The 109,386-nt window shown below is 41.3% G+C and overlaps 1 protein-coding gene across 6 annotated transcripts; it reads right to left on the reverse strand.

Annotated features, from left to right (window-relative positions):
- Positions 1-41,066: 41,066 nt before the first annotated feature.
- CSNK1A1 (casein kinase 1 alpha 1) lies at positions 41,067-88,992 on the reverse strand. Of its 6 annotated transcripts, XR_002786285.2 has the most exons (13): positions 88,432-88,992; positions 87,693-87,799; positions 66,278-66,404; positions 62,811-62,909; positions 60,365-60,448; positions 56,458-56,597; positions 55,013-55,091; positions 53,959-54,033; positions 51,914-52,020; positions 50,786-50,934; positions 46,967-47,381; positions 45,282-45,923; positions 41,067-43,594 (listed from the first exon to the last, which is right to left on the reverse strand). XR_002786285.2 is itself a non-coding variant. In XM_010591785.3 (11 exons), the coding sequence occupies exons 1-11, from the start codon at positions 88,552-88,554 to the stop codon at positions 43,587-43,589; spliced, it is 1,062 nt and encodes a 353-aa protein (XP_010590087.1). In that variant the 5' UTR covers positions 88,555-88,989; the 3' UTR covers positions 41,067-43,586. The 6 variants fall into 6 exon arrangements, 4 of the variants coding, with proteins under 4 accessions (XP_010590087.1, XP_003404640.2, XP_023406316.1 ...); XR_002786286.2 differs by lacking the exon at positions 60,365-60,448 and having other exon boundaries at positions 88,432-88,983; XM_010591785.3 differs by lacking the exons at positions 45,282-45,923; positions 46,967-47,381 and having other exon boundaries at positions 50,822-50,934; positions 88,432-88,989.
- Between the last annotated feature and the right edge of the window lie 20,394 nt (positions 88,993-109,386).

Consider the following 109,386-nt stretch of genomic DNA (forward strand, 5'->3'; position numbering starts at 1 on the left):
GTTGGTGGATGGGAATAACAGCAAATATCCAACCCAAGGAATGATCTCTGTATTCACCTTGGTGCAACTCAGCAAGCATTTATGGAGAGCCACCACCGAGCCAGGGCAGGGAACTCAGCAGGGAACAAGCCAACCAGGGAATTCTCGCATGAGGATCAACGATCACACACGAAAATAGGAGATCCTGCACCTCACCTGCAGATATTTGGTGTTGAGACCATTTCTGAGCACAACCCTACAAGTAGTAGCAGTGTCAAAAAAAAAAAAAACACATCCCTAAATGCCACTCCATGTGTCTCCAGTTCCGTAGGAAGAAGGAATTGGCACCCCTGTGACAGGTCCCCCAGGACCGAGCCCCACAGCCAGGTCTTTCCCACACCAAGGGTCTATACATTCTTTTATGGGGATACCTGGATCAGCTCCTCTAGGAGGAGTGGCCAGTGTGGCATGACATAAGCCGGTACCTGGCCCCTCTGACAAAGCATTCAAGAGGCGGAGAAAGCCATGGAGGCCTCCTAGAACGTCAAGGGCCAGCTTTGCTCGTCCCCTTGTGGACAGGGTTCCCTGTTTAGAAGGACTTGTTACCCTTTATGCTATTAATGACCATTACTGAACACATTTGTATAAGATTTTGCATTTCAAAATGCACTTTCCACCCCCATGACTTCATTTTATCCTTACTGTGAGATGCATATTATTAAGCTTTTATGGAGGCCCAGAAAGGATAATGCTTGTTATTAAAAATAGCAGAACACAACAGAGAACCCCTGAGGGAGCAGGAGAGCAGTAGGATGCAGACCCCAAATTCTTGTAAAAAGACCAGACTTAATGGTCTGACTGAGACTAGAAGGACCTCAGAGGTCACGGTCCCCAGACCTTCTGTTAGCCCAAGGCAGGAACCATTCCCAAAGCCAACTCTTCAGACACGGATTGGACTGGAGAGATGAGATGGAAAATGATACTGGTGAGGAGTGAGCTTCTTGGCTCAAGTAGGCCCGTGAGATTATGTGGGCAGCTGCTGTCTGGAGGGGAGGTTAGAGGGCAGAGGAGGTCAGAGGCTGGCTGAATGGACATGGAAATAGAGGGTGGAGGGAAGGAGTGTGCTGTCTCAGGAGGAGAGCAGCTAGGAGCATATAGCAAGGTGTATATAAATTTTTGTATGAGAGATTGACTTGATTTGTAAACTTTCACTTAAACCACAATAAAAATTAAAACAAAGAAAACAATTTTTTAAATAATCATAGCACCTACGGTACATTCTCCCTTCGCTGTGTGCTGACACTGAATGTATTTTATATACATCATCTCATTTGTGGTATCTGCCTATGAGGTAGATACCATGGTCCTTACGTTTGTTGTTGTTAGTTGCCATTGAGTCGATTCTGACTCCTGGCGGCCCCATGTGTGCAGAGTAGAACTGCTCTATACGGTTTTCAAGGCTGTGACCTTTCAGAAGCAAATCACCAGGCCTTCTGAGGTACCTCTAGGGTGAGTTTGAACCACCAACCTTCCAGCTAGTAGTCAAGCACTTAACCATTTGTGCCACCCAGGGACTCCATGGTACTGATGGAGAAACAGGTTCAGAGAGTTAAAAACCTGCCCCCAAAACCAAAACCAAACCCAGTGCCGTCGAGTCGATTCTGACTCATAGCGACCCTAAGGACAGAGTAGAACTGCCCCATAGAGTTTCCAAGGAGCCCCTGGCAGATTCGAACTGCCGACCCTTTGGTTAGCAGCCATAGCACTTAACCACTACACCACCAGGGTTTCCAGAAACCTGCCCAGGGCCCCATAAATGGTAAGGAGGTAAATCAGAAACTAAACCCAGGAGGGTCCATTGCCGGTCCAGCCCCCAAGCCAATAACCTCCTACAGCAGCTTGGTAAGTGCCACGTCCGTTATGGTTCTCTGCTTCTGGAAGAGCCCCCAGCCCCAACGAGCTGGAAAGAAGACCCAGGAGACTTAAACCACCAGAACTGGCTCCCTAAAGATCCCAAGACACCTTGGAGCCAACAGCCCCTCTGGAGGCCCCATCTCCCACCACCCCAGCAGAGAGTTTTTGTTGTTGTTGTTGTTTCTGATTCAGGGAGAAAAGTTCCCCTGAGCTCCCTGGGACTGCCTCTGTCAGAAGGGGACAGCAGGAAGGGTACCCCAACATTGTTACAGGTGCTGGTCCAATGATCCAGGTAGGTAAAGGAGGTGAAATGGGACCCTCTGGCCCTGAAAGGAAAGCTGCCACCACTGAAGAAGCCCTGGGGAGTCCCGGAGGGGAACAGTCTGGTCTTCAGGGGTTACATTCCTCCAGCAGTCCTGGGGTCTGGCGGCAGCCTGTGCAATCCAAAGTCATTGCTGCGAAAAGGCAGCAGCCAGGAGAGAGGGCAGAAGCCAGTCCCTGCATTTCAGGCCCAGACAGGCCCTCCCAGGGTCACAGGGACAGGCAAGGTGGCCTGCACCCTGGAAACCTGGCCGGGAGGGAGTAGAGTCCAGACTTGCTCCTTTTATGGGGGGTGGTGGGATGGCACTCAAATGACCGCACTCTGAGGACAGAGTGGCCAGGGCTGGGGGAATCTAGGGACAGGGGAGATCGTTCCCCTGAGCCGAGCCATCTACCACTCCTACATCCTGGAATTGTGTTTCCTTGGCCAGGGCTTCCATGCCTGCTCAGGCCAGAGCAGTTTCTGGCAAAGGGTCATTATATCTATCTGCTTGCATACCGAAGGCCCACTGTGTGCCAGGCACTGTTGTGGGTACTGGGAATCGAGGCGTGAACAAGGCAGACAAGATCCCATCTTCAAAGAACTTACGGTCCAGTGGGAGGAGCCAGACACAAACAAGGAACCACCACATCAGCATGGCCATTTTACTGAATTAGTGATAAATTCAATAAAGAAGATAAAACGGGGTGGTATGATATGAAGTGACAGAATTGGGGGTGCTATTTTAACTTGGCAGATGGATTCCCTGGGTGATGGAAATGGTTAAATGCTTGACTACTAACCGGAGGGCTGGCAATTCAAACCCACCCCGAGGTGCCTCAGAAGACAGGCCTGGTGATCTGCTTCTAAGAGATTATGACTTTCAAAACCCTATGGAGCAGATCTACTCTGCAACACGTGGGGGCGCCATGAGTCGGAGTCAACGCGGCGGCAAGTGACTGGTTGAGAATCTGTTATCCTAAAGAGGAATTCTACTTTAAATTCTTCTACAGTAGCAACTGAGCAGAGAGAATATTTTAAATCAGGAAATCACATATGAGTGGAACCTGATAAGAGGAAGACAGTAGAGACTAAAGGGTCTGGAGGCCCAGGCAGGAGCGAGGATGAGCACCTCTTGGTGCCTGAGGCAGAAGGAGGTGGGATCTTCACACAGGGGGGTGATCGGGAGGCTGGAGTGCAGAGTGAAGCAGAGATGTGAGACAGGGCCAGAGAGGTGCAGAAGCAAGGGTGAGTAGCACCCCCGTAGGCTGTGCAATGAGTTTGGTTTTCATCTAAATGTAGCCAACAAGTGACACGGTCAGATACATGACTAAAAAGGGCACTCTTAAGTGCGACGGGGAAATCAAAATATATCCCTCTTCCATATTTTCTTATACAATGAAACCTGTGAAAGCCGGAACTCGACAGGACTCCCTTGTTTTCCTGGGTCTCGAAAGTTTTCCGCCTTTGGCAGGGTGTAGTCTTACCACTTTTCTGTTGCTCTCTGTTAATGGAAAATATTTTAGTTTTCCTTCTCTGACAGGTTTCCACCTCACACAGGTTCCAGTTTTCGCAGGTCTTACTGTTATCTGCATAAAGAAACCCTAGGAATATACAAAAGAACCTAATAAAGGTGGCTACCTGTAGAAGCAACACTCCTGAATACATATACTTTATATCATTTTGACACTGTAACCACATGTCTATATTGTCTGTATTAGTTTCTTGTGACTGCCAAAACAAGTTACCGCAAACTAGGTGGTTTAAAATAACAAAGATTTATTTTTTCACGGTTCTGGAAGTAAGAAATCTGAAATCTGTGCATTGGCAGGGCTGCACACCCTCTGAAGACTCCTAGAGAAAATCTTCCCTTGCCTCTTTCAGCTTCTGGTAGCCCCAGGTGTTCCTTGGCTTGTGGCTGCATCACTCCGATCTGTCCCATCTTCATGGCCTCCTCCTCTTCCATCTTGCCATTGAATTTAGGGCCCACCATTGATGGGTAAGATAATCCTGGATAAATCAAGATCCTGAACTTAATTATATCTGCAAAGACCCTTTTACCACATGAGGTCATGTTCACAGGTTCCGGAAATTAGGATGTGGACGTATCTTTTTGATGGCCATCATTCAACTCCACTACCTTACCTACTGAAAAAGATAAACGTAAACTTTAAAATGTTCCTCTGCTTTGGTGTGCAAACGGATGGTAGAGTGGCCAGGAGGAGGCAGTAGGAGAAAAGGAACAGAGCTGGGATATGAATCAGCAGGAAGGCCCAGAGGACTTGCTGAGGAATCTGATGGAGGACAGAGGGAAGGCCAGAAGCCATGTTCCCCCGCTCCCAGGTCTTGCTTGAACAAGCGGGCAGACTTTGGTGGCTTCGCTGAGGCTAGGAAGCATGGAGGACAAGTGGGAAGTGAGACACAGGGGTGAGAAGTTTTGGACCTGTTCAGGTAGACGAGGTAACGTGGGTAGTTGGATTTACATACAGTGAGAGGTGGGAAGGTATGCAAAAGCTTTAAGGTAATAGAAGCCTCAGATGTGGACTGACCAGCCCAGGCTATAGAAGCTCCGTCACCTCCCTTTGAAATCTCACCATCTGTAGGTGCAAGCCAGGGCTGCAGTAAGTTCCCTGAACCTACATTACAGGGGCAGCTATGATTCGGCTTGTGAAATCTCGGCTTCTCCCATCTTATTCTTGTGCAACCAATTCTCTGAAACCAAACTCAAGGCTTCTCATCTCCAGCGTAAATTTCAGGATCTCTGTGACTAAGTCTTTTTCATAATTCTGCCTCCAGTCCAAACAGGACGCTCTGTATAGCCTGATCCCATTTGTGTGGGGATAGACTGGGAGGCGAGAAGACTTAATTGTGTATACCACGGCAGCTGTATAATCCTTACTGAGCCGGGTATTAGCCTGAGCACTGCAGACTTCTTCCCATTTGATTCTCCCACCATACTATGAAGTAGGTGCTATCTTTATTCCCATCTTGCAGAGGAAGAAAATGAGGCTCGGAGAGGTTAAGTAACTTGCCCATGGTCACCCAACTAATAATTGTTGGCATTGGATTTGGACCCTGGCAGTCTTGGCCTTTGCCTATAATCACTACCACCACCACCACCTCCTCTATGCCCACTTGTGGATATAAATGCAGATAAAAAGTTCAAAGAGACACCTACTACCTGTTAGTAGTGGTTACTTCTGAGGGGGGACAAAATTTTTTTTTTAATTTGTTGCAGTAGAATCAGTTCTGACTCATAGTGGCCCTATAGGACAGGATAGAACTGCCCCATAGGGTTTCCAAGGAGCACCTAGTGGATTCCAACTGCCGACCTCTTGGAGGGGGACAGGGTAGTATAATTTATATAGTTCTGCGTTGCTTTGAATTTTTTTTACAAGGAACAAACAACAAAAACTAAACCCGTTCCCTTGAGTAGAATCCAACTCATATGTTACAGTGCGGAACTGTTTTAACTTGGCTAATTACTTGACTGTAATCTTTACAAAAGTAGACCTTTCTTATGCAGCCCTGCTGGGTAGGTTTAAATGGCCAAACTTTACGTTGGTTAAAAAAAAAAAACCATTGCTGTTGAGTCAATTCCGACTCATAGTGACCCTATAGGACAGAGTAGAACTACCCCCTAGGGTTTCCAAGGAGCAGCTGGTGGATTCAAACTGCCGGCCTTTTGGCCCGCAGCCATAGCTCTTAACCACTGTGCCACCAGGGCTCCTTTAGGTTGGTAGTCAAGAGCAAACCATTTGTGTCATCCAGGAAGTGCCTCTACAAGAAACATGGCTCTCTAAAAATATACATTATACGTATACTCATCAAAAGAGAAATCTGGAAAGACATATACCAAAATGTCAACAGTGGTTACATTTGGGGGCACTACCTTCCACACTATGTATATTGGTGCTGTTTGAACTTCGGACAATGTACTGCATTTGTAAGCAGAAAAAAAGTAATTACAACTTTTTAAAAGAAGAAAAAAGAGGAGGAAGGTGACTCAGCAGCTCAGATCCCAGCAGAGGCCCCACCTTTGTTCAGAGATCATTTTCTACTTTCCCCACCCTCCACCCCACACCCCATACACACACACCCTAACCAGAAAAACCTGTGCCCCAGCCTCAGTGTGTCTCTGCTGCCTCTCCCTCCTCCCAGCCTCTGGCCTGCGCCATGCTGACCCCACATGGGTAATAGCCCCTCATCCTCCATTAAGGTCTTTGTAGTTTAAGGGAGGCCTTGCCAGGCCAGCTCCTGTTTAATCCCCCAAAGACAACAATGTGAGGTGGGCATTCTGACCACCATTGTACAGACAGGGAAGCCAAGGCTCAGTGAAGCTAAGCTCCTTGCCGGAGGCCACATAGTGAGTCTGTGATTGCGCCTGGGCCCAAATTCCCAGGTCAGGCATCTCCAAAGCTGAGTCAGTTCAAGCTTGTCTCAGGAACTTGAGTCTCGGGACCTAAAGTCAACCTGCTGAATCTTGTCTAGCCATGTGAAAGTGCAGCTGTGTTCCTGTTCTCTAAAGACCCATCCCGGCATCCTCCTTGGCACCCTCAGCTGCAGCCCTGCCCTGTCCTGGGGCCGAGCCTGAAGTGAGAGCATATGGACAGGACTTTGAGCCAAGATGGAAGAGGACGGGAGAAAGAGAGAAGCAGCCAAGGGGGCAGGTGCCCCGTGTGCACAAAAGGCTGGAGCAGACAAACCCCACAGGCTAGGGCAGTGAACAGGACGGGCTGGTCAGAATCCTGGATGTGACTTCCATCAAAGCACACAGTATCTCCAAGCCTTAGTTTCCTCATCTGGAAAATGGGCTTTATAGTAGTACCACCTTACAGAGTAGTTTTGAGGACTAAATGAGGAATCCCACACTTTGCATGATGCCTGGACATAATATATACGGAATCAATGTTTTTTTAGTTGTAATTAACAGGAGTGAATTGGTTTGATCAAACCAGTGCAGTTCCTTTCAGTGAATGGTACTGAGATCCCACTGTGTGCCAGGCCCTGGGCTAGGTGGTAGGGTATAGAGAGAAAGTGGGCACAGCTCCTGCCCTCACATAGCTTACGAGCTATCAGGGAGGTCAGCTAGAAGGAAGCCAACCATTCCTGTAGGAGGACTAATGGCTGCGATGGGGCTGGGGCCAGTGGCGCCAGCCTTCAGTGCCAGGCTATGCCATTTGGGCTTTCTCTCCTGGGCCTGAGAAAGGTCTCAGAGCAGGGGAGAGTGACTGATAAAATCATCTCACTTAGAAATGGCATCTGGTACCTGCCGCCCATGGTCACTGCACGTCTTTGGGGCAGGCCTAGAAAGGGGCTGCCCCAGGGGCACAGCCAGCTAAGGGGCATTGTGGGAGGGAGGGGAATGAGGCCAGGGGAGGTGGGAAAGGCCTAGGGTGGGGACAATATTGGCTTTAGTGGGGGGTTGCAGGCAGGCCGTGTGAGGGGATTCGGTCCTGAAGGAAGTAGCAGGGGAGGAATTCCTTTAGACTCAGGGCCAGAGTTAACAGCGCTATTTGGGGACTGGGGTTGATTTCAGGGGTGTGGTGGTATAATGGTTAAGTACTATGGCTGCTAACCAAAGGGTTGGTGGTTCAAATCTGCCAGGCGCTCCTTGGAAACTCTGTAGGGACAATTCTACTCTGTCCTATAGGGTCACTATGCTTTGGAATTGACTTGACAGCAATGAGTTTGGGTTTTTTTGGTTATCACAGGTGATTTTGCTTTCTTTCTGCTTATTTAATTTTCCCTTTTTCTACATTGTGTAACTAGAAGAAAGGGGGAACACTATCATTCTGGAGGAGCCCTGGGATGGGAACCAGGTGGCCCTGGCTCCCCAAAGGGGGATGGGAGCAAGTTCCTGTGTCTGGAAAGGGCAAGCAGGACTCAGGCGTGAGTTCCAGGATCGTGTAAGAGGCTTGGACACACCTTGGGCAACTCAATATCCTCATCTGTAGGGAGGTGGAAGGGTAGATAGTGACCTTGTGGAGGAGGCCACAGGTGGAGAGGAGGCATCAGGTACCTGTACACACACCCTCCTGGCACCCGGGCGTGGGCCAGCTCAGCACAACCCGGCGGGATGGGTCTGAGCACCTGGCAGAAGAGGGCTGGGCCCCCACCCCTCACTGCCCACCTTCCCAGCCTGACCCAGCTGCCCCAATATGAGAGCCATTTCTCCTGGGCAGCCCATTCGGCTAGGGAAGGCTGGCTTCTGGCGAGCAGGGAAAGGTTTGGCTCTGCCAGCTCAGGATTTGCTCCCTGGTGAAGCCATAGCAGAGCAAGCCCTGGGGATTGGAGGGCCTCAATTCAAGTCCTATCTCTGGGCCTCAGTTTCCCCCTACGACTGACCTGAACCAGGACGCATTCATTTCTCTGCAAATCTTTGCAGGCATCTACTGAGTGTCAGACCTGCAATAAGCATCAAGGAGATGGCGAACCCTGGCCTAGGGCCTCAGGCAGCCCCCAGCCTGGCCCGCCCATGGGCCTGTGTGGGTCCCTGAGGACCAAGCCTGGCCCTTAACACAGGGTCTGGCATAAGGTGAGCACAAAAGCTCAAGGAAAGCTGCTCTGTGAGGGCGGTGGGCTCAGCTGCGCTCTTCGACCGCTGAGGCGGAAGATCGCCAGAAGAGGGCAGCAGAGAGCAGGTCTCGAGCCGCTCCTAGCCGAATCTGCGGGAGAGGCAGCCTGTGACCTTGGCAGTCCTGGAAGGCGGAGGCCTGGGGATTTTCAGGCTCATTGTTGTCAGGAAAAAGTTTCACAAGTGCCTCTGGCACATCAGCGTTTTCTCGATCCTGGGCCCGCAGGCGGCCAGCACCCCCACACTCTCCAGACCCGAAAGGCGCCTTGGCGCCCTGGCCTGCCCACTGCCCTTCCCAGAGGAGCCATCCCGGGGCTGCCTTCTGGCCACAGCGGCAGTGCAGGGGGTAGGCAGACGGCCAGCTGTGACGGGCTGGCCAGCTGTGACGGGCTCTGGGAAGGGGTGGAGGGAATAAGGGCGAGGACAGGCCCGAGAAGGGAGCCCAGTGCAAGGGATCCCACCACTCGGGGCGGCCTCAGGGGTGTGGGCTTGTCCTAGGAACAGCAGGCACCCCTGCAGGCCTGGAATTAGGTTAGGACATGATTGCTGCGTGCTTTCTGAAGATCGTGCTGGTGCTATGGGGACGAGAGTCACACACGCACACGCACCACACACACAAGCATTCATTCTCACGCATACACACACTAATACATGTTTTCACACAAATCACACGTGACTCACACTTAAATACATAATCTCATGCCCTCATCCACATACACACACACCCCCAATACATGCAACACACACGTTTTATGCTCACACTCATACACACTCACACTTTACGCTAACACAAGCATACATACTCATACACACCCGTTTTCACACAACTCTCACACATGCTAACACACCCACTTTTCACACCTCTCACAAGTGCCCACCAACACACATCATTCACAGTCACACACGCTCACACTGACATATACACCCACACATACTCAGACACACACACACACACACGCATTCACATACTCACACACACAGGGGCCTCGCAGGAGATGAGCGGGCAGAGCCAGATGGGGCACCCTCAGCTCCCCTCCCTCCTGCTGAGGTTCCAAAGATAATCCCGGCTCGCAGGCTTCTGTGACATGCCTCCCACCCACTTCCAAAAAGGATTTGAGACAGTTTAGAAGGTTAAATCCCAAATAAAACCGGATACTTAAAAGGAAAAACAGAGGTTGGTAGAAGCATTAAAAGTGTAACCCTTGTTTCTCCAGGCCCAGGGCCTCCTTGCTTTATAAGGACTAGTGGTCTGCGATTCAGAGCCACTGCTCCAGCCCTTCCTTTTCCTGACCATCCCCACTGCATTTGGGCCTCTCTGTCTACCCACTACTTGCACCAAGGCAGGATATGGGAGGACTTAACTTCCTGTCAGCAATTCCAACTCTCCTGGGATGTTAGGGCACCCAGACCTCTGCTCCTTCCTGGAGGTGGCTGGGCTGATGGACATTTGAATGACTACCTCACAAATGGTGTTTCCCATTCACCATCAGTCAGCTTCAGAGCTAAAACCTCGGCTTTGACCTTCCTTTTTTCTCAAGGTCAGTTCCCAGCCACCAGAACCCCCGGTGCTGAGGCAGAGTTCCTTCCCTCCTTGTTCTGGAGTCTCAGTCCTGATGTTCCACTCATCTGGCCCTCAGTCACAACAGTTCTCAGCACCATTTCTCAGTGAAACCTTCGTTCAAATAAGACACCCCGTGATCCACCCTGACGTGGCAAAGTTGCTCAAATGGATGGTTCATTCAGCCATTGCTGCATAACAAACCAACCCAGAACCCAGTGGCTTAAAACAGCAATTTATTGTTTCTCATGGTTCTTTGGATTGCCTGGACTCATTTGGGCGATAATAATGGTGGCTGCCATTTATTGATCACTTATTGTGAAATAAGCATTTAGGGGCACGATCTAATTAAGTCCTCATGACTGTCTTATAAGTTGGATATTATTCCTAGCTTACAGGTAACTACAATGAGACTGGGAGGTTCTAAATGGTGAAATTAGTTCCTTGACCTCTCTCTCTCCCAGTCTTTTCACCTCATTCCTTCAGACAGACTGGCCTCTCAGCTTGGAACACTTCCTTGCCACTTACTTGGCACTGGACCTTCTCCTTCTCATCTCAGCTAAAATGTCACTCCTGTGGAAGGGCTTCCCCGACACCCCATGTGGATCAGGCACTTCCCACTCTCATAGCTCGTTCATAACAAGTCTTCTCTGTAGCCCTTACCACTGTGTAAAATTATGCATGTGTTCAACGTCTTCTTCACCGAGGACAGCAGTTGCATCTGCCTTGCTTGCTGCTGTATTGCAGCATCTAGAACACGTGTTAATGAATGAAAGTCCTTGCTCATGACCATCAGTCCACCCTACCCTCCTCAGAGACCTCACTGACTCCTGACTCCTGGAACTAGAAGGACCCTCAGAGATCACCTGATCTAATCCCTTTGTAACAGAAATGTCACTGAGGCCAGAGAGAAATGGGAGTTGGTCAAGGCTTGGTTAGCACAGAGCTGTTAGGGGTGCCCAGGGTTCTGGCTCCAGTGAGCTGCTACAACTGTGCCAGAACTTACATCTGTGGACGGATAAATGTGGCTGGCGGGAGGGGTTGCCTAGAACAATGGCTGCTTGGCCAGTGGGATGGGGGAGGAAGTGGAGAGACCTGCAGGCCTGGCTGGGAAGGAATCCAGCAGGGGCCTCCTCAGTTTCCTCTCAGCACAGGGGGAAATAAACACATTCCTGGGCAGTGGAGGCATGCTCTGCCTCCGGCACCCCACCAGCTGTCAAGGCATCAGACCCTCCTGTTGCACTATGGGGGGGAGGGCCCAGAGAGGGTGTGCAACTCACCCAAGGCTGCCCAGCAGTCTGTGCTTCATGCCATTTGCCAGGCTGCCTCCTACCCCAGCACACAGAGAGGAAAGAAGGGCATTAACATCTTCCCTCTCCCCATCCCCAGTGAGGCTGGGCAGATGCTAGGCCCCTTCTACCCACCCACCCCGCTTCTCCCTTCAACTCCGATCTAGCCCTTGGTGCATGCTGATTCTTCTTCCCAGAATTCCCTTCTGGAATTTTCTCGACCAGGCAAACTCCTACTTGTACATCAAAACCATTTTGAACTTCTCTACCACACAGACCAGACCAGCCTCGGGGTGGGGAGATTCTGCCACAGCTTCTGTCCTTAGACACCAGCACCAGGGCTGCAGCTCTGAGCCCTGATCCTTGGCAGCAGCAGCACTAAGTCACAGGGAGCCAAAAGACAGGAAGGTTTGAATGGAATCCCTGTGTCAAAAGTCTCAGAGTCATGAAGTGCCTTGGATCTGGATTTGGGAGACCCGGCCTCCTGACCTGCCTCTCCAAACTGTAGGACCTGGAGTAAGTTCTTCAGCTTCTCTGAGCCTGTGAAGACTGAGATACACCATCAGGGTGTAGGCTCTTGACCTGGAGCTAGAATCACAGGGCAGTTTTTAACCCTGTGCCAGCCGCAACAATTGATAGTAGCTGTCTGGAGAAGCGGGGTGGAGGAGGATTCTGACAAAGGGAGAGCGGTGGTAGATCAGCCATTTATTTGACACCCTGGGCTGGGATATCTTCCCCAAGAGTTTTCCCTGCCCTGATGAATATTTTCCTGAGACCTGAATCATCAGTTCTCTAAACTCGGGCAGGGCCCTTGGGCAGACAGCAGAGCTGGGTCCTGCTGCTCAAGTCTCTGTCACCACCACTGTCATCATGCACACAGGGGAAAGCCCAGCCTCTCAGAGAAGATAAGAGCCCTTCCCAGGCAAGGGGGCCCTTGGCGACAAGCTGCAGCCCTCCCCCACCACATGACCCCAGATAAACATTTTTTCCAGCTTGTTCCAGCCACTGGTTTTCTGCCTGCGCTGCTGCTGCTGCTTCTAGCTTATTCTGGCCAGGTCAGCACAGAACAGACCTGGGCTGAGCTTTAGGCTAAGCGGCTTCCTGCTGCTGCTGCTGCTGCTGAAAAGGGGAGGGCTGGGAGGCAGGAGTTCAACCCCTGAGCTGATAAGCAGCCTGGGGCATTGGCCTGAGAAGGAATTTCCTGTTAATATTTCCTTCTTCCTCCTGAGAACGTCTCACATCCCTCCTCCAGCTTCACAGCTTTTGGTCATGGTTAGGGACTCAGGCTCCTAGGTCAGAAAACTATATTTGAAGTTCACTTTGGTATTTTTTTTTTTTTTTTTTTTTGGTGTGTGGCCTTGGGCTAGTCTGTGCCTCAGTGTTCTCATCTGTAAAATGGGGGAAATAACAGCACCAACCTCATTCTGATGAGGTGATGGTTAAGGGATATGTGTAAAGCGTGGCTTCCACTACCTCTCTTGGTGTTACTGTTATCTCCTGCCTGGTGTCCTTCCTCCATCCCTGCCTCCCCTGAGTCGCAGTGGTCTTCCTGACCCACAACTCAAAATATCCCTCTTGTGCCCGGGCCCCACTGCCACGCCTGGCCAGCATACGTGAGTTCTGATATCAGACCTGCCCAGGCTGGGTGAGGTTGGTGGTCTGAAGCTAGACTAGATGCTAGACTAGGTGAAGGTGGACTAGTGGGGGTGGATGGCAGTCTCCCCAAGATTGGCCAAGACCAGACTCTTAAAGACACCAGTTGCCCCGAAGCATGGAAGACAAAGGTGCGGGAGGGCCCTCAGAGGTCACCGAATTGCTAGACTATCAGCTGCACAATAGTCCTACGCAGTTTGTAACCCTAGCACCCAGCATGGGGCCTGATATCGAGTAGAATCTACTATGTGCCAGACATCACTCCAAGTGCTCACATTTATCCCCCACAACAAGCACGTGAGGCGCCATCATTACCCCCAGTTTATAGTTGAGGAAACTGAGGCAGAGAGAGCTTACATGACTTGCTCAAAGTCACACTGCTAGTTAGTGGCAGAACAGGAGTCAAACCCAGGTACATGGTTCTGGCTCCAGGGTCCAGGCTTTTGTCCATTCACTGTAAATATTTGTTGAAGTAACTAAAGGCCAAATCCAGATTGCAGCCCATGACCAATTCACACTTGTCCTGTTAAGGCCAAATCACTATCCCAAGACCAAGGCCTATTCCTAGACCCAGCAAGTGAAGCCAGGCATTTCCAGACAGGACACCACACTCTACCCAAAGCAACTGGTCCTCAAGGCCCCTGTGGCAGCGACCCCCTACTGATGTGTACAACACAAGTTCTCACTGAAGTCAGCAGGCACATTAACAACCCCCCTCCATGATCTCGCAGACATGCCCCCCCTCCGAGCCCACCTAACTGACATTGGCGGCTGGAGCCTGAGGCCAGGAAAAGTCCCTGCTGGCCTGGCTCTTTGGTGAGAAACAGATTCCATGAGAGTAATGGGGACCCAATTATTGTTGACAAACCAGCATTCATTGCTTTTTGTACCCTACACTGTCACCCAAGGAGATGCCAAGGAGCTGGGTACTCAGCTGCAGGAATGGGGTCGGAGGGGTGTCATTCAGGGTTTAAGGTCTCTGGATGGTGCAAACGATTTGCATTGGACTACTAACCTAAGGGCTGGTACCACAAAAGAAAGGCTTGGGGATCTGCTTCTGTAAAGTTTACAGCCAAGAAAACCCTATGGAACTGTTCTACTCTATAACACATGGGATGGCTATGAGTCAGAATCAACTTGACAGCAATGGGTATTTTGGTTTACTCAGGGTTTATCATGAATCCCGCTCAGTCTCTCTGTTTCTCCACTTCTCTTTGTGGATCTTATAGCTCCTGCCCTTGCTACCAACTGTTTTGCTCTTTGACTTCACATTCCTCAAAAGAGGATCTACTTGGTCCAATTTTCTCACCAGGCTCCTCAGCCTATAGACCAGACATCCTGAGTTCAGATGCTCACGCACTGTCAAATCAGCTCTAGCCAGAGAAGTGGAGTACCATGGTAGCAACAAGGCTAATTCTGAGGAGGAGACCATGGAAGTGGCAAGCTCATGGAGGCTGGCTTGTTCAGGGTGCAACCTGAAGTATGTCTCCCTCATACCTCAATGACCTTTATAAACTTTAAAGCCCAGTTCTAGCTTATGGGTTCTTCTCAATACATGAGGAGTCCCTGGCCCACAGACAAGACCCAGTATGTCAATATGAGGCATATGCACTGCTTCACCCTCCCCTGTCCATGGCAGGCATTACCTGTCAATCTTGGCACTCTGACTTGCTTGCTGAGTGTAGAATCAGAACACAGGCTTTTATGATTCTCAACAGCGCACTCTAGGCAGCCATTACCAAGCCATCCCAGTTGACACGAAACAACCAGACAGGATGGGATGGTCTCTAGAGCTGCCTTGGGTGCTGGTGTTGTCTGAGTCTGAGTCAGGGTTCCCCACCCACAGCGCAATACTCAGCAGGGAGGGGCCGTAACTAGTGGTCAGTGGTCTCAGAGTAGAGGTTCTAATTACACATAACCCTTAGGTTATTGGCATCAACCAGGCTTGTGAGGGGGCGCCCGGGCCAAGGGCAAGGCTGGGAGTGAGAGGTTGACTCACTGGCTCTGGGTTTGAAGTTCGTCACCTGGTTTCCTTTTGTCTCCGACTCTCCTGTGAGTCAAACAGGCAGCTCCCCCCACGTCACAGATGTGTCCCTCAGCCACCTAACTAACTGTAGCCTCAGCACTCTGAGAAGACACAAAGCATCAGCGTTGGGGTCATCCCAAAGATGTGGGGCCAGGATGTCTGTCTGGGAAGACACCCATTGTATCAAATGGAGACCACAGCGCTTTGAGAAATAGCAGGACTTCTCAGAGCCTTAATATGTTAATGTAGTCTATGAATCAACAGGAGAAAACAGGGTGTGCATGGTTTTCTTGAACTATTTGACTTATTTTGTCAAAATTTTGAATTAAAAAAAAAAGAATTTACCTACCTGTCAGGGAGGCAAGTAGCAGAAATGAGGGAAAGGAGCTAGGTATAAGTAAACAATTCATGATTAAAAGCGTTCTGAGGGACAAGCGAAGTACTTGGGTGGTATAAACAGTTAATGCGGTGGTCAGCTAACCAAAAGGTTGGAGGTTTGAGTCCACCCAGAGGTGCCTGAGAAGAAAAGCCTGGTGATCAACTTCTGAAAAGTCAGCCATTGAAAACCCTTTGGAGCATTGCTCTACACTGACACACATGAGGTCACCAAGAATCGGAACCTACTTCGACCGCAACTTGTTTTGTTTTTCTTTTTTAATACTGTAAATGGTCATTTATGGAGATAAAAAAGATTCATAATGAAAAGAGATGATCAAATATTCTTTTTTTGTTTTTTAATTGTGCTTTAAGTGACAGTTTACAAATCAGGTCAACCTCTCATACAAAAATTTGTATACACCTTGCTAAAAATAGTACCTTCAAGTCTATTCCGACTCCTAGCGGCCCTATAGGACAGAGTAGAACTGCCCCATAGAATTTCCAAGGAGCGCCTGGTGGATTCGAACTGGCAACTGTTTGGTTAGCAGCCATAGCACTTAACCACTACGCCACCAGGGTTTCCATACACCTTGCTATCTACTCCTAATTACTCTCCGCCTAATGAGACAGCACACTCCTTCCCTCCACTCTCTATTTTTGTGTCCATTCAGCCGGCCTCTGACCCCCTCTGCCCTCTCATCTCCGCTCCAGACAGGAGCTGCTCACATAGTCTCACGTGTCTACTTGATCCAAGAAGCTATTCTTCGCCAGTATCATTTTCTATCCCATTGTCCAGTCCAATCCCTGTCTGAAGAGCTGGCTTTGGGAATTGTTCCTGTCTTGGCCTAACAGAAGGTCTGGGAACCATGATCTCCAGGGTCCTTCTAGTCTCAGTCAGACCATTAAGTCTGGTCTTGTTCCAAGATGGCAACTTGTTTTGAAGGAAGAGCACAATTCCAGTGTAAGGCAGAGAAAGAAGTGTCAGGTCCTTCCGGATTTTGCCATGTGGAAACGCAGAGCCAGGGCTGCCTGAGATTCCCAGTTTTCACCACAAGCCAAACATCCAGGTTTTTACGTGAAATACTTTTAAATGGTGACAACTAATTGGGAACGCTCTTTTTCATGTTCATTTGTATGTATGTTTTACTTGCTTAGAGAAAGAATCCCAGGCTTTTCCCTCCCAATGTTTTCTGAAAGCTTGCTTCACGGTGTGGGCTGAGGGCATCAGCACTGTGAAACCAAGCTGTAGGCATGGCGGTAGCTTCCTGCACCCCTTGTCCAGACCTCTGAGTACGTGGCATCCAGGCTGCCTGTGACCCCTGGTTGAGCCTCTGGTGAAGACCGAGGGGCTTGCCCAGCACTGTACTTATCCATGCCCACACTCACGGGTGACATGCTGCTCCATTGTCACAGAACCCAGATGGCATCGGGGAGCCCAGGGTGTTTGCTGTTTTCCCAGCCTGGATGGGGCTCTGGACCTCTGTGGGGGTGGCTTCAAGAGGTGGCCTGGGCAGAGGGTGGCAGTGTGTGAGCTCTGGTCGATGTAAATATTTCAGAGCATTTTCACTAAATCTAACGTAAGCAGAGCACACAGGAGCAGCCTGAAGAGCTGTGGAACTCACTGCGGAAAGCCTGCTCTAGAGAGACTGACCCATGCAGCTTTGGGCCAGGGACCAGGCGTGCTCCCCAGGGCCTCCTGGAAAGCCCACACCTGATGGCATCAAAGAGTCTCAGGACAGCTGGCGGCAGCCACGGGCCTGTGACTAAGGCTTCTTGGGAGGGCTGAGAGCAAGACCCCAGCCTGGGACACAGGACCCCTGGGTTAAGCCCTGGTCGTGGGAGGGCCCAGAGCGACAGCCAGGCTGACTTCTTGAGGCAGAGCCTGTCCAGAGATGCTCCCCTTCCTGGGCTGGTCAGAGGCCCCCCAAGGCCCTCACAGCAGGGTGGGTGGGAGTCAGGGAGGGAGCATGGCGGAGCTAGTGGGGCTGCCTTGAGAAGGCAGTTGGCCAGGGTGGGGGGGGATGTACCTTTGGGGAGGCAGCTTGCAGGTTGAAACGGCACCACCCTGGACGACCTTCTTTCCATGACTCTTGGTCTAGCTTTGGCACAGCTTTCTTCCATCATGGCCTGAAGACCCATCTTTAAAAATTAGTTGAGAAGGAGGCTCTTTTGCGGAGGGAATAGGGGAGAGGTTCCCCACCCCCCAGCCCAGTTGAATGTCCGAGGATGGAAAAGCAACGAGGGCTGAGACTGGGAACAAGCTCTTGAACAAAACATTTACTAGCTGTGACCTTGGGTAAGTCAGGTGCTTCCTGGAGTCCCAGTTTCCTCCTCTGTAAAGTGGGGATAATAACAGCACCTACCTCCTAGAGGTGTGAGGATTGAAGATGACAGAGTGTACTGCGGTCTTTGCCCACCTGGTACCCAGTAATCACTCAATAAACAGCTGTTGTCATTGGAGGAAGAAAACAAAATCCAGAGTTTTATCGTTGAACAGGAGCAACCCCCAGTTTGCATGTGGGAGTCCTAAGCAGAGTCCAGGATGAGCCAGGAAGGACCAGGGTCTCCAGACAAGCACAGTCCCTCCCACCACACCCTACCTGGGAAACTTGCCAGAACACAGAAGTGATGACTCCTGGAAAACCCCAATCTTTCTGGCACCCAGAATGCCTTTGCGCCACATCCAGTTGGCAGCCAAGTAGCTCTTCAGAGCCCCAGGCACCCCCACAGCCCTAGCACTGGGAATGCACATCAGAAAAGAGACAGGGTTCTGCCCACCCACAAATAAGGTGTCGTCTCCTGAGGTGGTCATTAGGAGCTGTGCTGGAGGCGAGGAAGACGCTCAGGTGGCGCCTGCCCTCTGGGCTGTGCCCTCCCACCAGCTTGCTGCCTGCTTCAGCTGGATGGAGCTGCTGCTCACACGGACTCATCTGCAACTGCCCCCAGCCTCCCTCCCTGGCCCTCGCTGTACAGAGCAGCTTAACTCACTGCCGGAGCTCACTGCTTGTTAGCCATTTCTCAGAGCCGCAAGTTTAGGCTGGGACACAGGCCAGAAGCATCCAGGCCAGGTATGAGGCTCTGCCTGGTGGAAGCAGAGGCTGGTGCTGGGGCTGCCACTGCTGAGATCCCTGCCCCCACCCCCATCCAAAGGTGGACTTGAGAGGGCTAGGAGGGCTCAACGAACAGTAAAGTTATAAAGTTAGTAGAATAAAATGGAGACTATCATTGTGACCCTGAGACAGGAAACAACTTCCTTAAACAAAACTCAAGAACTGTCCCATAGGGTTTTCAAGGCCGTGACCTTTGGAAGCAAATCACCAGGCCTGTCTTCTGTGGTGCCTCTGGGTGGGTTTAAACCACCAATCTTTCAGTTAGCAGTTGAGCATTTACCCACTTGCACCACCCAGGGTCTCAAAAGGATAAACCATAAGGAAAACATTTTTGATCCTTTTGATTATATCGAAATTAAGGATTTGAATTCAGTGAAGAACACCTTGAAGAAAGTTCAGAGATAAACGAGAGAATAAGAGATTGATGCAATGTCAAAAACTGACAAGGGGCTGAGCTGTAGAATACACATTGAAACCAACAAGAGAAAGACAGAAACCCAACATACAGTCTCAAAAGGACTCAACTCTAGACACCAGCAGCTCCCCTCCCTCCAACCCCACCCCAGGGGCCTCCCCAGCTGGCCCCTCACAGTTGAAGACTTCACCCTTCACGCAGGAAAGGAGATGCCTGGTTGGCCCTTGGCCCTGTAAGTCATGGGAATAAAGAAAAAAAGAAACCCCTTGAGAGACGGCTTTCTCTTGGAGCCCTGCAATTCCCCTGATGTTGTGAGAAAAAAAGTAGTATAGCATTGTCCATGGAGGTGAGGCAAGCCCAAGGCTCTGCTGGCCAGGATGTTTGAGGGGTGGAGAACAAGCCAAGGGATTCCCGCCCCCCCCCCCAACCTAGACACATCCTTGCCAAAAGCACCTGGGGGAACAGGAAAACAGGCACATCCATCAACTACTGAAGCCAGAGGGCAAAGGGTGGTCCTTACTCCAACTTAAACGTGGCTTGTTAATGCCTCCACAGCAGTTCATTTTCAGAGGAAGACACCTACTCCTCCTTCACACCTACTCCTGTGGGGTCCTGACTCTCCTGGGCTCACCAGGCTGCTCACACACACGTGGGGTACAGACAACACATCACAACTTCGTTCACATTGAAGGGGACCATACTGAGTGCTAATGAATTTCTAGAACGGAAGACTTGGGCATTGGGGCTAGGGGTCACCCCTTCCACAGGTAGCAAACACCATGCCCCCAAAGTCCTGGGGGCCGCAGGGAGGACCTGGGTGTGTGGGACTCAATTCTGCACTGTCTTCAACTGTCAGAGCTGGCTGTATCTGTGTCACAGCTTGGGTTTCTGCCCAGGTTTGTTTTATCAAAGAGTTCTGCTGCTATTAAAGTAAACAAAAGGTGGAAAGAAAAGATAAAAACAACAAAGAAAGGAAAGTCCCGTACATAGTCCCTTCCTTTGGGTTTCTGGGTTTGTGTAACCAAATCCCTTCCAGACCTCTTCCTTCTCTACTATAGAAGCTGTAAAAGCCACTCACTCGCTTGCCTAGGCTCCCTGGAACTCACCCAAGTTCACCCATGGAATTTGTGACAGAGCCAGGCTGGAGCCCAGGCCTGGCACCTGGCTGCCTCATGCCAGGCCCCACACCAGACCATCCCCCACCCCCAACATGCTTATTCTCAGAATTGGTTCAGGGTCATTCGTATAATAATTATTATAACAACCACTAACATTTATTGGGGGCCTGGTTGCACAGTGATTATAAGCTCTGCTGCTAACCAAAAGGTCGGCAGTTTGAATCTGATAGCGGCTCTTTGGAAACCCTATGGGGCAGTTCTACTCTGTCCTATAGGGTCGCTATGAGTCAGAGCTGACTCAATGGCAATAGGTTTTAACATTTATTGAGCCCTTTTTATGAACCAGGAATCCCTGTTGGCATAGCGATTAAGAGCTATGCCTGTTAACCAAAAGGTTGGCCGGTCGAATCCACCAGGAGCTCCTTGGACACGCTATGGGGCAGTTCTACTTTGTCCTATAGGATCACTGTGAGTTGGAATCAACTTGACCGCAGTGGGTTATTATGAACCAAGGACTATGCTAAGTTAAGTTTGTTGTTGTTTTTAATTGCTCTTACTCCATAAGAGAAGGTCTAATTAAATTCACGCAGGCAGTGAGTGAAGAGAACAGGGCTTGAACCCAGGTGCGCCAGCTCCTGGTCCTCTCTTAGCCCGGTCTCCACACCCCCAGCTGATGGCTATCCTTTCCCTTCCAGGCTGGGCCCAGGCTATTCCACTCTGTGGCCCTGGCCGGATCCATGCCTCTGCCAGAGGTCTTTTAAGGGCTTTGAAGAAGAGAAGACCTGAGAGGGAGGGCTGACAACATTTCTGGGCTGTGCTGGCAGCACCTCCATCCCCAGGTTACCCTCCCTGTGAAAGTCTAGCGGACTCCACCCCAAGCAGTCCTCCCTGCAGCCTTTGTCCTATCCCTGTTTACAGCTCCTGTTCTCAATGGATGACTCAGCTCTTCTTTCTTTAGGCCTCCAAGGACGGGAGAGGGAAGTGGAAGCCAGCAGGCTGAGCGTGGGGATGCAGAAGTACCTGCGTCGATAGGCGTGGGAGTTCTCAGCTGAGCAGGAGCCTGCCCAGAGGGTCCCTGCCCAGTCGCCGAGGAAAAAATAGCCCCTCTTGAACTCTCCTGGTCACATCTCAGCTCATCCACCACCCGCACACTCTCTCTCTCTCTTTCTATCTCGCTCGGCCTGGCAGAGCCAAGCCTCAGTTTCCACATCTGTAAAATGGGGATAACACTGGCACCCACCTCACAGAATTGTCAGGTGGATTAAATGAGCTAATCGTGAAGGGCCTGGCACAGAGTAATCACTCCACACATGTTCTTTATTATCTTATTATAATTAGTTCACTGGATGGTAGCTGCCACCGTGTTCTGTGGAGTGACTGTCACAGGGACAGAGTGAGTGTGTCCCTGGAATGTGACCAATGGTGGCACCAGAGTTTCACTGTAAGGAGGACCTGGGGGAGGGAGAAGGACGGTCAGGTTGGAAGGGGGCTTAGCACGCTCACTGAGGGTTCTGAGATCAACAAAGACCGCAGCAGTTCCCAAAGTTGCCCCACGTCCCACTCAATGTGTAACTGAGAAACTGTCACTTGTCACCCATATCAAATATTATTGCTGTTGTTATTATCCTTTTGACGGTTTATAGAGGAGCTCCAAGGCGCCCCGACACAGTCTCCAAGGCTGTCACTCCGCGTACCATGTCCCTGTGGTGGGGCTGCTAATCCAGGGAGGCTGAGTCATGGGTGACGCTAGGATCAGCACAATGTGCCCCCTCTGTGGGGCTGTGTCGCCGTGTGCAATCCATCGGTGGGGGTGGCAGCTTTCTAGCTAGGAGGCAGCAGGCTGATGTGAGTGGGCGTGAGGCGGCTCAGTCTTCTCAGTCTGGGAGAGCAGATTGAATCCCAAATTGGCTCCTGCCTTCTGCTCTTGGTTGCCTGGAGCTACTTTCTCAGTCAGCACTCTGCGGAGCACAAGTTCAAAGTCCTGAACTAACAACTTGATAATTAATCTGGCCAAACAAGGATGCAAAGCTTAAACTACGGTGATTGTGAAATGGTCTTTATTTCCATGTGTTTCCTTGTATTTCTTCTGGGGTTTGCTTGTTCCCCTGTGCCCATTTATAAGAAAAACCCCCCAAAAACTCATACAACTCATAGCGACCTTACAGGACAGAGTAGAACTGCCCTCACAGAGTTTCCAAGGAGCGCCTGGCAAATTCGAACTGCCGATCCTTTGGTTAGCAGCCATAGCACTTAACCACTACACCACCAGGGTTTCCCCATTCATAAGAAGTGTTTTAAAAGCTGGGGAAATTGAGGTCTGAGAGGACAGCCTGGTAGAGGCAGAGGGTGGCGACCGGGAAGGAGCTATGGATTGGCTTCTTGGGCAAAGATCCCAAAGAAGACTGTTACAGGCAAGCATATTTACGGCTTAAACTGTAATAAAACTGTTGTTAGCTGCCATGAAGTCAGCCGGAGACTCATGGCGAACCCAAGCATAATGGCATCAAACAATTGTGATTCACAGGATTTTCACTGACTGATTTTCAGAAGTAGATGGCTGGGCCTTCCCTTCTAGCCAGTCTTAGTCTGAAAGCTCCACTGAACCTGTTCCGCATCACAGCAACACACAAGCCTTCGCTGACAGGCAGGTGGTGGCTGCGCGTGAGCATGAGGTGCACTGGCTGGGAGTCGAACCCAGGTCTCCCACATGGAAGGCGAGAATTCTACCACTAAACCACCTCTGCCTTCATAATAACAATAACGAACCTCTCTCATATCCTGAGTACCAGACTTATGGGTTATTTTATTTAATCTTCACAGCAATGTCACAAGGTGGGTAGTATAATTATATACCCACACCTTACAGATGAAGAAAAGAAATGAAGGCTTAATTGACTTGTGCAAGGTCACAAAGTCAAGAAGTGGCAGATGAGCAATTTGAACACAGATCTGTGAGACTCCAGGGTCTGAGCCCTTGCCACCATACTGCTCTGCCTTCCGTGGGCTGCAATGAGGTCGCCAAGTTTGGAGTGGAGAAACAGAGTCTCTTAAGCCTATCTATCCACAGAAAGCCAAAGACCAGAAGGCTGAGAGAGTGTGGGGGCTCACCATATCCTTTGTTAGATCCAAACAGCTGTAACTTCACATTTGAGAGAATGTGAAGAGGAATACCATGCAGCAGTAAAAAGAACAGACTTCCACTCCCAGGCATGTACCAAAAGCAGACACCTTAACACCAAAGTCTACAGAAGAATTATTCGCAACAGCCAAAAAGTGGAAACAGCCCAAGAGTTCACCAACAGAAGAATGGATAAACAAATGTGGTATATCCATACAATGAAGTATTATTCAGCCATAAAGAGAAATGAAGGTCTGATACATGCTATGACATGGATAAACTTGAAAGCATTATGTTGAGTGAAATAAGTCAGTCACAGAAGGACAAATATTGTATGATCTCACTTATGTGAAATATCTAGAGTAGGCAAACACATAGAGACAAAAGTTTATTAATGGTTTGCAGGGGCAGATAGGAGGGGGAAGGAGGTGGGATTGCTTAAGGGTGGCTGGAAGGGTGTGATTAAGGGAGAGCCATGGGGACAAGGTCTGAGAAGTGATGGAGGGCTAGTGTGCGGAGGACTTTGTTCAGACATGGGTCTTAGTCAGATGAGGTGGAGTTTTGAGCAGAGGGCAGACAGGAGTTGGCTTAATGTTTTTAGAGGATCACTCTGGCTCTCTCTGGTTGGGAAGAAACTGTGGGAAGGCCATGGAGGAAGCTGAGAGGAGAGTTCTGAGGCCCACTCAGTCCTCCCAGCTCTCTGCTCTCCCACCCTTGCTTTTCTGCATCCAGGGCGAGACGTGGATGCTTACCTTCCTAGGGCAGTGGAGAGGAGGACAGGACTTTCTGCCTTCCCTTGTGCAGGTCCCCAGGGAGGCTAGAAGGAGCAAGAAGAAGCCCCAGGCCTCTCTGTAGAGGGAGTGGGATGGCCGTTTGAGAATGCAGCATGTGGACAGGAGCCCTCTTTCCTATATTTCTCCTGGAGGCTGTCCAAGCAGGCAAAGTTTGCCCAGTCAGGACTGTAAGAGGCTCCTGCCTGTGTAGCCAAAGCGGGAGATGAGTGGAGATGGTGAGGTCATCTAGGCAGGGCAGCTCCCTCCACACACACAGGGCTCCAGGAACTGCTGACCTTGCCTCCTTCCCAGAGCTGGAGAGGATTCGCCAGGGGAGGGGCTCTCGGGCCTGGCACCTGTTGAGAGCACTGCTCAGGCAGGATAAAGCTGTCCCTACTTGAAGTTAGGACTTTCTCATCATTGAACGCCGAGTCCTCAAGGGGGCTGGAGGGGTGTCCATTTATAGGAGGAAGGCTGGAGGGGAAGGAGCCCTTTGTTTGCAGGCCTGCTGGGGGCCTGGGTACAGGGAGCTCCCTCTCTGGGCTCTCCTTCCTCCTATAAAATACAGGGCAGGGCTAGAAGGCTCCCTCCTTGACATTCATTCCACAACCACGTCCAGACAGGGCACTGGTCTCTGTACTGAGACCTTGTCTATGGATTACTGCTGGTTTCTTATCTCTCTGAGGAGTGAAGTGCAATGCTTTTACCTGCCTGTGGGTGGGTCCCAAGTAGGCTGATATTTGGGCTCACTCTTATCCTCCATCTCACCTCCCCAAGAACACAGGCCAAGCCCTGTGTTTGAAAATAAGGTACAGTATGCCTTCCAGACCCTTGAAGTCATCGCTTCCCCCTGCAGGCTTTATGTAAGCAGTAAACTGGCAGTCTCTGCAATCTGCTATTCATGAGCCCAACCGCCTATGTTCCTTCCCTGCTGCTCCCCAACACACACCGCACCCTGGACTCTTTGGACCACTCTTTGTAACCTTCTAAACCCCTCATAAGGACATCACACACCAGCCTCAGGCCTTTTATTTGGCCCTTCCCTCTGCCTGGAATGCCTTCTTCCCTTAACTCCACCAGCTAAATGTGTGTATAGTCCCTTACATTTACCTGTATTTTAAAAAACATTTAATTCTCATAAAAACCCTGTGGACAGATGTTATCCCCTCTTTAGAGCTGAGAAGTTGAGTGACTTGCCTAAGGTCACGCAGCTTGTAGGTGGTAGGGCCAGAATCTTCACCCCACACGTTCGTGGGCTTCAGCATTGAGCTCTTGACCACCCACACCGTGTCTCCGAGCTCGAGTGGAGGTGAGGTCTCACCCTCCTCTGGGTGAACCACAGTCAGCCCGAAGGAGGGCCATGCAGTCTGCTGCGTGCTCTTTTCCCTGCTCCACTTGAACCTGGTCCACCATCCCCCTCAGGTGGCTGGCTCTCCCACAAGTGGCGCAGCATTCCCTCTACTAGGCAGGTAGAGCGAGTGCTGCCAGGACATGCAGCCACCGTGACTCACCCACAGCCTGGGCACCACCCTGCCCGCCTGCTGAGAGGAGCCGTGGAAACCAGCTGGGTGGGACCGGGCGGGCAAGGTGGCCTGCTCCCAGCTTTCCCAGCCAGCTCAGGCCTTAGCAGTGTGGCCCTCAGATACTGGGCATGAGGAGATAACATTGTAACCCTTTAGATCTGCCCATCAGTCCAAGCTCTGTCTTCCTCCATCAAAACTTACCTAATCCACCATGTTTCCTGAGACCAAGGGAGAGATTGCCTACAAGGGAAAGATTAGTCCAAAGGACTAATGGGCCACATCTACCACGGCCTCCACCAGACTGAGTCCAGTACAACGAGATGGTGCCCGGCTACCACCACTGACTCCTCTGACAGGGATCACAATAGAGGGTCTCAGACAGAGCTGGAGAAAAATGTAGAACAAAATTCTCACTCAAAAAGAAAGCCCAGACTTGCTGACCTGACAGAAGGCAGAAAACCTGAGAGTATGGCCCCCGGACCTGCTTTCAGCTCAGTAATGAGGTCACTCCTGAGGTTCACCCTTGAGGCCCGTGGGACAAAACAAGACTAAAGGGGTGCACCAGGCCTGGGGCAGGGACTGGAAGGCAGCAGGGAACAGGAAAGCTGGTAATAGGAAACCCAGGGTTGAGAAGAGAGTGTTGACATGTCATGGGGTTGTTAACCGATGTCATAGAACAATGTGTGTACTAACTGTTTGATGAGAAACTAGTTTGGTTCTGTAAACTTTCAATTAAAGGACAATAAAATAAAAAAGAAAAAGATTGTCTTAAGAGCCAGACCTCAAATTCTGCAGAATAATAATACCTTCCACTTGGATATTAATAATGGCAGCCAACATCTGCCAACAGCTTACTGTGTGTTTGGCACTGTTCTAAATGCAGCAAAGTTTTTGTCTCTCCCTTGATTCTAGGTAGGAGGCAGGAGGACAGAGAGAAATTTTTCTCCAATTGTTTAGATGCTGGAACACAGTCTCAGGGCCGGGAGGAGGGTAAACCTGGGTCATTGTCGGCGACAGAGTGGAGTCTAGCAACCCTGGTTTTCTGTCTCCAGGGCTGTCCCAAGGCACCAAGCTACCTTTCAGGAGGAAAGAAGATTTTTGTTTTACAGCAAAGGTTAATGCACCAGAAAGTTACCAACATCCTCAGCTTCAGTGTTCTGATTTCACCTTATTAGAAACAGAAACGAGTGAAGGAGAGGGTCCTGCTTAAACCCAAGATAACTAATGTGGTCAGAAAGAGGCAAGAATTTGAGTGGGCACAGATACAAAAGCAAAGCTAATGCCCTGAACTGAAACGGTAATGGAGGAAAGCTGGGGGCCAGAGCCACACAATTTCTCAAGAGGTTTGGCGAATTGGGTAGAGCCTGCTAGTTCCCTGCATTGTGTAAGAGCTGATGGTAAATGACGCAAAAAGCTGACACCGAAAGCTTTCAACAAACTTGTCTTTGAAAAGCACATCATTTTGAAAAAATAAATAAATAAAAGCACATCATTTTGAACCCGGGAGGTAAGCGTGGCTTTCAGAGGTCACCTTTCTTGTTGATTTTGTTTTGAGAGAAGGCCCGTCATTTCAGATCACCAGATTGATTTGCTAATGACATAGGGTGAATCTTTGTCCTGAAGGAGATAGTTGTCTTAGGGGGGAGGGTTGTTAGGGTAGGAGACAGAAGATAATTCTGATCCTCAGTCCAAGGGGGTTTCAGGCATCAGATCCAGAGATTTAAACCTGGAGAGAAATAAGGAACAAGGCAGGAGCAGGATGAAAACTTTATTATAACCCCTTGTGACTCTCAGGACCTTGAGGCCCCCACTCTCATGGGCCCCCATTCAGTCAGCATATTGTAAAACTGCTCTCTTTTGTTCCAGAAGCTTCTTCAGGGTAACAGCCTTAGAGAAAAGAGGTTGCCAGGGTACGATATTGAAGGAGGATCTGATGGAATTGTTCACTGACGTTTTGGTAAAGGCCGCTAAGTGACTTTTGGCATATACCTTGGAAAGAATCCAATGAATTGACTGACAATGCATTAACAAAACTCCTAGCCCCACAGAATTATGTGAACAAGATTTCTAAATGCATAATGTGGATTTAAATGAAAAATAGGGATGGTACTGATGCTGATTCCTGTCTCAATGTGTACATGAATAGCAAAAAAAAAAAAAAAAAGTCCATCTCAATAAATAAAATTTAACTTTCCATATTCAAATTATCAGAATTTGTAATGTACTGTTATTGCTTTGATCAATTACTAATAACTGTAACGGCAACTCCAGCCAGAAGAAATAACACTTAAAAGTTTATGGTCACAAGATATTAAAACTGGAACTGAAAGGCCTATTTGTTACAAAGAAATCTGATATGGTGATTATTAAGACAGTAAGGCATGAAAATGAGTTGCATGTAGGATAAAATCCTGTGAGGAAAGGGGAATGAAAACAGGAGTTCAAGGAGAAGAAGGAATGTTGTGAAATCTCTGACCAAACTTTGTGTTTTTTTAAAGGATGACGATAAATGGGGCTGCCTTGAGCACTGCCAGCCCAAGACAATCACACCCAAAAGGAGGCCATGCTGTGGATGTCTTTTATTTTTTGACCCTCTTGGGATGTAATTGAAGACAGAAATTTCAAAATCGAATGTTGATGGTGCTCACAAGAAGAGTCAACATGTAAGTACCCTGCAGAAGCCCTCCAAGCAGTGACAGAATATAAAAATTACACACTTTGCAACTAAAGTTATACATAAAAAATTAGATGTCAACTTAAAATGTGCAAAGGAATACACAATTTTTCAAATTTCTTTTAGAGAGTGTGTGAGCAAAAGAGTTTGAAGACAAAAATCTCAACCAACAGTAGCAACCAACAAGATGACCATCGCACTTTGCTTTGCTCCACTCTTTCCAGGCCCTTGTGTTGGGAGAACTGAGAAGGACTTCTCTCCTCCTTTACCGATTTAAATTCCAATTAACCTGGGAACCATAGTACAGTGTGGCAAGAGCACCAACTTAAATGTCAAGAAACCACTGTGCCACCAACTTGCTTTGTAGCGTCAATGCGGTCAATTCTCCCTTTTTGAGCCTTGGTTTCCTCAACTGCAAAGAGTTTTTAAACGTTCATTTAAATATTTTTAAATATTCATTTAAATGCATGATCTTATCCTAAGGGCTTATGATCTTGAATGTTCCTTCCAGCAATAATATTTTAAGGCTCTTTACTATTTCTCAATACATTGTGTCCTCTATCCTGGCCTCCCTCTCCACCCCCTCCTGGCCACTACCTCCCTTCCTGGAATTAAGACATCTTTGGGTGAAACATATGCTCAATATAGGACCCTGTAGATTTCTGTCCTGTAGATTTACAAGTTCCTTTCTGGCCAGAAGTCACGCTCTCCAGCAGGGCTGTCTTGACTTGGCTGACTGAGTGGGTGCTATCCACCACAAAACAAATACTCACTAAACATCTACTATTACTGTGCCATTCCCCAAGCATTACGGGTACAGATAGAAATAAGAGGGAGAAATGCGTGTGTAATTGCAGAAATACAATTGGAAATAAAGTTAGGTAAGTGCTACAGTGAGAGTATAGAGGAAAGAGTGATCAACTTTCCTTGTAATGCTGGAATTGGGTGTTGAACAAGTAGGCAGAATGGAGCAGAAAGTGGAAGGAATTTCTAGCATAGGGAAACATAAAGGCACGATGGCACAATGAGTCCTGGGAATTGCAAGTGTATCTGGAGTGTAGGATGTTGGGATGAGATTGGAGCTGAAGACAGAAGCCAAGAGATGAGTTTGGAGGGATAGGAAAGCAGGGGACAGATTATGGAGTTTGGTCCTTAACAAGGACTCAAGCCAAGGAGACTAAGTAAGAGACTACTTCAAGAGTTCAGATGAGAGATGATAAAGGCGAAATTAAGGCAGGAGCAGTGAGGACAGTGAGGAGATGCACTTGGTAGAGGAATCAAGGGCTCCCAGGTGTCCTGTTTGGGAGTTTCCACTTATCAAGAAAAAATTATGGGAGGAAGAGTAGGTTTAGAAAGGCAAGATAATAGGCTTTTTTTTTTTTTTTTTTTAACATTTTAATGTTGTTTAGGTGAAAGAGCAAATGAGTTTCCCATTCAAGAATTTTTAAACAGCTTGTTTCGTGACATTGGTTGCAAATTCCTGAATGTGTCAGCACTCTCTCTCCTTCCTCCCTGGGTTCCCCATGCCCATTCACCCAGCTTTTCTGCCCCTATGGTCCTTCTGAACTTTGCTTTTGGTAAATGTCTCATATGGTTGATTGTTCTGAGGTGTACATTCTTCACTGGTGTTAGTCATTTTACAGGCCTGTCTATTGTATGGCTATAATGTGATCTCCAGGAGTGATTTCAGTTCCAAGTTGGAAGGGTGTGTAAGGGCCATAGTCTTGGGGGTTTCTATCAGACCAGTAAGTCTGCTCTTATGTGAGTTTTAATTTTGTTCCACGTTTCTCTCCAACTCTGTCCGTGACCTACCACTGTGCTCCCAGTCAGAGCGGTTGGTAGTGGTAACAGGGAACCATCTAGTTCTTCTGGTCGTAGGCTAGTGGAGGCTGCGGTTCATGTGGTCCATTAGTCCTTTGGACTAATTGTTTCCTTGAGTCTTTGGTTTTCTTCACTCATCTTTGCTCCAGATGAGAAGAGACTAATTGTATCTTAGAGGGCCACTTGCAATCTAATCTTTTAAGACCCCAGTTGTTACCCACTCAAGGTAAGATGTAGAACATTATCTATATGGATTATGATATGCCAATGGACCTAGTTTTTCTCTGGGACTATGGTCCCTTGCCCTCAAGCCCAGTATCTCAGTCGTAGGAGATATGAGGTTCATTTGTAGACATGGTGAGTCAGTGCATGGATCTTGGCCCTCATGTTGCACAAAAGCCAGAGGTGAGATAAACAGCAAAGTCTGCTGTCCATCTTGCATTATATCCAGCAAATTACTGGGGTACACGATATAACCAAAGAAACAAGCCACCTTAAGTATGGGCTCTGGAGACAGCTATTAAGTAGGTCCAAGAAAGTTTTCAAGTCATCTTCCATGACCTTTTGAGAAGCAGAAGGGATGTAAAGCCCTTGAGCAATAGGCAAGTATGAGAGAGCACTTCAGTTTTAAAGTCTGGTTGAATGGCCAGTGAAGACTGGAGGAAGAAAAAAGACTACAGTTGTCAGATTTAGGCCTCCAACATCGACCTTGTGAAAACACACTTAAAAAAACACAAAAAGGCCCTGTGTCAAGTATCGATAAAATTCCCTTTTACAGTCAGGGAAAGTATGGCATTTCTATTTTCAAAGAAGCAAATCTGAGGGTCTCATGCTGGTCCCTTTTGTGGCGGTACTGATTAACGGTGGAGCTACTTTAAACCTTTGAATCTAAAATCAGCCTGTAGGTTAAAAAAAAAAAAAAATCCATAGCTCCAAGTTAGAAAAGATGTTGCGGCCTGGCAACAGATGTTGAAAAGGAGATAAGCAGGGTTTTGATTGGTCATAAATCCAATAGCGTAATGCTGTTGAAGGGAAGTTAATACTATTCTGGTCTGCATTAATATTTAACCGTGGTTTTAAAGGGCACCTTTTCTTGCACTAGACTGTACGGACACAGGGCAAAAAAGAGACATAGCTTCTCCCTAAAAGAAACTTCTCTCCCGCAGGGGAGATCAATATTCTCAAACATTCCTTGTTCTTACACCACCAACACAGAGACGGTTGCCCCCAAAGGTCGAACAGCTGTCAGACATGGGAAAAGCTGCAATGCTAAACCCTTAGCATACTGGCAGATTATTCCTAGCTGTGTTTACGAATTTCCTAGCAACGCGGGACTGCAAGGCTTGTTTTCCTATGTGACAAGCACTAAAACAGAGGCGAGGAGCCTCTGCCAGAGACCCATCTGAGTTTACCAGCGCCAGGCTCTAACTTCCTGGAAGAAAAAGCCGGAGGGTATAAACAGCCAGGGGCAGTTCTGCTCTGACACATCCAAATTTCTCCAGAGGAGTACTTGCAAACAATCTGTGACAGAGGAGGTTGGAGCTAAGTATCCATCTGCTCCCCTACATTTTTAAGCCTCCCTTGCAGATAGATTGGGGCTGACGAATCTATGAAAGGAAGTGACTACATGCCACTCCCCAGCTGAGGCAGCTCATGGCTTGTGTGCCTGCTGACCTCTCTGCCCCATACGGCACTACTGACTTTCTGGATATCCTCCTTTGTGCCTACTCCCTATGCTGTTTCAGTAATCCATCATCTTTCTATTCCAGAGTTGTGTGTTCAACCCTCTCCAGTTCCAGATGAAAACTCTCATCCTGGAAAATCTCACCTAGTCCTGGAGCTTCAACTACCACTCTTGTAGTGACAACTCCCAAATCTACATCTCCGGATTGGGGCACTTCTGACTCACTCCCTGAAGTTACTCAGAACGTGGGGCTTCACAGGGATTATGTATATCTGATTTTGATAGAAAAAATAAAGTCCTGTTTAGATGTATAAATCAGATTTCTCCCCTAAATTAACATGTTTTCAAAGAGATGGCAACTTCAAGGGATCATTTTAAAAGTAATTTTGGCTAAAGTGTTTATAGTTACAAACTAGGAAAAAGAAACTTGAGGTTGGCGACCGGTGTGCGGTAAACCAACTGCGGTGGGAGGAAAGCCCTCATTTCTAGAGTATTCCAATTTCCCACAACAGCTAATTTCAAGCTACCAACATGTTACCAAGTGCAGAGTTGGGAAGAAATGTACACAATCAGTTTTCATGAGCTAACACTGCTTCAGCTTTCCACTGTCTGGGGCAAATTCCCCTACCAAGATGATTTCTGACTATTCCATACATCCTCGTCAGTAGGGTAACAATCTAGTGATTATTCCTTTTTATAGATGAGAAAATTGGAACAAACCACAAAACAAACTGGAGGTAGAACTGAGCTTACATCTAGGTCCCTTCCTAGTTCACTCTGCCACTGATTGGTTTCATTCTGGTTGGTCAGTGTTTCTAAGTTCGCATCAGGATCACTTGGATGTCTTTTTAAAACACAGATCTCTCCGTACCCAGTCAGCTGAATTCAGTAAGTCTAGGGCAGGGTGTGAGAATTTCAATTTCTAACAAGTGTCCAGATGACGCTGATGCTGCTGGTCCTGGAATCATACTTAAAATCACTCACTGCCTTGTGACCAGAGTGAGTTTAGTGTCAATAGAGCACCAGCTGGGTTCCTAACCCTGCCATCAATCGGATTTGTGACCTTGAACAAGATATTATTCCAAAGGAAGATCAGGGCTTCGATTCAATGATTGTGCTGTTTCCATCCCATGCACCATTTTCTTCCCTTGTTAATCCTTCTTAACCTGTCACTACTCCACACAGAGGATCTGCAGTCAAAAAGCACAGGGCAGGGTATCTCCAGATTTTGCATGGAGCAAAAGTCCCCCTTTTAGACTTAACATTCCCTTGGTGACAATGCACACTTGAAAGGCTCTGGAAATCGCTCAGAGTAATATTAATGTACGGTATTTTCCTTCCTGATGTCTAGTTATAAATATAGCACATTTGCCTCCAAAGATAGAAACTGAAGATAGACAAGTGGCATTTAAAAAGACATTAAAATATATTTATCCAATAAGGGCAGGTTATCATCCTTAAAATCCAATAGACTTTTTTAAAATAGGCAATGGAACCCAATGAGTCATCACCACCACTAATTTATAAGGTTGTTATTGGAAGAACTTTTAGCACCACAAAGAGGACTTTAAGAGGGCTAGACTTGGAGATTTTGGTGGGATGAGGAAGGGCTTATTTTCTGACTCCCTACTAGTGAGCGCAACTTTGCCCATCACCAGCCTATCGTTGGAGCTCGCTGCCTGCTCTGGTAGCCATGCTGTTTTTCTTGCCCAATGCATTTTCCCTACAGTGGGGTTTATGCTCGCTGCTTCCATTTTCCCGCACCTTGTATGCCTGTCCCTGCCACCTAAGGCCACCCGCGGTTTCATTATCATCACTCTCAGCTTTCATCCCTGAAGACAATGCAAGGACCTATAGACCAAAAAAACTATATATAGGGATACCTGGGCACGTACTTACTCCATGTACCCACAAAAACCAAATCCACGTACTTGTGTATTATTCCAACTTTTTATAAAAATGAACGCATTAGTTATGTTACTGAGGGCACTCTCCCATCTAACAGATATGATCCTCCAGCACTCCCCTTCTCTGCCATTCATTCAGCTCTGTGCTAAAGGAGTGGGTACTTTGTTGGCTTATTCATGTGGGTGAGTTTCATTATCATTTCTCCAAGATGTTTCCTCAAAGTCCTCTCTGCCTATTGCAATCTCATACACCCTTCAAGACACGATTCAGAGACCACCTTCTCTGATCTCTATCTGTTCCACCAGTGTTGCACCTATTTTGGCAACATCTTACATTGCACGTGGTACCTTATGAACTATCACCCCTGAATTCCCAGGGAGCAGCACAGTGCCTGGCATTTAAGAGACTCAGTAAATCTCCTTAATTGTTCATCCAGTTGTGAGGAAAACTAATCCCGCTGCTTGTGTAGAACTCAAATTCTTGTAATTGGCTTAAAAAATGCATATCTTTATATAAAATTCCAGATGAAGAAGAGTTTACATACTCTTCACTGTTTTGCAGGGGGCAGGGTGGTCACTGATATTAAAAATTGTCCAAGTGCTTTTTTTTTTTTTTTTTTTAATGGTGGGTATAAAACAATCCACAAGCTTATTAGTTTTACTGTGCCTAAGGCTAGACTAAAACATTACACTTTTAATGTAGTCACGTTAACACAGTGCAAACCAGCTTTGACATCAATAAAGAAAATATTTACTTAGCAACCGTCAGGGCAGTTTCTATAAACATCCACCTCCCCCTTTCTTCCAACCCTAAACATCGAAATCAGCACTTATCACCGCAATATACCACAGTCCACGGGCACAGAGAACCAGCCATTGGTTTTAAGCTTTTAATTTTTTGTGTGTGCGCTTTTCAGTGAAAGTTTACAATTCAAGTCAGTTTCTCAAAAACTTATACACATTGTTATGTGGCCCTAGTTGCTCTCCCTATGTGACAGCACACTCCTTCTCTCTACCCAGTATTTCCCGTGTCCATTCAACCAGCTCCTGTCCCCCTCTGCCTTCAGACAGGAGCTGCCTACATAGTCTCATGTGTCTACTTGAACCAAGAAGCACACTCCTCACCAGTATTATTGTATGTCTTATAGTACAGACTAATCTTTGAAGAGTTGGCTTCGGGAATGGTTTGTTTTGGGCTAACAAGAAAGTCCAGGGACCGTCACCTCTGGGGTCCCTCCAGTATCAGTCAGACCGTTAAGTCTGGTCTTTTTACTAGAATTTGAGGTCTGCATCCCACTCTTCTCCTGCTCCATCAGGGATTCTCTGCTGTGTTCCCTGTCGGGGCAGTCATTGGTGGTAGCTGGGCACCATCTACTTCTTCCGGTATCAGGCTGACGGAGCCTCTTGCTTAAGCGGCCCTGTGTCTTGGGCTCCTAGTTTCCTTGCAGCTTTGACGCTCTTCTTTCTCCTTTGCTCCAGGTGGGTTGAGACCAATTGATGCATCTTAGATGGCCACTTGCTAATTTTTAATAAGCCTGTTAAGCAGTAAAACTGGCTGTAACATTTGTTTTGCCATCAATGCACAGATAAAGCAACTGGTGATAATTAGGTAAATGGTGGCTGTTAAATGTAATAGGTAACAAACTGTTCTAGCTTAATGGTGAGTGCCACTAGGAATTTGTTAAAATGTGAACAGTACTACTAGGTCTGGGTTCTAGTCTTGGTCGTGGCAGCTTTAGCACATCCGTACATCATTTGTGCTTCATTTCCGTTAGCTGATTACCAAGAGACTGAAGAAAACGAGCTCTAATATTTGGCTCTAAATATAGATTCTTACTAACAAGCCACAAATGACTAAATAGGTTGGTGGGCAAATTAATAAGAAGCCTGACAACTTCTCCCTTTCTCTCCTGGATCCTACATCTTTTGCACTTGTACTTTTTTACTTTAGTGAATGGGTGTGGGCTAAGAGTTTAGACTCTTATTCGCTGTTTGAAGGTTACAGGAGAAACCTTATAAAACGGACATATACATCAGTTACTTTCGTAATAGACACAATGCATTTCTAAAACCGAACCATCTACAATCACATCTCCTTGGTCTCCCAAAGCTGTTCCTGCATACTTTCATTAACAGCTCTCGCTTCACTCTGCCTCAGATTATTTAAAATGCTTACATTCCTCTCTCCACTAGATTGTAAATATCTAGATAGCAGAACTCCTCTGGTGGTCTCCACACCCTCTCCCCCTCAATCTCCAAACTGAGCACGTAGCAGCGCTTTGCATGTGGAAGACTCGGCTACTGTCTGGTTAATGAATAAATACACGACCAGATTGGAAAATTACTATTAAAATTTCCCAAACTTTTCTGTAACTTTAAAACACTATGCAATCTGCCAAGATTAACAATGACATATCTCTAAGTATGTTCTTCTGTTAACCTTACTTTCAGACTCCAAAAAAGTTTAGTAAACCTTCTACATTTTCTAATCTGATGTGCAACAAGTAGTCAAGTCCAAAAATTCTAAGAAACAACTAAGTTACTTCAAACCTTTTACTGAAGCCTCTTGAAAACTGCTTTTTACTCACTAGGTTTGGGCAAAGGGTTACTCATCTTCCTTGCCCTTCAAAGTGCCTGGGTCTTAGGTGCTCAAAAATGCTTCACGAATGATAATTTCTCAAACTCACACGCAAAGAACGCCAGATTTACTGGTCTGACGGAGGCTGTTGAAATCCCTAGAGTATGGCCGCAGGACACCCTTTTAGCTCGGTACAGAAATAACTCCCAAGGTTCACCCCTTAGGCCAAAGATTAAAAATAGTTTGCTCTATAAACCTTCATCTAAGGCACAAAAAAAAAAAAAAAAAAAGGTATTACCCATTAGATCGGTGCTCTACTAAAAAACATCTGTATGAGACCAAAAGGCAAACATTTAATCCAAACCAAAAACGAGAAGATAAGGAAGCAGGGAAACTAGAGTACTGAAAATAGAACCACCAGAACACAATGAGAATGTTGACACAATGTGAAAAATGTAACTAATGTCACTGATCAATTTATGTGGCAATTGTCAAAGGGAAACCTGTGTAAACCTTCACAAAAACACATTAAAAAATTTGTATAAAGTTGGGGCAGATGCAGAAATTATCTATTTGCTAATTACAGATGGGCTCTCCTCTGCCCCAGTTTAACGAGGGGAGAGTGGAGAAGATCTAAAACCAGTTATTGTCAATTCAGACTCAGGGCAACTCCATGTGGCAGAATAGAACTGTGCTCCATACGGTTTTTGATGGCTGCTTTTCCAGTAGTAGAAAGTCCTGCCTTTCTTCCGAGGCACATCTGGTGGATTCAAACCAATGTTTTGGTTGGCAGCTAGGTGCAACAACCAGAGACTCCTAAAGATTATCTAGCCACACAATTTTCTAACTCCACAATTTTTAGACCTGACCTAAGCAGGCCCCATTTAAACCTAATTTAATTCTGGTATTAGACTATATAATACACCCAAGATGAAAGTTAAGTGCAAGTCTCAGTTGCTCGCTTGGCTTTGTGTAACCTAAGTTTTCTGACAGTTCATATCTAATGGTGAAGAACTTTTCCTCATTTTTTATATCAATATGGATTCATGGATTCTTAGTTTATTCAAAGGGTTATAATATTGCTATCATTATTTGGATGTACTTGACACATATTTTGCCAGTACAAGCCCTTCAAGTGCTCCTGTGCCCTTCTGCATGTCTCATTTCATTGACTTTCAAAATGTTACTATTTTTTGAGACTTCCTTTCTTTCTGGCATAATACAATGTTCCAGGTTCATTTTGTACTTTCTCTGCCCCAGCATTTCTCCACAAGGAGCCATGGTTCCTTTCAGTATTTAGGAATCAAGATCTGGGGGCTAAGTGTGCTCATCGCTACTGGGGTATCGCTGCTTCTAGGCCCTCAGTGGACAGAGATGGGAAATAAAAGCATTAAATTACACATTCACACACACATATACATAAAATGTCAAAATCATGATAGAGTATAAGGCTGATAAACTCTTCCAAATTAAACTAAGGAGATACAACTCCAAACACAGTAAGTGATCATGCACTGGATGCTCACAAGTGTTGAAAAAAAAAAAAAATGGTATGAAAGATATTGGGCCAAATCTGTGGATCAGAAAACTGTAAATATCAAGTTTCCGATTATTTGTATTATAGTTATTTAAGGGTAGGTCTTTGTTCTTAGGAATTCTACACTAATTAGGGGCAAGAGGGCACAATTATTCTGTACCTCACTCTCAAATGTTTAAGAAGTGTATATACAGTTGGTTCTCATTATTCTCAGAGTTTAATGTCACTGGGACCCTTGAATTGGCAAATACAGAACCATTGCTCCTAGGGGAAATACAGGGTTAGGTTCTTATGAGCCCCAGTCACATTTTTGTCAACTGACCAGTTTATATGTATTTACGTTTAAAGACACCTTACTTAAAAACATACTGTTGATTCATTAACACTGACCTCACAGCCAACAGCACAATAATTCACGAATGAAGGAAGCTTTTCTAAGATGTGTATTTTTCTCCATAAGGCACACCACAGCCTTCCTACATTTAAGAACACTAGGCAGCACTTCAATGCTACACTTGGGGGCCATTATCATCAGCAAAATCATTAACAAAAAATGCAAGAAACGTGGCCCTGATAGATGTGAAAAGGATACGCGTTTTATAGTATGAGCTAAAACAAGAAGAGACGGTTCTGCCTCATCTGACCTGAGCTAGACCTTTGCACATCCAATGATTCAAATTCACCACTTGCACATGTCCACAAACGACAGTATGGTGAGTCCTGATTTTGGAGTTAAATTCTAGCAAGCACGTGAATTCCCAAGTATGAAATCCGTGAACAAAGAGGATCGATTGCATTTACAAAGTAAGTGTACAACCAGTAGAGCAGATGGGGTAAAATACTGACAGCTGCTGAATTTGTGTAAAGGGTGTTAAGGGGTCCTTTGTACTATTCTTGCTTTTAGTTTTAAGTATCAAAAAGTTACAAAGAATGGTTAAAAGGAGCTTCTAAACTGGACCCTATGAAACACAATTTATTTCTTCACTGAGATGACCTAAAAATAAATCTGAGTATTAAGTTCTCATTAGTCTTGTTCAAATTTAAACCATTTAGTAGATAAATGGGCAATTTATTCTGAAGGCATCAATGAGAAGGGACAAAATAAAGTTTTATCTTCACTATGGGATAAAGATAAAATGATCTATATTAACATTTTTAATGGTACCGAACAAACATAAATGTAACACCTAAATTTTGCCATAGGCAAAGTAGATTTTGAGGGTTAACAATTAAAATGAAGTTTCATGAAGATGCCCAATTTTACCTTAATATGGAATGCTAGGTACATTAACTTTAAGAACTGAAGAGTTAGAACCTCATACACAAATTACTCTAAAATCCAGTCATGATTCTTTCCACCTTCAGCAAAAAGATGTTTCAGTATTTTCTGAGTTTAAGAATAAAGCATTATCTGGTATTCTACCCTGTCTTCTGCTCACTACCAATATATTAGCTCACCCTCTCCTCCAGCTTTTACATCTATAGTCAAATGCATTCTAAATCTCCCTCTGGTCCAGATCTCTTGATTGATGTACCAGTCCTACTCCTAACTACTTACTGGGTATCTCCACTTGAGAAAACTGCCATCTCTTCTACTAGACTGTGAGCTGTTAAAGATTCAGTACTGTCTGGGTCACTTCTGAATTCCCAATACCTGGCAGAGCTGGCCAGTATTAATTTGGAACGTACACTATGATTCTAAAATAGCTCAGTTTCCTCAAACTCTTCTGCATACAAATGTTTACCTATGAAAAACTTGTAAACACAATTGGGCTGATAAATGGCCAGGTGAAATAGAAAATCCTGGATTTAAATATTAGCTGTAATACTCTGCTTGGTCTCCTTATTATGAGGGACTTGGATCTCATGGTCTCTCACCACCACCATTTTACTCTTCCACTCATTCCTATGAAGTCATCTAATCATGAGTCAGATGCTTTGACTCAGGTCTTGGGTGGTAACGACACCAATTAACTAGATATTGCTCCCAACACTTGATACATTCATAAACATTACATGTTCTCAATTTAGAACACAAACATTTCTACTTCATAATTTTGTTCCACAAAGACTGACGTGATAGGCAATAGTAGGAGTTCCTCCCAAATTCTCTTCAAGAGACCTGGTTCGATAAAGGTAAAAGGCACACTAAGCCAATTCACTCTACAGGCTGAATGGGAGCAGAAACTAAAGGAATTAAGTGTGAATTTGCAGGACTACCTTTCTCAAACTTGTTGAGTCTATTTCTCATTGTCAAATTTTGGCCACTGGTGGGTTTGTAGCCTTAACCAACAGACACAATGCATTTGACCAACAACCTGAAACTTGTCTTGGACAGCTGGTCACCTTAATGGCTCTGCCATTATTTGACATTTTCATTACTTTTGAATATGTCCTCAAAATTGGTTTAACATTTCAGAAAACAAATCATTTTACTTCAACAATATTTGGTGATTAAACACAGAATGTATAGCTTGATCAACATACACTTGGCTCATCATCATCTTCGACTAAAAATTGTTATTAAAAAATTAAAGAGGCCTGGAAGTTTTGGGGAAAAAAATCCCCAAAATAGTGTGAGCAATGGTAACATTAAATATAGTCTCACAAAGTGAGCACTTTAAGGGGGACAGCACACCTGGGACACCTGCTTATACTTCTTTACTACAGCTCACACAGATCTCCTTACATCCTGAGGTCACATGGTTATCACTGTTCAAAAACTGTCCCACCAAGTAGCTGGGAAAGGGCTACCAGTTCACCTGCATTGAGTTCTGAGTTTTCAGGAGCTGAGCTGAAAACGTCTAGGCTACCTCTTTCAGCACTTCCACGGTTCATTATAGTCGAGAGTTACAAGAACCTATTCTTGATATTTCAGCAAACTTTAGGGAAGGCTAGCTCAGTAGCTTGGGTTCTAAAATCCTTTGGTATTTTTATTATAATGGACTTAAGTTTCTAATTATTAGTATGCTCTGCCTGCAACATTTAACAGTATTGCAAGGACTTGTAGAAGAAAATCTCTTAATAAAAATATTTGTTGATGGAAAAATCATAGTAAAAGCAAACCTCCAAAAATTCACTTGTAGGCCATAAGAGCATAAGCACAACCATATGGGAGGAGATAACCAGTCTCTCCCTTCATATACATTCTTCTTTATTTTCTTAGTATACCTTCCCAAAACAGAGACATTCAACAGTAGTTAGAATGGCCATCTCCCAACATTTAAAAAAGCCACACCCCCCCCAATGGGTGAACAAAGTAAAGAGTGGTAACCTAGAGTTCAGCTGAGTAAGCCACTGTGGAGCCTTAAGTGGTGAGGTCTTCCAATTTCAGAGTGATGTGTCTTCAACTTGTTATCATCATTTAAGTGGAAAAACATAATTTAAATTTGGTGAAATGAGATTCATCTCCAGACAGGATTAATAACAGCATTCACTGAATTTCACATTCTTCTTTTGTGAACTGTGAAGAAAATGAATGGTAGCTAGAAGGTCAATGGGATTCCAGCTCCAGCTGCAGATGGAATGACAATATACCAGGACAAAAACACCTATATTTGATTTACAAAGCTAACAGCAGTTTTAAACCTGCAACTTAATTACAGACCAACTACACCACAACCTTTTCAAATGGCAAAAATACAAAAAAGTTAAGTGTTACAAAAATATTTCAGAAAAAGTGCATAGTCTAAGTGCATAGTAAATAAAAGCACTGAAAAATATCTTGCTAGAGGGAGTTCAGCTTGGAAAAGTTAATACCAAAGCTAAACATTTTTATTTTACACAAACTATACTCAAAAATAGCTTTATGAGACTGATTTCTGGCTAAAAGTATCAAAGGGTTTATTAGTCAAGAAACAAATATCTTAACTGACAAAGGTGAATAGAAAAGAAACAAAGAAGCTGCCTACCCCCAAAAGTTCACACTCATTAAGATTTCTGCAGTATTACGGTACTAATACATCCTTAATCGCAGAATGTGGTTAACCATGGAATTAATTATTGCTAAAGTATTTTTCAAATGAAATAAGAATTAAAAAAACAGAAACAAATTAAACCTGACAATCTGACCAAACAATATCAATTTACAGTTTCAAGGTTATTGTACAAAATACCCACATTTACACAATAGGCTTCCGGCTTCATTTTCACACAAATGTTCTTTTAATTTATTCCGACATGCTATAAACGAATAAATTACACTATTTAAAGAATTATCATCAATAAGTTTTCTTTCTCTTGGGTCAGAGAAAAAGAAAGAGCTCAGAAATAATGCGAGAGGAAGCCCACGCAGAGATAACCTATAGAAGTGGGTGGGGCCAGGGAGGTCAGCAATCACATGAACCTCACATAGTGTGATGTGCTCCAAGAATAAGAATCAATCTGGTTATAGCCAGTTCACAAAGATTTTAAAGAAAAACTTCCTTCTGTAGTTAAACCCTTTAACGCTTTTAATCTTATTACGAAAATCAGCCCAGCTGTTAAGTCAGAGGCAGCAGGAGTTACAATACCAAGTCCTGGCAGTTGCAGTACTAGATATCGTGGCTGCAAGTCATTAAAAAAAGAAAAATGAAAGAATGCCTTTCCCCTTAGACCAAAGGAAAAAAAAAAAACTTTAAAACAAAAAAAAAATTTTGAGGAAAAGTTGTAGCACTAAATCTAAAATGATTTGCAAAGGAACATACTTAACAAATGGCTTGAAGAAGTCTATTAAAAACTGGGGAGATTTTGATTTCATAGTGAGTTAGCAAGGCATTTTTTTGTTGTTTAAAAAAAAATCTCATTTCCTTACAGAAAGTTTTTAGTTTTTAATGAACCTGTAAACAAAAAAGCTCCCATTTCAAAATAAAAACAAAAACCCAGGTCATATAGATGTTTACAGTGATTACATTTATCTAAGCAACATACATACATGTTCAGTTGTAAGATGGTAACTAATTTTCTGTGACAAATACGCTTTTTTCTTTAATACCAAGAACATTATAGAGTTAATGCAGAGTCCTAAAGATAATCTAGTAGTCACTAAGTTTTTCTTAAGTCTTCACTTTAGATGCTGTTATTCTAGCACAGGTAAGCAGGCAGAGTCTTTCATATGCTCAAACACTGGAATCTTTGGTTGCTACCGTATCAGCTGGCTTGCAAACAAGAAGCCAATCATTTTAAGAATGTTTTAAGTGAACAACTTGCAAACCCCAGGGATGGGAAAACCCTAAGAACACACAATTGTGAGTATTTACAACCATCACAACTGTGGGTGAAGACTGTTCATGCCGTTCTTCTGAAATGACATCTCAAAGCAGTATAGTTCAAAATAACAGTTTTTAACAAAAAAATTGGCATATGCACAATTTCTCCACCAATTTGTGTGTCAACCATTTAGTTAACTTTTCCACTTGAAAAAATGCAATAGAAAACTGGACACCATGTTTCACTATCTCAATTAATATTCACAATTACAGCGGCTACAACTTAGAACACAGCATCACCAGTGCTGCCCAGAGCCAGTTTATACTGAAATTAAGTTCTTTACACCAAGTAAATGGTTGTCCACAACCACTGGCTAGTGTACATATGAACTAAAATTTCTAGATTTGGGGAGAAACAAATGCTGCTCCGATCATCTGCTCTGCTTCTTTTGTTCTTCAATTCATGCTTAGAAACCTAACAAAAGAAAAGAAAAATGAATGTTAAATTCCAAGGTAAAAATACAAATTTTAAACTATACCCAAAGTAGAAAAATTGGGTTGAACTGGGCCAATAATTATAATGGTGGCTCATGTTCTTTTTCATCTCTGAAATCTGCTCAGTTGTTTAAAACGAAAACATAAATCTATAAAGAAAACAAAGTCTTCTGTTTTACATGACCAGGAAGGAGTGGCTGTACAGTAAGCTAAAGCCTCCCAGTTAACATACAATTCTCAAGCTAAAGAACTGCTGGTAATTCAAAGGAGCCTGTTACGTTCACATCCGTATTTCTATCACCTAAAACATACTGTGTTCAAACATTTGTCGAACTGATGGAAAATAAGATTGCCTTGCTGTAGCAACTACAGAGAGTACAGTTTTAATCATACTATGGGCAAGGGCTTTCATGTACAGTATTTCTGATACAAATAAGGAATGCTAAGCTTTAATAATAAATGTGTTCAATTAAAAGTAAATGTTAAGTTTATGATTTCTACACAGAAACAACAGACCTTTAAAAATCCTTGACTTCTATCAGGTCATTAAAAAGGGAAGTTTTGTCACTGATTTAAAAATGTAAACAAATGATGCTTTTTTAGCTTTCAGTCTCAAGTTATCCTTCCATGCAGCATACACACACCTCTCCTTCCCCCCACAATCAGGTCACAGGACTTCCAGATAAAGGCAGGCTTGAATATAAGAAGCCTTCAGCTCATAATGCCTGCTTGTTTTATCTATGGCTAAAGTCAAAGGAAGGAAATGTCTCTCAACAATAACATGAAAGCCCCGTAAGCACCTTCTGTCACCCACAGCTACTGTTCCTTGTTGTCATCGGTCCACCCTTATAACCTATTTGGAAACCCTGGTGGCGTAGTGGTTAAGTGCTATGGCTGCTAACCAAAAGGCTGGCAGTTCAAATCCACCAAGTACTCCTTGGGAACCCTATGGGGCAGTTCTACTGTGTCCTATAGGGTCACTAAGAGTCGGAATCTACTCAACAGCAACGGGTTTTTTTAATAGCCTATTTAATCCCAGTAGGTCTCTCATTTTTTTAGCGCAAACCATGCTTTTCAATTATGAACTGCCCTTATTCTTTCACTTCTCAAACGTATGGCCTTTATGGGATAAATAAAATACTTGGGTTATTTTCTTTTTATGTATACCTTTGTTTTCTTCAAAGATAATGCCAAACATTTATATATCATTTTTGGTAAATATTCTCTCACTCATTAATTAAAAAAAAAAAATTTTTTTTTCCATTTAAGAGCCAAAGCAGCCATCTTCATTCATGTAATAAACACATGGTGTAAGCTTTGAGTGCTGTACTTCGTCTCCTCATACTGTCCTGACTACAGAGTAGATGCGGAATAGACCTTTGCTGAGTAGTAAGTTCCTAAGAAGCAAATCCAAAAAGTGAAAGATAACGAAACTTCACCACAGGGAACACTATCTGATGCGTACTATTAAACAGCACTAGCAAGGTAATGTACAAAAAAATGCTGTCAAATCAAACTTCAATTAAAATGTGACCATACTCTGTGACCTAATTCCAATTTTAAAAAGCAGGGTATTTTAAAGCGGGCTGAGAAACTGCAGATTAGCTAAATAGAAAGGACCCTTACTCCAGTCAGCATTTGGTTTCAAGTCCTGCAATTATACTTACACATGAAAAAGGAAGAATGTTTTCACAAATACTAAAATTGCTGGGTTTTCACTGCAAATGGAAATACATTATATTGAATAATTTATTACACTGAATAAACCAAACGGGGCTTAAAAAGTGGAAAACCACTGCCAATGACAAACTAAAAAGGAAGCATAACTATACTGTCAGTCAATATATTACAAAATTCTGTGTCTTTAACAATAGGGAACTTCTAGATAAGAATTATGCATGTTCATCTTTTAATATGATATCTGAGGAACTGCTGGGTTAATTAACGACTACAATAATTTAGAGGTTGGTTAATGGTTAGCCTGACAATGTTCCTGGTAGAACAGAGCAGTCAAATCCAGATTTAACGCTTCAGATGGGCCAATGGTAGATACTCCACCCAGGGATCAATTTTTTCTCCAAGTGAATTGTCTTAAGATGTTACTGAAGTTTGTTTAGGAAAAAACCTCAATATGAACGTTCAGCAGGTATTCAACATTCAATCTTCAAGTACTAAGCATTCCTTTCCCCAGTGTGCATTAGTCCTTGGCTTTTATCTTGCAATTTGGGTGATGTCTCCCGGCTTCCAGAAGTTCAAGAACCCATCTTCACTGTAACATCAGCCAAAATACGAGATAAATCCCTTTGTTCCTGGAAAAAAAAAGAGTGGGGGGGGGGGGAGAGTTAAAACAGGATTGGAAAAATTAATGTAATGATTCAGGCATTAATAGCTAGATTTAAGTTTCTTTTCAAATCTGAAAAAACAAGGAGAAAAAAGTTTTTTTTTTAACCAAGAGACTCTCTCTCTCAATCTGAAAAGTACATATCTACTCCTGTTTGTGAATTAACTTCAGGTACCAGAAACTACTTCAAAGGGGTATTTATGAGTTTTTGAAATTTAGAATCCTTCCATACTATAAGGTTAAGCACTCAGCTGCTGAGCAAAAGGTCAATGGTTGGAACCCATCAGCTGCTCCATGGGAGAAAGATGTGGCAGTCTGCTTCTGTAAAGATTTACAGCCTTGGAAATCCTATGGAGCAGTTCTATTCTGTCCTATAGGGTCACTATGAGTTGGAATCGAGTCAACAGGTCCACAGCATAAGGTATACATAACTTTATAAGTAATTTTTTTAACACAATATTCATATTCACTCTGCAACGCCATTTATATTGAACTAACTTTTCCTGTAACGTATTTGTGTGGGATTTCTGGTCCCATAGACTAAATCCTGGAGAATTCTACATCAGAGATTGGCAGCGTACAAAGTTAAAACCAAACCCACTGCTGCTGAGTCGATCCCGACTCACAGCGACTGTACAGGACAGAGCAGAACTTCCCCACAGAGTTTCTAAGAAACAGCTGCTGGATTTGAACTGCCGACCTTCTGGTTAGCAGCTGAGCTCTTAACTACTGTGCCACCAGGGTTTCTATAAAGTTAAAGCGGGGGCGGCGGTAGTGCAACTATAATAACTCTGCCTTTATGGAAACTAAAAAGGTACTAAGTGGGTTTGAGGGAAAATATAAAAGGAAATAGACTTTATTTTTCTCACAACAAATAAATGATGATTTAAGTATAGCTGGTATACATTACCCCTCAACTACATTAAAGACTGATGATCTGAATTATTTTGTCTTCCCCGTTACACAATTCTTTCTGCCACAGACTTCTAAGGTTGTTGAGTTTTAAAATACCTGTTACAACTGATTCCTTCCCCAACTGGTAGATGGTCTGCATCATACACCACTGAGTCACAGCAACACTGTACTCTTCAAGGACTTCTGGCTGTTGTGGTATCACCCAGGTGATCTGACGAGGTGAAATGTCTGATAGGTCCAGCAAGCTTTGGAGATATGAACTCCATCCAAATCAAAATAAACTAGTTCTTGCACTTTGATCTTCAATTCCTGCTGAGATATTTAGTTCTCTTCTATCCAGCTTTTTTGTTGACAGTGAAAAAAGATGACAAAAACTGGAGATCGCAGCAAGCAGATGCAGCTTCCTGGCACTTCTTTGGATTGAGCGTTTTCAGAGCAGATCAGTCTCTCCAGGCATTTCAAGGTCTTCCCCTGTGATTTGGGCTACGTTGCTGAGTAACCAGCCACGTTCCTAGCAGCAATTGGTGAAGTCAGAAAAAGTTAAGCTAGACATAAATGGTAGGTGAAGCCCAGTAAATATCGGAAGGTAATTAAGGGAAGACCATGGACATTAATCTCTTTTGAATGCCTACAATCTGACATCCATCTATATCATTATGATAAAACTACACCTAGTCTATATGGCTGGGGTAGTAAAAGGATGGATAAAAATAATAAGAGAATAACAGTTATGTGAGGATCTACCTTTGGCTTTACTAACTTCTGAAATTTTCCCTTCCCTCTTCCCTCAAATAAAGAAAATGGTAAACTTAACTAGATTCTGTATGTCCTAAAAATATTTTCTCCTTTATTTACTAAGTCTTGAAAAGCACTTTCGTGATAATCACATATTTGAAGAAAAGGGGGTGAAATGGATTTGGATGTATGTCAGATGCAAATCTTACATTTTTCTCTTGACATGAATGTAAACAATATTAACTACATGCTTGCAGTACTTAGGCATGGAAATACTAGAACACCTTGTAATGAGCATTAGGAGAAAAACTTGGGTTTTTTTTTTTCTTCATCTTTTGATGGATTTTGGAATGCAGTATTTGAAAAGATCTAAAGAAAAGTAATCAGAACAGAAGTTTGCCTACTACATAGTAAGCCCATGTTAACTGATTAAGTCAGACTTTAAAGAGTCTTTGGACATTCTTAGTGAACTGCTATAAAACAACCTAATATAGTTTTCCATCAAGAACATTAGATGTAGATTTTTTTCTTAAATAACCATGATAAATACATTAATGAACATGCCCATCTGGAGGGTATTTCCAGGAACAGATATTCTTGCAATAGTGATTTACTCGCTAAAGGTTAAGTTTATGAAATTTCCCTGATGTGTAAACCTCTGAAGTACCACTCTGTGAGAAACAAATGATATAATGTATAAAAAGTACCTTTTAAATTTTTTAACCGAAAAAATTTTATATGGTGTTTTCTCGAAGGATTTCTTAGGATCAATGAATCATTGATCTGCATAGCTCTTCCTTAAATAAAAAACATACTGAAGTGGACCTTAAAGGCTATGCTCTTAAACACTCTTATATTTAGATATTGGAATCAGGAGTAACCCTAGAGCAGTTGTTTTTAAATTTCAAATTTCCTAGATTTCTTAAGGGATGACCCAGATGATAGGGTGAGGGGAACTAGCTCCTCATGCTTATTTCATGCTGTCCTCAGACCTGCTATACTTTTGTGGCTTTACATACAAGGGTTTCACGCAAAATTTGTTCTGAATACTAAACTAGGTTGTACGTCTAAAATAATAGTTATTTTCAAGGCATAGCGCAAAAGGAAAATACTATTTTTTTTTTTTAATCCTGGGGGGTGGCACATTTTTGTAGCAAGCAACATTTTGCTTGTAGTCAAAATATATCACCAGAAAATATATCTCTGAAAGTAGTAAATGATATGTGAGGTATTCTACGGAAATCCCAACTTTTCAGAAATTTTACAAGTCTGTGTAAGTGTAATAATTTGTATAATCATTGTATCTAATAATACTATGAAATCTTTATAAGACTGAAACTTGCTTTTACGAAAAATAGCTACGATACAAAATAAGGATTAAACTTAAGTTTAATTACAATTTTTTTCAAGGAAACATACTAACTCAGTGGATCCAACTTCTCATCTTTAAGACCTGGATAAGGCAGGACAAAAATTCTACTTGTTTATTGAGTAAGAGACACACAGTAAACTAACAATGGAACTAGCTCAAAATAAGGTAATTCTTTCTGAAGGCTGCTGAATGCCTGAAGTTAAATGTTCTGGGTCAGATGAGATTTCAATCTAATTTCAGTTCTTGAAATGATCCTATTATCCCAGCTAGCTTTAAGCAAAAATTGGTCTCATTTTGTGAGAAAAAGCAAACACCCTACACACATGCCAAGTGTAACAAGTCCTCAGTTTAGACTTCTACTTGGTCTTACCTAAATGGTAGGACCATTTTTCAAGGACACTAGCTACCTAGCTGATGAATAACTTTTTGGTACTATGATTATTTATACAGTGATTTTAAGACTCAAAAGGGGGCAATTAAGTCTCAATTGAGATGCAGAGCACTGGGCAAGCATTAGTGTTTGCTATTCTGGCCTTAAATTTCATCATCTAAGAATCCCCACTTCGTCAAACCTTAAACTTAGAATCCTTCCCAACTACAGAAACGTTGAAGGGAAGCATTTTAACTTCATGCCTAATAGATGAGCTGCTGGGATGAGGATGACATCAGTTAATTATCTTAGAATTCATTTTTTTTAATAGTTTAAATATAACACTAAAAATACAGACTCAAGATTAATCTATGAAGGCCAAGTTCAGACCAGAGCAGTCATTCAGAAACTAAATAACTACAAACCAAAAACCAAACCTTACCTGCCCACCATTTCCAGAAAGTAGGCAAGTACCAGGAGGCAAGCCCCAGAAAGGGGAAAAGAAAAACAAACCAGCAAACAAAAAACATGAAACAGAGGAGTGGAACTGTCTGGCAACAGTGATAAGAACTGGAGCTGTGCCCTAACAGTTCTACTTCTTAGTAGCACTAAGAGTATCAGAGAAAGATAGAAAGGAAAATAGACCTGCAGTTCAATGGCATTTGCCCCCAGGTATCTTCAATTTGCAAGGCCTAACTGTAGATTTCAATTCCACATGGGAGCCGAGAGCCTGAGTACAAAATTTAAGAGCCAAAAAGATAACCATTTTTTAAATTGAGAACATGTGTAGTTGAACAGTCACTAAAAAAGAGGTTTACTTTGTAACTAAGAAAGCTATGTCGAGCTTTTCCGTTATTTCAGCATTTAAGAAAGGAATGGACATGCTCTGCAACTGAGTAGATACTTTGGGGATAATGCCAGACTCACCTCTTGAAAATAGATCATATTCACAATTTTCAATTTTAAAGCGTTAACATGCAGGAAGAAAAAAAAATCTTAACACTGTTAGTCTGAAAGAAAGTAAAAAATACCATGGCTAACTAGATTCATTACTTAAAATCAACAAGTGTTAGGTCTAGGATTTTGGATTGATTGACCATATTCCCAACACCAAATGTTTATTTTGGAAAAGGTTAATGAATGAGTAAAAAAGATGCAGTTATTATAAATGACCCAAAATCCCAAGAGAAATGATATATAATATACATACATATATGTATATAGAAAAACATATACATATATATATGAACAAGGACATTTGGGTTTAAAGTTAGTAGTCAAATTTTCCAAGGACGTCTTTTTTTTGGTAAACACAGCCAAATTTTTTGACGTTATTTTAAAACCACCTCCTTGATCTAACACTGTTAGAAATGAATGAATTACCCAATTTTGTGTTCAATTTTTTCCCTGTAACGTCACTTGGCTCTTGGCTACTAACCTTTCATGTTACTCTTGGTTTTGTCAGTTTGCTTGCCTGTGGGGGTTTGGGCCTGCTGACCCTGCCCACTGGAAGAGGCTGCCTGCTGTGCTGCTTTCTGCTTTAACATTGTCCAATCAAATGTGTAGTCATATTGGTGGTTCAGGGTCCTGGAAAATACAAAATTATATTATTAATCTTTAATGACACAAAGTACCCTACTGAACTTTCAATACAGTGAGGGACATTTCTTCAGGAAATATTTTCTTAAGTATTACAGCTTGTAACAGATTTCTCTTCCTACAAATGAGTTGACCTCTTTTGTTAACTCTTCAGTGAAATAATTTCATTTACATTTCACAAGTCAGGGGAAATGATACCACCACTCTGGTATGCTGTACTTGGTAGAATAAATTCCTTCCCTTTTCAAAAAAAAAAAAAAAAACTGCCTTTAAACGTTGAAAGGAGCAGGGGAGTGGGAGTGAAAAGGCAGCATGAAGAACTAAAACACTGAGTTAAGCTGTCAATTATCTAGGGATAGCTTCGTAATGGAGAGCAATTCCTAAAAACAAATCGGTGTATGTATGGGATTGGAAGTCTGTGAGGCAGATGTCAGAGCTGGAGACTGGGGGAGACTTTTCTCTGGTTAAAGGACTACCCTCAGTTCTTAGTCTCCTTACAGTTTGAGCTGAAAGTACTCTATTCTCCCCCCACCCTCCCGCTATGTTTAAGACCAAGCTGGTTGAGCCTAGGGAACCCAGGTTTGGGTCTACTTTCACACTTGACTCCATGTCTATACCATATTTTAATTGTTTTTATTTGGCACAGAACACAGAACTCTGTACCAAAGTTGGAGAGTTCCAGGGCATTGATATTCACTAATATCTTACATGGACTGCAATTATTGTAGAAAAATTAGGTTCTGTTTTGAGTTTAGTTCAACTGCTTCTCCATTCCAAATTAAAATAACCTCAAGCAAACTGAAAAACGCCAAATTAGCTCAAAAGCACTTATTTCTTAAAACCTTTATTCATATTGGTCAGACACACTTCACTTTAATTTGCTACTTCTCAGAGTAGATATGTTGGACAGATTTAACCAATTTCCCTCCCTGAAGTTTATAGTCTCAAAAATATCTTAAAAACTGACCTGAAAAGAATGCGGAATAGCTGCCTCAGGTACATATAATCCGGGGCTTCCTCAAAGCGCAGCCCACGACAATAGTTTAAGTACATGGCAAATTCTGCAGGAAACCCCTAAAGGTTGTAGAGTTAAAACACACGATTAAAACAAACAACAGAAAAAAAAAAAATTTTATTTTAAGATAAGAAAATAAAATTTAAATACAAGCAAAAAGTGTACTTCAATAGAATGTTCTACTATTTTTAGGCAGATGTGAGAATTAAAATAAGTATAATATGACTTAGTTTCCTCAAATCTTTGAATAAAATGTCATCTTCCTGTCCACCCCATTAAATATGGACAGTATCTTGTCTTTTTATATATTGGTGGAGGAAATACATATCCCTTTTATGTTTTTAGATAATTTAGATATCCCACTTGTTAATTTTTCATTTTGTCAACAGAAACAATTAATAAGCCAAAAGGAAGGCCACTCTGAAAATGATTACTTTCCTATTTATAAAAGTAGCAAATATTTAAACAGAAAAGTAGAAATCACCAAGAGTCCAATAATACAAAGCAACTACTATTAACATTCTTCTATGTTATTTTCAATCTCTTAATAAACTTCTGAATAGCCACATAAAATTCTACCTAGTAAGCACATCAAATTAATGCATTCCCTATAACTGAACACTTAGGTGGGTTCCAATTTTTTCTCTACTATAAACAAGTATATAGACACTTTTAAGGCTTTATATAAATTAGTCACCAAAAGGATTTGGCTACCAGTAATGTAGAAATGAAAAAAAATACTAACAGACAACACAAGCCTCTACGTCTCCTCCCTCAAATAAATATGAATGTGGAGAGAGGAATGGAGGAAAGTTAAAAGAAGCAGTCTCTTCCCCTAACTATTTGACCTACTAACTAGAGATGTCCTTACAATTTGAGAAGTTTCTCACATCTAGAATAGTCAAGGCAGGATAGAATGAAAATACTTGCAACACTTATTTTTACTGATTAACAAACAACAACTGAAGGTAACATATTTCTTTTTTTGCCCCCTAATGAAAAGACAAACAAAACCTTAACAACAACAAAAAACTGCCCATATTAAAGGAATTAGAGATATAAAGAAGCCATCACTGAACCATGAAACTTATGAAAATGACCTCACTACTTTAAAGAAATACCCCATACTTCTGTTACTCCACCATGAATTACGTATTTGTGGCTAATCCAGAAAGATAGATATAGTTCCCAATTTTTTGACCAAAATTAGGAGGAAGCCGCAAGGAGATAAAATACTAAATCCTCTCTTCTTCTTCTTTCTGCAAAAATACTGACTTTTCCAGTAGGCCAGATGAACTTTTCTGTTGCATGTACTATAGAGAAATCATGATGTTTTGCTTCTCAAAGTATACAGATTTAAAAAATTTATTTGGGTGGACTGTAATATGTGACTATTTACTTAAACCTCAAAGAGTCTCAGAAAAGATCATACATAGCCACTCACCCCCAACCCTCTGCATTCTTGTAGATATGTAGAAAAGGGCAAAGCAAATTTGTGGATGGGGAGACGCTTATGAACTTACCTGCCTTCCTATGAAGTTTGAGGTTTTAATTACACTATATTCTGTAGTTGAACAATAGCTATTTTGGATTGATCTCATCTACTGTCTGTTTCCCTATCCCTTAATATACCAACTGCCAGTTGATTTCTTTTCTGACTCCAGTTTAGGGTTAACGAAAGTATTTCTTATTTAATCTCTCTCATAGATTGGCGAGATTTTATCAGGAAAATTTACCGGCCCTGTTAATACCCTCAATTAACAGATAAGAAAGCTCAGATAAACATGAACATAAGACAAGACAGGTATTTAAAATAACCCATTTATTCAAGCCACTGTCAAGGTAAAGATATTCTGAATCATTAAAAAGTACATTTAAAATGGTGAATAGCTACCTAATAGGATCTCTAAGTTCTAGCTATCAAGTAAAATGTTTCTTTCTGTTCTTGGATCATTTTTTTTTTCCCTTTTTTTAAAACACTCTTAAAGTATACTTACTTTACATAAAACTTCAACAGGAGTGGACATCTTCTTTTCACTAATCTTTTCATATTTTTGTTTCTTTGTTGCAGCCTGTGGAAAATAAGATTTAAATCACCAAGACATACTAAATACTACTGAGAAGAACTTTAGAAGTTTAACACACTAGACAAATAAATGCATACTTGAGATTCAAGAATAATCTTACACCTGAATTTAAAAAAAAAAAAAAACAACAAAGTACAATACATCTAAAATTTTTTACTCTTAACTCTGTTAACCTTTGAGGTTAGATGCTACTTCAAGAACATTTTTATCTATTAGGAAAGGATGAGACCATCAGAAACACCAAAACATGTGATTTAAGTAAAAATAGATGGGGTCAAAATTAGGGAAGTTTTGTTAACCCATGGTTCAACACTAGGGCAAAGGCAAAAGCAGATCAATACAAAAAATTGTGCCCATTATTTAATGACATTGATAACTAGAGTTAGTTGCTAAGTAAAAATATTTTTCCAATGTAAAAATATTTACACTGGATGAAGCTAGAAAGAACTGAGCAATTTGTCTAGTTTACAGGTGCTCAACAAATGTATAAGTATCTTTTTCCTTCAAGCACCAATAAGGTATCAAAATAGCTAGTAAATTCTAAGACATAGGGATTTATCATTAATACACACTCACGAAAGTAATGGTCACACTCCTAGTTAATCAAAACAAATAAAATGTTAGAATTATTGCATCAATTATGTGAACAGTATTCTTGGATAAACCAGTTTTGTTGTACATAAAAGTATATACTTTTAACATAATGGCAATACACCAAACTGGAAAAGTCTCCACTTTCTTAAGCCATATCAACTCATATCCAGATAAAGCTAGCAGTTACCAATGCGTACCAGCTTACTGTCTCAGGAGAAATGGTTCCTCGGCTGTAACTAAGGAATTTAATTCAAACTCAGAAAATCTCTGATTTGGAAAGAATCTTAAAGCTCATCTTACCCAATATATGTATTTTATTCCATAAGAGCAAAACAAAAAAACAAACTTGTAATGTGAGTTTATTATTTACCTTTAGTCCCTGCCATGGCAGGCTGGTTCTATTAAAATACATCAAAACGTATCCTAATGACTCCATGTCATCTCGGCGACTAGAAAAGAGAATTTAATTTTATGAGCTGAAACTATTACGGGGAAACGTGAAGGAAAGCCAGCTACACAAGAAGACATTTTCCCAAATGAAGAGGGAGTGTTATTCAAACTTTAAAATGCCTTAGCAACTTATGCAAGAAAGTACTTTAGCTTAGGTGTTGGCTTTTGTAACAAAAAAGTTTATAATGGGCTACTTCTAAACAAACTTTTCTCATAAAAGCCAAAATTATAAAAAGGAACACAGTCCTACAGTTTAATTTTTAATGCAGAGCAAAGAAGTTTTAGCTAACAACTCTCTAAATGGGGTTAATAAAAACTGAAGCGCCAAGTAGCAGGACAGATTCCAAGTTTCACAGAAGCTCATAAAAATAATTTTAGGGATAAAGGAATGAATACACATTTTAAAGTTAATAAAACATCTATATGAATGTACATATGTACATATACAGGCATATATTATATATACACAGATGGATACATATATTTAAAGGCTGGTAGTTATATCAGCCTACAGAAAAAGTCAAACTTTAGTTTAAGCCAGCATATTCAGGTATTTATAGATATTTGTGAAGCTTGAAATTCTCATGAAGTTCCCTAGCTGGTGGCATAGCATTTGTCATTTCTCTACGTGTTTTAAAAAACAAAAAATGATTGAAAAAAAGATGAAGGGAACATGAAAAACTAGGAAGAAAGCAGAGACAGTAATTATCATAATTTTTACTGTAAAATTATGTATATTTATATAGAGTGGTGGGATTGGAAGAATACAACAGGACATGGTCCACCAATTCTCTTCTGGTTCATAGGACTCATTTCATTGTAGAAATAGCTAACTTGGTATCACTCCCCAAAATTCAACTTGGTATCACCCAAAAATATAAAAGGCCCAACCAAGATCAGCACTAAGAATATACTGTCTTCAGCTGCAAAAATGAAATATCAAGATAAAATTGCATTTATGTTTCTAACTTTCCATGAAGCAGTATTTTCTTCCCGAGAGAAAACCTTCAACAAAGAAAAGACCTCATTTAACGGGCTTCCCTGCACTGCCTAAAGCAGCAGGTAGAAGGATTAATAAAAACCGAACCCACTGCTGTTGAGTCAGTTCTGACTCATAGTAACCCCATAGGACAGAGTAGAACTGCCCCATAGAGTCTCCAAGGAGCGCCTGGCGGATGCGAACTGCTGACCTCTTGGTTAACAGCCGTAGCACTTAGCCACTACGCCACTAGGGTTAATAAGCACCCTTCAAATCCTCAGCCAAGAGACATCCTTAGACATTCTAAGATCTAATTAAAATATCTGAAAAAGCCCTTAATGGCTTCTGCTACAGATATGATAAGGATATTTAGTTTTCGAACTCACCTCTGCTCAATACCAAGATGTGCATTGATGCTAGCATATCGGGCAGTGCCAGTGAGATTTTTATCTTCTCTGTATGGTATGTGTTGCCTTGTCCTGTTGTCTCTGTACTTTTTGGCCAAACCAAAATCAATAAGGAATAACTTTAAAAGAGAAATAAAGACACATTAGGTTTCCAACCTTGGTCAATTAAACTGCTTCGTATTCATTAATGGTACTGATTTGATTTATAAAAGTAAAGCAAAAATGTATACATGTGTGATAGCAGAGCTCACAAGTGTGCTGTCTGTCATAACGAAACCTGACATCCTGTTACTACTGGTATTAAGCATGAGGTTTCAAACACTAGACATAAGCTATCTCAAACTCTTCCCTCCTACAAAGGCCACTATTCCTCAGTGTAGCAATAGAATGCTCACTATCTAAAATAAGACAACCCTGTCAGTTTGATGTTACCAATGAAAACAAGATTTTTATTAAAAAAATAAGCACTTCTTAAAGGAGCACGCATTACATCCTACTACTTCACACTAACATTATCCATGTGATCAGGTTAAACTTCTGGAAAATGACAGGTTGATCTGGAAAAAAAAAAAAACACTTAGCATTTAAATCAAGGTGGCTTACAATTAGCAGTTTACATGAGCTAACTAAAAATCAAACTAGTGTTTTAGAACGAAGTAATGGTTACTGCTGTCTCATTTATATGAGACCCAGGGAATAAGATACTCATATATAATGTAGTTAATTTTTCTAGGTAGTTCAAATTATTCTCCAAGATTAAAACCTCTGGAAGAGAGAGAGAAAAAAAATTTTTTTAATGGGGAAAAAAAATCTTTCCCAAATATTTTCATATTTACCTACCTTCTAAAGCAAAATAAACTTGAAAATTTTAGCCTTTATTATAAAATCACTTTTTATACACTGTGCTATATAACCTGCAAAGATTATCAAGGTGGGTAGGCTACATTACCCTTTTACTACATAGTGTTAACCTGTTGGTCTTCTCTAGTTATGCCTAAATTTTGTGGTTCTTTCCATTAGACAGACATCTGGTCCTTTCTGCCACAGTTTACAATCTGTAATGTGCTGGGGAACCCGATATCTAGTTTACTAAGGTTTGTGTGAAAAAACAAATACACAGTGCAAACTATTGATTTAGGTTAAAAAGTGCTAACCAAGTACACATCTCTTAGAAGGATGAATAACAGGCACTGTAACCTATTCTCAGGTATACTTTGGATGGTAGACACTGAGGTTTGACATTCTTTCCCCATGTCAACAATGAGATGCTTATTTTCACTTGTCTACTATAAAATAACAAAGATTCAATTCTTAGTAAAATGTAATTAGATAATAAAAGCTCTCTAAGTAATAAAATTAAGCTCACTTCCTAAGCAATCGATCAAGTTTTAAAGGAATATGGGAAAGTTAGTGTTAAAATACACTAACAGAAATAAAGCTCACACTGTAAGTTTCTCTTGATGTGCAAACTGCCCAGCACACAAACATAAGAATGGGTTAAATACATTTTTGTTAGGGAAAGCAAAAATCATCGCTTAAGCTCTGCAGATTCATAATGAAAAGAAAACATGGGAAAAAGAAATACAAAAGGACAACCAGCTTCATGGTATTTATAAAAATAGCCCTAATACATGGATTCTGAATGATGATTAGTACATAGAATTTTCTCTAAGAAATATTTTCTCAAATTGCTTCCTTTTTGTACTTCAATCTGGTAGAGAAAAAAAGAGAACACTGACAGGATGTCAGATAATTTCATTCATGTCTAAATCTACATTCAAAAGTTCCATTTTGAGATTCAATAACCAGACTTTTTCACAACCAAGATTGCTTTACAAAAACTCAGTGTTCTTTCCTTCCACAGCTCTAAAAGAGGAAATCTAATTCATTAAATTAACTAAAAAAATACGAACACTTTGTTCTTAAACATCTCAATCTTTAATATCAAAACTAAAAACAAAATAAATCAATCTTAAATTTTCTCCTCTTCTTGAAAAAACTGAAATTAAGTCAGGAAAAGAAATGTCACTGCTGAGCAAAGGTATCCTATTTTTAAGAATAAACAACTGAAAGGAAAACTACTTGAAATAAAATCTCTTGGTAGCTCATGACTTTCTGGTACTTCTTTAGTAGCTCTATGTATGCTGTGAATTTAAAAACTAATATAAACATACAAGGAAGTGTTTTCATGAAACCATGTGATACCAAGGATACAACCAGTCATAAATATGGAAAGGCAGAACCAAATGAGTAAAAGTCAATATCCAGTAAGTCATAAGATATTTTTATAGGCTGGTATAGGCAAAGAGAGGGACAAATTTCTTTGGTGGTCAAGCTGCAGGGGATTTTTACTAATTACATGTTTTAAGTAAAATGTGTGCCTGTTTTAAAGAATGCAGTCTGTTCTTCCAAGGCATGTAGAAATGAGCCATTCCATTCATTAGAGGTGCATTTTCTTCAGAAATACTATGTTTTATTTTTTAGAACTTATAAGCAATTTCTCTCCTACCCAGGGTCACATTCCCCTGCCCTTCTAATACATTCACAAGGCCACTTCTCCTCACAACAGAGCTAACCTGTATGTAGAGAATATAAACAATTTAATACAACTTTATGTAAATTATGCTACAAAGCCAAAATATACTAAGTAAAATGGGAGAATGAATTGATAAGTAAAAATGAGATACAAGAGTTTTTAAAAAATCATATTGTCTGGTAATGCACCTAGTACCTCCTACCCCTTGCTCCCTCTCCCCCCAACCAAAATTAGTCACCATAGTATTTCTTTGTCTGTGAATAAAAATACTGAACTTCTGAAATCCTTATAACAGCAGGAGGTGCCCCCTGGGATAACACTGGGGAGTACGGGAAAGGATTACATGATTCTTCAGATGATACATGTGGATAATTAAGGTTACTATGACGTAGGTTCTCAGAGCAAATATGACTCTTTTCTTTTGCAGCTACTCATGCCATTGTATCTCCTCAGTATATACTAAACTGGATGATAAAGATCGTTTAGAAGAGAGAACTTCAAAATGTACGTAATTTTGTGATTAAAACACATGGCAAAAAAGTTATCTAACCTCTACAAAAGTAAATACTGAAAATCTGAGGTATTCTACTTATATTTGCTTTGAATATTTACATATTTATTGGAGTGTTTTGTGTATCTAGCCTGTCAAAAACTAAATCATCAGGTTACACGTTCATTTATCTTAAGCATTACTAATGGCAAACTACCATTTAGTTTGATGAGTGCGTCAATTATATTAATGGTTTATTGTTAAGAATTGGATGTCTTTTAGTTTGAAAGCATACAATGCTTTTTAAAAAAGTAGCCATTTGGTTGAAACTGAGAGAATTCACAGACTGAGATGAATCAATTCTACAAACACTAGATCTGAAATCTGACCTACACTTACCTGAGGTTCACTGGGGAAGGGGAAGAGAGGTGAGGCAGAATATATTCATTACACAGCACTGATGCTACTGAATTTAGATATATTTCATGCATTAGATTCTGCAACACCAAATGTATTTTTAAAAACTAAATAGTCTATCTCAAGTTTACCATTAGGTAAAGAAGTTCAATACTAGACCAACATTATCACTTCCTTAAGTGGATGTTACAGACCTAAACATATCCTATTTTCATTTAGGTTTTCTCTAATCTTTACCAGTTTTAAGCAAAAGCCACAAAGAAACATCTTAGTAATGTTATATGTTTGCCAAGTATGTCTGAATAATGCCAACGTAAGAGGTGCTTTGAGCAAGATCTACATTCTCCAGAATTAAAACAAAACAAAAATAATCAAAATAAAACAATAAAAAAGAAAAGCACATGAATTTGGGATTGAGGTTGGAATAGGAGACAGTTTCAGACCTGGTTTAATCCTGAGAAAGATGGGTCCTGAGAAGTACTAACAGTCATGCTTCTTTTCCTCTTCCCCACTGGAGATTCTAAACACTAAACAGACAATAGAGGGTGGCAGTGCATCAAACAGTATTGCTTACATTGCAACAATGGCCGGCGCAGACAGGCAACACCGAGGCATTAGAGAAAGGACAGGGTAGCCAAATGCCATCCTTCTTCCACCAAGCACTGTAGCGTCTCAGTTTCCAAATAAGAATCACATGCTTAAGAACATTTGAATCCTGGAGAATACTCAGGCTTTTAATGCCACTATATTGTGTCACTGCCTGAAACAGGGATAGCAATGGTGACATTTGGCTCTTTAATTTTTTAACCATAGATGGGGAATTTAGATCTGTAATCTTTGCTGCCCTTCCCCCAAAAAAGATTGTATGGGGAAAAAAATCTTCAGTAAGGAAGAGGTAGAAGGCATTTAGTCACCTTAAAATTTATTTTTACAAGCATGCAGGGATGATTACTAGAAGAGATGAGCAAATTCACTAGGACTGGAGTGGGCCACTCCTAAATATCAAATTCAGAACAATTTTCCAAATAAAGAATTTGACTTTAAAAACTGAACTCAAAAGCCCCCAAAGCTACTCTTTCCCCATGAACAGAAAACTACTTGAACAAGTTGACTACAGAATCCAGTCTCATATAACTGGCATTTTATAACTACAATACAGAAAACCAACTACTAACAAACAAAACACTAATCTAAAATATTCAAGAACAACATTTAGTATATGATCCTTGGTTAAGTAAAACACTGCCCTTCTACCCTAGGATTTCTCTGAAACTGTATAGCAGCGGGCAGTTTCTACTATATTCTTTTTAATAGTTGTAAAGAGAACACAGGATCCTCAATTTTTCACTACTGGGCAATTTGGATTTGCTAACACAACTATGAGATTAACAAGCTAGTCTTTAAAAAAAAAAAAAAAAAGAAACAAAGCCATATTATTTAGGCCATCATTTAATTTTAAGGCAAAAACCATGTACTGCAATGTTAACCCAAAATGGCCATGCAGAACACGGATTACTTGAGGATAATGGGTCTTTAGGGGTAAGAAATGGGAAGGAGGAGCTGGAAAATGGCCAAAAGAAGATAGAGTCAGAACTGACAAAAATTGCCCAAAAAATTTGGACCAGTAATTTTTATTCAAGTGAATCACCAGGTTTTGCAATAACAATTAAGAACCTGGATGCTTCAAAGAAAAAAGCTACATAGTGTTTATTAAAAAAAAAAAAAAAGAAAAAGAAAAGAAAAAGATGCAATTTCAGAATGATTAAGTTATTTCAAAACTCAGCTTCAAACCAAAAAATTTAATTTCCTAAAGCTTGGTTAGACCAACATAAATGTCTCACACATTACCAAATAACATCAGTTCTAATAGTGACGGCTCCAAGTTGGCATTCATACAGGCAAACAAAGGTAAACATTTATAGCTAGACCTAAAAACACCAAACATTCCCTGATGGGTTAATAAAACAAACGGGAATTTTCCTTCAAAACAAAACAAAAAACCACAAAAAAGTCCCAGAGTTGTCCTGAAGTTGAGAATTTCTATTAGATCATCAGATCATAACATGCTTAGTGCACTGCCAATGCTGCCTGTCTGCCCGAGCTCAACATTGAATTGATAAATTAAGCAATTCACTCAATAAAACTAATAAGAAAAAATTTCAACACAATTAATTGCTAACTACTGTCATGCATCCCCAGCTAAAACCCAATCACCCCATAAATTGAACCATTCTCAAGAGACCCCCAACGTACACTAGTTTTGTTGTATGAATGTTCATTTTACTTATCTGTATTTTCCTTTCAAAAGCGGGGGAGGGAGACAGAGAACCCACCCAGCCAACTTAGCACCCACGTAAGAAACTGTCAACTACTTTTGAAGCAGGCCCAAAAATTATCCTTATGAATACACAAATCCAAAGAATTCTCATTATCAACCATGCTCAGTCAGCAAATGTTAACGCCATGGCAACAGATGGGCCAGTGGTTCCCATACTGGCACAAGCACTTATATTACAGAAAACCCACACTTCAGAGCCAAAGGTTACAGTCTGATTTTTAGCATTCAGGAGAAAAAGTATACAGGGATTTTCACTACTTGAGTGAATGAAAAATATATACAACTATTCAGTAGTTAAATAACATAGATGATTACATATCACTGTAAAGCCTTTAGAATTTTGTATTTCCATATAAAGGTAACTAACCTTGGTTAAGCTGGAATTTATTTCAAGTTACTAAGTTAATAGAGTTAGCTGATTATCTTTCTAGCACAATCTTTTAAAGCAATTATCAGCAGCAAATTCAATTTACTGTGGTTTCTTATAGATTGAAAGTTTACCAAAGCATACTATACTCTTTGTTCTTGCATGCAAAGAGCATTTGACTAACCTTATTACAGTGACGCCCAATACCCATTAGGAAGTTATCTGGTTTAATGTCTCTGTGTATAAAATTCTTCGTATGCACATATTCAATTCTACTGATCATCTGGAAAAGAAAAGGGGGAGGGGAAGGATCATTGAGTTACATGATTCAAGTGATAAAAGAAAGCAATACATCATTTCTCAATACAAACATTTCAATTAACTTTATAAAAAAAGATTATAGGCATATTTAATAATTTTAGATTAGCGTACGTAAAAACAGCACTAGAAAATATTAAATGGAGAGGGCAGGCAAGCTCTCTATTATACCTAAAATTATGGAAATCTAAGCATAAACCTGCAGTGTCCTTTGGCTTGTTCTTCCAGTATTAAAGGTTATAAACATGAGTGTGACTAATCGGATAGGAAAAATTGGTACTTGCAGTATTCAAATTACAGAAGTACTAAATTCAGAATTGTTCCAGTTGTTATAATCAATTACATAAAGCAAAAGCTACATCATCACTTTCCATCCCCAAGCCTAAACCCCAAGGTAGTGTTAAAATAGCCTGCTATCACCGAGACCTATTTCCATGAACACTCACACACACATTTGGATGTACACATGGAGGGGGACTGTTTGACAGGCTGGAAGTTATAGCTATAAGTTGTTATTGTTTTAAACTAAAATATTAGATTCTATTCACTTCATTCTTGTTTGCTTGTTTTTTAACTAAACATAACCAACATTCCTGGAACTTGGTTACATAAGCTTATTAACCTTTTTTTTTTTATAAATGGGGACATATACATGCTGGGACAGCAGTGGGTTTATACCCATTGGGGTTTCCTTTCTTCCATGTTTTTCTCCATGCTTATACAGTAATATTTAAAACCTGAATAAACGTCATTCTCACAAACTTTCCTTAGTCAATTTCCTAGAAATTCTGCCAAGTCAAATGGTATAGCACTAGTCTTCTTTTTTAATACCCTATGGTATAGATGTTTTTCCTGATCATTCCCCAAGTCACAGTAGTCTCATTGTTTCTACTTTTTTCCCCCACTATAAACAATAATACTATTAATATACTTAGATATATATCCTTTCTATTGGTGCTTTTACTTCTATAGGCTATAAATCCCATATAATTATGGGGGAATTGCTGGGTTTGACAGATGTTGTCAGACTGCCTTTGAAAGTAGGCTGTATGAATTCCTATTTCCATTAGTACTGTTTTTCCCACTAGCAAAGTTATTTCGGTTCTTTACAAATTTTCCCAGTTTGACTGGTAAAAACTATTAGCTCACTTGTACTTCCCTAACACTTATTTAGGCATCTGATTATTTTTACTGTCCACTAGATATACTATTCTATGAACTGTCAATCTATACTCTTTGCCCACTATTTAATTGGTTTGTCCTTTTCTTGTCAATGTTCAAGAGTTCTTTACATACAACTGAAAACCTTCTATCACTTGTTATGTAGGAGCAGCTGGCGTATTTGAATTGGCGACCATTCAGCCACAGCTCCCCATAGCTCTTAACCACTGTACCAACCAGGGCTCCGTGAATACTGAATAGGTTTAAAAAATGTTTTGAATTTGCCTTTGGGCTGTTTAAAGCATCTACGGTAGAAGTTTTTAATTTTGAAATTACCATGTATAAGATTTTAAAAGTTTTGTTTTTAAATGTCTTCCATATACAAAGACCACCAACATTATCTTTCTACCCATATCTTCCTGCTCTTCCCCATAGTATGTATCAGGATTCTATTTTTTATTTGTCCCTATTTTCCCCAGAGCTTCTGTTACCATGGATATTCAGATTCTAAATCTTATTCCTTCACCATGACAGATGTCTTTTGAAGCCACACCTATCATCTCTGACTTAAAGCCACGCATTTACTTATTGTATATTCTCAAAGAAGGAGATGTACAGTGTGTGTGTGCGCGCACACACACAGACACACACAACACACACTTAGATCCAGCAGTAACTTCTACTTTAAAAGAAGCAAAACAAAACATTTGGCTCACTTAATGTACATATATCATTAGATTGTGACTATTACATCACTGAGAAAAGGTCAGGCAAAAGATAATTAATTAATGGCACAAATTATAGACTACCACTTCAAGTGTTGCCTATCAGCTACAGAGTAAGACTTAAAAGAATGCTTTCTTGCAACTTCCCTATGTCACCAGTGTATCCAACAAAGACTTCTATCCTCCTTAGTTTTCCATCCTTCTCTAAGCTCCTAGAGAAAACGACTGGCTCTTATTTATAATCTTTGCACCCCTCCCCCCACGTTAACTACAGTGACAAGCCCTCCAATGCCTATGTGTTACTGAGCCTACAGAACATGATCTATAACTTAATTACTATTCACCCACATGTTAGTTAAAATGTAACTCTTAATGCTTGAGTTTATAATGTACCACAAACAGAACATTATAATTTGCTAATACTTGCTTGAACCACTCAGTAGTTTTTGTGTTAAACTTGGAGAATTTCAAGCACTGAATATAGAAAATGAGCACTACTTTTAACCCTTTGAATTTATAGACTGTCTACAAATTGAGCTATCAGTTGTTTATCACCTTACTTTCTAACATTCAATCTAAATTTAAGAAATACCGTTCTCCTCCACAGCATTTTTCTAAGCACATTCAGTATAATGTGAATCATTTCCAACAATTTGCTGCCCTTAAAGTTAACAAGTCTTGATGAAAATTTAAAACTATAAATTCCTTGGCATTTACCTATTATCTTTACTATCTTTTCCCTCAAAGCTTGTTCCTGGCCCCATCCCCCCCGCCACATTAAAATTTTTAAACTACGTTTCATTCTCATTTTCTCAAGATCAAAAAATTAAAGAATTGCTCTTAAAATAATTTAACCCAACCTCCAGACAATGCATGAATCTTAATCATTACATCTCCAAAACTTCCCTGATTTTACTTAAACACAACCAATGGCATAGAGTCCATTACTTCAAGCATCATCTACTTGGTCAAAATTCTTTATTTCAGCACCCTATTCTCCTCAAAAATACAGGTTTCATAAGGGTCTCACATATAATACATATATAATATTCAATTTGCTTAATTCAGCCAAAATTTCAATATGTATATTTATCTACACACACACACACACACCCAAAATTTTATGAGGCAACTCCTATATTCAACAGGAAAACAAGTAACACCTCACCTGAAAAAGAAGCTTAAAAACCACCAGACTACAGATGAACAATAAATAAATCAGTGTAATCCCAGTTTTTGTCCTAGACACATAGCAAAACATCTAGAAGTCACATTGGAGTAGCACACCTGAATGAGTACCTTTCACTACTAAATTTTTTACTGCTGATCTTAAGAGTAAATAGTGGCACACAGGATATTAATACTGTGGCTCATGAGCTCTTAAATTATAATCAAACAGACTGAACAGTAATAGCCCCAGTTCTACTGTCATCAAAATCTCACATACCTGGTCAGCTAACATAAGTACAGTTTTCATTGTGAACCTTCTTGAACAGAAATTGAAGAGGTCTTCGAGGCTGGGTCCAAGGAGATCCATGACTAGTACATTGTAGTCTTTTTCTTGACCATACCACCTAATAAAACAATAAGGGAAAAAGAGGGGAGGGCATTATGGAAAGCCAATTATCATTTAATATCACCAAATTTTAAAAATTCTCAAGCCCTAAAAATAGAGTTTTCTGTCACCGGTTAGGTTTTATTTAAGATAAAATTTTCCTCTATTCAGATGATGAACTCTCTGTTTAACTACACTGCTCAATACAAAATAGGACAATAAGACTTTTTTTCCTTCTGTCAAACTACCCCCATTCTCCTATAAAGATAGGAATGTGCATGGCAGCCTTAATCCTTATCTATACTCATCTGCTACTGATTCTACATGTGACCCTGCACAAATTCCTTAGCCTCACCTGCCTTACTTCCCAGTCTGAGGAACAAGGGAAACTACAGCAGTGATTCCAAAACATCTCCGAAAGCGAAGACCTCTTTTGTTCCAAGTCCCAATCCACCTCCCCACTAAACTGTGTTTACTCAATAATTAATTGTTCTGCTGTGTATATTCTCAACAGAAATAAGATTATTTTTTTTAAACTAATGTGTTTTAAAAACGGTTCACATTTTTGCTTAGATTCAAATCACAGAAAATAACCAGTATCACCATATGGAGATGATGACATTTCGTTTTGGCTGGAATAATGTCTTAATTTCCTGTGCTGTATTTTTGGGAATAAATACACAATTTGCCTCCAATAACTCAAAAAATACCCACTGCTAATTTCACAGACTCCAAGGACTGGAAGTCACTGAAATAAATGATTTCAAGTTTCTCTACGTATTATACAAGTTTCTATACGTGCACCACAATTTTTATTTCAAATGTGCCTAGATTATAAATTCTACTTGGAAAGGGAACTTGGCAAATACTTTAAATGTACAAAAATAAAAATAGTTATCTTAAAACTTAGACTGAAGTAATTTCTCTTTAACCCCTAAAAGAACCAATACACCAAGATTTACCATATTTGAAAAGTTTAGACTGTGTTTTAAAAATATTGAAGAGGGGGCAAAAAGGCTTAAAAAAAATAAAAACCCATGTTAAAAACATGTTATTAGTCTAGTGTGAAACTGTTTAATGCTTTTAGAACTATTTCTATTTCTTTTCCTCCAAGGTTCATCCATGTTGTCTGTGAAGTCAATTCCAACTCATCACAACACATGTTACACAGTAGAACTGCTTCATGGGGTATTCTTGACAGTAGTCTTTATCACAGCAGATTGCCAGGCCCTTTCTCCCATAGTGCTGCTGGGGAGGTTCAAATTGCCAAACTTTAGGTTTGCGGTCCAAAATAAACTATGTGCGCAACGTGGGGTTCTATCTTTTTATTTTTTTAATTTGCTCTAATATGCTATTTTGCTGGTGCAATATATGCCAATGACAAAGAAAATCAAGATTAAAATCAGAATATGTGGATTCAATATTTTGATAATTATGTGTTAGGGAGCTATCAGAGACATCAATATGAGTCCTTCCCATTATAAATGTTCAACAACTTAAGAGTTACAGTAGATTTTTAGTATAAATCTAATTTATCTAGGTTTTTAAGAATAAGAGAGCTATTTCATACGAAAACACCAAATTCAGAAAGAGCTAAGGCAGTTAGGGGAGACACAGAAAGTCAAGTAGATAAAAGGGAAAGTATAAACCAACCCTCATAAGACCATGTCTCATCTCTAAATACACAGATTTCATTGACATAAAACAATAAACAAAAGAAAAAATTTTTTTATTGTGCTTTAGGTGAAAGTTTACAGCTCAAGTTAGTTTCTCATACAAAAATTTATACATACACATTGTTATGTGACCCTAGTTGCTCTCCCTATAATGTGACAGCACATTCCCCCTTTCTACCCTAGATTTCCCGTGTCCATACAACCAGCTCCTGTCCCTTTCTGCCTTATCTTGCCTCTGGACAGAAGCTGCCCACTTAGTCTCATGTATCTACTTGAACTAAGACGCACACTTGTCAGAAGTATCACTTTATGTCTCATAGTCCAGTCTATTCTTTAAACAAGCAAATCTTACAACCATCCCTTTAAGCCCAAATACAAACCTGAAATGTAAAAGGTACAAATTCATACTTTTTATCTTCATGAAATTACACGATTTCAGTAAGCCTTTAACAGAATACTCCCATAATAATTAGAAACCAGGATAATTAGATGAATTCATTCACACACCTAAAAAAAATTACTGGGCATTCGTCTCTATACTTGCTTCAGTGTATGTACATAAGACAAAATCATTACTCTCAATGTCAAGAAAATAAACATTCCACTAGAACCAGCAAAACTATGTACATCTCAAAGGCATCTTCTCTTTGGAGCAATCATGTAGCCCTAAAATAATTAGGTCTTTCTGCTCTAGAAAGGAGCCCTGGTGGCACAGTGTTTAAGCACTTGGCTGCTAACTGAAAGGTAGGCTCCGGGGGAGAAAGATGTGGCACTCTGCTTCTGTTGTAGATTGAACTGTGTCCCTCCAAAACGTGTGCCAACTTGGGTAGGCCATGATTCCCAGTATTGTGTGGCTGTCCATCACCACTTTGCCATCTGATGTGATTAGCCTATGTGCTGTAAATCCTAACCCCTATGTTAATGTGGCAGGATTAGAGGTAGTCATGTTAAAGAAGCAGGACTCAATCTACAGGATTACAGCTGTACCTTGAGTCAATCTCTTCTGAAATACAAAAGAGAGAATCAAGCAGAGAGGAAAGGGATTTCATGCCACCAAGAAAGAAGTGCCTGTAGTGAAGCGTGTCCTCTAGACCCAGGGTCCCTGCACTGAGAAGCTCCTAGACCAGGGGAAGATCAATGACAAGGACCTTCTCCCAGAACCGAGAGAGAGCATTCCCCAGGAGCTGGCACCCTGAATTCAAACTTCTAGTCTATCAGACTGTAAGAGAATAAAATGGTATTTGTTATTGCAGCACTAGGTAACTAAGACAGCATTCATAAAGACTTACAAGATATACTGCCCCTGTGGGGCAGTTTGGAAACCCTGGTGGCGTAGTAAAGAGTTTGCTGCTAACCAAAAGGTTGGCAGTTGGAATCCACCAGGCACTCTTTGAAACCCTATGGGGCAGTTCTACTTTGTCCTATAGGGCCGCTATAGGGTCACTATGAGTTGGAATCAACTCGACGGCAATGGGTTTGGTTTTTAGTGGGCAGTTCTACTCGCTGTGAGTCGGAATCGACTCCTCGGCAGAGGGTATAGCTGCTCTAGATACCGGTACTATTAACTGCTTAAAAATCTATGATCAATTTTATATAACCATAAATGTAAAATTACAGGATTTTTTATCTTTCATACTTTCCTTTTTGGTCTCAAAGAATATATAGCCTACTTGTCTAAAGCTAACATCCTATCCCCTCCATCTGTGCTTTCCACCTGGACTAACTCATCCAGACATTAATTACACAGCTATTAGGAACCAGGTATGGTCAGTCTTCTGCTTATCCAAATCCTACTTATTCAGTCTTTAACTCAGCTCCATGTTTTCCACTTCTATTTTGAGAGCTTATAACTCTCTATTTTCAATCCCAACTTCCTAAAGCCCAGATGCCAAAGAAATCTTTAGTAGCCTGCCCCACATTGGTCTCCTACTTCACAGAAATCCCACAGCCATAGATTATTACCTGTATCACCCAGTCTTTGGTGTCTGGTGGGATTGAATTTACTACTTTTATTTCTTTTTTAATACTCTTTTATGGAACCTGGATAATGAACAAGCACTAACTTGATTCTCTTAGTTCATTTAAGTTTGTAGACAACCTGAAACATACCAACACCAAATCTTCACTCCTATGCTCTACTTTCTAGGGACCTTCAAGCGAGAAACTCAGGACTTATCATCAGCCATTTTTAATAGACGTAAAAGACTATGTAAAAGACTTAGTGTGGTAAAATGATGTGTGCACTGTAGGTGCACAGATATCTGTGATATTAAGAGAACTCCAGTTTGATTCGGAGTTTATTATAGTTTTAAAACATCCAGAAGAAATCAAGCAATTTGTTGAATGTTTAAAAAAAAAAAAAATTTTTTTTTTTTTTTTTTTGCAGGGGTCTTACTTTCCATTTGTTTGCTTCAAATCACCTTTAGATTTAAGTGTTACCTGAACAGTTGAGGAAGCAGGCTGAAGAATTAGTTCACAATTTATAAAACTATCATTACGTACTCAGAGCATAAAAAAGGTATCTTACGTTCCGAAGAAGACACTAAGAGAAGGCAACATCTATGTCTGCTCTCATCTCCCTTCCTCTAAACCCATATCCAAACTAAATCTAGTTAGAAAAATAAGACATACACAAGTCAATGGTGCTAACAAAAAAGGCTAACAGAATTCAGAGAACTAAGAGATTACGCCTAAATCTATCTAAAGGGGCCTTGTGAAAATGGTTTGTTGCCAGTCAGATCCTGAAAGGTGGATATTTTGATAGGGAAGGTAGAAAAGGGCATACCAGGCAGGGGCAACAACAAGAACAAAATTGGGGGGTTGGGGGGTGCTTTTAGGCTTAACTTGTTCTACAGTAAGAATTCTTCATCTTTTTGGTACCATGGAATCGCCTTTGGTAGCCTAGTAAGGCCTACAGATCCCTTCTTCATGTTTTTAAATGCATAAAATACCTAACATCATAAAGAAAATCAATTATACCGACAATCAGCTACCAAAATACTACTTAAAAAGTCAATTAGTGATAGAGTAATATACATACCCTCTTTATTGATGTATTAAATAATAAGATATAGGGACATGTCAATAACTCCTGTAATTTTAAAATAGTGATGAGTATAAACCACATTTTGAGATATCTGCAATAACAATAATGTGATATGAAAATCTCTGTGATTTCTACTGGTAACGAAGTTATGGGTACTGCTAAAACAATGGTTTCTTGTATACATTTATAACTGAAGGAAACGCTAGAATTTAGTTAGAGGTTTCATGAAAATAAACATGTAAATTTTTTGTAGGCAAATGGGCCTCTTGCAGGGCATGGTCCCTAAACTCCTCCTCTAAATCAATCTTTGATTATAGAATTAGATCTAAAACTTGGGGACCATGTGTTTTACTCAGCAATAATACAGTCAACTAAGAATGATTCATTTTCCTTCTTTTCCATCCCAACTCTTCTTCCTAACTGATACTAATCCTTTGCTCATGGTATCACCCCCAAGAACCTCGAATTATAGTATAACATTTTCAAATTTTTGTCTTCCTGTTCCTTGCCCTTTGCCTTTGAAGACAAAGAAATGTTCCTTAACTCTAAAAATTACATATATATAAAAATTCAAAAACTTTGATATATACCACCATCCTTAAGCCTACTATTCATTTGTCCATTCAATATTTATAGCAGCCAACAAGACAAAAACAAAGAATCCCTGCTCTCATGGCTTACCATCTAGTGTGTATATACAAATAAATAAATAACACAAAATTAAGGAGAGAAGTGTGCTCGGAAGGTATAAAATATGGACACTCAAAATCTATTTTTTATAGGGAGCCATCAGGGAAAGCTTCTCTGATTCCTGAAGGATAAACAGCAGATGGCCAGATGAATGGGTGGGTGGGAGTTAGGAGCATGGCTGAGCCGATACTCACAAGAAATTGAAAGTAGCATACCATGTATGGTTGGTATATATTACAAGATTACCTCGTTTCCTTGTTTACTAGTTAATTTGTTGATAACCTGTTTTATACCTGCTGTCAAACTGCTCATTTTTTCCTTGGTTCCCAGTAATCTCATCGACCATACTACACAAAATTCTATTTTAAAGATCACAAATGATCTGATTTTTTTCAGTCCTCGCTGTTACTGCTCTCCCTAACGTTGGTAGTGGTGTTGGGGACAGCATGTGGAGAACTAGTAGGTCCAGGAGGACATGTTCGTGTTGTATGCCTTCGAGTTGATTTCGACTCACAGTTACCCTATGGGACAGAATGGAACTGTCCATAGGGTTCCCCAGGCTGCAGTCTTTACAGGAACAGATCACCAAGTGTTTTCTCCCACAGATCCACTGGTGGGTTCAAATCACCAACCTTTTGGTTAGCAGCCAAGCATGTCCTTTAACTTCAAGCCCACTATCCCGACTCTCCTTTTCCATTGATTGACTGAATTTCCAAAGCTCTGTCCTCACTTCTCAAATAACTTGTTTTCTCCACCATCACTTCTATGCTGATCTTGTTCAGATGTAATTCTAACTCCAGTCCTAATTCCCCAGCCTAGGTCCAACTCTGTATTTTCTGGTAACCACAGAAGAGCTAAGTCATGGGATACCCTGGAACTTGAAACTCAACATGTCCAAAGCCATGACCATACACCTTACCTCTAAAATATCAAAACTGAGTCCTTTTCCTGACTTTCTAAATTAAGTATCATGTTCTCAACGCTTGAAGTGACTTACCTCCACTCCTTCAAAAAGGAAAATATGACATGTACATTAAAACATTTGAGTCAGAAAATAATGGAAATCAACCACACTTGTTACCAAATATCCCCCAGTACACTATTCATACTGAAAGGTTTGAGCTTTTAGGTAATTTCTGCACTCTAAGAATCACCTGTATTACAGATAGTGGTTTATGTATAAAAATACTAAGAAAACAAACAATAATGGATAGATGGAACATTTTCCCCATGCTCCACATAAATTAATTTGCTTAGTAAAATCGTTTCTTGAAGTGGAAGGAATAGAAAAAAAGGACAACTTCATAGGATAGAAATGTTACTTAAGACAAGAAAGGGGCAAATGGAAGAGTTAACACAAGCTACTCGAAAGGAAAGATAAAAACCTGAAAGAAAAAAAGCAATGGATAAATAAGCAAATAGCTATTCATAAATTCTATGCAGACCTGAGCTAATATATAAAGACTAGGTCATACTCATAAAAATAAGTCTGTCAGTGACCAAACAATTAAAAAGTGGTCCAGTAAACTAGCAGTTGGGTTTAAAAATGGGAAGCAGGCTAAACTGACAGAATATGTGAATACTGGACCAGCAGCCAGAAACAGAGGTTCTAGCCCTGGGTTTTTCATTCTCTTTCTTTGTGACTTTATGTGAGCCATTTTTGGTCACTGGTCAAACATTTCTACTATAACCTATTATAAGAGGTATTGTGATAATTATGAAAATAGTCTATGTATAAACACTTTGTAAATTATAAATATTCTTGAGCTCTACTCCAGAACTGGTGAATCAAGAAATCTGAGGGTGAGGCAGTGAAACTTCGATTTTAAACTAGTTCAGTATTATGCATGACTGAGGTTTGAGAAATAATGACTTAGCAGAATTCATAATTAACTGCACCTTAATGGGATCCCATTCGTCTGCTCCAATCCAGGCAATCTCTGGATGTGGTAGAGGCCACAGGGTACTGTTTGGGGGCTCATACTCACTACATTATACCTTTGATATTAAGGAAATATCCATACAGTTTTAGATTTAGAGAACATCCTTCCTTACAGTTTTCGGCAGGAAATAAATTCACAACTATATGCTAGAACCATGGCAGATGCTCAAAAAGAATGTAAGCCTCACAAAACTTGTCTGCTCACTAAAATGTGCCCATACCTTAAACTGTTCCTGGCACATAGAAGGCACTCATGTTTGTTAACTGAATGAAAAAAAAAATGCTTGCTTATTCTCTACAAGGCATACTAAAGGTGTTATAAAGTACATTAAGTTTACCATAGCTTTTCACTGAAGAGTAGACACTAATAAGACTCATTTTTGTTACAGGGATGTGGTTGTGAGGTGCCATCGAGCCGGTTCCAGCTCATAGCGACCCTATGTACCACAGAAGGAAACACTTCCTGGTCCTGTGCCATCCTTAATCATTGTTATACTTGGAGGTTCAGAAACTGAGTACAGGAGGATTTCAGTAGACGGAGTTTGGTGTTAAGAATAATTTGGTGAGTGAGAACAGCCAGAAACAAAATAAAACATCCAACCTTAACAGTGAACAGCATAAGAATGTAAAAGGGAAAGAACGATCTTTTATATGCAAAAGTATGAGCTCTAGTCTGATTACAAGAGTTTCAGTATTTCAACTGTTACTGAGGACAATGCATCAGACAGTTTTAATATAACTAAAAGATTTGTAAAAAAGTTTTTTTTCTTTTCTTTTTTTGTACTTTAGATGAACGTTTACAGAACTGGCTTCTCATTAAACAGTTGGTCCACATATTGTTTTATGACATTGGTTAACAATCCCATGACATGCCAACACTCTCCCTTCTCGACCTTGGGTTTTGTGTTACCAGCTTTCCTGTCCCCTCCTGCCTTCTAGTCCTTGCCCCTGAGTTGGTGTGCCCCTTTAGTCTTGTTTTGTTTTATGGGCCTGTCTAGTCTTTGGCTGAAGGGTGAACCTCAGGAGTGACTTCATTACTGAGCTAAAGGGTGTCCGGGGCCATACTCTGGGGGTTTCTCCAGTCTCTGTCAGGCCAGTAAGTCTGGTCTTTTTTTGTGAAGACTTGGAAAATTTGTAACTTAGAACAAAATTTATAAAAATTTCATACACAAACTGTTATGGATAAACACTCAAATAGTAGCAGAAAGACTGGCAGTTTAAACCTACCCCAGAGGCACCTCCAAAGACAGGCCTAGAGATCTGCTTTCGAAAAGTCACAGCCTTGAACACCCTATGGAGCAGTTCTATTCTGCACACATGGGGTTGCCAAGAGTCAGAATCAACTCAAAGACAACTGACACCTCCACCACCTTCCAAAATGCCACCACCTGTCTGTCAGTGGAGATTTGCATGTAGCTATAATACTAAACAGGTTTCAGTGCAGTTTCCCAACTAAGACAGACTAGGAAGAAAGGACTGGTAATCTACTTCTGAAAATCAGCCAATGAAAACTCTACAGATCACAAGTGACCAATCAGCGACTGGCCATGGGGATGGTATGGCAGACAAAGGACCAGGCAGCGTTTAGTTCTGCTGTGCGTGGGGTTGCCGCAAGTCAGAGGCAAGTCTGAAGGCAGTCAACAACATTAACAACAAAACCTACCAACAAACGCAGCAGCTTTATATCAGATCTCACACTCCTGTGTCCATAAAAGCCACATTAAAGACAGAATGGTTTGACACGGTAGGGAAAAGTAGCAGCTAAGTACTTAAAACAGCCTCCTAATAAGCTGCAAATAGCAAATACAGGACAACCTCAATTTCAAAAGGTTAAATTTGCAAACCTCTCCACTGTATATTCAGTGATGGCGCAAACAAAACTCACATACTAATGATTCATACTATGTATGTTTCAGCAACTGTCAGTCTTCTGTTCTTCCTTAAAAAAAAAAATCCATCCTAACTAAAGCTGCTTTATAAGAGGTAACTTCTTGATGTTGCTGAACTAGAACCAAAAGAAATTCCAAAAGGCCAACAGCGCTAACTACAGATGCTAGCAGGTACTTAAGCTGACCAAAGTCCACAATAGTATGTCTTTATTGTGAAGTAAATGGACATTAGCTTTTAATGATATAGTAGTATCTTTATACCAGCAATCAAAACTAAACAAACTAGTACAGTCCCATTTCCATTTGAAAAGTTCCTGCCAACTAGTGTGTTCTGCTGAATACTTAAGAAATGATAAGTACCACAGGATTAGTGATAATACCCATTAGCAACTGAACTGTACATGTTATCAGGTAGCTCTAAAATTTTATAAATAGCATGTGTAGTATCCATAACTATCTGCAGGATTTGATTAAAATAGTAAAACATGGAATACAAAAGAACTCCATCTGTAAGACACAGTCCTTGCCCTCAAGGAGTTTCTAAACTGCTTTCTTGTGGGAAAGCATACGAGACGTGGAAGAGAAAAATGGTTTCATATATGAGTTTTTGATACTTCTCAGAAATCAAGGCATTTGATTGTATGGGATTACAGCACATTTTCAGTACCATGCTTCCTGGTATAAGATTTCCCAAATTAACGCACTAATTCACCACAGAAGGCACATAAATTAAAAATCCAGCTGTATCCACACTGTAGTTCTAGAAGACTGGAATTGGTGGGAATGAGCAGGGGGGCAGCAGTCACTCTTCCTGAAACACCGTATAGTACAGTGACTAGCAAACTTTGCTTCACATCAGAAACACCTGGGAACCTTTTAAAAATTCTGATGCCCAACCAGAGACCAGAAGAACTAGATGGTGCCTGGCTACAACCAATGACTGCCCTGACAAGGAACACAACAGAGAACCCCTGAGGGAGCAGGAGAGCAGTGGGATGCAGACCTCAAATTCTTGTAATAAGACCAGACTTAATGGTCTGACTGAGACTAGAAGGGCCCCGGAGGTCATGGTCCGCAGACCTTCTGTTAGGCCAAGACAGGAACCATTCCCAAAGCCAACTCTTCAGATAGTGATTGGACTGGACTATGGGATAGAAAATGATACTGGTGAGGAGTGAGCTTCTTAGATCAAGTAGACACATGAGACTATGTGGGCAGCTCCTGTCTGGAGAGGAGATGAGAAGGCAGAGGGGGTCAGAGTCTGGCTGAATGGACACGAAAATAGAGGGTGGAAAGGACTGTGCTGTCTCATTAGGCAGAGGGCAACTAGGAGTATATAGCAAGGTGTATACAAATTTTTGTATGAGAGACTGACTTGATTTGTAAACCTTCCTTAAAGCACAATAAAAAAAAAAAATTCTGATGCCTAAGTTACACCCAAACCAATGAAACCAAAATGTTTACAGTTAGGAGCCAGGTGTCAATATTTTTTAAAGATCCCCATACGACTCCAAAAAGTAAAAACCCTTTGCCGTCAAGTCAATTCCGACTCATAGCGATCCTACAGGACAGAGTAGACCTGCCCCCCAGTTTCCAAGGCTGTAAATCTTTATGGAAGCAGACTGCCACATCTTTCTCCCGTGGAGCGGCCGGTGGATTCAAACTGTTGACCTTCTGATTACCAAACACTTAACCACTGCACCACTAGGGCTCCTTCATGTGATTCCAGTGGGTAGCAAAGTTTAGGAAACTTTGGTATAGTAGAAAGAGGTAGTTAAGACCCGTTCAAATCACAAATTAGCTGTGTGACTTTCGGCAAATTAACCAGTAAGCCACACTTTACATAAACCCAAATTAACAGGATTGTTGTAATGATTAAATGATATCATGTGCAATGCTCATGCACGTAGAAGGAAAAAAGAATTAAGTCTTAGCCACACAGAATTCAACCATAACTACATCCTCATTTCAAAAGTACACATCAATGTTCTGATATAAATAAGAGGCAACTATACCTGAAAGATGAGCGCTGGTTAAGAGCTACGGATGCTAACCAAAAAGTGGGCAGTTCAAATCTACCAGCTGCCCCTTGGAAACCCTATGGGGCAGTTCTACTCTGTCCTATAGGGGTGCTATGAGTTGGAATCCACTTGAAGGCAACAGGTATACCTAAAAAGAAGCGCGCTAGTGGCCCAACAGTAAAAGCACTCAGCTGCTAACCTAAAGGTTGGTAGTTCAAACCCCTCCAACAGCTCCACTGGAAAAAGGCCCAGCAATCTGCTTCTATTTAAAGCCAAGAAAATCCTATGGGGCAGTTCTACTCTGTCACATGGGGTCACTATGAGTCAAAAATGACCCACCACACCCAACAATAACATACCTGAAATTTAAATAAATTATAACTGCATCAGAGAATGAAAGCAGCCTTTTATTCTACTAATCCTATCAATTTATATAATGTATTAAAAAAATGCAAGACCTAGTTGGTCTTAAAAAATCCCTTTCATAAGTGAAAGCTGACATTACAAATTACAGAATTCATTCTGGGTTCTGTAAATCTAGATGGTATCACTATCAAAACCCCAACTTTGACTCTCAATATAATGTTCTTTCCACTCCCCTTTATATCGAGAATCAGAATGTACTCTTTCCAGCTAGACATTTTATAACACTTCCAAAGTTCCAAGGAGCCCTGGTGGTGAAGTGGTCAAAGCGCTCAGCTGCTAACCAAAAATGTCGGCAGTTCAAGCCCACCAGCCGCTCCGTGGGAGAAAGATGTGACAGTCTGCTTCTATAAAGACACAGCCTCGGAAACCCTATGGGACAGTTCTACTCTGTCCAAAAGAGTTGCTATGAGTTGGAATCGACTCAAAAAGTGGGTTTGGGTCCAAAGGCCCCATTAAAAAGGCCACAACACACCCCACTGCTCACAGACAAAGGAAAGGTAGTATTGTAGTTTTTCAAAGTAGGAGAGTAAGGTAAAAATCTCAACCATCGCGGACTATTCTTGTAGTGTACCTTATGATAATAAACAGATTACTAACTTGTAATCTTTTTGTTACTGTTGTTGAAAACATACACTGCAAAACACATACCAATTCAACGGTTTCTACATGTACAGTTCAGTAACACTAAATACGTTCCTTGAGTTGTGCAACCATTCTCTTCCTCTTTTTTTTTTTCTGAGTTGTTCTTCCACCATTAACATAAACGTACTACCCCCTAAGGTTCCTATCTAATCTTTCAAATTGCTTTTGTCAATTTGCTTAAAATAACTGCCCCATAGGGTTTCCAAAGAGCATAATGCTTAAGGCAGACTTCCCCCCCTCCCCCAACTAGTTGAGCTAAACTACTGTTTGGTTTAAAGATAACCTCAGGAGATATTTTTGGTTTAAGGTTTAAAGATTATCTCAGGCAACATTTCAGGAGTTCATCCACCCTCCATGCCTCCAGAAAGCCTGGAGTCCATGAAAACTTGAAATTCTGTTCTGCATTTCCCCCCTTTTGATCAGAATTCTTCCATGAAATCTTTGATCAAAATGTTCAGTAATGGACACAGGGCACCATCTAGTTCTTCTGCTCTCATGGCAAAGGAGGCAGTTGTTCATGGAGGCAACTAACTTGTAATCTTGCTCATGGGCAAATCAATACCAAATCCAAAAGAAATAATGTATAGCTATGAGCCAAAAAAATCACCTTTAAAAAAAAAAAAAAAGACCTATGTTGTAAGAATGAGGGGTCTACAAAACATCTTACAACAGGGATGAGTCTGGAGAACATTATGCTGAGTGAAATAAGTCAATAACAAAAAGACATACATCGTATGGTCCCACTATTATAAAAAGCCAAGAATAGATATACACATAGAAAGCAACGTTCTTCGGTGGTTAGGTTACCAGGGATGGGAGGGGAAATCACTTTCTAGATAGCAGACAATTGTTACTTTTGGTGACAGCAAAAGCAATCCTAAACATGGGTAAAGTCAACACAGCTTGACCAAGGTAAATAAAGACACTAAGAAGTACACAACAAAAGGGGACAATTCCAGTAAATGCTATAACATACACAATTTTGCTACAACAGTAAAAACAACCAAAAAATATGTGTGTGTGGTTACGTAGGTAGATATGGAGACATGTATGCGTACAGGAAGGCATGTGCAAATAAATGCATATGCACATATAGGTGTATCCATAGGCACTGGTACACACACATTTGTGTGTGAGGCACATATATCCACACACATAACAAACCACATGGAGGCACAGCTACAGAGGCTTCTTAGACATATCCAAACAACTCACGGGATTGGTTTACTGGGTCAAAGGGCTTGGGACCATAGTCTCAGGCAACAACTTAGTCAACTGGCGTAACATAGTTCACAAAGACAATGTTCTACATCCGAATTTGGTGAGTGGCGTCTGGGGTGTTAAAAGCTTGCAAATGGCCATCTAAGATACAACTCCTGGTCTCGTCTGGCACAAAAGAGAATGACGGGAATCAAAGGTTCAAAGAAACTAGTCCACAGGACTAATAGCCCACGTGAACCAAAACCTCTTCAAACCTGAGACCAGAAGAACTAGATGGTGCCCAGCTACCATTACCAATTGCTCTGACAAGGGACACAATAGAAGGTCCCAGATAGGATAGAGAAAAAATGTAGAACAAAACTCAAATTCCTAAAAAAGGCCAGACCTACTGGACCAAAACAGACTATAGAGGAAGATCCAAGACTGCTGCCCTAAGATACCCTTTGAACTTGGAATTAAAACTATTTCTGCAGGTCACATTTCAGTCAAATAGTAGATTGGCTTATAAAATAAGCCATATCAGCAGTGAGTAATGTGTTCCCTTAAACAATTAACTATGAGATCAAACGGTCAACAGTTGCCCAAACACAGAGATGAGATGGCAAGGAGGAAAGGGAAACTACATCGTGGAAACAGAACAGAAATAATAAGAATGCTGACTCACTGTAAAAATTGTAACCAATGGCACAGAACAATATGTACAAAAGTTGTTAAAAGGGAACCTAATTTGCTGTGTAAACTTTCGTCTAAAACATAGTATTAAAAAAGAAAATAAAACAAACTTATGTTGTCACAGAATAGAGTTTACCAAGTATTAGCAGTACATTTGAAAAAAAAAAAAGAAAGAAAAATCAAATACTCCTTGTCTCGATAGAAGTGTAGGTTACGTGAGTGCACGTATTTGTCAAAACTGACCCATCAGCACAAGAAAATCTGCGCCGTTCACAGTATGTAATTACGCCTCAGTTTTTAAAAGTCCTAATAAGACATGGGAGCCCTGGTGGCACAGTGGTTAATAACTTGGCTCCTAAACAGCAGTTTGCATCCACCAGCCACTCCTTGGAAACCCTATGGGGCATTTCTACTCTCTTCTATAGGGTCGCTATGAGTGAGAACTGACTCAACGGCAACTGGTAGTAAGATACGGGTCATACTATATTAATTCTGGTCATCTGAAACTATAAGTCATTTGAGGTTGTATTATTAAAAAAAAAAGTAACAAAAAGAATCATTTTAACTATGTATTAATTTATGACAGCAATTAAGGTACTCATATAACCTCAGAAAAACTGTTAACCTCCAGGACTGATTTTAAGAATAAAACAAGCTTTTAAGAGATTCATTTTATAACATTTGCCTCTGTTTATAGAATTCTTGGCATTAAACTTCCTTACTAAGCACTGACTGATCATGAGAAACCTTACTAAATGACACTTTAGGTACAGATTAAATATACTTTGAAACAAAACAATCTAACTCTAGAAACTACGAAAACCAAGGTAGTGAAAGCCATGTACTTTACAATGGTTGGAGCCCTGGTGACACAGTGGTTAAGAGCTGGCTGCTAACCAAAAGGCTGGCAGTTGAATCCACCAGCTGTTCCTCGGAAATCCTACGGGGCAATTCTACTCTGACTTACAGTGTTGCTATGAGTCTGGCTAGACGGCAAGAGGTTTGGATTCTTCTTCTTTTTTTTTTTTTTAACAACAGTTCCCAAATATTTATGTACTCCAAATTAAGATACGAATTAATAATTTTTAACCAAAGTTCTTATCCTCCGATCCATGGATGCAAAACAGAGAATAAGAACCTCCTGAATTATAAGCATCCAATCAAACAATAATACAAGCAATAGGTTACTTACATTTATATAAGAGCTTTTCAGTTAAAATTGCTTTTACATTACAAATTAGAAAGCTATGCTGGAACTTGGCAAAGTGACATGCCCAAGAAACAGATTTTTAAGGTGCTATGTCAGAACTAGATCCCAGATGATCTGCCCAAGTGACCGAGACCAAAGGGTAGGATGAAAACTGGGACAATGTGGCATATATACATGTGAGAGAGAACCAAGGTTAAGTATGTGCACAAGTGCCTTTTCCTCAAAGGAGAAAAGGAGTCTACCATCCCCAAAAGGTTAAATAAATAAAGCCGACTGAATCTTGTTTTCTCTCTGTTCCCATTCCCATTTGGCCTCTCTATATGAGACCAAATGCCAAAAGGTGAAGGAGGCAAAATATGACTCTCCTACATCAAATGCAAGGGTGTGGGGGGTTTGTATGTAAACAGGCATGATTTGCCCTTGACATAAAAGTCAAAGGGCTCACAGTAAACCTGGAAGCCAGAAGGCTTTAAAGGCTTGAAAGGAAATAATCTAATCAGTATGACATCTCTCAGGTTCCAAACCAAAGCAAACCTGTTCCTGGAGAGTTGATTCTGACTCATAGCGACCCATCCGGCTCAAATATGGTATCTAGTACTATTACAGCATTCCATAACTAGAAACTCATTATAAGGCAACATAAAGCACCTCCAGTATACCACTGATTCAGAAACTGAAGGATGTAAAATCCCATTTCTTGTGTACCTAGTGATCCATAATGCACCTCTAATAAAACGCATATCCAAGGCAGGTGTCATCTTTGTTCTCTGGTAAAGCATTAGAATCTTGTTTGTGGGCTATATGCTCAGTGTCAAAAATCCAAGATTAAAATTCTAGATGCTTTTAACAATCAAGAGTAAAGATGAACTAGTGCTCTATAAATATGTTCTAGAATACTTGACACTGAGAAAGAGAGGGCAAAAAAAAAGAAAAAGTGGTTAAAAAAACAAGGCAGCAACAATTCTTCCACATCCCACCCCCCTTCTTTATATGATTTCCCTATACAATTCTATTAATTTACTTCCATCTAAATTGTCAATCTATAGCCTACCTGATAATCTATGGTCTACCTGATACAGATGGCATTTATGAGAGTTTTGTGGGGGGTACCTCAATCCTAAAATAATATTCAAAGATAAGATACAGACATCAAACTCTGATGACTGACTTTCTAATTATTATCCAGAGACCAACTAGGGCAGTGATTTTTATTAAGCAGGGAACTCTTTTTCAAGCAAAACCCTTCCCATAAGTTCAATAAGCAAAAACAAATGGAAATGAATATTTACGCTACAGAAGAAGGGTAGGAAACCCTAAACCTTTCTGTTCAGCACTCTCCTTCCCCATCCTGGCAAAATTAGAAAATTACTTAGTAAAATCCCTTCATTTTATAGAAGAGGAAACTGATAGGTCCAAAGAAGTTAAAGGACTGACCGAGCCCAGATTATCTACATTGCAGACTTAAGAGCTCAAACCTTCAATACCTGACTGTCTAGTTAAGTGCCCTTTTTAGCTTTGTAACTGCTGCTTTATAGAACACATTAACTCAATTCAGAGTGGCACCAAAAAAAAAAAAAAAAAGGGTTGTAACAGAAACACACTAATTTTCAGTGAACTCCCAGATGTCAATTCACAAGGTCCAAGAGTTTTGATTTCTCAAACTATCTACAGACTGGATGCTAACCTCTCATTCTTGCTCTTTAAACTGGATGCTGTGTTTCTATTTAGCAAATTACTTATCAAACACCTGATCAGCCAAGTCTGCTATGCAGGCTAGGTAATTTTCAGTCCCTATTTTAAGATGTCCCAAGGTATCTTAAAGCAAATCCTATAAACAAAAAATCTGCAGGGAAAGGGGGGTACATGGAAGTGGAGTGGGGGAAACATGAGCTATGTGAAGGGTTGCTGTTAGGTGCCGTCCAGTGGATTTCTACTCATAGCGACCTCATGTGAGTAAAACAGCCACATAGTTGCCTTGGCTATAATCTTTATGGAAGATTGTCAGCTATTTCTCCTGCAGAGCCACTGGGTCAGTTCGAACCCCCAATGTTTCAGTTGGTAGCTGCGAGCTTAACCATTTGCACCAGAAGGGCTCCTTGTATGAAGGGTAAATGTGGCAAAATCTAAGTTTTTAAAATTAATATCAACGCTTCTAGAACACTGGATAACACAGACTGCCTTACTTCATCTAGCTAAAACTAAACAGCCAATTTAATATTTACCAGGTAAATAAGTATATACAAATGGCTAATGCGTGTGGCTGCTGAACAAAAGGCTGGAGGTTCTAGTGTACCCTGCGGCACTTTGGAAGAAAGGCCTGGTAATCTTCTTCTGAAATATCACCCACTGAAAATCCTAGGGTGCACAATTACACTGTTGACACAAGTGAGGTCGCCATGAGTCGGAACTGACTCCACAGCAACTGCCTGGTTATGCATATTGTATAGGTGACGTGGATATAACGGGGAACAAACCAAGGGAATGTGAAGATGCTGTCGCCCAGTTAAAGTATGTTACATAACTCTTTCTTATCAATAACACTTCAAAGGAAAAACCATTTTCTTACACTTCACTTTAAAACCAATGAACTACTTTTGTTTCTATGTACCTGACCCTACCAACTCTAAAACATGCTTACCCTTTCCCTACCCTCACCCATTTACTACATTTCTGCCTTAAGAGACTACTCCCAGAAGCCACACTCTATTCCTGGATGCCCTTCCTAACCAGTTCACCAAGCTTTCTTCCTTACAGCCAGATCCTGAAATCCCATCTACTCTCCCAGGAAGCCTTAACTTGAAAGCCAGGTTAATCTCACTTTAGCCCTGCCCACAGTTTATAACTACCATAACTCTCTCAGCATCTTATAATTAAAAAAAAAAAAACACTGCTGTCAAGTTGATTACGACTCATAGTGATCCTACAGGGCAGAACAGAACTTCCCCATAGAGTTTCCAAGGAACACCTGGTAGATTCAAACAGCCAACCTTTTGGTTAGCTGGCGTAGCTCTTAACCACTACACCACCAGGGTTTCCAGCTTATAATAGGCATCAATTATTCTGCTCATAAGTTAACTTCATTTATTCATAAGTTTATTCAGTACCTTATCTATTGCCTTGGTTGGTTTTTATCACTGGTGTCCTTCTTAAATAAAGCTACCAGATAAAAGGGCATGTACTTAATTTGGGCTTAGCACTGAAAATGCCAGATAAGCACCTAATGCTTTTGGAAAATGATTTCAAATACATTAAATTCAACCTGATTTGTGAAATTTATAAAACCTCCCAACAAAGATGAATCTCAAAAGCATTCTGCTAAGCCAAAGAAGTCAGACATAAAGGCCCTCATACAGCATAATTTCACTTATATGAAATTCTAAGAAAAGTAATGGAAAGTGAATTGTGGTTGCCAGGGGTCTGGACAAGGAAACTGAATGCAAAGGGAGAGGCAGGAACTTCTGGGGGTGATGGAACAACTCTAGATCTTGACTGTGGTGGTGGTGGTTCAGGATTATAGACTGTTAAATTAAAATGGCTGAATTATATTTAATTTAAATTATATTTCGATAAATCTGGTAAAAAAAAAATTTTTTTTTTAAAACTACCCAAAGTGAAGAAGGAAACCCTGGTGGCCTAGTAGTTAAGCGCTACGGCTGCTAACCAAAAGGTCAGCAGTTCGAATCTACCAGGCACTCCTTGGAAACCCTACGGGGCAGTTCTACTCTGTCCTATACGGTCGCTATGAGTCGAAATCGACTCAGTGACAATGAGTTTTAAGGTGAAGACATACTGTGTCAAAAGTATCAAATTATTCTAAATCAAAGTGCCCCGTTCTAATGTGAATCCATCACAAGATAATTACTGGCATATTCAAAAGGAACAACTGAAATGTTCAGAGAGCCCTAAATGTGACGTAAAAATGCTTTCATAAAGCCTATAGAATGAAATGAAAGTGCAACTTAAAAAGAAATAGAATCCTGTATGTATTTTGTTGAACTTCAAATGAGTATTGGAAATAGAAATAATGAATAATAATAAATAACAGACAAACTTTAAACAATAGTGTTCTGTTGGTTGCTTGCACATAGAATTAATGTATGTAAATCCAGTCCTTAATTCAAAACTTGAATTATCTAATGCATTACTTAAAAATCAGAGTACTCATTTGTCCTGGAAAAAAATAACCAATTTAACATTATTCTAGTTAAAAAAAAAATCCTACCTTGTACTAGAGCTCTCAAATGTGAAACGTTTTAAATGTTCATTCCATTCACACTTTCCATTTTGGGGAGAAAAAAGTTAGATATTTTAACCATGATTTTCATTCTTCCACAATAACAAATTACCTTCTGACACAATAGTATTTTTTTTTTTTTGTAATCATTCAGAATCTCAAATCTGGATCATCTCAGAAATTGCATTAATCTTTAACTCATAAAACAAACCCGAAATTTTCTTCAAAATAATTTACTGGAACACTTACAACCAATAGTACACTTTATCATTCAATTTCTCCATTAAAAATGTCTATTAGCATTGAAAAATTTTAAATAATACTGTTCTGTTGGTTGCTTGCACATAGAATTAATGTATGTAAATCCAGTCCTTAATTCAAAACTTGAGGCGTAAAAACTGGAAAAGAAAAAGGCTACAGGTAAATGCCATTCCATTTAATTCTCAACTATCTCTGATCTTTTTTGCAAATGTCTGAGTAACTGCTGTAAAATGGCTGGGGTTTCAAACTACATTTTAGTCTCTATACCAGGAAGAAGGTTGTCAATCTGAGTCAAACTACTCTAATACCCTTTAGAGTACAGTTAACCATTTAAGAGAACCCAGTATTTTTTTTATCTGGCCATCTTTTATCCTGATTACTACTAGTATTTGCCTTCACCAATATTCCATATCCTCCAAAAAATGCCACCATTTCCCTGATGCCAAGGTTTACTGACAAAATAACTCAACAGGTTAAAATTACTTATGAAACTGTGGTTAAGTGATTAACCTTTCTTTTAACACAACTGATGTGAGTATATTTCAACACAGTTGGTACCTTTGCCACAGCCCATAAAAATTTAGTACACAGGCTGAAATGTATCAAACGTTACCATTAGTGAAAAGAAACAGTAATTAATATCTTTAGGAGAAACAGAAGAGATTCTGCACAGTATAATTTGACAATTTCGTGTAGCATCTGCTGCAGAGATCGCAAACAGGCTGTCATTATGCCATCTACTTCCTCGAACCCCATGGCCTCCTGTAGCTTTATTCTTGGCTTTTCAAAGGTTTAATCCACTCAGGGCAGCTAAAGGGGAAATCAAGAAAGCATGACTTGTGAACCTAAGCAGAGGAAAGGTTAGGAAAATGGGGTTGAGTCACGTCGTTCCGCCATTTTCTAAGCGGAGGAGGAAGACATGTTGGAACAAAAACACAACAAAAGAGCAGCCATTTCCCAAGTCAGCTCCAATAGCAACCCGAACTGGCTGAGCCAGGTCACTTCGGCACCTTCAAACCCACTTCACTGGACAAACGTAAGAACATCAGAGGTGCCGACGGAAAGAAAGCGACAGCCATCGCTTCCGCGTAGAGATCAAAGATGACCCGCATACTTAACTGCCAAGGAAAGCCTCGGGAAGAATGACGGACGCTAAACGAAGCAGTGTTAACAAACTGAAATTCTAAACCAAGTGGGCAAACTAAAATTTACTCAGTGATTGTGGTAACTTACGGTTCACTGGAAACCACCGGCTGTAGGCAACTCAAGGAACTGAAATAGCAAGCCCGGCAATCAGCTGGTCCTATTACCTGCTTCTACCATTTCCCCATTCCGTACTTCCCTCAGTGGTGCGCCTGTTTGCTGGAGGGTTCTTACCGTATGTGGGGGATGCCAACCCCACCTTGAAGAATCTTATAGAGTTTGCTCTCGTACAGCAACTGGGGATGCCTGGCCTTCTGAGATTCTAGCTTCACTGCCACTTCCTGCAGGGGAAAAAGGGGATGATGGCATCAACATCCCTATGAATTCACTGTCGCTGGGGAAAAGGAGGGGATACATTAGCAAAGCTCCAACTCGCGACTACAAGGTGGAAGTGAAAGGTTGAGAAGAGAAAGTTGTCTTTGTCATTACAAAAGAAGGCATGAGCCCCAAAGGCCTCTTCGGGGATAGTGACGAAATCGGTACGTGCTCTAAAGTGCAGGGAAATGATTCATCCAGAAAAGAGGCATCCTCTGAACCTAATGAAAGGTTCTGAAGCAACGAGGCGATCGGAAACTGCCCTAACTGGAAAAAGAATCCCAGTCGGATTTATACCGGGATCACTGAAATAGGATGTCGCCCTTCTCACAATAAAACGATGGCTTTAAAAAAAAAAAAAAAAGTCCGATGAAAGGACATTTTAAAAGCTGGCAAACTTCACAGTTCACTCAACCTTTCTCTCGGGTTCTTTCCCTTTTAGGGAAAAACAACGGGGCGGGTTCCTACGTTAGGAAAAGTGGCTCCCCCGGGCCGCCCAGTGCGTGTGAGCGGGGCCCGAGCAGCCTGGGGTTGGGGGGGGGACTGGGGAGGTGAAGAAAAGAGCAGCATTATCACGAACCCCACCCCAAGTGGTTACCTCGCCGTTGGTGATGTTGATCGCCAGATAAATGTCTCCGAAGGAGCCAGACCCGATCTTCCGTACCAGTTTATATTTCCCTCCGACAATGAATTCGGCCTTGGAGCCGCTGCTGCTCGCCATCCTGAGAAACGAAGATGGAGCGCTGGGGCCAAGCCCCGACACCTATGTGGGAACGACGGGGCCTCTGGGGCTGGTCCACGGAGCAAGTCTGAGGAGGAGGGCGGCAGAAAACGGAAAACGGAGGTCTTTCTTGGCGTTACAGAGCACAGAACAGGCCTAGAGAACCTGATGACCGCCGTTCAGTCAGGTTTTTTTGCCAGACTGCAGTTTGTGAGGGGATTCTCGCGGTTACTAGGCTGGGCCACTTGCTTCTGGGCGGCCGCCTCTGCCTCGCTTTCGCTGCGACGTGTCGCGGGGCTGGAAAAGGGGTACGATGAGTCAGGGCGGCGCTACCTCTGCCACCACTGCCGCCGGCTCCCGCCCGGAGGAACCCCTGTCACTCCGCCGACGCCGCCATCTTGTTCCTCCGGCACCAGCCAACACAAAATGCCCCCAGTCTCCGGGAGCCTCTTCTTCACAGCGCAGAGCACACTGGGAAAGGGATCTCGAGCGCTAGCCCCTCTGGGTTCACAGGCAAGGGCGGGGGCGGAACCGGATTCGTGAGAGTCCCGGCCCACGCTCCGAGCGTCATCCCATCACCGCCCAGCTGCGCATGAGCACTGCATCGCTTACTGACTGCGCAAGCGTGCCGCGGCCTTTCCTCACCCCAGCCCCGGGCTCACTTCCACTTCCGGTCGTGTTCAGTTCCATTCTTGTTGTCTGTTGGCTACTTCGTAGCCGCTTGGCCGTTGAGAGGCTTTGTGGCCCCAAGCCCCGACAGCATATTAGGGAGGTGTCACCTTCATATTTCTGGCCCTATGGAAGTTTCAGGCCTCCTTGGGAACCTGGTATTGACCTTTGCTCTTTGAGGCGGTTTTTAGCCTTTGATCTTTCTTCCGGCCCTCCCCCGAGCCGGTTTATTCTAGCTCAGTTTCTGTTTCGAGATAGGCTGTCGCCTCTGGTGGAGAAGAAGAGAAGAGCAGCCCTTGGCGGACTGGGTCTGAAGGGCTGGGCCAGCAGAGCCTAGCTGATTAGTCTTTAGAGTAAGAATTCTATGCTCTAATGAGTGTTGGAGACCATCTTTTTAAAGGAGAGGAAAAAAAAGGAAGCAGGAATTGCTGACCCTGCGGCTGTATGTTTTTGTGTTATTGCTCCAGTAATGTATTTTGTCCCCGAGAAAAGATCGAATACCAGTTCATAGTATTACTGGTATATGTAATAAACAAAATAAAATTGACAACCTTGAAAAAACAGCGCATATTAAAAGTTATTTTAGTCCACCCTCAGCCAAAAAAAAACACCTGAAAAATCGTCTTAGTTTTGTTGAAAACGAGTATTACTGACTCAGACAAACAGGAAAGAAATAAGTATCACAAAATAAAACTGACAGCGGTTGAAGTTTTTCACAGTAAAACATGTTACTTACTAAGAATTGATCAAAAAAAATCAAATCTTGACCACATTTTCATTTTGAGCTGGGAAAATTGGGCTTGATAGAAATAATGCTCACAAAAGAAAACTCCATGGTTGATAATATCTTCTGTAATATGAATAAAACTCTGATGAATGAATCAGACCCGTGTGAAATTGTTTGCTACAGATTAGCAAGTAAGCACAAGTAAACTACTGCCTCCTTGCTTACTGGATAATCCACCTGTCAGGGATTACATATTTTAAAAGAGACTTTGATTCTGTAGGAGAGTGCTGTGGGGTTGGGAGAGAGATAGATGCTAGACATACCCAGAATCTTAGATGTGGTGAAAAAATTTTGAAGTGTTCAGTACAGATGATCTGGTAAGCAAGGTACACACCATGCTTACCTTGCCTATTGGACATTCAACCCTTGAACATCATTCTTCTTTGGTGACTTTAAAGTATATTTTGGCCAACTTAAATTTTCTACTGTCAGACTCTGGTCTAAAAAAAGAAAAAGGAAAAAAAGTCCATTTTTAAGCATCTTGAGGTTCCCAGGGATAACTACCATTCTGCTGATTGTCACAGCTACCCAAAATGTAATGGATTCCTAAGCTTGAGAAGTTCCCACATAAGTGGGGGAGGGGGGACGGTGTGCATTTAAGAGGATTGTTGGTGTAGCGAGGAAACAGACCCTCAATTGGGGTTAAGGTAGGGGTGGGTACAAGGTGGACTAGAGTAATGATTCCCAAACATCCGTGGATGGACGGATGCAGTCTCTAACAAAGTTTCCCATAGATAATTACAAAAATATGAAGAGTATAATGCATTTTTTTCTTTTATGTATCAAAAGGCTGAATTTTCTGAGATTTTATCTTCCTACATTTGTGTCATTAAAATGCTCTTTGATAAAATGTTGCTGATGGTAGATGATTGTTTCACTGTTTTTTAAATATTTTTATTTGGCAATACAGTGAATTACTTAATATGGCCCTTATAGCCATAGTCTTTGTTACTCCTACTAAACGACTAGGTGAGACTATGCAAATGAGGGTCTGAGGCCCACCAAGGGGATTGGATAGCTTGTCAATAATGTAAATAAGGTGCCTGGCACCCTTGTGGGTGTGGGGCCGTGCAAATAAGGTGTATAGAACCCTAACGAGGGGATTGATCAGTTTTGGCATCCTGCTAGGCTTAAAAGAGAGCCAATTCCAGAACAGAGGGAGGAAAGATCTCACCACCATCAAGAAGAGCCATGGCCCCCAGACACCCTTTTAGCTCAGTAATGAAGTCACTCCTGAGGTTCACCCGTCAGCCAAAGATTAGACAGGTCCATAAAACAAAACAAAACTAAAGGGGCACGCCAACCCAGGGGCAAGGACTAGAAGGCAGGAGGGGACACGAAAGCTGGTAATTGGGAACCCAAGGTTGAGAAAAGGAGTGTTGACATGTCATAGGGTGGGTAACCGATGCCATAAATCAATGTGTACTAATTGTTTAATGAGAAACTAGTTCTGTAAACTTTCATGTAAAATACAATAATTAAAAAAAAAAAAAGAGAGCCAGGACTGGAGGATGTCCTTTGGACCTGGAATCCCTGCACTGAGAACCTCTTCGACCCAGGAGACAGAGAAGGAGAGCTGTAATACTAGAAAAAACAAGAGAAGCAGAGGCAGAGAAATGGCAGCAGCAAAGACAGCATAAAGACAGCAGAACCAGGAGACTGGCAAGAGAGAGTATGGAGCAAGAAAGCTGAGTGCCTTCAGGCAAGAGGCTTGCTGGAAGGGTAGGGTGCCTCCAGGCACTTGGCAGAGCTAGGTTTTCTGACCCACAGAGCTAAACCTGATCGCCTGCATGCTGAGGCTTACTGATGGAATGGAGTGCCTCCGGGCACTTATTAGCAGGGCCAAAAGAGCTTTGTGACACTTGCCTGAGCAGGGCAGAGGTCAGGTGGAGACGCTGAGAGCCAAAGAGAGACCTGCCTTTGGGCTAAGAAGAAGCTGTCCTGATCAAAGAACTATATCCTGAGCATTCCAGAACCTGAATTGTAACCTGTTACTTTCCTGATAAACCCCATAATTGTGAGTCCTGTGTGGTCCTTGCAACAAATTATCAAACCCAGCAGAGAAGTAGAGAGTACCATGGAAGGGATGGTTAGTGTCAGAATTGAAAAAAAGGCTGGAGGGTGGAGTATGTCTAACCTCTGCCTCATAGGAATCAGCCTTGGACTGTTGATTTTGATTCTCCTTCCTCCTTGTGATGTTAAAGGAGGTGAGACACCTCAGCCATACCATTTTTACAAACTTCTAAGTCTGCCTTTTTTTTTTGCTAACTTTTAGAAGTCCATGAAATCTCAGTGAAAGTCTAAATGATTTATAGAAGCCCTTCCAACCCTGAGTTTCTATAATTTTATATATATATATTTTGTGTGTCTCCTCATTTGCTGCCTGTCTGCTATCGTCAGTATACCAGCAGAACAATATCCGGCAAAATTAACTAAAATGCTTTGAGTAACACTATAGTGTTTTCAGCTGGATCTCTCTTAAGATGTAAATTTAGGAAGAGTAAAAAGTTTTTTGCTTTTATTATAATTTATGTAGAAATTGAAGTTTTTAGGTGTTGGATATGACTCAGCCTTTTCAAAATCGTGTATCTGTGTAAGAGCACTCCAAATTCAGGTGTGCTTGGCACGATTAAAATGGCTTACACAAGGTTTTACTCAAACTCCATTTTTTTCTAGGCTCTTCAGAAAGGTATTGCACAAAGAACTAGGGAACTTGCCTGGGCACATCCTTCTTACACAAAGAAATTGCCTGGCGTGTCCTTAATGATTTACTGAAAATACCCAATAAGAAGAATTTGCTATAGTTAGCCAATTAGAATATATTTTTTTACTGTTAGTTCCTGATATTTTAGTATTTAAGCCCTGCACAGCCTCTGACTAATGGAAGCATTTGTAACTGCCTGGTTACTCTGTGCAATGCTGATTTACGAATCACTCTATTCCTCAATAAATCTCTTTTACTTAAAATAGATGCAGTCATTTTACTCTATAACATTTCTTGGCATAGTCGGCAGGATTCGAAGGTGCCTTATCATCTGTATTCCTGGGAAGCTGCAGACCCAGAGCTTTGGTACCAAGCACAAGCCCCATGTGCTCATACCATCAACTCGAGCTCTTGGGGATCACCTAAGGTAAGCCCTCTTGAATCAAGTCTGCTTATTGCAAAGACTTTGAGAGATTTCTAAACTGGGCTATTTGTCTTTTTGTAATTGAGTTTTTGCCGTATCATGTAGATTTTAGAGATCAGGCACTGATCGGAAATGTCACAGCTAAAAACTTTTTCCCAGTCTGTAGGTAGTCTTTTTACTCTTTGGTGAAGTCTTTGGATGAGCATAGGTGTTTGATTTTTAGGAGTTCCCAGTTATCTAGTTTTTCTTCTGCGTTGTTAGTAATGTTTCGTATACCGTTTATGCCATGTGTTAGGGCTTCTAACGTTGTCTCTATTTTTTCTTCCATGATCTTTATTGTTTTAGATTTTATATTTAGGTCTTTGATCCATTTTGAGTTCATTTTTGTGCATGGTGTAAGATATGGGTCTTGTTTAGGTCTTTCACTCTTTAAAGTATTATTTATACAAGTTAATCATGGCCAGATTAAGTTTTGTCATCTGCAGATAAGCTTTTGCTTTGCTGACTTGCTGAAATGCTTGACCAAAATATTCCAACAAAAAAAAAATGGACACATTGGACTTACGAGAAGGACTGTGGTATTTTGAATGTGGATCCCACCAGACTGAATCAAGATTTCCAGAATTCTTGTGTAGAAGCAGGTGGGTTTCACAGACAACGGCTGATCCCAGATAGAATGGGACAGAAATGAACTATATAGGATTGAGTGGAGTAAGGATTACTATGGGTTTTATGTGGGACTATTGCTGATGTTTTAATGTTCTGTTTTCTGAATATAAGAAACTGTTTTTTTCTCCTTTCTCAAATTATCTAACTAACCAGTTTGTTATTTTACCTGCAGGTTTGGATATATAATCAATTAACCAAGAGGAAAAATGAGAAATATGAGGAAAATATAAAATTGAGACCAGAAAAGAAATCTTAAAAGCATTAGAAAAAAGAATTAGGAGATGAGAAAACTCTTAACCATAAAATATTTTATAGTCAGTGTAATGGTTAAGGTTGTTTGTCAGCCTAGCTGGACCATGATCCTCAGTGATTTGATCATCATATGATAGTATGATCACTTCCATGATGAGATTTGATATTATACCCTCACCTCTGTAATGGATTGAATTGTGTCCCCCCAAAATATGTGTCAACTTGGTTAGGCCATGTGTGGTTGTCCTGCATTTTGTGATTTTCCTATGTGTTATAAATCATAATCTCTGCCTGTGGTTAAAGAGGATTAGGGTGGAATGTTACACCCTTGCTCAGGCCACATCCCTGATCCAATGTAAAGGGACTTTCCATGGGCTGTGGCCTGGACCACCTTTTATCTTACAAGAGATAAAAGGAAAGGGAAGCAAGCAGAGAGTCAGGGACCTCATACCACTGAGAAAGAAGCACCGGGAGCACAGTGCATCCTTTGGACCCAGGGTTCCTGTGCAGAGAATCTCCTAGTCCAGGGGAAGATTGACAAGAAGGACCTTCCTCCAGAGCTGACACAGAGAGAAAGCCTTCTTGTGGAGCTGATGCCCTAAATTTGGACTTCTAGCCTACTAGACTGTGAGAAAATAAATTTCTCTTTGTAAAGCCATTCACTTGTAGTATTTCTGTTATAGCAGCACTAGATGACTAAGACAACCTCCATGATGGGATCTTCTGTGAGTAGCCAATCAGTTGAAAGGGAATTTCCTTGGGCAAGTGGCCTTCATTGAATATAAGTGAATATTCTGGCAAGGCTTGTGGGCATTTACTCATTCTGGGTCCTGCAACTGGCTCCTGTTCTTCTGATCTCTGGTTCTTGGAACTTGAGCTAGCAGCTTACCTGCTATCTTACCTGCTGATCTTTGGGATTTGTCAATCTTCACAGCGTGTGAATAAGAGCTCTGCTCTCCAACCTGCGAATCTTTGGTTTGCCAGCCCCTGGGGTTACGTGCATCAGGAGAAGCCTGACCCACGAACTTGGGATGTTCCAGCCTCTACAACCATGCAAGCCATTTCCTTGATATAATTCTCTCTATGTATTTATGCTCTTTGCTGGTTTTGCTTATCTAGAGAACCCAGCCTAAGACAGTCAGTATAGTACTTTTAGTTACTGAAATAGGTGATTCTTGCATTAAAGGAAATAATCAGGCTTTAAATCAGTTTAGATATTATAACTCTCTAATTGGAAGACAAAATAGAATGACATTAGATTACCTGTTAGTCTCTCAAGGAACGGTTTGTGAACATTCCTGTGTTTATACTAATATGCCATGTGAGGTTTTTGCAGAATATCAGTTACTGCTGAGGCATATTAAAAGCAGTTACTGACACTACTTGTGTGTGAACAAACACCTCATGGATCTTGTTTCCTAAATATACAAAGACTTTAGGATCATGGTTTTGTGGGTTATTTCAGACAATTGGCCTAATAATATTACTGTTTCTGTTCTACCTCCTTGTTGTCCAAATTTCTAGCTTTCCTGAAAGTTGGGGCAACCCACACAGGCCATTGCCCTGGGTCATTGTGCTGTTTTGAAGGATTCAGTCTGTTTCAGGAAACAGAGTCAAAAGATCAGAGTAGGAACTATGTTTAGGGTAAATCAGTAGTTATTTTAATTGTTCTTTAAGACAATGCTGTATGAAAATCCTTCTTAACCACAGATTTGTTTATTAGTTCTGTTCCCACCCTTATGCCTGGGCTTTACCTTGTTTAGATGGTTGAAACATAATGGGTCAATGTACCTTAGGGACTTTAGGGATCCCCTTCAATATCTACACTTACAATGAAAACAAACACTGAACTGGTGATTTAAAATACTCTCTCAGAATAAGAGAGGCTGTATGCCACAAAGTAATCCAATAGCTGATAACATGGATGGGATGAGCATTCCTCTGAGCACTCTTGAGCACCCTTACTCAACTTTGCCATTCCCAACTTGAAAGACTTATTCATAATTTATCTACTACAATGGGTTAAATTATTGATAATATTACAGAAGGCATAGCAGCCCAACAGAAGTTTTTAGAATCCCTTGATAATAGAATAACTCTTAATTTCCTTCTGGCCCAATAAGGGAGAGTCTGTGCCATTGCTAGTACCTCCTGCTGCACCTGGTAAAATACCTTGCTTAAAGTAGGACAATATATTAGCAAGATTTGTCAGAAAGCTACTTGGCTACATTCAATTTCTCCTATACTAAACTTTTTAGACTTTTTTAGTAGATTACCAAATGGCATTGGTTCCTGGTTATGCTCTATATTACAAACTGGATTAATTATCCTGAATGCTGAAATAATTATTATAGATCTTATTAAATGTTATATGAAATGCCTGTCTAATATTTGTAATCAAACTGTCACCCCCTTGCTATGCAGAAAATTTTGTATCTTGAGGAAACTGAAGTCTCAGATGAGATTAACATTATTCCTTGAGTCAGCCTTTTGGAAAATCAAGTAGGTCCTCCATTGTGGCCTCACTCAATTTAAAAATCACAGAAGCAGAGTGTCCAAGCTATGGCATGGTAAAAATTAAGGAAACCAGATGGTGCCAGACTACCTCTTGACAAGTAGCATCTGGGGTCTTAAAAGCTTACCAGAACCATCCTGGGTGAAGGGAAGGACAACACAGAATACAGGCGATGTCAGCACAACTGGACTAAACCAAAAGCTAAGCAGTTTCCTGGATACAACTAAACACTTTGAAGAACAGAGTAGCTGGGGCTGGAGTCCAGTGACCGTGGTTTTGGGGTACATGTAAGTCAATCGGCATAACAAAGTTCATTAAGGAAATGTTCTGCATCCCACTTTGGTGAGTGGCATCTGAGGTCTTAAAAGCTTACAAGTGGCCCTCTAAGATACATCAATTGATCCCAACCCACTTGGAGCAAAGGAGAATGAAGAACACCAAAGACATAAGGAAAATATTAGCACAAAAGACAAAAGGGCCACATAAATCAGAGACTCCATCAGCCTGAGGCCAGAAGAACTAGATGGTGCCCAGCTACCACTGTTGTAGGTGAAAAAACATCACACAGTTTAGTAAAGCAAAAAGAAAGTTTTATTCAGCATATTCAAAAAGGCAAAAGCTGAGAAGTAGACAAGCATGCTGCCAGAGCTAATGTCTGCCTGAGTCCAAAGATTATTACAGCATAGGCAAGAATGGGAAAACAGACAAGCATGCTGCCACAGCCATGTCTGCCTGAGTCCAAAGAAATTTAGAGTCATCAGCATACATTAACATTACAAAATGGGCAAAACCATTGAAAGCTTCACCTCTTCACAGATTGTCTAGAAACTGTGAGCCTACATTTTGAATTGTTTTTCTCAACAATCATTGGTATAGATTTCAGTAACGACAGTCAGGGGGGGTCTTCACTGGTCCACCAAATTTTGTAACCACTAAATGCTAATAGAAAATGATAAGAGTGGGAAGTCTTTTGTGTTCTGGCTTATGTGAAAAGTTCCCTAAGAGATATTTCCCAAGATTATTCTATCTATTGTCTTTATACCTCAGGGCCCAGTTGATATGTCCTTGTGAGTCCTTGTGGGGCCAATTTCAGCTGGGTCACACTCTCTATGCTCAAAGACAGGGAATAATGACTCCAATATTATTTCCTAAATCACCACCAATGACTGCCCTGACAGGCAACACAACAGAGAGTTCATGACAGACCAGGAGAAAAGTGTGGAACAGAACTCAAGTTCACGTAGGAAGACCAGACTTAATGTTCTAAATGAGACTGGAGGAACCCCGGAAGCCAAGGCCCCAGGATGCTATCTATGTTAACGTAGAACTAAAACCATTCCCGAAGACCACTCTTCAGACAAAGATTAGACTGGACTATAAAACATAAAATAAAACTTGTAAATAGTGTGCTTACTAGTTCAAGTAGATACATGAGACCAAAGGGATAGCTCCTGTCTGGAGGCAGGATGAGAAGGCAGGAAGGGAGAGGAGCTGGTTGGATGGACATGAGAAACCCGGGATGGAAAGTGGAAATGTGCTGAAACATTGTAGGAATTGCAACTAGTATCACCTGACAATATGTGTATAAAATTTTGTAGGCGAGATTAACTTGAGCTGTAAACTTTCATCTAAAGTATAAAAAATAAAAAAGCTTACCAGATGAAGAAGCCATCTAAAGAAAGGTATTACGAAGACTGTGCAGACGAAGATACTCTTATAATAGTGGTCAAAGAATTTCTATGGAAATTCATGATCAGAAGGAGGCAATGTGTAATGGTACTCTAAAATCTGGGATGCATGGTATGACTAAAATGGCTTACCCAAAGCCTGACTCAGACTCTATTTTGTCCTAGGCTCTGTTTTTTTTCCTAGATAGTGACCCATACTGTTGGTGGGTAAAGAAGGGAGGGGCAGCAGCTTGCCCTCAGAGAGAATGTGGTTAAAAGTGTATTAACTAGTATGCAGAAAGGTCTTACACAAAGAACTGGGCATGTCCTTCTTACACAAAGAACTTGCCTGGGCGTGTCCTTAACAATTTTCCAAAAATAGCCAATCAGAAAGCTTACTCTAGCTAGCCAGTCAGGATATTTTTTACTGTTTGTTCCTGATATTTTATTATTTAAGCCTTGTGCAGCCTCTGACTGGTGGGAGCACTTTGTAACTGCCTTGTTGCTCTGTGCAGCCCTGATTCTCAAATTGCTCTATTCCTCAATAAATCTTTTTTGCTTTTACTTTAAACAGACTCAGTGACTTTACTCTATGACATATCATTTGCAGTAATTTTCAACCTAAGCAACTGAAGTATTACCTGCTTATGGCGTTGCTGTTTTAAAGTTACAAATCATTCTCTACTCATTGAATCAGGAGAAGCTTTGATATAATGGGAGTCTTCTAAAACGTACCAAGATGCAATTTCTGGTGCCTGGGTCAAGTGATTGAAATTATACTAAAAGTGTAATCAAAGGTATAGAATAAAAATGTTACACTTTAAAGGAAATTTACAGATCATCTAATTTAATAATTGTATTTTTTAATGCTTTACAATTTATATAGTGCTTTCACACATATAAATTGTGCCCCAATAAGACAAAGTGGCTTGCCCAAGAGCATACAAATTGTAGTAGCAAAGATAGAACTAGAACCCCAACTACATAGCCAAAAGAAGCAGAAAATGAAAGGGTAGGATGAAATTGGAGCAATCATGCCTGAGTGGTTATGTTTATGTTCATAGGGGTTGAGATGAATTGGATTAAAAAAAATTTTTTTAGCTACAGTGTTTACCCGAGAAAAGGTCTCTGGTAACCAAGCGCGTCTTGAGTGAAGTGATAAGGACAAGCACAAGAAGTATAGATGAATTCTGAGAAGAGGAAAACAAAAACCCCAGGCCTGCCCACCTCAAGAGTTATTTGGTAAAATAAGTAGTAAAACAGATTCCGTTAGTATATGTCAAACACCACTCAGGTATTGTTGTTTTAAGAGCCCTTAAGTGGTGCAAGGAAACCCTGGTGGCGTAGTGGTTAAGTGCTACGGCTGCTAACCAAAATGTCTGGCAGTTTGTATACACCAGGTGCTCCTTAGAAACTCTATGGGGCAGTTCTACTCAGTCCTGTAGGGTCACTACGACGGCAATGGGTTTAGATGATGCAAACAGTTAACTCACTTGCTGCTGACCAAAAGGCTGGAGGTTCAGATCCACCCAGAGGCACCTGGGGATCTATTTCTGAAAAATCAGCCACTGAAAACCCTATGGAGCACAGTTGTACTCTGACACACATGGGGTCAACATGAGATGGAATCTACTCATCAGCAATTGGTTTTGGTTGTTGTTTAATTGACATAAAGCCTTTTAACAGTAAGTATTAGATAAGTGAATTAGTAGGGTGATTGAAAGCATCAGCACATCAGAAATGCCCTACTGGGAAAGATTAGTTCAAAGGACTAATGGACCACAAGTACCATAGCTTCTACCAGCCTGAGTCCAGCACAACTAGATCGTGCCTGGCCACCACCGACTGCTCTGACAGGGATCACAATAGAGGGTCCTGAACAGGGCTGGAGAAAAATGCAGGACAAAATTGTAACTCACACACACACACACACACACACAAACAGACTTACTGGTCTGACAGAGACTAGAGGAACCCCAAGAGTATGTCCCCCCAGACACCCTTTTAGCTCAGTAATGAAGTCACTCCTGAGGTTCACCCTGCAGCCAAAGATTAGACAGGCCCACAAAACAAAATGAGACTAACTGGGTACACCAGCCCAGGGGCAAGAATGAGAAGGCAGGGGAGAACAGGAAAGCTGGGAATGGGGAACTCAAGGTAACGAGAAGGGGAGAGTATTGACATGTCTTGAGGTTGGCAAGCAAAGTCACAAAATGTATAATGAGAAGCTAGTTTGTTTTGTAAACCTTCATCTAAAGTGCAAGAAAGAAAGAAAAAAAACACCTTGGTGAAAAAACAGAAATGCCCTACTGGGTCAGAGTGATAATCCATTCAGCTGTTTTGCAGTGTTTGACAGTGATATGATAGGATTTTGTGAAAGTGGATTACTGCCTCTAAGATATAAAAAAAAAAAAAAAAAAACCACCAAATCCATTGCTGTCAAGTCAATTCCGACTCACAGCAACACTATAGGATGGAGTAGAACTGCCTCATAATGTTTCCAAGGATCATGCTGGCAGATTTGAACTGCAGACCTTTTAGTTAGAAGCCAAATGCGTAACCACTGTGGCCTTTATGATATTGTTGTTGTTGTTAGGTGCTATCAAGTTAGATGTTGTTGTTGTTGTTAGGTGTGTTGTTAGGTGACTCCTAGCAACCCTATATACAACAGAACGAAACACTGACCAGTCCTGCACCACCTTCACAATCATTGTTATGCTTCAGCCCATTGTTGCAGCCACTTTGTCAATCCGTCTCATTGAAGATCTTCTTTTGTTTGCTGACATTCTACCTTACCAAGCATGATGTCCTTCTCCAGGGATTGATCCCTCCTGATAACATGTCCAAAGTACGTGAGACAGGGTCTCACCATCCTTGCTTCTAAGGAACATTCTGTTTGTACTTCCTCCAAGACAGATTTGTTCGTTCTTTTGGCAGCCCATGGTTGTCTTAGTCATCTAGTGCTGCCGTAACAGAAATAACACAAGTGGATGGCTTTAAGAAAGAGAAGTTTATTTTCTCACAGTAAGTAAGGTAGGCTAAAAGCCCAAATTCAAGGTGTCAGTTCCGGGGGAAGGCTTTCTTTCTCTGTTGGCGTTCTCATCAATCTTCCTCTGGTTGAGGAGCTTCTCAGGCGCAGGGACCCTGGGCCCAAAGGACACGCTTTGCTCCCGGCACTGCTTTCTTGGTGGTATGAGGTCCCCCTGTCTCTCTGCTTGCTTCTACCTTTTATATCTCAAGAGATTGCCTCAAGACACAATCTAATCCTATAGATTGAGTCCTGCCTCACTAACACAACTGCCGCCCATTCTCCCTCGTTAACATAGAGGCAGGATTTACAACACATAGGAAAATCACACAATACTGGGAATCATGGCCCAGCCCAATTGATAAACACATTTTGGGGGGGACATAATTCAATCCATGATAATAGTATATTCAATATTCTTTGCCAACAGCACAATTCAATGGCTTCAGTTCTTCTTTGGTCTTCCTTATTCATTGTCCAGCTTTCGCATGCAATGAGGCGATTGAAAACATCCTGGCTTGGATCAGGTGCATCTTAGTCTTCAATGTGACAACTTTGCTTTTTAACTCTTTGAAGGGGTCTTTTTTTTTTTTTTAAATAATTTTTGTTGTGCTTTAAGTGAAAGCTTACAAATCAAGTCAGTCTGTCACATATAAACTTATATACACCTTACTACGTACTCCCATTTACTCTCCCCCTGATGACCCTAATGAGTCAGCCCGCTCCCTCCTTCCTGTCTCTCCTTTCGTGACTGTTTTGCCAGTTTCTAACCCTCTCTACCCTCCCATCTCCCCTCCAGACAGGAGATGCCAATACAGTCTTAAGTGTCCACCTGGTACAAGTAGCTCACTCTTCATCAGCATCTCTCTCCAACCCATTGTCCAGTCCCTTCCATGTCTGATGAGTTGTCTTCGGGAATGGTTCCTGTCCTGGGCCAACAGAAGGTTTGGACTCCATGACCGCCGGGATTCTGCTAGTCCGAAGAGGTCTTTTGCAGCAAATTTGCCCAGTGCAATGTGTCCTTTGATTTCTTGACTGCTGCTTCCTTGAATGTTGGTTGTGGATCCAAGTAAAATGAAATCCTTGACAACTTCAATCTTTTCTCCGTTTATCATGATGTTGCTTATTGTGAGAATTTTCATTTTCTTTATGTTGAGGTGTAATCCATACTGAAGGCTGTGGTCTTTGATCTTCACCAGTAAGTGCTTCAAGCCCTCTTCACTCTCAGCAAGCAAGGTTGTATCATCTGCATAATGCAGGTTGTTAATGGATCTTCCTCCAATCCTGATACCACATTCTTCTTCATATAGTCCAGCTTCTTGAATTATTTGTTCAGCATACATATTGAATAAGTATGGTGAAAGGATACAATCCTGAAGAACACCTTTCTTGACTTTAAACCATGGAATATACCCTTGTTCTGTTCTAAGAACTGCCTTTTAATCTATGTACAGGTTCCTCATGAGCACACATAAGTGTTTTGAAATTCCTATTCTTCAAAATGTTATCCATAATTTGTTATGATCTACACAGTTGAATGCCTTTGCATAGTCAGTAAAACACAGGTGAACATCTTTCTGGTATTCTCTGCTTTCAGCAACATCCATCTGACATCAGCAGTGATATCCCTGGTTCCATGTTCTCTTTGAATTCAGCTTGACTTTCTGGCAGTTGCCTGTAGATGTACTGCTGCAGCTGCTTTTTAATAATCTTCAGCAAAATTTTACTTGTGTGTGACATTAATGATATTGTTCTATAATTTCTGCATTAGGAAATTAATTGATCACGTTCCTTGGGAATAGGCATAAATATGCATCTCTTCCAGTCAGTTGGCCAGGAAGCTGTCTTCCAAATTTCCTGGCATAGACAAGTGAGCACCTCCAGAGCTGCACCATTTGTTGAAACATCTCAATTGGTATCCCATCAATTCCTGGAGCTTTGTTTTTCCTCAATGCCTTCAGTGCAGCTTGGACCCCTTCCTTCAGTACCATTAGTTCCTGATCATGTTACCTCCTAAAATGGTTGAATGTTCACCTGTTCTTTTTGGTATAGTGGCTCTGTATATTTCTTCTATCTTATTTTGATGCTTCCTGTGTCATTTAATATTTTTCCCGTAGAATCCTTCCATACTGCAACTTGAGGCTTGAATTTTTTCTTCAGTTCTTTCAGCTTGAGAAATGCTGAGCAGGTTCTTCCCTTTTGGGTTTTGATTTAGGAAGTAATATTGGAGTCATTATTCCCTGTCCTTGAGCATAGAGAATATGACCCAGCTGGAGCTGGGCTCACAAGGGCTCAAAAGGACTCACAAGGACACGTTAACTGGGCCCTGAGATAAAGAAAATAGATAGAATAACCTTGGAAAATATCTTTTAGGGAAGCTTTCACATAAGCCGAAACACAGAAGACTTCCCACTCTTGTCTTTTTCTATTAGTATTTAGTGACTAGAAAATTTGTTGGACCAATGAAGACCCTCCTGACTGTCATTACTGAAACCTGTACCAGTGATCGTTAAGAAAGGCAGTTCAAAATGTAAGATCACAATTTCTAGCCCATCTATGAGAAGGTGAAGCTTTCGATGGTTTTGCCCATTTGTAATGTTAATATATACCGATGACTCTGTAGCTTTTCTTTAGACCTGGACAGACATGGCCGTGGCAGCGTGCTTGTTGGTGTTCCCATCCTTGCCTATTCTGTAATATTCTCCGGATTCAGGCAGACATGGCTGTGGCAGCATGCTTGTCAGCTTCCCACTTTTGCCTCTTTGAATATATGCCGAATAAAACTTTGTTTTTGCTTTACTAAATTTTGTGACTTTTTTTTCCCCTTACAACAGTTTCTAACTCCAGGTCTTTGCACATTTCATTATAATACTTTACTTTGTCTTCTTGAGCTGCCCTTTGAAATCTTCTGTTCAGGATCATCATTTCTTCCTTTTCCTTTAGCTATTCCACATTCAAGAGTGAGTTTCAGAATCTCTTCTGACATCCATTTTGGTCTTTTCTTTCTTTCCTGTCTTTTTAATGACCTCTTGCTTTCTTCATGGATGATGTCCTTAATGTCAGTCTGGTCTTTGGTTGTTAGTGTTTAAGAGGTCAAATCTATTCTTGAGATGGTTTCTAAATTCAGGTGGAATATACTCAAGGTCATACTTTGGCTCCTGTAGACATGTTCTAATTTTCCTCAGCTGCAACTTGCATACGAACAGTTGATGGTCTGTTCCACAGCTGGCCCCTGGCCTTGTTCTGACTGATGATATTGAGCTTTTCCACCAATGCAGTCAATTTAATTCCTGTGTATTCCATTTGCCCTCTATGACAGCAACTTCAAACACATTTGAGACATTGCCCAAAACATTCTAATTTACTTTGTATGGAGTCATTAATCATAAATTTATTTGAATCTGTTTTATTCTTTAAACTTATTTATGCTTTTGACCCACATGGCTTCTAAAAACCAAACCAAACCCACTGCCGTCGAGTCAATTCTGACTCATAGCGACCCTATAAGACAGGGTAGAACTGCCCCATAGTTTCCAAGGAGCTCCTGGGGCAGATTCAAACTGCCGGCCTCCTAATTAGTAGCCATAGTACTTAGCCACTATGCCACCAGGGTTTCCATGTGGCTTTTAGATTTAAAAAATTGGTAAGTTCCATATGTTTACTACCTAATAATGTTTTTAAAATCATATACAATGTTTACTGTAATTTTCCTTATACAAGTGACAAATATTCATTTGGAAAATTTAGAAAACGTAGATAGATAAGAAAAAAGAAAATAAAAATCTCTCAGTGTCCACCTAAATAATTGCCAAATGTTAACATTTTGCTATATTAATGTCCAGTCTTTTTTCTGTTCATTTAATCAATTGCAATTGTTCAGTATTCCAAGCTTTTACTAGTATAAACAATGCTGTAATGAATGTTTCTGTAGCTAAATATATCCTGGCATCCAAAATTGACTGTTTAGGATATATTTCTAGATATGCTACTGGTCTAAAACCCACTTAAGTCTCAAAGGTAACTTCCAACTCTGTTTTGGTGCAGTTTGTGATGATTACACCCATATTTATGGGTGTCATGGATTGAATTGTGTCCCCCCAAAATATATGTCAACTTGGCTAGGTCGTGATTCCCAGTATTGTGTGATTGTTCACCATTTTGTCATCTAATACGATTATCCTATGTGCTGTAAATCCTACCTCTACGATGTTAATGAGGCCAGATTGGAGGCAGTTATGTTAATGAGGCAGGACTCAATCTACAAGATTGGGCTGATTTTTAAGCCAATCTCTTTTGAGATACAAAAGGGAGAACGGAGCAGAGAGACATGGGGACCTCATACCACCAGGAAACAAGAGCCAGGAGAATAGTGTGTCCTTTGGACCCAGGGTCCCTGCCCTGAGAAGCTCCTTGACCGGGAAAGAATGATGACAGGAACTTCCTCCAGAGCCTACAGAGAAAAAGCCTTCCCCTGGAGCTGGCACCCTGAATTCAGACTTCTAGCCTCCTGGGCTGTGAGAGAATAAATTTCTCTTCATTAAAGCCATCCACTTGTGGCTGTTACAGCACACTAGATAATGAAAACAATGAACTATCTGGTCTTTTCATTCTTAAATTTATCTTTACACATTTAAATCCTAATTCTTTCATTCTATCCTCAGGTTGTTGAGTTTTCTTTGCTGACCATAGTATTGTTGTAAACTCAGTTAGAAGAGATCTTTTCTTTGCAATTCCCTTAATCCCCTCCCCCCATTTCAAAAATCAAGATTTTTGCATGTTTGTGGTTTTGCAAGAACAGGCACATGTGTCTTTTGTGGACACAGCTCCAAGACCTTTGTTGGCCGTTAGTGAAGCAATTGCGTTCTACACATATTTAGTTGAAGGGGGCGGGGGGGGGGGCAGAGATGAGTTTCCTTTAAGAGAATGAAGGTCAAAGAACATTTGAAATCAAGAATATAGTTAACCAAGTATGAAAAAAAGAATAATGTCATATGTTTAAACCTCTCATGTTTTGCATAAGCTTGAGTCTTGTGTATGTCCACAGAAATAAATGTGCCGGGCCTCAGAGATGGGAAAGAATTCAATCTGTCAGTGTTCCAAAAACGAGATTAACACAGGCCTTACTACAGAAGTCTTTTAAATGCTCAAGTTATGCATTTTGGTGTACTCAAACTATAAAATGTGTCAAATAGAAAAAGTAATAACAGACATCTTACTTTGATTTTAAAGTTTTCTTACCCATGGAGCCAAATATTTACCGTAGAGAAATTCCTGACAAAAACTAATCCCGCCTTGGGCTTTTCTTTCACCCCAAATTGCTAATCTTTTCTGCTTTTCCTTCCTGTTGGACGCTAGGCTTATTAAATTTGAATTTGAAAAAGTATCCTATCAGTTGATCTCAGTAAAAGGGGGAGGGCAGGATTCAGTCATGTTAAGATTAGCCCAGGGTTGATCTTCTGTAGTTCCGCCTCTTCTGTTTATAAGCCTCAGCGCACCTGGTTTACTTGCAGCCATTGCTCTTTCTGGAATCAAAATGGTCTCCCTCTATGCACATAGAGTAACTGCTCAGAATCAACCTTGTGCTTCAATTCATTCAGTTTTTATTATTTTCACAATAAAAAAAGTGCCCTTTTCAGGCCATAGGAGTAAAACGTTCCCATCTTCTTTTTGAGTACAGAGAGGGCACTTTAATCGAAAGCCCATGGAAAGTATTTCAAAGACTGGTAGAAATTTATTCTTCAAAATTTGCTTAGAGTACAGGAGGAGAAGCCAAATTGTCCTTTTATTTGGGTGTTCAAGAGATAAGGGGTGGAAAGAAATGTATCCTATAGTCAGGACATCTGAATTTTAGTTGTGGGCTTCAACCTTGTAATCGTCTAAAAGAGCAGTCAGATCCTAAGGATTTTTTCTAGCTTTAAAAATACTATGCTCTTTATTGAAATTGACTCCTGTATTTTGAAGTGGAAGGAGGAAATGAGCATACTCTCTGTCTTTTACAGCTTCTTAACATTCAGGTAGGAAACCCTGGTGGCGTAGTGGTTAAGTGCTACAGCTGCTAACCAAAAGGTCTGCAGTTCAAATCTGCCAGGTGCTCCTTAGAAATTCTACCTGGCAGTCACTAAGAGTCGGAATCAACTTGAAGAAAGTGGGTTTTTTTTTTTTTTTTGTAACATTCAGGTAAGATTCTGATGGGCAGTTTAACTGTCAGGAAAATCAGATTCACTTAACAGCGAAACACACTGACAGATGAGGCTAGAAAGTAGCTTCCTTTTAAAAATGTTTAAAAGAGGCAATAGTTTTATCTTAGTTTTAGGTATGACTACTTTCCTTGGAAGTAGGGGAGGAGAAAAAATAACCCAGACCAGGGTTAACCTCTGTTAGGTCCCTTTGAGTCTAAAAATCCTTGCTTAAATCTTCAATGAGAGAAAGCATGTAATGATTTTTACTCTTCAACACAGTCTGATTCTTGGCAAGGAAGGAGGCTCAACAGTGAAAATCAGCCAAGCAGAGCTTGTTTCTTGTCCTATTACACTGTTTCCACCAGCCCCATTCCTACCTCCCAGGGTTACTTTGAAATAATGCCCGAGGCTTTAGCTTGTTTGTCTGCAATGAATGTCCTGCAGTGTAATATATAAAGTGCCAGAGATATGCCCTGACAGAGAGGAAATTTGTATCACTGATGTTCCATCTACTCACTGAAAACCTCACTAAGCCCAGGAGTGGAGAAGCACTTTATAAAGACAAAGTACTGCCATTTCCCCCTGCAGGCCCCTACCCCATCCATATTGTCTTGTTCTGGTGAGTCTGACCTAACAGTATTTAGACAATCAAATCATATTTTTACATTTCTATTTTAATTGTACAAACCAGCAATTCCTGGAAATGCACCATCATGATGGCTTTTGGGATACTTTTGTTAGCTGTTTTCATCGGGAAGAATTTTATTAGTGTTGTGGAGTTTCTGCAATTTCTATGTCCCTTTCTTTTCTCAGTCCTTCTTTTCCTTCTCCACATTGTTCATTAGTAAGGGCATGAAACTGCCCCCTGTGACTCATTATTACTCACTATAGTAATCTACTCTTCTTTGTGAGACTAAATTTGGAAGATGCTTGAGTTGCCATTCCCGGGGAAAGCCGGCCCTAAGAACACATCCTGTTAATTCTCAGCTCCCCATGCCAATGCCAGGAAACACTGATGCTTATCACAGAAAGTGGAATGACTGCTCCATTTGATCCTGGCTAAACCCAACACTGCGGCAAAAAGACTTTTTGTCCTGAACAGAGCCAGGGCCCTGATGGAGCAAAAAAAAGAAGAAGCCTGAATTGTAGGGCCCTAATCCACAAAGCATAAAAAGTCAAATTATATTTATGTAGCCCTTTACAGCTAATGAGCCCTGGTAGCACAGTGGCTTAAGAGCTCGGCTGCTAACCAAAAGCTCAGCAGGTTGAAGCCACCAGCCTCTGGGGCAGTTCTACTCTGTTCTATAGGGTCGCTATGAGTTGGAACCGACTTGATGGCACTGGTTTGGGTTTTGTTTTTTACAGCTTATGAAGTATTTCGTAATGTACCGCCTCGTGCTCTTCATGACCAGTGTAAACCAAACCAAACCCATTGCCGTCAAGTGGATTTTGACTCATAGTGACCCTATAGGACAGAATAGTATTATTGCCTCTACAGGGTGGCTATGAGTCGGAATCAACTCAATGGCAACGGGTTTGGTTTGGTTTTTTTTTTTTACAGAGCTTCCAAGGCTGTACATCTTTATGGAAGCAGACTACCCATAGAGCAGCCTGGTGGGTTGGAACCTTTCAGTTAGCAGTCGAAAACTATAAACCACTGCACCACCAGGGTTCTTTTATGACCAGTGTTAAAAACCAAACCAAGTCTGACTCATAGAGGCCCTATAGGATAGAGTGGAACTGCCCCACAGGGTTTCCAATGAGCAGCTGGTGTATTCGAACTGCCAACCTTTTGGTTAGCAGCCGAGCTCTTAACCACTGCACCACCAGGGCCCCATGACCAGTGTAGGAGGTAGATAACGCAGCTATTGTTCTATCCAGCTTATGTGTGAAGAAGTTTATGCTCTGGAGAGATGTGGTGAGTTACCAAAATTACCA

This window comes from Loxodonta africana, chromosome 2, assembly GCF_030014295.1.
Source record: "Loxodonta africana isolate mLoxAfr1 chromosome 2, mLoxAfr1.hap2, whole genome shotgun sequence".
Lineage (NCBI taxonomy): Eukaryota > Metazoa > Chordata > Mammalia > Proboscidea > Elephantidae > Loxodonta > Loxodonta africana.

Bases quoted from the DNA above. Each gene is read 5' to 3' on its own strand.
- CSNK1A1 (XM_023550548.2), bottom strand. From the start codon at position 88,554: ATGGCGAGCAGCAGCGGCTCCAAGGCCGAATTCATTGTCGGAGGGAAA. The intron at 87,800-88,431 runs GTAACCACTTGG...TTTCCCCTGCAG, and splicing joins TCAACATCACCAACGGCGAG to GAAGTGGCAGTGAAGCTAGA. The intron at 55,092-56,457 runs GTGAGTTCGAAA...TCTCTTTTCTAG, and splicing joins CATCTTGGTATTGAGCAGAG to TCGCCGAGATGACATGGAGT.